This window comes from Pomacea canaliculata, linkage group LG10 (assembly GCF_003073045.1).
Source record: "Pomacea canaliculata isolate SZHN2017 linkage group LG10, ASM307304v1, whole genome shotgun sequence".
NCBI classification, from domain to species: Eukaryota; Metazoa; Mollusca; class Gastropoda; order Architaenioglossa; family Ampullariidae; genus Pomacea; species Pomacea canaliculata.
In genome coordinates this window covers 17710380-17843241 of record NC_037599.1, presented here as the reverse complement: position 1 = coordinate 17843241, position 132862 = coordinate 17710380, and the positions used below count along the sequence as shown (strand labels likewise).

Here is a 132862-nt window from a genome sequence, read left to right as displayed (position 1 = left end):
CCAGCCTGGCACCGTGAGTGAGCTGCACGCAGAGCCAGGCGCCACGTGACTGACGGTCAGCTGTCTGGCACTGACCATGTGGCGCGCGCAGCGCAGTCAGTCAGCCCACGTGACTTCTGGCGGTGACGTCGCCAGTGCCTGCTAATCTAGTCGGCGCCCAGGGCTCTGTTCCTGACAACACAGACACCAGCAAAGTGCACTGGCATCATCACGCCTCTCCCCACTTCCCATCCACCTGGACACGACCGTTGATGGTGGGCTAAACTGGGCGACCATCATTTAAAGACGTACTAGAGTAGGAATACTGGCTTGAGCGCTGTACGTGGAACTAGTTCCTGAAATACCTGTGAATAATCGGCATGCCTTTAATCTTTGGTTCTTAAGATACAAGCTTTGTTAAAATAAAACATCGGTCCTGCCCAGCGGGGTTTAATTTTTTTAAATATTGAAAGTGGAGTCAACGTTGAGCTGGGGTTAAAGACCTACATTTGAGAACAAAGACAGAGTTGTGCTCAGTACAAGATATTATTTTCCAAAATATCAGTCTATAACCTATCTTTCGTTCTTGAAATACAAACCATCCCAGTTTGAAATCGAACTTGTTTTTGTTCAGTAACATATTTACTTCTTTTTTCACAAGTCTGCTTAAAAAATACTTTTAAAAATTACCTTTAGGCTGCCATTGAGGGGAATATGTGTGTTTTTGGCATCCGCGAAAGGAAATGAATGACTCCCAAGCTTTGTAAGCCTGATAGAAAATGAATCAGCATATGAAAAGCAACAGACCTGATGGAGGAAAAAAGAAGGGTCAAGGTCATTAAGTCAACGGTTGTAACCTGATAATTTAAACGAGCAAAAACTGGCATCCGGCTCACAGCTCACACCTACAGTGATTGAGAATGGAGTTATTCTGGGACTGGTTGAAGTTAATCAGTTGGGAGGATCAAGGTATGAAGAGTTCAAGCAGTCCAATCAGAATAATACAAACTCAGGCATAAAGTCCCTTTTTAAAAGGCACAGATCTCATCACTAAAAAAGTCGCCTTGTGTCTGAGAAGCGTCAGTTTGAATATGGAAGAACCAAGTTTGGCAGAGTATATATCCATCATAGAAGAAATGCAAAACCTGCCCAAATGTATGTCCATGTTTCATCAGTGTACACACATAAGTAGGTTCTTTAATAGTGTCAAATGACAAATGAGATATGAACTAACTGTTCCACGGAGACTACAGCAGAAACTACAAAGTACACCAACACCATTCTCGTAAAAATAAACTTGATTCACCAATGGTAGACTCCAAACATTCTGTGCATGCTGCATTTGGGCTTTAACCCGCGACCTACTATCAAACTACTTGACACGAAATTAACTGAAACAAGGGAATACAAACACAATTAAACCGGCTTACTTCTTCCATCAACCTCCGTGTTTACTGTCTTCTCAAGACACTCGATATTTACCATTGAAATAGGTCGTTATCAAAGGTGACAGAAAAAATGAAAGTGGAGCACGGAAGACTCGTCAATAGGAGGTCACGTCCTCAGAAAAACGAGAGCTAAATATAGTTAAACATGGATTAGTTAATTCACAAGACAAGCATCGCCTTCTTCGCTGGAAGAATTCATTGAACAGTCGCCTCTGTGGTCGTAGATAACATTTTAAGAGTCTTATGTCCGATGTCATAGGGTTTCCTTTGTGATGTTGTTGTGTTTGAAAGGAAAAGGAGCTTCCACCCGAATGGCGATTTTTAGATTTTTTTTTTCTCGACAACGAAGACATAACGGACGATGTCATTTCCATATTCTCCCTGTCATCGCCTCTCCAATTTCTTGTTACTAGTTGGGATTTAATACAGATGGCATCGCAGATATCAACTGCTATTTGCGAAATAGATGTTTCCCAGTTAGCAGGACCAGGGCATTGAAACTGTGTTTGTGAAGATCTTGGGTGAGCCGTAAATGTTCTGCTGTCTAAAAACAACTCAATGGAGACAAGGGAAATGAGATTAAGTGTTGGTTTTGTTTCTGACTTTTCGTTTTGTTTACGGAATGATCTGTACTCAAGCGTTGTGAAATCAGCTAGGGTTAATAGGCCGCGCACTTGTAATCTGTGTCTCTCCCTCCTTCCCCTCCATCTCAGTTTCTCTGAGTACATTCCAACATCTGACCACCAACGATAATTTAGAACTAAAAGGGGGGGGGAAGAGAGAGAAAGGAGGGGACCAGAGAAAACCCACGACACCCATACCTGCGGACAGGTGTCACATACAGAAAAAAGTCCAAAGACGAGATGTGAACCCTGACTTTTTTACTGCAGTGGTGACAAGTGTTTTAATCACCACACTACCAAGCAATTTTCTGGGTAAATCCCTTCTCTGTCTAACTGTATAATGTTTCCTTGCTCTGTGACACCCCTGAGGTCATTTCACCCTCGTCCGGGTTGCGAGATCACTTGCATGAAAAAATTTTCTGCCGCATGGCGTCTCCGAGAACCTCGCACACTTGCGTAATGATTATCAGTTTAAATGTACATGTACATGGTTTTCAAACTGCCTCAAATGTTATAATACTGTTATGCCTTAAAGTGTTATCTGTTGTAATATTTTTATTAAATTTTTCACATTTCCATGTAAATAATGGTTGCATAATCATAAAATGCAAAGCGCCAGAAGAAAATCTCACACTGAGTGTTTGTATCCTAGCTCTTGTGAATGTCCATCAAGCGGTGCGAGATTGATATCAAAGGCTTTTTTGCGTGCTTTTCTCAAGTTACAGAGAAAATCTGAAATTTCTTGTGCTGTGGGCATCTAACGTGTGTAGAAAAATGAAAGACACGGGTAACTGTTGATACCTAGTGACCATGATGAGGTTTATTCACAATATTTTACAAAAGGTGGTTTCCGATATAGTGTCCTATTGCTGTTCCATCTTGAACCAGACGATTGCCCGACCTTTTATTTTTGTCAGAGCAAAGAAAAAAGAAAGAGTTGACGATCGAGAAGACTCTCTTTTGCAAAACATGATGTGCTGAAATACAACAACAGAAATAACACGAAATATAACTTAACTTACAAATGTTTATTACCACTTAAAATAAGTTCAATACCTCACCAATGATTCTGTGGGTCCGGGAACATTGGATGAGTGACTGTAGATAAAGAGGTGAAAAGGTGAGAATTGAGAAACTAAGCTATGGACTCATCGCTATTATGGTGATTCACTCAAAACATTTCACAGAATTATTTCTGCAGTCTCTAAAAAATAACAAATCTTGATTTTTGTGAATTTTGTTTTTAAATGGATTTTATTTAACAATTCAAAAGATAATTTCCTCAATGTAAAATCAAAGTGTAGCATCCAACATTATGACTTGTGTCATGCATCAAAATACTATAGATGTTCACTGACATATTAAGCATGCATTTATTTCAGACAATTTCATTTGTTATTACATTTTAATTATACAAGATTTTGCAAAACAGATATCACAAACAAGTGTCATAGCTCAGCATAGGATGTTTTGTTTTCAATTGTAACTAGAATGTCTTCATTCAGAAGAAAGTAACTGACTTTATGACTTTGTCAATATTTTGATTATTTTTTAATGACATTTAGGAAAATGCAGACTAGTTACTTTTTAAGTTAAAGTTTTAAAGAGCCCAGAGAACGGGACAGTGTGTATGGGGAGTGAGCAAGTCTGGCATGTGTGTCAGAGACAACACAATTGAAAACTGTGGATTCGTCAAGCTTAGACTAGTGTTCCTGTCATGATTTGTTTACCAATGACATTTTTAATAAATTATCGTAACATTTATAATAGTGTACATACAATCAATTTGAACAGTGGCGTCTGCGATAGAAAGAGAGATTGTGTGTGTGTGTGTTGAGAAGTGTCGGCCATGATAGAGACGTGTTCCACGTGCAATGTCACCTGCAAATAAATGAAGTCTTCTTCTTTATCCTACCTTGCATATGAGAACAACACGATTTTGTTTGAGAAGCTGTCTAGCAATGATCCTTTACTGTTTTCGAGTAACCATTATCAGAAACGATACAAAGCTGAAGCAAACACCTCAAAAGTGGACTCGTAGGAGTGAGGTTAATTATAAAAGTAACCCCGGGAAGAAAAAGAAAAAAAATCAGTTAATTTATGACGTGAATGGAGAATCATAGAACACATCGACGCCCGCATGTTTTCTAGTGAGAAGGAACTCAACTACAACCTTGTAACAGAATGGAGTGGAGACACAAGAGAGGTCAGAGCCTCCACAAACACTCCTCCCGCTCTTCCCTCCATCCCACCCTCGCACTTCCTCGCCCTGCAATGCAAGCTGCTGCCCATGTGCTCACACTTGCACGTGGTCAGCTGGCACATGCAGCCGGCATCAAAGAAAACGGCTGCGTAGGCTGGCTACCTGCAGGTGGCACTGGCATACTTGCAGCGCCATTGAACTCAGTGACGTAGATATTATTCTCAAACCTAATTAGTCTCGGAAACTGAATCTCTTCTAGAAAAAAAAAAAAAAACAACTGATGCTGTGATCAGTCAGGCTTTGAAAGCTTTGGCCAACCTGTCCTGATGCTGTGGTGCACATCGAGGTTAAATGGTTTCACAAAGAAAAACCATGTAAATTTCGGAAAGATTATTTTCACTCTTGTCTTCTTACACTTACCATGAGATGCAGGTTGTGCCGCCTCCGTGTGCTATTGATTAGTGTCATCACAAACTACACGTCTGCCTTCATACAGTGCAAGAAATTGAAACATCATGCCCATCCTCCACTTACCTGGTCATCTCAAGTACATTTTATGTGTCCTTCTCTTCTTCTCTCAAACGTGCGTAGATTTTATAGCCTCTGTTTTTATGTTATAACTTCTTTGTTACATGCTGTATGATAATATATTTTTTCTTCATTTTGGTAGATAAAACTTTGGTTTATTTTAAACATTTGATTGATTTCCATATCAACTAACATCCAGATAACTAACATAGATATGCGTTGTATAAAAGTATGAAAAAAGCTGAATAAATAAAAACATAGCTGGATCAGTAGAAGCGGATAATAAATAGTTTAATCAGCTTGATAAAGTGAGTTATTTGATATTTTGTTACTGTTTCATCATCATCATCATCATCATCATCATCATCCACCCATCTTACGATCCTCTGATGGCTGAAAAAAAATAGTGATGAGTAGGAGGTAAAAGTTCTCCTTCGTGTAGGGAGGGTCACGTGATGACGCCATGACTGGCCACTCCCCACGCATGGATCAAGTTCCAATGCAAAGGGCGAGAACAATACCTCTCGTAAAAGCGAAAAAACGGCTTAGCGAAGTAGCTAAGAAACAACTTTAAAAAGTCCAGGTGATCACATCTCGAAGATATCAGGTGAATGCGAGCGGAAATGTAGAAATCTTTTTTCCTTCTTATATGTCTGGATGATGTCATGGGTCACAGATCGGTTCCACTATTTCCTGATATGACCAAATGGATTTGACTAAACACGAGTCAGTTTAACCACGACCCAGGGTTGATCTGACCACAAAGTACAAAAGTTACTATTCGGTGTAATAGCATTTGTTGTGTGCAGGCAAAAACTACACAGTTTGTCAATAAGTAAATTTGTTATCTATAGGTCAGCCGCCATTGTTATCAAACGAGAAATGGATGCTGTTGAAGTAATGTGGTGCATGAATACCTCTGTATGATCGATGAAATACAAACACATTATTTGTTTAGTTTAATTTACGCAATAGCAGAGCAGTTGGTTGATTTATCATATAGCTAATGATGTGGTCGAATCGACTAAAGGTTCAATGGTCGAATCGACTCCTGAGTAATGCATCTTTAGTTCACGATTCCAGTTTATACTTGGTTTGACAAGTTGATTTATAGAGCGCTTTATCCCTCTGTCGTAAGTTACAAAAGCGCTTAACAAAAAATATAAACACACACACAATAATAATAATAACACATACACGGACGCATGCAACAGAACATATATGCTACTTACAGATTTCCTTTTGTTGTGGTAAAGCTGTTATGTTGTTTTATAATGTGTCAAACGCGTGGTGGCCTCTGTGTACTGATGTAGCTGATGTCAAGCGATGGATATTTTGTAAAGAAGCCGGTGGTGACTCCTCCGCCCTCGGAATTTATTGATTCAAGTTGTTTCTTGGGCTTGAAGTATACTTCGAGTGACGATCATGTTGTCTTCAAAATGCAAGTAAGTGGTTTTGAAGATTATTATGACGATCGCTAATGTCTATATTTCGCGGTTATGACTTATTTTGCATGCAAAGCGAGAAGTTCCATAGTGTGTTCAGAACTGTTTGAAGAAGTATCTAAGTCCCTGACAGCTTTCAATCAGATTTTTGGAAGACATGTAGATTTTAGAAACCGAGGGTAGGGGGAGAGGAAGGTGTTTCTAGAAATGCTTGAGAACGTTTTGCAGAGAGAAATTCAAAAGTATATGCAAAAATAAATCCCGAAGAGTGTGGAAAAGAAGGGAAGTTTCTTGTATTACAGAGAGGTTGTGGCCTTCCAAGTCATTTAAAGAAGCTGTAAAAGAAAAGATAAAAAAGACCTAGACAAAGACAGGATCGTTGTGCGTGATCTCGAGAGGAAGAAGGAAATAAAAAGTAAAATGGCTTTTACGATGAAAGGATTGCTTTAACGTCTTAAAGGACTACTGGGTTGCTATTTATTTTTTACTTATAATTGAATAACGCTAAGAGTATGATTTTATTTCCTCTAATTATATGAGAGTGATGTCCCTTCGCTTAACTAGCTGGAGGGAGCTGCTTTGTCTTTTTTGGTATTGTTCCTAGATTTATGTCGACTTTAATGTCTCCTGTTACCTTGCGCTCTTCGTTGTATCTCTGTTTTTGCTTGTTCTATGCCAGAGCAGATTCGTTTCCAGCTGTAGACCATTATTTTCTTCCACCAACGGTCTTTGCAGCCTCTTGTTTGTCTGGGATATTTTGCTAGATTTTTTGGTTGTCTTTATGAATCATCATCATCACCATCACCATCACCACCATCATCATCTGTTCTCGTCAACAAATATCACTGTTAGCAAGTGTTCCTCAGCTCACTCAGCTCTTCATCATGAGGTGAATGTATCCATCCACTAACCTGACTTCTCTTGTGTTGATCTCTCTCTGTGTTTGTAAGGATGAAAGTATTCGCACGGAGTTAGGGAAAAAGTCTCTTGTACTGTACTTTACCCAATCAATAGAAATAAATTGGCGCACTACTATTTCTTCAACTGATGCATTAACGGCACCTGTGGACGTCGGAGAATATCTCTGAAGGTTAATGCTGCTGGTAGGTGGGTCGAGTTAAGAGACGGTTCGCCCCCACACTGACGTGCGCATGGATAAAAACAGTTGTAGTGATGAATAAGTTTTATCCACAGACTTGCGTCATGCATGCGTACATCTGCTTTTATTTCTTATTATTTGAGGGCCATCAGCCTTCCGAGAAAAAACATTCTTTGTGTTCAATTGTGTCTGCTAAATCAATCTGTCCAAAATAAAATCCAAACCCTAACACAGACCACAGCAATAACTTTTCTATTTGTCATAAATGCGCAGTTATCGAGTTCATTCACAGAGAGAGAGGGAGAGAGAGGGAGAGAGAAGGAGAGAGAGGAGAGAGAGAGAAAACGAAAGCAGACAAAGAAAAGAGCAATAATTGGAAACCTTGGATACAAAAGGGGATTAGAATGCACTAAAAATCAAACGCACTTAATTCTCACAGAAAACCATTCACTAGTTACTTCCGTTCATCAGTTTCACCAAAAGAAGTGGAAGTAGTTAAATTATTTTAAGTACTACATTTTGATTGGTCATTATAACAAGATTTTTTATAAAAAGTAGTCTGCGTTGAAAAAAAATCAAATTACTCAGCTTGAATTGTCTCGACCCTTTCTTCGTTATCGCCGGTAATCTTTCCCTCCGTGAACTTTTTTTGGGGGAACCGTGACAAAGAAAAATTCGACTTCGCAAATTTCAAGAACCGTTTTCCGTTCACGATCGCTCTTTTGTATTAACGGGCTTAAGGAGCAAAGAAAAAAAGTCATCACTGACCGTAATTATGAGAACCCGGATGTTTTGAGCATGCATTACACCAAAAATAAGCTTGACCTTTGAACTATGTATCGTCTGCTCGCACTCTATGTGTCCTAACACTGACGAAAAACTTGCCCAAAACCCAACACCAGTTTTTCTGTACAAAGTGTTAATAAAGATTTGATATTTTAAAACCATCGATAACCGAATAGTTTATGTGTAGTTGTATTTTATGTTCAAGACATCTTTGTTGTTGTTTCCCCCAAAATAAAATTTTATTCAATGTTTCATTTAGTGCTTGTATGGGATGTGGGGAAAGCGCGAGTCGTCACACTAATATTAATATAAAAAAAAAAGAAACGTCTTGAATAATTAAAAAACTCATTGAGAAATGTTGGCCTAAGTCCATTAGTCGTATCTCCAGGGGGCGACACATAGTCCTTGTGTTTATTGGCGATCACCGGCAAGTGGGGTTTGCATTAAGTACGCTGACTTTTGGAGGAATTATGTTTGCAGTTCGGAGCAGTAACGAGGCCACCCACCATCGGCACTAATGGCTGCCGCTCGTTTCCAAATTGGCTAATAGAGCGGTGGGTAGTTGAGGGTGGCGAGAAACATTAGCGCTAATGTCCTCATCTCAGTGTCAGGGGACATTGAGTGGTTAGCCTTTAATTAAGCAATTTGCAGCTACAGGTTCTGACACACCTAAAAGAATTTTTTTTTTTTTCGCAGAGATTATTCGTTTGTTGCGGTAGCGGGATTTTATTTTTGCAGCACAATTTTTTTCTTCCTTTGATGGGTAAAATGTGATATGTTATAATCTGGAAGCTATTACCTAGGCGCAATATTTTTTTTAGAAAACAACGATTCAGTGGGATGGGGGAATATACTAAAAGAGGCAACGTCTATGGATGCATAAAAATACAAACAGATGGTATGCTCATTTGTTGCGAATGTGCAGATAAATGCAAGCGCACAGTTAATGATGATAATAAGTTTCGCATGGGGTAGGTAGGTGCTTTGCAATCTGGTAACATAGCTGTTATGTTGTTGATGGTGTTGAATATAGTGGTTGTTGCTGATGTCTTGGCGTTAGAAGTACTGGGAGAGATGTTAATTTCAACTAAACAAATTTATCTATTTTATTTTTGTGCTCATTGAGCTATCTCTGAATTTGATTCGCTCCTGTTCCCCACTCCCTTCCTCGTTGTATCATTCTCGGTAATGCTATTAATTTTCCCTCTATCTAGTAATCATCAACACTCGCTGTAACATAATTAATACAATGGACTCCCTGCAATCAGTGACGCAGGTCCATGTGCATTCCTCTCCAGTCCGCGTCGTTTAGAAACGAGATTAGCAGAAAACAAACTCGCAGGATTTTTTTTTTTTGGAACGATTGTTAGAGTGTAGGCGGTGAAACTGTAAACTGAGAGGACGGCTTGGCAAACTATGCTAGACCTTGAGTTTGTTTGTGAAAAAACAGCGAACACGAAACCTTTCTAACGACCCTCGCGTATTTCTTCGTGTCATCGTAGACTTCTACATCCATTAAAGAGAGTGTAGGAGTCGGTACCTTCACACCAAATGATTGTTCTCAACTTTCTCAGGCAGGGACGCTTGTTTTCAACGCCGATTGCAAACTTCCCACTCAGAGTAAGTAATCCGTCTTCGTTATGGAAAACAAAGCAGGGTCATGGAGTTTCTTCTGGTCAGAAGACGGAGATGACATTTGGTAACGAACGATAAATAACAGATTTAAATAAACTAACTATAATTTTCTTGACGATGGCACTCCTGCAATTTATTAATGGGTTTTTATTCATCTCAGACGTTTTTATAGTTTATCTATAAATTTGTAGTACTTTCAAGTTCACAGGTCACAAATTTTGAGATTTGAAAAGTGATATATACAGCGGATTGTCAGTCGTCAAATACGTTTTATGATAAACCCATTTGTCAAAACTACTAGTTGTCAGGACAGCTGCAGAGTTGTCAGCAGCGATTTTTTCGTGTGTTATTGTCATAAGATGAAGAGGTTTAGATAATTTAATTTAAATTAATTTGACATTTGTAACGCGCAAAATCACGACCAAGATAGGTCACACTCTCTGCGCTGAACAGTAATGATAAAAGGACATAGAATAGGCACAGATGCGGTGAATGCAGCCTTGCCATTACATGAAATTTTTGAAGTCAATAAAATTCTGTATCTGAAAATATCTGAAAGTTATTGTGAAGTTATTTGTATGGAAGCTCAACTCGCAATCTTCGGTGCAGTGGCCCAACTTACGCAGACAGAAAGTTTCATCAACACATTTCTTGTTATTCAAAGTAAGCCAGAGCAAAGATATATTTGCAAGAAATAAGACTTTGACCTCGACACACCTGATCAGACTGTTATTCACCCTTTTAACCTGGCTATCCTAGGACTATTCTGGCTATCCATCGGACTAACGCTGAAATTTTAATTTTTAGGACCTTAACTTTGAGACTTTAATCGTTAATCTTAATAGGAAGTGAAAGGTCATTAATGGTTCAGCTCAGTTCAGTTCATCCCAAAACTGGAGTTGAGGCACTCCTCTTTTCCTTCCCTTGAACTTAACTCCCACACAGAGCTACATATTGTCTGGCATTGGCGTTGGCGGCTTAAGAAATGTCGAGAAATAAATTTAAAATATAGCAATCATGTTCTCCTTTCTTGTTACTATAAAAATCCATTCATAGAATACACTATCTCGCCAATCACTCCACCTACGAGACATGTCTGAAGACAGTCGATCGAAGAAGACAATATTAAAAAGCGATGAAGTGACATTAGCGAGCTGTTTATAGAATATGGGATCCGTTACATCACAGCCTCGTCTCAAGGCCTCTTGTTGGTGAAGAAACTCACTTTATCTTAGACACAATCTCAATATTTACATAGCAGCTCAGGTATCTGGAAAACAAAATTGCTCTCCCATCACACCTTTCTACTGACCATGGCCACATCTTTTTTCATGAAATGCTAGAAACGGTGGTGTAGGAGGGGATGGGTCTACCATAGTCATGGTGAGCCATTTATTTGTCTCTGAGACCTCCACTATTATCTGTGCATCTCCATGACTAATAAAGAAATTGAGGAACAGGGAAAAGAATAGATTGGTTTCAGCTATTTTATAATTATACTTTATTTCATCTATTCTACAAAGACTATGGTAACCTTTTATTTACATATTTACACAGCAGATCTTTTAAAAGCGTTTTTCAAGCTCGTTTGATCGTGTCAACATGTCAGTAGTTGAGACAAATCTTATGACACATTTGTATTCATTCGGTGTGTATTTCAACCCTGATTATAATGAACTTGTGTTTTGACACTAGTTGCTAGTATTTAACCCGTGACATTCAAGTATTGTATGTTTGTGTCACCATGTCACAGTGACAATTAATCCCTTCATTAACACAGACCGTAATGCTCAAGGCAGTCATTTTCAGTTAGCCACACAGCGTTTGTCTCTAATACCATTCCCTGTTATTAATGTCAGGTTGTTTCTTTGATAAATGAAGAATGTAGCGTGCTGAACTCTCCGGTGAATGTTTTTATTGAGCGCTTCGGGGGAGGGGGACCCTTTGTACTTTTATTATGGACAAATACATAGGTGGACGAACTTCCCCACACCCACCTCCCCAAAATACCCCGAGGGCTCAGCCAAATGTAATATTACTTTAAAATGATTGCATAGAACTATAGCTCATTGCAAAACGCTGGTTCCAAAAGTCAGTGATTAACTCCGCTTACATTCAGGAAATCCAAGCCATTGAGTATGAATATATAATTCTCACCTGACCTTTGAAAGAAGGCAAGAACTTCATTTCCTGTGACTTTATATTGTCAGGAAAGTATGCTTTCAGGTATGCCAAGTCATCGCTAACATGTTCAAATTTTCTCTTTCTTTCATTCCTTATTTCTTTCTTTTATGCTTTGTTTCTTCCCCTGTATCTGTTTTTTATATGTAAAAAAAAATACTTCGTGCAGTAAGATTAAGTACTGTTTGTTCCATGATTTCTCTTTGTGTCTTTGATCTTTCGTCGTCTTTTATTGCTTGTGTGTATAGTTGTTTCTCCTTCCGTTCTTTAAATTCTGTCTTCGACTTGTCTTGAGCGCTGAGAGCATGCTCCTTCGTGAGCGTGATCATGCGCTACATAAATCACACGCTTATTATTATTATTCTTTGTCTTTTTTTACATACGATTCGAACATTTGTTTTATTTTACCACATGAAAATCAATACTACATCAAACCTTTGATAAGCCACGAAATTCTAGTAACATAAGGGAAATTATTTATGTAATCAAAGAAATTTGATCAAAAGACAACCTAAAGTAGCATAATAGCATACTCGGGCCTTTATAACAGGAAAAGCTATACTCGTTAAAGTACAACAAGGATTTTAAAAACAGAACAGAAGTCTTGAAGAACTTTTAAAAATTCAGACACTCATGCCGCACCGTTGCTTACATCACTCGACATCTAAGTCACGCCATTTACACAGTTATTTTTGTTTATTTGAGTGAACTCCATGCACATGTGAACGGCACGAAGCTGGCATCAACGAGAGCATGTCTTTAAACCACACTCTACACTTACAAGGAAGGTATAAATAATAAAGGTCAGTGTCAAAGAAAGGAAGAACGAACAAATAAATGTTGTTTCCGTATCAAAGTGAGAGAAAGATAAAGGTGCAAGTAATTGGAGAGTATTAACATTTTCTCAGCATAATCGAAAACACAGTTAAAATAATAATGGTAAGAGTGTGAAATTTAGGCGCAGACGTGCTGCATGGCATAAGCTGTTGATCAAGAAATGACTCCTGGAAAAAAGACAGTAAAGCCTCTGTCACGATTTACAAAAAGGAGGAGGGAGCCATTCAGACCCACAGATCTTCCATGTGTTAAAAAAAATAGTTCATAAATATACATCAAAAGTTGCAGTTGACGTGCGCAGTGGGCGCAGGCTTGTGGTTTCCTGTGTGTGAGGACTGGAGGGCAAACTCTGACGTGTCTTTAATGGAGCAGCCGTGGCGTGTGCGAACTGGTGAGCTGACGGATTGATCGGGTGGCCTTGCGAGGCCGCGCAAAGCTGATGATATACGAGACACAGGACGCGTGTCTGGCGGCTCAGCCATAATTCATTATTGATTTGTTGTGTTTTTATTATGGCTTTTGTACGCTGTCGTTTTGTTTGAGAGAAGTTTTTATACCTCTTGGCTGACAGCAAGCTTTATAAGACACGACATGGAAAACAAACACACCGCCTTTTCTTCCCAAAATAAGTCCTATTATTAAAAGATTCCTAAATGTTTAGTAAAAGTACTGATATCATTAAACGTCACTTGTTTCTAAAAAGATTAAAATAATTATACCTATTCGACCCTCCCCCCCAAAAAAAATGATATATACATATATAAACGATATGTCTTTATATATAGATGTCACAGACTTTTACTTTAAAAAAACAAGACAACTCTGCCTCTGCAATTAATTATATTAATTTAATTATATTAATTAAATTTCTGCCACAGTAACTAACAAAAATACACGATAAGAGTAGAAAAAGATTTCTCAGTGTCCATACATCAAGCAATCCTTATCTCTTAATATTACTATTAATATCTCTATTTGTAAACAGTCCTAAAAGAATTTTTTTTCTGGTTGATTGTTAACAAAGAATAATAGAGTTCACAGTCCGGCACAAGGTCGCTTTTTACCGTTCACACATCCTAACATTCTTTTACACTGTTAATTGTAGTCATGACGCCTGCACTAGGAGACAGACATTAAAACACATCAGTGCTGCCCCTAGGGGACGAGAGACCCAACCTTCTTCTATCATAAACGCCACCTCTTGGGGTCAGACGTTGTACACAACTCGGCGCTGCCTCTTGGGGACGAGCGACCACAACATTTCTGGGTCAAATACTCCAGGACAAAATTAACTCCAAACAACTCCATAGCATCTGCCAGGCCCATCACTCCGACGACGACGACGACGACGACGACGACGACAACAATTACTACTAATACATATCTATATCTTTAAAAGAATATAAGATAAAGTCAACATACATACAAAAACTCCGACACACACACACAAATGAACAACAACACCTTTCTCGGAAGACTCAGCCTCCACCTCCCTACAGGTACTATCCCCCAACTTGCCGTGTCTCCTTGGAAAGTGAAGCGTTGGCTGGCGACAGTTAATAGATTGTCTTCTCTTTTTCTCTGTCACTATCTTTAAAAAAAAAAAAAAAACAACCTTTAACTTATACTCACTTAACAGGTGTGGCTCACCCAACTCACCCCACCCTAAGGGGGACATAAAGACATAATCGAGCTTATGTCTCCAATGAAACAAGAGATGACAGAAGAAGATGAGCAAGAATTTGGAAAAAAAAAAAACCACCATGGAGATAGTGGTGGTGGTGGTCGACAACACTAGATTAACTGCATAGAAATTTTACAAAAATTTCAGTCTCTTGATAACACGGGGTAGATAACGGCTGATTTAATTGATGATAACAGCCATGAAGCTCTAACTTGTACTTTGTTGAACAACAAGCGGAGCAACTGCTTAACGCGGATTCCGTTTGCAAATTGGTCAGAGTTGCCTCCCGTATTCTTAGGCATCTTTGGATTTAAACAAAGGCATATACATTACTTAAGGAAATCAACCCGGATTTTTACACCAAAATAGTAGCGTCAGGATATATGAAACCAGTTCCATGCACCACAGACGATGACTGTCCCAACTTGCATAACTTAGATATCTACTCAAGATATGGTTCGGCTGCTCAGCGAAGGGGAAGCAATCTTATTGCTGACTGTGGTTGCATTTTGAGTTTAGCGAAGAACAGGTTTAGACTTTTAGAACTTTCTTTTCGCGTTTTATCTGTATGCCATGTTCCCGTAAAAATGTTAGTACTTCACGTGTGTATGAAGGACTTGCTTGCCAGACCAGAAGAAGTTTATGAAAGATAATTGTTGAGCTTATCTGGACTTGACGGCATGAGCTCAGACGATGTTACGTGAGATGAAAGTTGTGATGAAGAAACCTGCTGTCTACTTTGTTGGTGTTTTCACTATTTCCTAAAAGATGAGAGATGACGATGTGGAAATCCGAAAACAGGTATAGACCTAGGAGACAACTGTACGTGCTTGGTAAGCTGGTACGAAACCGCACGGTAAACGAAGAGACTTCCTTGACAGGTGTCAATGCTGATGGACCAGGATGCGGCGGCGAGATAAAACAAAATATGCGACTCCCCTTTCCTGCCCGCTCACAAAGGGGAGGTTGGTATTGCATTTGAATAGATCTCCACCAGGCCCTGCTGTCACAAGCCCCGCCTGAACGGTGTGCTGCGTCATTGTATTCAGGCCTGCTGCATAGTTTATCAGCGGTCATCTCATCACAAGGTTTTTGTTTTTGAATTTTGCAGGTGAGTCAGGTTTTATTCTAACCTTGCAACTTTCTTTGTTACATCATTGCTGATGGACCATATGCTCTAAGCCACAATACCTGATTAGAGCTTATAAGGAATTGTCCAGCAGAAAACAAATGTGGAAAGCAAATGTAGCAGCTAGCCTGTCTGAAAATAAACGTGCTTCTTAACTAGATATATAAGGTTTGATCATTAATCAGTGGTAAAGAAGCTTTGGGGCAAACTCCATGCTGACAGTGTAAAATTGTGGTTTGCCATAACAACCTAATCACCATTTTCAGGGATAATCAATAATAAAAAGTGGGGATTTTGATATTTTGGAAAGTATAAAGTGAATTTTGTTCAAAGAAATGAAACCTTATATCTGTATTTTTATATTTAATTTCAGTTTTAAATTTTAGTAGATTTTATTTGTGACAACTTAGAGAAGACATAGTTATGAACAACATTGTTTGGAGCTTTGAAGTTACGTATAAATATGTTGTGAGAGGACAAAACAAAATTAATGTATTTTATAATTTCTGGGGTCTAGGACACTTGTAGGTTTATATATGTGTAACTTTTTAGAAGTCAATAGCTTCACCAATTTATTAAATTTGTTGCAGATTATTCTTTTGAGAGTGGATTGACTTATTAGTCAGGTGATGCTGAACAACTTTTTATAGGACAGAAAAAGGAAATTTATCTGAATATGAATAATTCCAACAGGTACCATTTACTGGAATCAGGCAATCGACAGTTGCTGAAACCCAGGATGAGGTCACCAAGCAAGATGATGTATTTGTCCTTGTTCATTCTGGTCACTGGAGTCACTCTTTGTGCACTGAACATTTACCAGCTGCACAGAATCAAGGAAGACCACATGTTTCATCATGCTGCTGGCCCCATAGTGGAAGGGAGTAATGATGAAAATAAGCAGAAATCAGAAAAGCCTATTGCATGGGTTGCTGGTAAAAATCTTCACACAGGGTACTTGAAAACATGTCTTTGATGTCCTCAGTCATGTGGGATTTGTCACTGGGGACTACACAGCTGATTGGTCATTGCTGTGGTCACATGATTACCCTTTCAAAACATTTGCTCCACAGTTGTCCAGTCTGAAGCCATACCAAAAGATTAATCATTTCCCAGGGTCTGGTTATATCACCAATAAAGTTAGTTTAGCCACAAGCACTATGAAATTCATTCCCAGAGCCTTCAAACTTCCAGAAGATAGAGATAAGTTTCTGTCTTTCAGCCAGGATCATCCAGAAGTGATGTGGGTGCAGAAAAGCAACACTCATCGTGGTATTCAGATCAGGAACACATCTGACCTTGACCTGAAAAAAGAAGGGTCGTTTATACAGGAGTATGTCAGTAAACCTTTCCTTATTGACAAGCACAAGTTTGATATTGGAGTGTACACCATTCTGACATCCATCAACCCCTTAAGAGTATATATAGTAGAAGGTGACATCCTGTTTCGATTTTGCCCACAAGAGTACTACCCTTTTGATCCCCAAAATCGTGATAAGTACGTGGTTGGAGATGACTATCTGCCCATGTGGAAAGTCTCATCTTTGAAAGACATACATCAAAGACATGGATTTTCTTTCAAAGATACATTCAATATCTATATGAAATCAAAAGGCTTGGACTATGAAAAGGTGTGGAGAGATATTCGATCTGCTATTGCTACTGTCTACCTTGAGAAGGAAAGCAAACTTATTGAATCAGCATTGGCATATCTAGACACCAATAACTTTTTTGAAATGGTGCGTTTTGACTTTGTGCTGGATGAGGCTCTTAATGTGTTTCTTATGGAAGCCAACATGTCTCCAAATCTTTCTTCATCCCATTTTCCACCAAACAAGCGTCTGTATGAACATGTGATCTTTAATGTGCTTGGTTTGATTGGCTTGACACATTGGATGTCATCTAAACAGGTTAATTATGAAGATGAAATGCGGGTTTCTTCAGCAGATGTTAATGTATTTCCAGAGGTTTGCACAAATAGTACTTGTGCTAGTTCTTGCATGGACATACTTTGCAGACTGTGTAAGCACTGCCGAACACATTCTGTAGAGAAGACATTAAAAATTGCTTATCTTGAGCATGTCCAACAAGGATCATGCAGAAGAATTTTTCCACCAGCTTTAAACAGGTCTGAAGTTTTGGCTTGGAATCCCAAATCCTCGTGGCCAGGAACCGAAGAATTGACAGAGAGCAACAAATTGATGTATCTCTGGTTTTTGGGAATGTGTCACAAGGATCTATCATGGTGTTAGAGGGATATCTCAAAGAGGCCAAACATGATGCCAGCAAATGACACTTGAAGAAGATTCTTTGTGAGTTTTGTGGCATAAGCAGTAAGATTCTGATTCTGGCTATTATCTATGCACTTGATCATTACACTTTTTAAAAATCTTGGCACAATATTGTTTTGGCAGTGCTTGCAGGGATGGAAGTCAGTAACTTGATGTTAGTTTCTATTAAGCTGACAGATGAAACTTTATACTACATGCAACATTTAGTTTGGTGGGATATTGATATTTTGATGACTAAATTCACATTTTGATCTTCGTGCGCAGTGACCATTCAGCCACTACTGGAATTATGTAAATTTTAGAAGTAAGCTTTTTCTTTTCAAACTCTGATTAGGATATAGCGGGCAAAGGAGCATATTTTTTCTCCCATCTTTCCCTTAAGTTTTGCTGAAAAAAGTTTAAGATCTCTCCAATATACCTAAGAATCTTCCATCATTACCTGCCAAAAATGTAGAGGATTAATGTTTTATCACCATCCTGCCTTTGTTTCATTATTATCCTGCCATTCATCATCATCATCATCATTGTCATCAACTTTTATCAGGTGTGAGGTCTGCCATTAACAGTATCATTTTTGCTATCACATTTTTACATTTGTTCAGTTGATCAACATTTGGAATAGGTTTAAGATATGCAATATAACCAACTAAAGGGGCTCCCCAAATCACTGGAAAACTACCACTCAGCAGAATCTTGTCTCTGTCGTCCTTGTCCCGTTTATTTTGAAAGCTGAAAATGTCGTCCTTGAACAATTCAGTCTCATAAAAGGAGATCGCAGTTTGCTTTATGCCTACTGCAGGAACTAATATCTTAGTCATGGGCAGTATGCCTGCATAGCTAATGAGTCTGCGACAAAGTTAATAATTACCTGTTAAGATCCATGTATACTGTCTCTCTTTTTTTCCCTCTTTCTTACTCCTCCTGCATCTCATGTTCTTCCTACTTGCACACATGGGCATAAGAATTATACATGTGAGAATACTGCATTACTTTATTATTATTTGTATGCATATTACCTATGTTCATTTCCTTGTAATTTATAGTTCAGAATTGTGTGCTTAAGTTTTTGAAAATTGCTTTTTAAAATCATTATGATGGACATAATACTCTTTCATGTGATTCTTGCATTTCTTTGTAAGGCTCATAATTTTGTACTTAGGATGAAAAATGTTCAGTGATCAAATCTTTAAAATCAAAGTCTTTGGAGATGTGATATTGCAATATATATGTACCTATATGCAGCTTTTTATAATCACAAACAACAATTTTATGAAGCTCGTTTGTGTGCATGGTAGTTCTATACCATGTCTTGGTAAATGCCCTTTGTTTTGAGTGTAGCTGTTCATCACAGAACATTAGATTGTGCAATATTAGATTTTTGTTGGATTTTTTAAAAAGCATAGAAATGATCTGTAGACAGGAGTTTGAATGATTGTATTATCAGAGGCAACCATCCAGTTAAAAAACTATCCAAAATAAACTGCCTATCAAAGGGTTTATGTCCTCAAACACAGTAGACAATTTTTCGAGGTAACAACCCATAGTTTTCAGGCTATTAAAAATGAATTTGTGTAGTTCTACTTATCCATATACTTTATAGCACTGTTCATAACTGTGCTGGTTGATTGCTGCTGTTAATATTGCTTAATCACTTTAGTCAGCTCTTATCTGGTGACCTGTTAATGTCATACAAAGACCATAGATACCTTAACCATCCACTTGGTATCATGTAAAAAAACGTAAAAAATTTTGGTAGTTATTTTCTTATTCACTCCCTGCTATTTGAAATAACTGAGATTTCTTGCACCAGTCCTTCAATAGTGCATCAGTGTCATGTTATTGACAATCAAGTTTTGTCTTAGAAGACATTCCTTCCATTCTTCCAATAACTTTCCAAATACATAATAACCAGATTTGTCTACCTTCTCATTCTCACATTTTCATGCATGTTTTATATTCATGTGCTATATATTTCAGACTTTTATTAACTCCTGTTGCAGAGTTGTTTGCCGTTCTTGTTATTGTGCCATAAAGGAGAAGTATATTTTACATTAATATAATGAAATAACTTTTGTGCTAGTATACATACATCTACAAAAGAAATGTTACAACATTGTGAACAAAAACTGTTGATAGTCTTTCATTTTAAGTACACAGGCCTTTTACTTTCTGCACTATGCATACTTTAGTCAGTTTTTGCTAACGCAAAGCCTCAAGTGCCTGGTGTTCACCTGAACAATGTGCATACTAAGTACATGCTCATGCTGGTTTTTCCAGTAGTAATGTTTAAAAGCCATCCTTTTATGGACAGTTTGAAAGGCCAGCAATGCTGGTGATGGTGGTACTGGTGTTATAAATTGTTAAAAGGGCCATAATCCACCAGCATGACTGCATTTACATATCTTTTCCTTTTTGAGTGGTGGAAGGGGTGGTGGTGGTTAAAGTGGTTCTTTTTACTTTTATTCAATTCTTATGCGAAAAGAGTTTGCCTTTTGGTTCCTTCTTTGTTCTTGGAGGGTCTTCTGATGAGTACTGCAGACTGGAACCTATAGTTCTTCCATTATCCTTTATAACTCCTTATACCTTGTATCACAATGCTAGTTCAATCCTAACGTTGAAAGATGCTTCAACCAACATTCTGAGAAACACAATCTCTTACTTTTCTCCTGCCTCCTCTGTATATCTCAGTGCGTGTAAAGTCAAACTTTGGTTACTGTTCAGGGATGTTTATCCCCTAAACTTGCAGTACACTTACATTACTACATGGTGGCTCACATGAAATTTTCCTGAGAAATGGTTTTATGGTACAACAAATGATGCATAAGAGCTCCATTTATATTAGTGAAAAATCTTGTGGTGTTGTGAGGTCATTTTCAAGAAATCGAATCTACTTAATAATTAGTCTAATTATTAGATCAACTTTTTATGAATATGGTTATTTTGTGGTCTCGAAGGTCCTGATATTTCTTTGGAAAATATAAAATTTAAGAGAAAAATGTTTTAATTCCTTTTATTGCCTATGTGACTTTTTGTGTTTCATATTTTAGAAGATGTGAGCATCTTGATTTTGCTTTTGCTGTGTTGTAACTTGTAAGCATTATTTTATTTAGCGTGTGTACATGGTTCTTACTTCATATGTGTTCATTGATCCATTTCTTGATTACAAGAGCATATTATCTGGTGAAATAATGTGAAGTTAACATATGTAGATTTAAAAATCTCCATATCAGATTCATATTGTGAAGATTTTCATTATACTCCAACTAGATATTTGGTGTTTAGAGCCTATTGTAGACCTAGTTTTTACTTTGTTACTTAGATGACTTGATTTATTTTTAAATGCATCTTGTCATAATTTATATTGCTAAATCTTTACAGGTTTGAGCTGAAATAAAGGAATATTTTACTGAAGACTTGAATTTGTTTTTTTTAACTTCTTGATCCTTTGAGAGGGTGCAGCTATAATTCAGACAATAACCATAATCTAGTAAAACGTAATAATAATTTTAACTAGCAGTCATTAATTAAATGTTAACCCCTGCAATATAAAAAGAGTTTTTACTGTTAGTTTTCTATCAGTTCACATCATGTCACACTATAGTTTCGCATGCAGAGCTAGAAAATGTTTCAGCCACTCATTTACGCGTATTCCTGTAACGAATCAATGCGCATGCCCAGGAATCACATTTTTGTTGTCAGGTGCGCCAAGCAGTTCACGAAATCAGAGGAATAATGGGCATGTGGAGGTAAGGGGTTGGGGGTAGGGGAAACCTACAGAATCAAGTAAACTTGGCAAAAGAGGCAAATTTCCTGCTTTAATATCTTGATGGGGAAAAAGTGCTTAATAATTAACAATATCGTTTTAATTATCGCCGTTGCTAACTAAAACAGTTGCTATATGGCAGCATTTTGTCAACAGTTTTAACTTTAGTGAATAAAGGGAACTACTTTAATTACACTACAATAACATTTACTCAAGTTTTTGTATCAAAATCTAAACATTTGGTATACCTTTATTGTTTTGTATGGAATTTTACAAGTTAATGATACTTGCAGGCGCAAAATAGCTAAAAAGTAAAAGTGGCAAGTACAATAGCGATCACAGTAACAGTAATTTCTGGCAAAATAGAAACGTTTTTTTTCTTTAGGTTCATAAAATAAGGAATATATTTGGTATTTGTAATGGAAGACATGATAAAGTTTACAAAATATGGCCGAAGACAGATCACACTGCATTATTTTTATGTACTGAAGTGCTCCCAGGCAGGTAATGGCTTGATCTGTTATAATGATTGGGCACCTATACAAATATTTTATCCAAGTAGTTAACTCAGAAATGGTTAAACAGTAGTATTCACAAGTCAACAAGCATTGATATTTCAGGGATAAATGGATTAAAAAGGAGGCCATATCTTGTAAATAAATTTGCTAAATATATAAAAAGTCTAGAAGAACATTATCGTTCAGACTACAGTTCCACTACAACTGTTTCTAATTTATTGGAATCAAGTTGAAGTTTGTGTTCTATAGTATCTGATGTTTTAATGCTGTCTTTTGGTTTTAGGATGTGTAACTAAACCATGGAGATTGACTTGCCTCTGAAAGAGGTTCATTTTTCTCAAATCAAAATTGCATGGTCACTTTGTAATATCAGGGCTTCTGCTTGCGCAAAAAATTGCGTACAGTACGCATTAAAAGTTCGGAGGACCCCTTCAATTTTCGTCAATGGGGTCCCCTTCAAATTTGGGCGAAGAACAGGGACCCCTTAAAAATCTGAAGAAGGGGTCCCTAGGACCCCAAAGAATTTAGCCTTAGCAGAAGCCCTGAATATGTCAAAATATTTTAAGTTGTATAAGTATCATAATCTCCTTTAAGGAGAGATTTCTAAATACTATCACAAAATTTAAACCAGGAAAAATCTCCATTTAAAAACAATTTCTTTTCATGGATCTTTCTATGTGCTTTTCAGACTAGCACTGGCCATCTTCTAAAAAAATCAACAATTTCAACAAAAAGCTTGTGAACAACATGACTGCTGCGGTAGACACTGATATTGATGCATTCATCCGTGAACAGAAACTGAAGCTGGCCTCGGAGAGGCAAACTTTGCATGTGAGTAACTGTCCATCTTAGTCCTACCAGTGGTTAACCTTAGGTGAGAGGCAGGAGTGGGTAATTGTCCTATGCACCACCAAAATGTTTTCCTATTTGTGTAATAATAAGATACATATTTAACAGACTTATTTTCTTTAAAACTTTCTAATCTCCTTTTCATGTTTTCATAAAAGCCCCACTATTTTTGATCACAGCATGTATTTATTTAGTACCTAAAAGTCCCTTGGTTCGTCCTCTGCAAAATGAGCAACTATATTATATTTAATAATTTCATTAATTGACAAGGACATATGGTGCCTTTTGCTTTGTCTTAAATCCTGGGAACACATCAAGACCCTTGCAGTACTGTTGCAGGCTTTTATCTTGCTTTTAACATGCTAAATTATATGATGTGTTTCATTTGTGGTTTACTTTTGCTTGTAAAATATAACAGTTAGTTAGACATAAGTGAGGATGGAAAATGTCATTCTTTTGACATTTAATGACTTTAGCAGCATGTTCGTTCCCTTTAGTTTATTGTGAGATATTTTTCTGAACACTAAATAGTCTACAATGTTCAATTAAGATTGAAAAAAAGATGTTTCAGAGTTTTGTCATATTACTTTTCTATTTCATATTACATTTTGCTGTCTTTTGTTGTTTACTGGCACAAGTGGTTGTTAATGTATGAGTATATATTTTACAAACAAAATGTACAGTTTTTAAAAAAAATTGTATTCACACTGCTCTTTATATACATATATTGTGCATGTATTGCAGTTTTTATTATATTGTTTGTGTCGCTCTGTAGCTATTGTTCTTCTTTTGCTATTATAATTTTAGCATGTTATTTGTCTTTTTTGAGTATCTTTGAATTCAGGTATCCAAACCATTTGCAGATAATTTTGCATGTTAGCAAATTTTTTTTGATAAAGTTTAATACTGACCTGTGTCAGAGATGCTGAGAGATTAATGAACATATTTCTCATTAATTTGGGTCAAAAATGCTTGTGATTTTAAATTAAATTTTGTGGGATTGGCATGAGAAAGAATGCTAAAGCTTCAAGCATTACAACGAATCTTGTTTTGTAATATATTACATAAAATAACTACTTGAAAAATAGGGGTCAGTATTAGTATTATATTAGTGTTATGAATGAAAGAAAATTGTCCATTCAGATTTTGGAAATAAGCATTTTGTAGTAAACTTATTCCAGTCATTTGAAAATAACTCTGGATTTGTATCAGCCTTTACAGTTCAGAGTTTCTGGGTGAACCACTGAATAAATAATGTTCGTTTATAAAGGATTGAATTGTAAAAAAAGTAAATACATTGACTCTTTGTTTTAGACATTTTTATTTTATATGATACTTTAGAATTTTGGTGCATTGTAAATGAATGTTTAAAGTGTGTTTGGTATAGAATGCGCATTAATTTGTGAGTGTATTTTTGGCGAAGATTTTTGTTCATGTTTAAGGAAAATTTATCTGTGCTGTCTTTTAAGCATTGAATTGTAATGAAGAAATGGATTTTAAGTTACTGGCATGAGCAATGAAGAAATGTTTGGAATGCTTTGCAATGACTCCTTTAGCAAGAAGATGACAAGCTGATGGCCAAACCAATACATGGACATTGGGACCTAGATGGTGGAAAAGAAACCAGATTTGCCGAACAGGTGAGAAGTTTTTTGAATATTTGGGGGTTTTGAAACTAATTTTAGCAAGGATAACATGGTAGAATTTAAGCACTGAATGTATGATAAATTTTTACATTGCTGATATTTTATTGTTTATTGACAGAAGGATTCTCATGAGACCAGTCACCATCAGCAACGGGTTCTGACACCAGTGCAAGATGTAGGACTTCCAGTTGGTCAGTACCAGAAAAAGCGCCTAGCACTGGATCAGGAACGGCGGAAAGAGTACCAGGAATACTTACGTCAGAAACAGGTAAAAATGACGTCATCTTCATGTCCTGCCAAGAGAGTTGAATGCTAGATCAAGCAGCGTAGACTACTGTACAGATTACTGTTCAAATGATCAGCAATGATTTTTTTTTTCTTTCGGCTTTGTGAAAATGGTCACTGACACTTACCAATTAGACTGCAGACTTTAGTTGATTTGACCACCAAGTACATCACAAATGAACATACTCAGTGGTCAGATTCTGTATATAAATGACATAAAACTGCTATTTTGCAATATGAATTTTTTGTATGATATATGTAGCTTGCTGTCATTATTATTATATAGTCCTGTGCTGAATGAGCTACATGCAAATGGAAACACAATTTAAAAATAATTTTTAAAATATACATCTAAGACCCTAAACTAAAATCAATATCACTATACATTCTTGCACACATAAACAAACAATAAAAGAGAAAGAGCCATGGTTTCGGAGAATACTACATGAGAATTAATTTATTTTGTGGTCAAATCAGTGCATGGATGATGTGGTTTTAACTGTTTGATTGGTGGATACATGTTTACATTTTAGGGAATGTGAGTCAGAAATCAACCAAATCATTTATGGTATCTGGTAAAAGCAGCTTTAAGCTCAAGCCTCTTACCTCAACTGCCATTAAGATGTTTCTTCTGCAGCTGAAAAATATATCGAGAAATGTTCATTTTATGTATTTATTTACTAAAGAGTAGGCATAAATAAAGTCATAAACCATATGAATTTAAATGCTAACCTTATGATTCTGCTTTTCGAAAATAATCAAAAAATAAGCAGATAAATAGCAATTGCATCACAGCCAATATGAAGATTTGAGTAATGGTTTTTAATGTTAAATGCAGTTCATGAATTGTTCTTCAGCCTTTAATTATCATGAAGTCAGACTGTGCAGCTGTTATGTAAATTTTAAAAACATTTTAAAAAGTTATAAGCAGAGTGAAAGAAATTGCATTTGATGATTTATGTATTCACGAAAAATATGGTTATGTTTAGAGATTCTGTTAATTATTCTTGTTTCTCCCAGGTGACTGACAAAGGAGCAGACAACTCTGACAACCAATCATCTTTAGACTTGAAAGCTGTGTCTAGTGAGCTCACCCAGGTAGCTGTCATAGGGACTTAGGAATATTTTCAGTTGGCATTGAAAAAGTTTGTGCTGCAGAAGAAGTGCCATGGCACATGATTTCACTTTTCATGGTGTTTGGTTTATCTGATCATAGGACATTATTAACAAACAGGAATATTCTTATGCTGGTTGCTCCTGAGTATGTTCCATTGTTTGAACAATACATTTGCTGTTTTGAAACACGAGTCCTTACTGTGCAGAAGAACAACAACAAACAAATTCATTCTGGAGGATACGAAGGGCTGACACTAGGAGGGTATGAGAAAGTAAAAGCCAGGCTTCGTGAAGAACGTCGTCAAGACTTCTTGAATATGCTTGCAAGCAAGGTAGTCATCTGCAGCATGAAACTTAATATCTGTTGGAGGATTTTGCATGTTTTCACTTTTTTATTGCTTTTGGACATTTTCTCCATTTTGTACTGATGTTTTGTTTATATGTGGTATGAGCTGGATATGCCCAGTTTGACATCTGACAGTAACTTTTCCAGTTGTAATGTTATGGTCAAATTTTAAATCTATCACTTAGAATAAAATTTATTTGTGCAGGGCATTAGACTAGCAAAATGGGAAAGCTTGTATTCTTAATGTACCTTTAATAGGTTGACAGCCTTATATTTGGCAACAGGGATATAAATCACTTTGATACCATCTCTCCCAAGCTTTCCTTGCAACTGCCATTCATATTCTCATCCCTCTCATTCTCTGTGTCATTAGTACCATGTCAGATTTTAATGTTGTGAGGAGCATTTTTTCATTTGGAGCTACAGATAATGTCATAGAGAAAATGAACATCAAAAATATGCACGCTCAGAAGTAATGCATGCCAGCCTAATATACATCATGTCTGAGTCATGGACAAAAACAATCATCCTGTCAAATATTAGAAACAGTTTGTATTTTAGTAGGTTTCAACAACTGACGCAATCATCATCACACTGCCTTATTTATAAGATTGCAGGATGACATTTTTTTGCGCCATTTTGGGATAGTCTGTTCAAAAGTACTGTTACATTGTTTCAGCAAGTTTTGAGTGCTTTAAATACATATAAAACATATATTAGCTTGGCCATTTGACAAGGTATGGAGTGGAAAAGCTCTGGATATTGTTAGGACTAAAAAGAGGTTTAGAAAAGCATCAGAATAAATTAGCATACTATCTTGGTTCCCACCAAAGAATAAAAATATAGCAGTTTTATCAAGTCAAAAATTGCTTCATACATCACTCTTAAACATGCAGGCTTCTGTGCACCAGCAAAAGCAGGTGATGATTGTATTAGGATGTTATAAGTAGAATTTATTTGTACTGCTAATAATTTCCTGATATCTACACCTCAAATTTCTACATTGTGGAGGCATGTATTTTTATGTTTTACGTGAGAGAAAATATATAAAAAATTGCTATATATTATTGTTAACAGTAAATCTTTTCCTTATTATTGTCATGCATTAAAAGGGCTATTGCTTTTTTTGTATTTCAGGTATGTTTTTGAACCTGTATCTTTCTTAACTGTTGTATTTTTCAGAACTATGATTATTGTGTGCAATTACTAAAATTTAAATATTCGTGTTTATATTTTGGTCATTTTTAGCTATTCCCCAAACTCTTTGTAAATGATTGGAGATATTTAGCTCACATTGTTAAAGATTTTTTTCAATATCAGTTCATTATATAGTTCAGGCAGTCTGTAGCCAAATATAGGCAATGAAGTATTTGCTTTTTATATTGTGTTTATTGTTGTAAAAGATTTACATTGTAATATTTCCATAGATCTTTGTGCACTTTACAGACCACATGATGCACTTTGGTTTTTAATAAGTGATGGAAACTGTTGGAGGTGTTTTTTTTTTTTAAATTGAAATTTATTGGATGTTAGTCTCATCATTGGAAACTGAAAGAAAAAGTGTTGGAGAATAGCTTTACTTAAATTTTGCATTTGACTTATTTATTGACTATAAGAACTTTGCAGATCAATAGAGCAAAGCAGCTATTTTTGAACACTACTTTTTAACAAAAGGGGGAAAAGATGTTCTCCCCATTTAGTGTTTACAGCAATACAGATTAATGTGTAAAAAAAAAAAAGTAGTAGATTTTGCTTATATGACAGTGTGGTAGGAAGTAAATTATATCTATTAATTATGCCTGGCCAGCTGGAGAGGCAGTACCAGCGCAATACATTGGAGAACCTTAAGAAACAAGAGAGAGAACTGAGAGAAGAGTTGGATAAAAATGAGGTGAGGGGGTGGAGGTGTAGATTAGCAAGTAGAGCTTTCAGTGCCTGCTAGTAGAAAGCTGTGTGAACTTGGTGAAGGGTCCACAACATTTGTAATGCTATTTAATTGACCATGTTCATTGGCTTCAATGTTGCGTACATGTTATGCTAAAATGTATACTTTGTGTTGTGAAAGATTTGTAAAGAAATGTCATTTGAAAGGTTTGTTTGCATTTTTTTTTTTTTTGTATCTTCATGTAAGATGTACCTGTCATCTTTTCCATCCTCTTGTTTTGGTCCTATCTCTAACAGCATATTATCATTGCCACCACCACCACCACCACCACTCACACTTATGATCATTATTATCCTCATTAAGGTTTCTAATTATTGTTGGGAGGGTTGAAGGGAGAGAGAGGAATCTCAGGTTCTGTCCACTTGTCATAGGTCTCCAAGGTATGTTGGTATGTTGTATCTACTTTTGTCCTTTGCATCAAGCTTTTGTATATGGTCTTCTCATCTCTTTTTTGAGGATTCCTGTAGTTTTGTTTGGTCACAAGAGTAGATGCCTTGAAGAAAGTTTCCTGGTATTTTATATGCAAGAAACAGGCATACTGGGAGTAAACATTCCTTGTGGTTCATCTCTGTATCTAGCACTACCCAGGTGTTAAAAGTCGTCCCGACAGCGATTTGCTGTACAGACAGGAATGGGCAAAGAAACACACTGAGGTATCAGCAGGACGTTTTCACTATTGTGATCAGCTTGTCTGCATTGTGCCCATCAAATGACTTTTTTTGGAACATTAACAGCATGAAATAACTATGTGTGCTTCTTGTAATATTGAATATTAGCATATATGTTATGTGTCATCCACCTTTTCTTAACATTTTTGATTGAATCATTGGGTTTGTAGCTGTGTTTGAATATCTTTTGGCCTATTTTATCTTGATTTCTATTTGAGAGAAGAAATAACCTGTAGAATACAAATGAGTTTCACTAGATAACATTTGCATTTATGAAGCAGCAATACTAATGTATACAACTTCCTGATGCAGTTTTATGAAAGCCATTTTGTTCCTGGAGGTTGTAAAAAATACTAATGCTAATTGTATCACTACTGCTAAATGAGCACATCTTGCGGCACTCCTCAAATGTTTTGCACACCCTATCGCGATCAGAAGCACTAATATTTTACTCACATAAATACTAAAAATGCAGATAACATTTTATTACTAATTATATGCTCCAACTTATCTTTTCATTTTATTGCCATTTTATTTACCACTAGTTTAAGACATTTAGAGAAATAATCATTTATTGAGAATAAGCCAAGTTAGGACTGTTTCTACATCTACTAGATATAACTTTAAAATGTTCGAAAATATTTACAATGATTATTAACTCTCAGTTAAAATATTTCTCATTAAGGCATGAGTTCTTGATACCTAAAGATACTTAAAAGTAGCAAAACTGCATGTCTTCAATTTTAAGATTGTCTTACAATATTAGCACTTGTTATTTCATGTTTTCTGTTCCCCTATTCATGTTAGTTGCATTTTCATGCTTAGTTCACTATGTCTGAGTTTTAGCTGATCTAAGACAGAACAGTTTAAGTTATGGGTTTCCTTTTTTTATAATATTGTTGTTGGTTGTATATTGAAGGTTGTTGATGTAGAATGGATAATATTATTAGAACTTTTAAAAAAGATGCTGGCTAATAGTTGATCATAAAGAAGTCACATATATTGAAGTCACTAGCCACAGCTATTCTTTTAGAGCTGAGATTGCTGCTTTATGGTGTCTGCTATGCAGTACAAATTAGAATTCAAGTTTAGTCTTCATTGATATTAATTCAACGTAAGTTATTAACAATCTTTTAATAAAGTTATTTATTGCCAGAAGGGTATAGTCGAGCTTGAATGAAAAAAACTGTTTTGTCATAAGGGCTGTTGTCACGTTTTGGCTTTTTCTGTATTTTCTTTCTTCATCCTTTATTGGACTGATCTGGCAGTCCATACTGATTTCGCCATAGAAACTGAAAAAAACTGTGCTGGCTTGTAATATTTTTATTGAGTATACTTTAGAATTGTGAGTTGAAATCTTACATGTGAAGTGGGATAAGGGTTGTATCAGAACATAAATGAATACCCTGTTCCCTCACAAGGTGTCTCGGCAGCTTACCTGGTGCTCACTGAATGGTGCTTATAGAACCAGATCGATTTCATTTTGCTACCTTGACGTCTTCGTTCAAGCATTCTAACCCATTAGAACAATTACACACACACTTCCATGCACTAATGGTCAGTACATGCATACACACATGGTCATGGACATATGCACCTACACACGTGGCCATTGCCTGCATACACTCACACAATTACACATGCTTACACACAATCACACCCCACGGCCCTGGAGCCTTGCCTTGGACTTTAGGTGGGTTACGGTTACTGCCATCATGGGTCGTGGGTGGTTTGGCCACATTACTGTAAGGGAGGGGGAAGGATAGCTTCTGGGACATTCAACAGGGTGAGATAAGGAGTGTGGGTTGGGAGTTTCAAAGTCTTATCTGGAGTGAGAGTTTAAAGGAAGGCAGGCCAGCCGCTGAGTGAGGCTCTGAAATAAAATCTATAGCTGTGTGGTGAATACCACCTCTGTGGTGTTCTTTAGCAACTAGCCCCATCCCTATATAGCCACCAGGGATAGCAATGTTGGTTACACCTTGAAAAGTTATCATACTGGATCCTAATTACCAGAAGACACTTCTGTTTGTTAGAAAATGGCTTTTGTTGGTGATGGTATTATTGATATAAGTTGAAAGTGTACCAGCTGCATGGCCAGTTTGTGGTAGCCTGCAATACCTTTGAACACTCTGCTGTGTAGATGCATTTAGGAATGTTGGAGCACCAGTCCTGCCTTCTCATTCTTTTATTTAGTGATCTGTATGAACATGCTGTACAATGTATAATGCTTTAAGTCTGCATGAGAAAAGTAGTTAGCAAAGGAGTTAATATCAAAAACAATTTTGATTAAAAGAGTCCTTTTTCAAGTAGCCTAAAATGTCAATCTTCACACAAAGGCAATCCTTTCTAAATGAAGATTCTGACGTTTCAACCAAGCAAAAAAAAAAAAAAAGTTTATCGTAAACTATAAGCATACATTTACATAAATTATAAAGTGTTTACATAATTTATAAGCATATGTTAACAAATTATAAACAAATACTATTAAATATGATAAATTGTAAGCATATGCTTACATAAATTGTAAACATAAATGTATGGGTGTTAATTAGTATTGTTGTATTAGAGATGAGGAACATGAAATGCTTTCATATTGAGTGTGAAAATTGGGATCTTATGTCATGAGTCTGGTGTGTGACATATGACATAGGCTCAGAGGCCAAATCACCCTGCTGCTGATGTGAGCCCACTCAGATCCATGGGTAGATCAGACAGCGATCAAAGCCGTGAAAATTACAAACAACATTGGCAGGAAGTTCATGGAAACACTCAGGTATAATAGCCAAATACCAGGGATAGGAGGTGGTAAAGTTTAAGTGATATAGATATGAGTTTTCAATGTTTTTCCTTCAGGAATTAGAATTTTACTGGAGCTGCACTAATCCAAGAAGAGAATAAGATTCATGTAGGTAATGATCCTTTTAAAAGAACAATCAAGTAAGGTTAAAAAGTCATTATAAAGGAAGTCTTGGACCTTGATATATTCACTTTATATCACTCTTGATGGCATTACAAATTGTCTTTATTGGAAATATGGCCACCAAGAGAGAACATACAGGAAAATCTTTTGGTTTGGGTGGTCTGAAAAAACTATCATCATTCACTTATAAAGGTTTATTTCTGTATCTTAGAAGAAAGGCTTGAAAGGGGATTATGGGTTATTGGTGATGTATCGACATAATGAAAATATAGTATAGATGCTGGTTTGACAACATGGAAAGAATATAAAAAAGTATTACAGGATTTATCTTTAAGAGAAAAGATTAGGCAATGTTATAACAGATCCTCCTGGGGGCTTTCCTTAAAGTAAGCTGTACACATTGATTTGTCAGTTATTAGGGATATTGTTATTGCAATCCAAGGTTCTTGTGTGTTAAGGTTACATCTCTGGTATTTACTGTGGCAAGCGGTTGATCATTCATATTCATTTAGTTTAAGAAAAGGACTTTCTCGTCTGGTTTTTTCCTATTTCAGAAGATCTTTGTTTTAAAACCTTATACACTAAACAATTTCCCTCTTGCCATATATGATTGTTTTGCATATTAATTATTTTACTGTTGGGACATTCTGATTAGTTCTGATTATTAGTTTACTCCGGAGAGGCTAAAATATTTTCTGTTCGTTTCATTGTGATGGAATTCGCAGTCTTTTTGAATATGTTCTCTCATTACTCATAATTGTAGAGCAATGGTTTCAATCTGTCTGCTGCTGAGGTGACTCCTCGCAAAACCAAGGGTAAACTGGATGGAGGGATCAGTAGTCCAGATTATAGGCACCGGTGGCAAGAAGTGCATGGCAACAAACAGGTACACACTGGTTTTTGTGGGCTGCACAAACTGTTACTTTCTGACAGCTTGTGAAAGTAAAGCAAAATTTCCTCCTAGGATAGGGCTTGTATCTTAGTCACAATATGATCACAACTTCAGAAGCTTCTAGAAAAAAAATCCAGTTAGGAAATAACATTGATTTGTGAAGTGGCTACTTCCTCTTTATTTGACTTATTTCATGTTATACCTGAAGCTTATTTAATGCAGTTTGATGAGATTAATTCCTGGTTGAAACTTTGGCTATTTTTTGCAATTTATAGAAAATAAACATCTGGTCACTTACTTTAATTGAAATCACAGTGCACTTATTTCTGCTTTTGTGGACTAACTCAAAGGCTAAATGAACATATCGGTTGCAGTGTAAAATGCATACTTCCGCTGAGTTGATATTGGGATTTTCCATTGTGTGGTCATTAACCATTGAAATTGTTCCTATATAAATTTTTACTACAAAATCTATGCATTTCATGAGTTTATTATAGCTTGAACAGTTGTTGGCAGTTTCTTGTTAGTTCATTCTTGGCAAACCAGTAGAAACTGCTAATCCTTTTTTAAATTGTTATCATTTTGTGTGCCCAAATTTTGATTGTCATTGGTAGCACCATGATTTGAATTTTTTTATGTTCCTCCCCACATTATACCGGCATTTACACTTAAAATATATATATGTATTTATAACACACAAAAACTTTTATACATGTGAAGACTTACATGGTGGGATCTCTTTTCATGATCCTCACTTTACCTCTTGTGAAACATACCTCTGTAGCAACCTTCCAAAGAAATGGCATTTCGAGGAGAATCAATTACACTAATAACAAAGCTAACATAAACAGATGCACATTCTGGAAATCGTAGTAACCAGTTAGAACAGCACCAAAGGTAATTTGATTTGAAGGCAGCCATCAGGCGAGGAGAGAAACACTTAGAAGAGGAGGATTATATTGATGAGCAGAACAGATAATTAAGGTTTTGAGCAGGTGATTGTTGATTCAGTAGTGTAGAGCTGTAGACTGTCACTGAACATCTGCATTTTGTTTATTACCCATTGACTTGTACTGACTCCTTTAGCAGCAGATTGTTCGTATTTACTAGTGAAACTGAAAGGCTAAACTGAGTCGCACAAATCTGCTGGCAAGTTAAAGTGGCAGCTTTCAGTATGTGTCAGCCTAGCAATTTTTACTCATTTTAAAAAAGTGTTACATTAGAGCTATATAAGATAAAATACATCATTAAATTGACTTTACATCCGGCGTATGAGGAATCTGTCTTTGGCCATGTGACTGCAGCCTGAATGCTTTCTAATTTATAATCACCATGTGAAAGAGGTATATGAATATTATTTTCAAAATGCTGCATACACAGCATGACTCTCAGTATTTGATACTTGTAGCTAGTAGAAAATACACTATAATGGGCATAAATTACATGGATGTAAATGACTATTATTAGTGATCAAGAAAAAACAGCTACACATTTAATAAAAAAAATTGATGCAGAATTATTCACAGCATGAGGTCTTGATCTGACCATCGTCTTGAATATGAGCATATGATGCACTTTCTTATATAAATTATCTGTAGTCAGAAGTAAATCCTGCTAGCCAAATGTCAATTTTATAAAGATGCTTTTTGTGTTTACAATAACATTTGTATGGTGTTTATCAGTTGTTTGCCAAATCATCATTTGAATAAGTCCATCTCAGGTATGATGAACTGACTCAAATAAGTTAATAGAATAATAACTGTCATTGGTTTATCACACACATGCTTGACAATTTTTTAACATAAAACCTGAGCTTTATGCAGATTTAATGTTTTTTCTGTAGTCTAATCATATTGTACTCCAAATAACACTGGGTTTACTGTGACAAAAAATTGAGTTCAAGTATCACTTGGGGTCAATACCAAAGGGGTCAAATCCTGTCAATGAGTTAGCTTTTAATAACAAAACACCATGCCGTTTCATTCTTCAGTACTTGCCAATGCCATAGTTCCGTAAATATCTTTTATTTTTTTTTTCTGTGAGTTGAATTATTTTCCTTCCAATGAAAGATTAATTTGTATTTCTTAACCTTAAGAAAATGTAAAAATTTATTTGTAAGCTATTGATTATTAAACTGTACCATATGAAGTTATGTGCATAAATATGTATGGCCACTTTCATCAACATTATTATCTAAGCTTTAGTAACTCAAGAGCTTTTAAAATTTGGTTGCAAGACGTGATTAGGAGGGTCCTTGGTGGAGGTAAAAGCCATGAATATCCACATGTGTTAAGGAAATCCCTTTTTTTTAATTATACTGAGATTATTCTTTCTACTTTTATTAGTATTTACTGCCTTTCTTACCTCTATAACACAAATAGTTTTATTGGTAATTTTCAAAATATGTTTGCAAGTATATATTTGGTGATCTATGTAGTGATGATACTTCTTTTACTTAATGAATGTCTATATATGCATGCATCTCCCTCATTGTAAATGCATAAGTGTATTGTAAACATATTTTTATAACAGATATCATTCTAACATAGTTTTCTGGTAAATGTATATTAACAGCTAGATCATTGTTATCTAAATATTTAGTTACGTGGGTTTTTTTAACTTTGTATTTTTGCTGGTGATGTGGTATTATGCATTCTATAATGTATTATTCTTATCATAAGAATTAAAACTTAACATCCCCCCCCCCAACTTAAAAATCTAATATTAATTGTTTTGCATTTATATGTTGGGCCCAACTGACCTGACTTAAACTGTCTTGGGTATATGAGAGGGTAATAGTCAACAATAGCAAACATTCACACAAGCCAGAAGTTGGGATAAGCATATTGGGCTTTACTTGGAAGTCTTCAGAAAAGCATACCCGACGCAAGTGGGATGCACCAGTTGCCCCCTTCAATGGTTCAGTGCTGTTAAGAGATGTTGATGCTGATCAGCAAAAGTCAAAACAGCCAAGGAGGCCAGTCAACAGCACGTCAGTAGAGGTATACTGGGTTCTCACTTTAAGCCGCATATTAAAATTTTTATACAAAAAGGTCAAAAAGTTTTAAGTCAAATTAATGTGAATTCACAAACATATGTATTGGTGGCTAAAGAAAACTCACGAGCACTAGTGCCAGCTTTGTTCCAACAAAGCAAACTGTTGAGTGACATTGGATCTTATTGTATACATAATTAGCTAAGATTATTTACATTATGTACAAAATCATAATCGAGATTTTTTAAAATTTTATGTGAAAGAATATCTAATAAAACAGACATGCAGACAGGACCTTTTCATCCTCGAGTAACTTAAGAATCTCAATTGTGATTTTGCTTCCATGGAGTTTTGTTGCTCAAATTCTGTTTGAGGTTTTTTACAGTTTGGTTCTTGGTTCTTTTTTTTTCACTGTATTTACAAAAAAGTATTTGGTGTGTAATATGTTTTTCTTGATTATAATGTTGATTACAATGTTTGGCAGACAAACAGAAAAAAAATATAAAAATATAATAGCCTCAATCTCTCCTTCACAGATTCTTACACATTGGATTAAGAAATAGGGAAATGTTCTTCTTAATCATGCATTTAATATAAAATGTATTTATGCATAAATGACATGTAACAGGATACATCATATCATTTACTCATTCTGTAAAGTTTGTTAAATATATAACACTGGAGATTTGTGACTTCTTCAGTCCAGCGAAAAAGGTAGTCAGTGTCTAAGTAATGGTAAAAGTTGCCAATACTGACGTTACATTTCATTTCATTATTGTCAGTCCCAGCGAGAGGGTACACATACCCAGCAAGAAGCCAGTAAGGAAATGTCTGGCTTGCCCCTGGGTGAATATGAGGAAAAGAGAAAGACTTATGATGCCCAGCGGAGACAAGAGTACAGTGAAATGAGAGAGGTACATGTTTGTGCATAGGGAAGCATAGTTATAAGTAAATTGAAAGACTACTTTATAAGGCCATAAAGTTCAATACACTTAGTCTCTTACCTTCAGGATTTGTACTGCAGTTATTGCAAGGGTGCAGAATGCACAGTGTACTTACAACTAATCTAGAAGAGGGTGTTAAAGAGTCTGTGCCCCTTGATAAAACAGCACTTTCTTGCTAATCTCCCCCCTCCACCTGCCCCCAGAATTAGGAATATCTAATGGCATTTTCTTGACGTGGGTTTTCATGTTTCTATCATTCTTTGTAAGAAATTTACATCTGGAAAAACTAGATCTTCGAAATCTTCCTGTTTCTGTCTTAAGGGATGTAGTTCATTTAACTCCTAGTTAAAAGATTGGACTTACATTATTCTGGATTAAAATTATTGAATATGATGCATACATGTGCACAGCTCACTGTGTTGCTGAAGATACCACAAATATTTATACACTACATAATGAATGAATTAAGGTTTACTCTGATAAGTTTGGGTAAAAAAAAATTATTAGACTAGAAGTTAATAGTTAACTTTAGTAGTTTGATGTTAAAGACCTATTAACTTTCAGAGGAAGATTTTTGAACTATGTTTTGGAGTGGTACAGGAGACATTTTTGATCTCTCACTCACACACACACTTCATGTGTATGTATGTAAAGGAAGCCATAGATATGCCAAATTTTAAAATTAACGTCTAAAGTGACCATCTGTTTTAAAGCATATTTATTCATGCAGTTATATCTTCCCATTGTGCAACGGCATAAAGCACCAACAAATAAACAAACTTCCCATTATGCAGACAGTTAGAAAACAAAGAAAATTCATGATAGCTCTGGAAAGAGCCTTCTTCTGAAGAGCTACTTCCTTTGGGAAAATAGGAGTAAATACACCAAAAACTACAAGCTGATAGAAAGTAGGATTACAATAGGTTTTTGCGAGAGGTACATGATGCTTATTTCTACATCACTAGAGCTTTAGCCTCCTCTATATATGGTTGAAATAAGGCAGGAACTTCTTCTTGTTGTTACTAATCACCCCTAGTGGAGCATAGTGCCACAACTAAGGCAGCAACTAGAAGACACTAAATGACTCATTTTCTTGATAGGATTGTTTGCTCCAAAAATTACAATTTTATTGTTACAAATTTATTTTAAATGACATCTGATCAATCATAATTATTCATATTAAGTATTTGATGTGTGCGCACATTCATTTTGGAGAAGTAGGGGATTTTCTTTTTTGTATGTCAATGTGGGCTGCCATAACAGTTAAAAGACGTATTAATAATAATGAAGTCAAAAGGAAGGAAATGGTTCTCCCCAGAATCAGGAGTTAACACCCAGAAATAGGCAAACATGGAAAGAGCCATCACAAGAGGGGTTTCTTCCTCTTGGGAATTATGAAAAGGAGCAAGAAGATTTAAGAAAAACAAGAAAGCAGGATTACCTTGATTACCAACAAAAACATGCCCACGAATCTAAACGAATCTGGAAAGAACCATCCCAGGAAGAATTGCTTCCTCTTGGAAAATATGAAGAAACGAGAAGGAAAAGAAATAAAGAGAGACAAGATGAGTACAAAGAATTTCTAAGAAGTCAGCAGCAACAGGTTAGGAATCGTGCTTGGAAAGAACATCCTGAAGGGGATGCTTTGTCATTTGGACACTCATCTGAATCCCAAAAGCAAAAACTTGAACATGAGAGACGGGAGGAGTATAAAGCCTTTCTAAAAGAAAAAGTTGATGTGAGTGGCTTAGAAACAGTATACTGTTTGATTTTGTACTGCTGCTTGAGCTTTACTTTTTCGTGGATTATCAGTTGTTTAAATGCTAGCTTTGCAGTTATAGCAATAGGCATAGATGTGAATTTAGATGCACTTTCTTGACTAATTTAATCAGGATCTCTAGTGTCCAAGGGTATGCAAAGCAAGGCAGAAAGCTGGACTTTTTTTAGATATTCTTCAGATAAAATCTTTCTTAAAAACACTGAAGGGAAAATAATGGTATGGAAGTTGCTGTACCAATGATTGTCCCAGGCCTAATTGTTCTGAAAAGCAGCATACATGTTTCTGTGAAAATTGTGCTGGGTACTGAGTGAGTCTTTGTGATATGACAGCTGTAAATTTCCATGTAAATCCTAGATTTATTTCAAATGATTTATGCTCACTCACATACACTTACACTACGTGTTTATTATCTTATTATTAATTATTAATTATTAATTACTTCATTTATGTAGTTAATTTCCTTCCCTGTAAAGGGCGAGGGCTAAATGGAAAAAAGCATTTTCTTGCTTATTTTACCTCTCGGAAATAAAGAATTGTCATTGTCATTATCCAGAACATCGGGTTCTAAATGGTAATTATGCTCTTGTCAGTGAGGTTAGCTGAAAGTTTGATTAAATTTGAATTCCAGCTTTCTGCCTTTAGATTTATTAGTATGTCGAGGTGTAGTCGTGATTATCAGCCTACCCCTATATTGTGTGAATTTGTGGTTTGTGTTGTTAGAATATAATCCTACTTTCAGCTTCTTAACTAACAGGCTTTCTAGCTGTCACAAGTATTACTGACATTAATAATCCTTCATAGTTAATTGTCTGTTTGCTGCCCTGATTATTAATTGGTCTTTTATGATTAAAACCTGCATGTTTTATTACTTACTCATAAGCGGGAGGTTCATAGGAATCATACAAATATTGCTTAGAACTGTACATATACATTTTTTTGTTTGCTGCTTTGAACCTGATTTTTTTTAAAAAAGAAAGACCTTTTAAAACAAAATGTTTGAGGACATAATACCATAAAACGTGTGTGCTATATTTTAATCATTGTTTATCAAGAATATGACCGATAACAAACTGTATTGATTATTAAATGTGGTAATAAAGTTGCCTGAAACAGAAATGTACAGACGTGAGTACACGCTTGATACCAGCTACGAAGTAGCAGCTAGCACTTAAAAGTCTCAAGTGGCTAACAGTAATGAGTTGAAACTGAACATTTTACCTGTGGCCTTTTTTGGAAACAATATTTTTGCTGTTAGTTTTTTCCTAGTATTGAGAGGGAGGGGTTTTTTTTGACAAAAAAAAAAAAAACAGAGGGAAAGAAATCCAGTTTATTATATCTGTGAAAAGAAGTCATGGCATTAATGGGGAAATAGTAATAACAGAGATGCCAGTTTTCAAGATGTGCTTTGATTTATTCTCTTTTCACAGATAAAATTATTTGGTAATTCTTTCCTGTAGAGGTTTCCATTAATGTGTGAACTACAACATTTGGTATAGGGTGCACAATAAGGTGTTGAGCAAGGGAAGCCTACTTTTTAGATTTTGCTTCTTTTTTTTTTTTTTAAATTTTTGAGCAGGCTTTCAGTGCATTGCTGGTAACATAATACTTTGTCCTGCTACATTTTTGACTGTGTTCATAAATGTATTTTGTTTAGTTTTTAACTGACTAATACATTTGGTGCTTAAAAAGTTTTGCATAGAGAAGTGAAATGATGTTACAAACTGTACCTCTTTGAGCCAAGCATACTTTATGGTGTAAAGAATGACTTGGTCTGCAGTGTTTTAATACCAGCCATGTCTGTGTATGAACAGAAGTTCTTGTAAATCCTTTACTGGTCACCACATTCTTTGAAGCTATAAAAGTTTGCAACTCTCGGCCATCTGGTATAATGGATCACGTGCTATGAGTTGTTGGATACAGCGGCTAAGAGGCTGAATGCTAGGATTTTGCTGCCTGAGGAGGTCCATACTTGATGGATATGTGTATGGAATGGTCTTTCCTAGTGTTAAAATTTATGAAGAGTTGACAGTGTGACTGAGGAAGCAACGACATCATATTAAAGATAATCTTAGCCCTTTGAAAGTGCACCACAAGAGAGATGTACAGTTAAACACCAAACTTATAAAGGGGTCTAGTGTGTGAGGTTGAGTACATGTACATTGCAGTTTTTCCAGCTGATAGATGAACTCACTAGAAATTTAAGATATCAGATGCTGTTTTAAGTTTTAGTAAGTGCCAGAGAAATGTTTGAATCGTTAATTAAGCCTTAGTGCAACATGAGAAACTCTGTGACAATTTTATTTCCATACTTAAAAGTGGTGTCCAGACCCCACAGATGTTTTACCCATGGGGCCATAGTTATAAAGTGGTGGCAGAAATTCCTTGGAGTAAAGAAACATGATGTAGTGTCCACAGGGTCTGGGCATTTGTAACTATAAAAAAACAAGACCATTCTTGATTTTTGCCCTGGGGAAACAATTTACTCTTGCTTGATAGCTACACCCTGATCAATTAAGAATGCATTGATTCATAAAACTTCTGATCCATTTCAATTGTTTTATATACCTTAGACCAGGGGTGGGCAATTAATTTTCCCAAGGGGCCGGATGAGAAACTGGGATGGTTCTAGAGGGCCGGACTAATATAGTTAACTCAGTGTTACCCAGAGACAGGAGGCGGGCCGGCGTTTGCCCAGGTCTGCCTTAGACAGTCTTTCACTTCGATGCACCTTTTTTTAACTGAAATTATTTTATAAGTTTTTGAATCTCAGACCCATCCTAACAAAAGAGATATGAGTCTGTCAACTTTCCACCTCTTATCATTCTCATTTCAGCAGTATCTTAGCAGTATGTTGGTATCAGTAGATTTTCCTGTTTAAAAAAGTCTTCTATTCTTCTTTATAGCAACAATCTTTCCATTTTGGGAGTATTATATGTTTTGTGACATAAGTGTGTGATTGGAGAAATCTTTCCTAAACCCCAGATCAAATGAAGTATTTTGTTGGTCAGGGTCAAGAGAGGCGACAGAGAGAAGAACTTGACAATACCTTTGGTTTAATGGGGCTGGGCGTCCACCGGCAACCTCATCCTTCAAGAAGACAAAATGATGTGCAAGGAGCAAGTGACCAGTGGCAGACTTCTGGGACCAGGAAAGGTCGTCCAGACAGCATCACTGGAAGCAGAGCTCAGATAGATTCCATTGGAGACCTACTGCGCTGGGACTTGGGGCCAGGTAGAGTTGGGCTCACGTCTGCAGATCTGGTGAATCAGGCACTACGAGAAGAAAGGAGGCGAGAATACAGTTTGCAGCTGGAACAAGAGGACCAAAAACGTCGTAAGAAGATGCAGCAGAGGGAAGCCCAGCACCGGCAAGACACCTCCTTTCAAGAGGGTGACAGGCAGGAGAAATGGAGTGAAGAGCGAGAGCAAGAGTACAGACGAATGCTGACAGGAAAGAGCAAACAGGAGAAGCAGCAGGAAGAGGAGGCCGTGCAACAGGCAGGGTCTGTGACACAGAATCATGCCATGGATGTCTCCAGAAAGCCTTTTCAGGCTGCAGAAGGAAGACAAGAGTTTAGTACTACTCCACAAAGTCAGCAGAATTGTGGGTTTGCTAAAGAAAGACATTCTGGCACTCCATCTAGTGAGGGCAGTTTTCTCAGCCACCTTGGGTCTCGTTATGAAAATGAGAGAAGAAGGTTGCGTGAAGAAAGACAAAATGAATACAAAGCAATGTTGCAGGAGAAGGCGGTGCTAAGGAGAGAGCCGGTAGACCAGGGCATTGTTTCAGAAAAAGTGGGGGGCTCAGCAATTCGGCCCAACTCCAGCGCTCTGAGAGAGAGACAAAGAGAAGAAAGAAACAGAGAGTACAACACGATGCTGGATCAGAAACGGAAACAAAATGATGATCAAAAATATGGGAGCATTTTTAAGGAAAATTTTGAGGATAACTTCTTGAGTAGCTTGGGTTCTCGAGATGTTCACAGAAAGTGAGAGAATGTATCTACATCATATGCCTGTTTACTGGGGCACAAGCTTTAGCTTTTGCACAGGAGTGTTGCATAAGTGACACATATTATAAAGCTGCTGCTAGTTACTGGTTTTCAATCTTATTTTCTTTTTTTGTTTTCTTTCATGTATGTAGGGTTTTAAAAAAGGGAAAATCCTGTTCTAGAGCAGTATTTGCAAGCTGAAAAAAGAAGAAAATATATGCATCTTTAAACAACCTCACAGTCTACTCCATTTCTTGTTAACAACTAAAGAGTTATTCAAATGCTGCATATTGACTGCTAGGGTGAGACATAATCATCCTATTTAGCCTATCAGATAATTGTGCATGCTATCAAGTCAATGGGATATGTATGCATCGACACAGACATTGACATAAATTAATTTACATTTATTTGAAACATCCTATCTAAAACTTTGACATTCAAGAATATGAAAAAAATTTCATTCTGTACATTGATGTGTTTCCTGATGCTGATTTTCATGATGGTGATAAAAATAATTTTGATGATGTACGTGGATTGCTGTGTCTTCTCTTTCTTTGATATTGGAGATTGTGCTGAATTTTGTGTATAAAATCTTGTTTAAGTTAAGATGCAGCTTTTTATACCCAAGTTATCATGTTTTTGTATGGCTTTTCATTTTTTCGGTTTTGTTGTATTTTGACTATTCTAAGTACAGATTTTCTAAAACGTGATAAGTCCCACCTTATGAAAGCTTTATTTCATATGCTAAACATTAACTCTAAACTGCAAGATTTTTATGTACACAAATAGCCACAGCATAAGGCATTCACTGTGTAATAAATCCCAGGATTTTTATGCATAATCTGTTCTTGTATGCTCTTAATTTCTTTTGTGGTTAATCAGTTAATTAGAATATGAGAACTTCAGCAGTTATGATCTCTGTATTATGTGGCATAAGCTACTACTAATAATAATGAATTACAATTCAATGCTTGTGCTAACTTAATAGAGTAGGGTCTTTATCTGTTTTTGACTTGCTTGGTTTGCAGTAATTGTTGTTTCTTCTTTTGGGTGCAAGGCAGCTTGTATATTTATTGTCCCCATTTTATGAAGAAAAGATAATATATTTTTTCTATAAAATCTAAGGTACAAGTGATGCATTTTCTTCTTGGTTAAAAAATAAGAAAGCATTAACCTATGTTATAATTCAAGATTTTTATATTCAAGAAGTTTATATTCGAGGCTTACAAGATTAAAGTTTGTGAAATCTAGAATAAAGAACTGTTTTACAGATTTTGTTAACTCTATAAAATATTTTAAACAGTTTTGAGTTATATTACCAAAATGTAACAGTAAATTTTAAACAATCAAGCACTGTTTGAAGGTGCTTTAATTTGAAAGCAATTTTGTTCTGTTCATTTTGATATTAGTAATTTCCTTAGGATGTTATTGTTATTTGATTAATTTATTAATCTTAGTACGAGAAAACATACAAATACTATGTGTGTTGAGAAATCCATTGTAAAATTAAAGTTTAAACTCTGTTTTTGTTTTTGTGAAGTGTGTATATGTGATCTATGCAGTATTTGTGGGAAAATTATAATTAAAACTGTGAAATTATATGCCAGTATAAACAAGTTACCCAGTCTGCTACATACAAAATATATCAACAGCTGTTAGTAGTAATACTTGACCTAGTATTGTGTGCCTCCTTTGTAAGCCAACCAAATAAGCTAAGAGAAGATACAAATTGACAGAAAACAGTAAAAGCATCAACTCAGGCAGATTTCATCGATCTCATTGATTGGGTCTGTTTTAACAGCAAGGTGGAGGCCGACACAGCAGTCTAGTGAGAGAAACTGATGAATACAAGGCAAATTTTCCTGGCATGAATGAGAGCGACAATGCCAAGGTATGGACAGCATTTGATTCACCTCTACAATTTCATCAGTTTTATCCCATTCTTCAACTGACAATATTCGATAGGATGTACTGAGGCTATCATTATAATGCAGTACTAAAACAACTCCATTGTGCAGTCTTTAGCAGCATACATAAATGCATGTAGATGCTTCCATTCTAATGAGTTTTAAGTACTTGCAAAAACAAGTACATACAATTACCATGTACTAAAACTATTCTTACTAATAGAAGAATAGACAATTCTTAACAGCAGTGGCATGTTATTTTCTAAACAAATATAAACATGCGAACATATAAAGTTTTACAAGTTTGTAGACATTCAAAGGAAAAAATGCAAATGTGCATGCGTGTTCATCCATTTGTGAATCTTTCAATTGGCAATGAATTGTTTAAACTATTAAACTATTAAGCACTATTACACTTAGTCTGTCCTTATTTTTCTCTCAGTGATTGTCAGATTTCTTGGCTAATTGAACACCAGTTTTCTATTATAAAGAACTTTTTAGATGATGTATGGCATATTAGAGCCCTTAGCATTTCTACCCAACACACATTTCCACACAAACACAGGTAACATGCACACAAACTCATTAGGCCCAAATGCTATACATCGATGTCCAACTGGTCATTTAATATAAAATCAATGATTCTATGCGTTTCTCATATGCATGCATTACATTGTTATGATCAATAAGCTGTGGGAACTAGTCATTACATACCATTGTATTCACATTTCATTAATATAATATTCGACAATAAATATATGAAGGATTTAGCAAATTTAGATGCAGTATACCGAGATCTTGTGATGTTTGTTGCTTCTGTGGAAATTATTTTAGTTCGCAGAATATGTCAGCGGCTGTGAAAACTAGGCATCACATGCCATTGTAGTTACATTTCATTATTATAAAACATAATAATAAACATGTGCATGATTCAGTATGCAGTAAACTTGAAATGTTTATGACTTCCGTGGAGATTATTTTAGCTTACAGAATACATTGAAGACCTAAATCATTTAAACAGTGCCTGACACCAGCTTTGTAAGCTTGGACATGCTGAAGTACTTTCTTATTGTGTAGACTTTGCATAATTAGGCCATTTTGTTTTGGTTTGGTCTGATATTTTTATTTTAGTTTGGCCTGATATTTTTGTTTTGCTCTTTTAATTTTTATAGTTTCTTATTTTTATTTTTCATTACCATGACCTGCTAGCTAGCAAAACCATTGACTTCAGTTAGCACATTATTCTCTTCAGGGCTGCATGCTAAAATATCTTTTTGAAAATTGGTGAGATTAATGTCATTTTTATCCACATCCTGTGCTATTAGAAGAACTCTATATTCATCATTAGAGATAGGTGTTAACAGCAAAGCTAAGAATCAGCATTTAGCTGCTTTAGTTTATTATGTTACCTGGCTATTTCTGTGTGCTCAACTGGCATGAAACCCTCTGAGTCTGAGAGGAAGAGAAGCAAGAGTAGGGTATGCACTTTAATGCTGGTGGAGGTGGTGGTAGATGATTGTATCTTTGGAATTTGTGACTATTTTTCCATGGAAGGAACATGAAAGCAGCATTTATAACACATGGTTCGTTTGGATGCTTCCAATAACCTTAAAGAATTTAACTTTAGCATTTCATTTATTGAGTCACAGCAAGCACATTTTAGCTCATTGGACTGTACATCCAATATTATTTGCTTTCACTGAACTTGCTTGGCTTGGGGAACACATGGAGCACTTCTCACTGTTTGGTGCTTGTGTACTTGTTGTTTGTCTGATAGATTGAGAAAGTAAGGGAGCGTAATAAAGAGTACAATGAGTTCTTGAGAGAGAGGGGCCCTCCTCGGGAAAAAAGTCGATGGGAAGACCAGAAGGCTGGTGATGTGAGTACCGTTCACCATGATAAAGCATTATTACTAGATCTCATTCATTTATTTGTCATCTCTCTTCTCAATCACTGGACAAGACGGAAACAAAATGGCAATATGACGGGGAGCTTTCACTAGGTCTCTGTGACAGGTAGCATTTTCGCCTTGGACACTAAAGAAGAAATATTTTTTTTAAAAAGTAATGTCTTATGTTTATAATAAGACAATGTGGTTTCAGTGTCAAGAGCAATATGCTTACATTTAATTTTTTGAAGGTGCTTTATCAAAAATGTATATAAATGACTAGCTGAGCAGATCAGGCAGTTGTAGACTACTCACAGCCATAGGTGACGTGCAGAATCAGTATGGCCTTTATTATTTTTATTTGTGTGGTGTCAGTAAACATGCTGTTGATGTTTTCATCACATTGAAGATTGGCTTTATGCGCACTGCTAGGTGCTGTACTCCCTTAGTTGCACACCTCCGATCCCTACTATAATAGCACATTTATGAAGATTTCAAGATGACACTAATGATATAGCCTGTTCGTAAGATTTCATACAAATTCAGGTGTCATTAAGAGTCAGCTGTGTATGTTAAAATTTCCTTTTTTTGTGATATAATTCAATGGAATGTTAAGTACGATATGTTTGTGAAAAAAAAGTAATGATCAGAAGGCTAATCAACGTTGTTAAAATAACATTTCAGCCTGAGATATATGCCACACTTCCAGGACTGCACTATTCAGACTCTGCATTGGTCAGTATTTAAAACCCAAACCGCTATTTTATGCTAGTTACTGTGACATAGCACATGTTTCTAACAACTGGCTAAACTTAGAGAATTGTGAATTTGTTTTATTCTAGAAATGTTTTTTTTTTGTAATACTAATGTATGAATTTAATTATTTTATAGTTTATTTGTGAAATAAGAAGAATGTATGGTCATAGCAAATTTTATTTTTGTGCACACACTGGACCAACAGAAGCGGCGTGTGGAGGAACGTAACAGAGAATATAATGAGTTCCTCCGTAACAAAGAGGCCCATGGCAGGCAACCAAGGGTAGGTCTGAAGAAATACATGAAAAGATCATCTGTAGATAAAATAACTAGAGCGGGTCTTCAGATAGTAAGAATTCATATTTTAAGTATGAGCTGCTGCATTTTGCTCAGTCCTTACAACCGGCGGTCCGGTTGCGCAACGGTTAACGCCTGTCACCAATACACTGAAGGTTGGCTGTCTTGTGCTCAGCTCTCGTCTCGGGCATGCTGTTCTTTCTCTGCAAGTGACATCTGTTTACAAGGGCTGGCTGCCTTGCTGTGACATAGCTTTAGTTGCTGGCTCAGCGTAAAACACCAATTCCCCCACTCAGTCCTTACAACCAGTGCTAGAAAGGGATTGAACTGATAGTTTAAAGAGAACTTATGACAAGAAATTTTAAAAAAAGCTGTGCCTGCATGCAAGTGTGTGTGTATGTGCATGCATGCATATGGGCATGTTTGCATACATAAAATCATGCATCCATGCAGGTGTATCTTTTCTGGAATTTTTTTCCCTTCTATAAAATGTTTATTGAACACAGCTTGGGGATAAATAAATAATAATGTGATTCATTTTAGTCTTTTCAAGCTGACTTTGCATGAAGCATTTGAAGATTTAAACTTTATTTCATTCTCCTTGTCAAATTAAACACAACTTTCTTTTTTCAAACTGCTTCCTACAATTTGTGTGTTATGATTTGAAAAAGCATTTCTTTTTAATGAGGCCAAAATTTTCTTATAGATTGGAGAGACAGACATAGGAAAACCACCACCTGCTCCCCGTAAAGGATGGTCAACACCGACATATGAAGACATTCTAAATAGGAAGCGACAACAAGAGCAGCTGTACAGGTAGACTTTCTTTTCACCACCTATCACAAATATCATCTTCACAAGAACTGAGATTGGGGCTCTTTTGTGCAAACCATGTGATAGCTTGTAAAAACAAAAACTCTTTTTTAAGTTTTTACAGCATTAGCAGTGAACTTCTTGCAACAGTTTGTTTAACTTTGCTGTTAAATTATCGTTTTCAGGCACATGAATGATCCCGTGCCATTGAAATCTTACAGTAGTGAGGGAGCGCTTCAATACCTTTGAGGTGGGTTCTGTATGTAAGCTGAACTGCTGCACTGACTTTCATCACATTTTCAACCCTGTACACATGCCACACACTGACAGATGTAGTTGTGTAACTTTTACTTTCTATTTTCATTTGTTAACTTCTAGTTTGCACATGGTAGCTTTGTCGTATCTCACAATCATCATGCACACATGTTTGTTGGGAAGAGGGACATGGATATGCGTGCGTATACAGTCCGACCATGTTTACAATCCTTTATGTGGTGTCCCTCTGTGTTTCTGTCTAATATTAATGGGACCTGTTTGTATGTACAGCGCTTTGAGCCTGGCTAGTGTTGAGGAATGGGACTTCATAAATTTGATTCATCATCATCTGTTATTTTTTGAACATGCTGCTTGCAGAATAGCTATGCTTGACACATTGTCCAAATGGCTTTCATCTGGAGTTGCAATACTGTATTTATAAATGTCACATTAATTTTACATCAGCAATGCAATTATTAGCTTTGTTATGCCATGCTAAGTAAACAGATAGAATACTGAGTTTTAAAATGTATTTTCTAATTTCCTTTTAGTTTGATTAATAGGTGTATCATGCTGCGACCCTACTGCTGACCAACACTAGACATTGTTGTAAGTTTGATGAAACAGTATTTATTAAACATGAACAAAATGGTGCCACCGGCCAGCTCAAAACGCAAAAGAGGGAACTGACTACCTAAAACCCCGGATGTGCCTGCACGAGATAACTCTTATTATAACAATAGGAACAGTTGGGGCTGGTGCTATTTTAGTGATTTATGAATGAAGTTGTAAGTTTCAAATAACAAATATTTACATTACGGCCAAGAAATAAATCCTATGGATTCTGTTTGGACTGCTTGTGATTGGGTTTTCAATATCAGTGATCATATTTTCCATTTCTTGACTTCCTAACAGGTTTGGAATTTATAGTATGTTGCTTGGCTATCTCCAGCGGTTGGAAAAATTAATGACAGAAATAAATAACAAGAAGTGTCATGTCAGATGACTAACTGGGGATCATTTCTTTGACCTTTAAACGCTTAAATGCAAGCATCATAGATTTATCTCTGAGGGTTCCTTTTACTGCTCTCACCACCAGAACTGTAAAACAGCACATATAGAATATGAAGTTTTATTTATATTCTGCACTTTTCTGCTGTTGTCACCATTCAGTGGTCTTTCCACTTAAAACACTACTAATTCAGCCTAGTTTGTTCTCTGCGTATGTTTGTATATAGGTATGTGAACGTTTTTTGTGTGGATTAAACTCTTAAATAAGGGTGTCTAAGAGTACTGAAAAATATTTTCTTGAGATGATTACATATTCATTAGTTCTTAAAGAAATACATCTATTTTGGTTGCCTGTCTCTCAGATGGACAACAGGCTAAGGGAACTTGATAAAGAGTTGGAAGCAAAGTAAGTGAGATAACAAAGAACGATTTCCTATAATCAATGTAGGCTGTATTATTTTTGTTTTTCCCCAAAACTGCCGAAAGTGCCTCCTATATGATAATTTTATCTGCAATTCCAAGAAACCTAAGCAGAGATATAACTTTAAATAACAGGAAAAGTATAATCTGTACCACAACACAGCAAAATTAATTAACTAGTGCCTTTTGTTTTATAATCAACATTTAGAAGATAAATATCTTATTGATTGACAGCTTTTATTCTTTACTTACACCTGTATGATCAGATTATTCTTTAAGTCAGTAAATCATATTTTGTGGGTAGGATATTTTAAAAAGATTTTAATAAGTATGGACATATCAGTAGAAAATTTGTAGCTTTTCTTTCATGAAATCGAGGAGGGGTGAGTAGGAAAAAAAGTAATCATGTAGCTATAAAGAAAATATGACCACAGTTTTCTGATTCATGGTAACATCTCCGAAGAGTCATAAGAGTTTCAAATTCTGTAAGAAGTAACAAAAGAGGGAGAAAAAACAAGTGTTATGGAATTTTGTCTTGATCGTGATTTACTTCTTGTTTTGCTGCTCAAGCTCTATATCATTTACATTTGCTAGCCCTATCATAATGCCCACTTCAGTCGAGTCTGGGCAGGATGTAAAACAGGAATATAGAGAACTGGTAACACCCTCTTAATTTTCAATTTTTATCTGTGTTGTGGGTAGATAAATCCCTAGTTCATTTTTGGAAACTTTTTATGTAACCCTGCTTTTTATCTTTCACTGTAACAAATCTTTAAAGTGTAAATTATTATTATCCAAAACCTTTTTTAATTTGTTGTTTCTACTTTACAACTTTACCGAATTAGAAATAGTGTGCCACAATTTATGAATATGCAGGAAAGGCAATTTTGTTCACATTAGCCTTATTCGGGAAAGTATTACTCAACTTGCTTGCTTAATTAAAAACCGTGATATGTTTTGCATAGTTCTGAAATTCCTGCAGAAGAAAAGTAACTCTTCCCTCCTCCACATGTGTTTCATCATTTAGCCATGCTTTTCCCTATCCGTTATGCTGCTGGCTTTATAAGCATTGCACCCAATTAAATCTTTTTGTTATTGATGTTTTTGACATTATTGTTCAAGACTAGAGCAGATGCAGTTAGCAGGGCCAAAAGTTTCAAGCGCAATCTTATTTTTATAAAAATGTATGAACCTGGCATCAGAAGTGCTTCGGAAATGCCTCATACAGTCAGTCCCTCAGAGACAGAAGAAATATTTCTTAATTAACTGATTAATTTGTCACTGTTCTTTTCAAGAGTTCATGGTATACAACTTATTCCATAACACTCTGCACTGCAGGATTACTCTGAAATAAACTTTGGTGCCTGTATGTGAAGTAAATAAATTGCATTAGGGTTCAGAATATGTTGCTGAGGGTTGCATTGGAGTTTAGAATGTGTTGTAATACATGTATAGTAAAATATTCATAGCTGTTGATAGAATATCTTAGCACCTGTATATTGAGAACTTTCTTTAGAAAAATAGAACCTGACTTTTTTTAAAAGTATGTTCATCAGCTAGCAATATGCATTGGTATTCATGTGGAGTCAACAACTGTTGGCCCCATAAAACCTGCATAAGTCACAGTTGAGAAGCCAGCAAACAAATGCCGATTTTCACATTACATTAATTTCTTAATGCTTTGGAATCTATACAAACTAAATAAAATCAATGTCACTGACCCTGCATTGTCAAACATAACCAACCTTTACCAGCTGTTCTAGCCTTTGAGATGGAGGCTCAACATGAATACCACACCCTATTTAGTATCCCAACATTTTCCCAAGGCTTCTCATACTTTATTGTAGAACTGTAGTAACATTTCTTCAGGTTTTAGTATAGGAATGTTAGGGATGATTGTGCCATTTCAGTTGTATTTTGGTATTAGTTGGCATTTCATGTGTTATATCAGCCCTCCTGTGAAGTCTTTTCCCCACGTACCTGCTCTTCTCATTTCCTTTTTTAAAAACATTTTGCTTTCACTTTTGCTTATTGGTGTTGTGGTCACCTAAGGAAAATTCGCTTCCAAAATGAGAGATTGCGTCAGAGCATATTAGATGACCCCACCTGGTTAAGTCCACGAAGAGGAACCCTCAACAGTCACTACACAACATTGGTAATGTTTTTTTGTAAAATATCGTAATGCATTACCCCATGATATGACGACAGGAAACTCCTTTTTGAGAGAACTCTTGTTAATTCCTTTCAGTGACTAGAAAGTTCAGTACTCACTCCTTTTATCATCTTATATTTTATAACTGTTTTCCGCGTCTAGATGATGGTCCTTCATTCTGTTGTTTGTGCCTAGACCTCACTGTTGTTCTTGAACTAAACCTAAGCTGTTACAAAATCTATGCCTTGTTGTCACAATGTTATATCCTCTGTGCATCCATTGAATTATTCAACTACTTTACTTACCCTGATCCATATTTTCACTTAGCTGTCTTATAGTCCCAGCAGTGAAAGTGAGACTTGAAGCTTTAGAGAATTTATTTTATTGTGCATAACACTATCTTTTTACAAATAATTTTGCTATATTACCTGAAATAAGTTCAGAGGTGAAAAACATGCAGCAGGCTGAGAAACTTTAAGAATTGTTCAGTGCAATTGTATTAAAGAAAACATTAATAAATAATTCAGCAGAAGTTTTGTAACTGAAATCGATGGTGTTAAACATCTCTTTTATTTTATTTGGTGGGTTTTTTTTTTTTGTTTTGTTTGCCCTGTAGTATTGATTACCTTTAGTGCTTTAAAACTTTGTAGTATCACTTTTTAATGGCCTGTGGCTTCTTGCACTCATTGCCTACAAAGTTTTCTCAGCATGTGTTTCACATTATAATTTAGATTCGTTAGTATCTCTCTCAAAAATAATTTTCTTTTTTGTAATATGTAAAAATCTTGAAACATCAAACATACCTGTTGAGAAAAAGTTGTTCTTTCATCATTTGTTTAATAAAAGAAATCTGTCTTTTTGTGCCATAGCATAGATATTTTAATTGTTGGCTTCATAGGTTTAATATTCTTGTAATGCTTTTAACACTGAAGTTAGCCCAGGGTCTGTGCAAATTACTCAAAAGTAAGCTTGTGATTGGCCCTGTCTTAAGGTATGATCGAGTCACTGAGAAAACTGATATGCTTTTATTTCATCTTGTCAAGCTTTCACGGCTCCAGGATTTTAGCCAGTCTCTTAAGGTAAAAGGGTATGCTGCATGTGATTTTAAATGTGGCTATTAAGTGTCCAATGTTTTAGTGTGCTAGAAGACAAAGTGTAATATCAGTCATTTGTACATTGTTATGAAGAATTTTTTTTTTTGCCACTCCCATGCCAGTCTCCCTACCTGTCAGTCATTATCAGCACAAAACAGCCCTTTTTCTGTATCTTTTTTCTACTGTCCTGTGCTGCACTGATAGCAAATTTAGGTGGTAAAAAAGTAATTTTGCATTAATGTGTTCAAAGAAGGAGACTTTATGTGTGTGGCCTGTGCATTCTATCATCAATGTCTGATTTATTCACTTGAGAAATGGTTTGGGTATGGTATATTTACTTTGGTCATCTTCATTCAAAATACATTGATCTCCTAAGAATATTATTATACATTGTTTTTAAAATTACATTTTGAGGTTTGTTTTATTAACAGAAAAGCTAACAAAGGTTTTTTTGTAACATTTAAAACTTGCTTTATTGCATGTTTTTGTGATTGTACATTTAGAAAATCTTTTATATCTTTGCATTTCATCTCATAAATAATAAAACTGGCTAACAAATTGTTGTCTAGATAAAAGATTTATTTTGATTAGTACAGCTCTATGGTATGTGCTTGTCCCACTGTATATTTTGAAGCACCTGAGCTAATGAGAGAGAAATATTACAGAAAGTAGAAGCCAGTCCGTAGTGTTGTGTAAAATAGCTAATAATTGCTATTACATTTTATTGTCTATGTTACAATAATAATTACACTGAAATTTATACTTATTTTGTCAAGGCCAAAGGGCCTAAGTCTAAGGGAGAGCTGGGGTGGGGGATATGTTAATTGGGCATAGCCATAAAGTTTGATGACCTCAATGTCACAGCTATGATGTACTTTGGGCATGATAGGTTGGTGATTTTTGTAGGCTTGGTGTTGTGAAAATTGCAGCGGGGCTATTAAGAGTTTTAAATAACATTTCAACATTATGTTAAGATTTCAACATTAAAGAATAAGAACATCATTTTGAAATTTTGTTTGGTTTTAGTGTTTTGGCACTTTCAAATTTCTTTGGTTGACTTTTCTACCAGTCAACATTTAAATTAGACTAGCAGGTATTAAGGGGAGACATCGCCTAACCTACTCATATTTTTCTTAAGTGTAAATAAGTTTACACATATTTCATTGATAGCGTAGGATTGCATTAACATATAAATGCATAGTGTCTCTCAAGCTGATAGAGTTTCAAAAATAAAGCAGTTAGTAACAGTTGCATGTTAGTGGCTGATGGAGCTGGCTTTTGGCTTTGCATTCTTTTAGCATAAATCAGGCCTCACAGTTTTCAATTTTGAGGCAATATCTGAAAAACAGAATTCTTTCAGGAAGTAATTTGTTTCTTTGTCAAAATAATCAGTGGAATTCAGCTGAATTACTGCTGTTGCAAGTTTTTCATCTTGGTCCTGTTATTAATTCTTTAAATATTGCAGTTTTTAGTATTATAGCTGGTACAGTTTGCAATTGGTATTCTATCTAGCAACACATGTATTAATGCAGTACATCGGAGTGTAAAAAAATGAATTTATGGTTATCTAGAGTAAACATTTCATGGCTGGAAATTCCATTCTTTACATTCAACATTGCTTTGATCCATGCTCTTCTGTCATTGCTGCACTACCTTCAGGATGACCTTGATGCACGTCGACCTTTGCCTTCTATTCATGACCCAATGCCTCCTCCAAAGGTCACCTCCACTGCTACTAACTTTGTCAGATCCTCTGTAAGTGCTAATATTCCATTTTTCTGAAACACAGTTAGAATGTATTGCACACAAATGGCTGCTGCACAAAGTATTTGATGCTGGGTTGTTTTGTGAGAATACGTAAAGGAATCCTAGTCGAGATCTTGGTGACAGATCTGCATGCAGCTTTTGATAATCTTGTAAGGGGAAGATATCTGAACTATTATTTTTACTAGTTTTTCCATTTTTATTTATGCTTTTGTGACCATTGTGGAGCTTCCTTTTTTTTAGTTTTGGGAGCTTTTGGATTTTAGATTTTTGTTATGGTTAACTAGAATTAATTATAAATATGTGGATGGAAACATTCCAGCATGTTTAAGTTTCCATTGTTGTTGCCTTAGCTGAATAGGCTGCATATTTAGTGTGTTTCTGTGTTTCTGTCCGATTTCAGTGTTGGGGAAGTATGTCATTTTTGTGCTAATGCCTGTTGTTGAAGGATATGATACAAAGGGCTAAAGCTGAATGCTGTTCATAGTTGTTCAGCATCAAGAGAGACTCCTGTTTCTCTACCTGTGACTTTAACTGTCAAACTTGAGTTACCATCTGTGTACTTTTTTAGCTCATTCAAATACAGACATATCAGCGCAAGTGAGCTGTAGGTATGAAGACATTCACATTCACGGGTGTGAACTGTTAATGTTTTCCTATTTAAATCTGATGAGAAGACAGTCTGCAGACAACTTGGGAAATTGATCCATTGGTGTCCTTGGTGGAGAAATGTGACATGCCACATCTGTTTGCTGACATAAAGGGTTTTCCATCTTAACAGCTGATGGTGCTATCTAAATTCCAAATTTAAAATACATGTACAGGTAGCTTGGCAGAAAGTATGTTAAGAATAGGGCTTAGAATAGGCATGAATATTACATGCTCACCTCAGATTGTGTGTGTGTGGATCTGTGTGCATGTGTTATGGGTATGTACCTGCTTGTGTGGGTGTGTACTTTTTTTTTGTTTGTTTGTTTTAAAGATGAGGAAAGAACCACAACAGCAGACTGGAGAATATTATGCTACCCTACCTGTTGGTAAGGAAAAGTTTTAAAATGAACCTTCTTATTGTTTCACAATCCCTTTCCTTGCCCATTGCATCCAGTCAGTTATCCCCAAAATGTTTAACAAATTTCTGCTTTAGAAAGTTTGTTTGTGTGGATGTTATTTTGTGTTGAACCTCAATATTTAACTTTAAAAAATTCCCTTTATTTCATAAGCCAGATGAAATGATGATGTAAATTGACAGAACAAGTGAAGATGATGTGGGTACAAAGGTTGGGTGTGGTGGTGTTTTTTTGTTTTGTTTGGGTTTTGTTTTTTTTTTGGGAAGGGGAGGGGAATTGCTTGAAAAAGACTCTGACATCAGCATCGGTAGCTTATTCCCCATCAGGGCTTCTTGTTAAGGTTTTTTTTCTAAAATCAAGGACTCTCATCAAAGGAAGACCTTTTAGGACATCAGAGTTCATTTAAGTAGTGGGAGAAAACTAAACATCTTCATTCAATCTTAAGATTCAATAGATATTCTCATTCACACAGAAATTCAAAAGTACAAAGTTGTTTAACTATTGGCTCCCCTAATTTATTTTTTTTTTTTTTTGTCGTTCGCCTCTTTCACACTTGGAGACCAGCTCTTGATATGAAATCGGTGGTCTTCTGCAGAGACTCCACCGGCCCGTACAGCTTGTTGTGCAGGGTCTCCGACTGTGGCCACGTCTCTTTCCTCAGGGTACGGAGATTCCTACAGTCCTGTAGGATGTGTTCTACAGTCTGGTCTGCCTCTCCACAAGAGCATCTCGGGGACGGCACTAGGTGCAAACTTCTGTGTAGGTGGTGAAGCAGCCTGTTGTGCCCAGTCCTGAGGCGGAAGATAGCGACCTGGTCCGGTCTGGACAGCTGATGGTAACTGTCCAGTGGTTGCTGTGGCCTGTACAGAGACTTAATGATGGTTTTCATCTCTGACATGTTGACTGCATTGTCTTCTTGCTCGTCCTCTGCACCCAACTTAGCCATCCTGTCAGCTTCCTCATTCCCATCTATCCCGCAGTGTGATGGGATCCACTGCAGAGCCGTTCTGAGGCACTTGATGTTTAGCAGCGCGGCTTCCAGGTCTTGCAGTTTGTTATTGTTGACTGCCTGCAGCACCGACAGAGCATCGGTCAGGAAGACGACTGGCTGTCATGGTCTGCTCTGCTGCTGATGATGTTTGCTGCGTGGACAGGGGCTTCTACTTCTGCTCTATAGTTTGTACAGTGAGGCCAGTTGGTATTGCTGCTGCCTGCCACTGTCCATTTGGGAACTGGATGTACACGCCGGCCCCTCCCCTCTGGATAGCGTCTGTGGCTGACCCGTCTGTGTAGGCCCTTATCCATGATTCCTGGGGGTACCTTTCTTCTAGCATGGCTAGCGTCAGGGCTCTCTTGCTCACGTCGCTATGCTCATCCTTTGTTGTGAGGTGAGGAACTGTGGTGCAGATGGTAATGTTCCCTGTTCTGTCTTTCCAAGGAGGAGGATCGAGGTAGAGAGTCGGTACCTGGACCTGTGCAGGAAGCTTTGTTTGGTATTTTCTGTGTAGTGCCTGCGTCTCTCGCACAAAGCTGGATCTTTTCAGCTTCCGAGGACAGCTGTTTCTGTCTGGCACTCATCAGGTGTCTTCACTGTGCCTGTACTTGTGGCCTGCACGAGTGCTTTGCATTCCCTTCTCTTGTTTAATGGGGGTATGCCTGTTATCTGCTCCATCTTGTCTATTGGCGTAGATCTCATGGCGCCTGTTATTACTCTCAGTGCTTGGTTCTGCACCTTGTCCAAAGTCTGAAGGTGTGACTTGGCTGCTGTCATCCAGGTGCTTGATCCGTACTCAAGGTGTGGTCTTACAGTACCTTGGTACACGGTCTTCAGGATCTTTTCGTTGGCGCCCCAGTGTGTTCCTGCCAGCTTTCTCATGATGTTCAGCTTTCTTTCTGGCTTTTGCTTCTGCGTTTAGGATGTGTTGCTTCCATGTCAATCTTTTTGTCAAAAGTGACTCCCAGGTACGTCTGCTGGTCTTCAAGTGTCAGTGGAGTGTCTCCCAACTTTAGTCTGCCAGCTTGCGCTTTGGTGGAGAGAGAGAAAAGAGTGGCTGTTGTCTTGTCACGGTTGATGGTAACGCACCAGTTATCTGCCCAGGCTGCCACTTTGTCTAGTGCAAGCTGCATCCTGTAGGTTGCTGTTGTTGCATACTCTTCTGAGCACCATATGACCAGGTCATCTGCATACAGTGCTGCTTGGACTCCCCTTGGAAGCTCTGGTACCAGGTCGTTGATGAAGAGTATGAACAAGGTCGGCGAGAGTACTCCCCTTGTGGTACTCCGTGTCGTAGCAGCACCTTACGGCCACAGTGTCCGTCTACAAGCACCCTGGCTCTTCGGTTGTGCAAGTAGGACTTAATCCACCGGTACATGTTGCCGCTGATGTTGCTTCGCTGGAGCTTGACCAGGAGTCCATCCTTCCAGACCTTGTCGAAAGCCTTCTGCATATCAATGAAGACCGCTAGGGTGACCTTCTGGGCTTGGAAAGCATCCTCTATGACCTGCGCTAGGTGCGTTGTCTGATCTTCGGTGCTTCTGTATCTTCTGAAGCCTGCTTGTTCTGGGATGATGATGCTTTCAGATTCCAGGTACCACTGCAGGCGCTGATTGATGATGCGCTCTATGGTTTTACAGACGCAGCTTATCAGGCTGATGGGCGGTAGCTCAAGATTCGTGACTTGTTCTTCCCTTTTTTCAAGAACAGGGATCATCCTGGCTTCCTTCCAGCACTGAGGTACCTGGCCTTCTCTCCAGCTAAGGTTGAAAATGTCCAGTAGTTTAGTGAGGGCTGTGCTGCCAAGGTGTGTAGCATCTCATTCGTTATGTTGTCTGGACCTGGAGATTTTTTTCTTCTTCAGCTGTTTGATGGCATTCTTCAGTTCTTGGATGGTGATATCTTGCTGCATTGACTCATGGACATCCCCATTTGTTTTCCTTTCTTTCTCTTCTTTTCTGAATTCTTTTTGCAGATGCGGTGGGATGGTGATGCTGCTCTCCTTTGCATATGCTTGCGCAAATGCATTTGCTGCTGCCTTATCTGTCAGTGTCTGTCCATCTTCTTCAAGGGTGATCTTCTGTCCCTTGCTACCCTCATCATTTAGTGCCTTGGTCAGCCTCCACAGCTTGGTGGTGTCTCTCTCCATATTCAGCCCTGCTGTCTTTTCTCTCCAGCTTCTTCTCTTGCACTCTACTTTTGTTCTTAGCAGTTTGGCATTTGTTTCTTGCAGCTTGATGTTGTTTTCTTGACTGGGGTTGGTTTCTGCTTCTTCTCTGGCTTTTGTCAGGTCATCGTGAGCTCTCTGAAGTTCTGCTGTCCAGTACGGAGTGTAGTCCTTTCGCACCCTCGTGGGATAGTTTCTTTGGCTGCCTTGATGATACTGGCATTGAAATCTTTGACGACGTTGTTGATGTTTAGTCCTTCCACCTTGATGTCTTTCGTGAGCTCATTTGTTCGTATTCTGAACAGCCCCCACTGTGCCTTCTTATGATTCCATCTGGCGTGCTGCGGGGGTTCAGGTGTCGTACTTCTGTGATGGTAAGGAGTACTGGGCGATGGTCACTTCCTCCCAGCTGGTCTAAGACTGTTCTGCTCAAATTCTTGTGGATGTCGTCTGTGCAGAGAGCCAGGGTCTGGTTTTGTTGTTGTGTGCCAGCGGCGCGAGTAGAAGGTTGGTGGATCTGTGGGGTCGTTGACAAGATTAGATGGTTCTCGTCTTGCCAAGTTTCGATATCTTCTCCTCGCTTGTCAAGTATGTTGTATCCCCAACTCTGGACTGGCTGTTAAAGTCTCCGGCGATGAGGAAGCCGCTGTCTGGAACCTGGATAGTGGCAAGGGACAGCATCTTGTCACTGGGGCAGTAGTAGTTGATGACATGGAGGACGCTGTTTGTGATGGTGACCTTGACTTCTATGTATTCTGCCTCGTCCATGTATCTTTCGTTTCGCTTGCATTCATGTTGTTTCTGACTAAGGTCAACACTCCACCTTTCTTTCTCCCTGACGATCACTCCTAAATGTCTGGTACCCTCTGATCTTGAAGGGCTTTTCTTTTGTAAATGGGTTTCCTGTATACAGCAGATGTTAATGCTGTTCTGGTACAGGAACTGTTCCAGTTCTATCTTCTTGTTGGCAACCCCTTCTGCGTTCCAATGTATGATGTTGATGGGGTTGTCCTTGGTTTTGGTGGTACTCTGGCCAGTCGCTTTCCTTCCTCGTCCCCTGGCTCCACGAGACGAGTTGAAGGGACCTCCAGTAGCTGAGGGTGGGCTCCTTTGAGGCACGGAGCCCGGCACTGCACCTGCCTGGCGGATCTTCACAGGGCGAGCACCATTTCTATCAATACTGTCTTCAAGTGGCATAGGCAGTTTTGCGTGGTGGTGTGGTTATTTCAGGGTGCGCCTTGCGGCCCACCACCTCCGACTTCAGCACTCATGGACCACTCTTTGTCTGGTCTCTACCCTTCGACCTGTCCGACTTGGGTGACCCTGCTAGGAGCTGATGCTCCTGTCGGCATAGCTCTTAGGGTCATCGAGACACGCAAGCCCCCCGACCGCGGCAAGGTGGTGATCCAACAGGGGGCCCTAATTTATTTGATCCTTTTGTTTTTTTTTTTAAGTTGCTTCCAGTAGAATTTAAGTTGATTTAAGGTCTATTGGAGTGCAAACATTTATCTAAGAACTGAATAAAACAAGATACTATTTCCCAACGTCTGGGCAAATTTTATTTTCTCAAAATACGTGTCTACAAACATCATGCACTAAAAGGGCAAAACTGGGATGCTCCATTTGTACACAGATATGCCTGATTAACATGCAGTCCCTGTTTTTTCGCTGGATGACATGTACAACTTTTACATTTGTGGTATTGTCTTCTGTGCATGGTGATATTTCTAGGTGTGTCATCCAGATCTGAGAAGTAGCATTCTGTACTAAGCTTTATCCAGTCACTAGAGAAATATTTGCATCCCACTAGACATTTAAAATACACACACACACAAAGTCATGCATGCATGCAAAGCTTCCTGCAGAGCCTTGAGGACCTCATGCATTGACACATTTTTCCAGATCAATGGGTTGACTGAAGTATTCGAATTTATATCTGTAACAGTGGTGGGAACTATCCTTCACCCCAAAACTTTTTATCCTAATGCTGCTTGAAAAAAAAAATAGAAAAAAAGAGCATTGGACTGAATTACATTACTTTCATATCAATTGTAGCAAAGTAGCAAATGATACGAACATATGAACACAAAGAATTCATGGTCTAAGTAGCAATATGTCCAAAAAAAGTGTTGATTGATAAAAAAAAATTCTTACAGGGGCACCAGGTCCCACAACTCAGCAGGTGACTGGTATGTTGTTTTGCACTTCCTGATACTGTCAGCACACTGTTTTATATTTCTATGGTGCTTCTGCTTATGTAATGCTCATAGTCTGTGGTTTTAACATTTTCTAATGTACTTTAACCACAGGTCTATCTGCGTCTTTTTCAATTAAGAAAAAAAATCCACGTAACTGCATGGATGTGCAGAAGGTTTCTTTAGCAAATGTGTGGACTGATGATAATCATGATGAACTAGCTGCTTTTACATTAATACATTAATATTGTATGCATCAGTAGTATTTCCTAATTATCTTCATTTAATTAAAATATTTTATGGGTACTTATCACCATGCACCTCTGCAGAGTTCACATAGATAAAACCACTGATAAAGCCGTCATAACTTTTCTCTTTGGTTCTGTAGTTTTCATGTTAATAACAAACATTTTGATCTCTTTGTGCCCTATACATGCATAAAAAATCTACATGCTGGTACTTAACTTTTATCACTGATGCATTGCCTTTTTTTTAACTGTGTGATAAAAGTTCACAATCATCATTAAATAATTAAAAATTACATTTGTATCTTGTCATAGAAATGTGGCTTGTTTTGTATCGTTATGAGCACATACAACATACATTAAAAAAATAACCAAAAAGTAGCTTTTAAATGAGCACAGAAGAGAAGGAACTAGTAGGAGTAACAAAAAGGGAAAGTAGAGAAAGGTAACAGTTAAGTATAAGAGAAAGATGGAGGACAGACAGAGAGACAGGGTAGAGACAAGAGTGGATGAGAGCGGGAAACAGTTAAGTGAAATAAAGCAGGGAAAGAGAGCAGTATTAAGGATCGAGGAATAGTTATGCTTGCACACAACCTGTTCCGTTTAGTTTTTCTTTGTTTTTTGGCATTAATATTTCACATGCTTTATGGTATGTGCAGCTTTTTTATTTTTATCCAGTTTTTAGGTATTTGAGCTACCACTCATGTCACTTGCCTTTGCATGCATTTTTTTGAAAAAAAAGGGTGTGTGTTTGTGTGGAGGAGGAGGAAGGAGTAGGTTTGTGGGTGGGTGCACACACAGATGTTTGTGTTCTTCAGTGTAAATGTGTCTGAGCCATGCATCATCCTCATCTTGTTCAGGGTTTGGCAAATTTTACTGTGAGAAGACTTTTCTACCAACTCTTACCTGCTTGAACACTATACAGCAAAGACTTTTGTAACATATAACTTGCTTGTCAGTGTTATTTCTTTTCTTTAAATGTTATATTTGTCAGTGTCGTTTTTTTTTTAACGTGAACACTCATAAGATGTGTAATGTCGTTTGAAAGTGTTATTTGATGAAATAAAATACTACTAGCAACATCACTAATAGTTTTTTAAAGTTACACAAATTCCTGTTTGACAAAAGCATTAATTGTTATTTTTATGTGCAGCCTTATAAACCTCTCCAAACTACATAAATTTTTGTGTCAGTGTATTTTTACTTTTATTCTCTTTCAAGCATTTATTATAAAATCTAAGTAAACTGGGAGCCTATTTTTTTATTTGATATTGTCAACACACTAGTACATTACTGACAGTCATACAGAATACTAAGACACAAAGCGTGTGTAAATTATGGTTTCATTTTGCAGGCCGGGGTCCCACAGACAGTGCTAAGCGGCGGCAGAAGGCTCAGTATCGGGATGAGTTGCTGAACCAGATGGAGCTGAAGGAACAAGCAAGAGCTAAGTGCGTCACAGTGCGTTTAACACTTTAAGGAGCCTTTCAATTATTGTTCTTTTCTGCACTAATAATGCATTTCAGTCACTCAGACTTAATGCATGATTCTGACCACCGCACAGCAGGTTTCCTTCCAAATCTCTGGATGTAAAAGTAATAATAAATGCAAAATTTATAAAGTGCCTACTCGCATAAATAACTACAGATTAACTATGTTTTATATGAGCAGAGAGAAGCTAAGTGACATGCAGACACAGGAGGTGGGCCTGCTGGGGACTGACCGTCAGAAGCCTGTTGTAGCATCTCACCAGTCTCATCCTCTACCTAAAAAGGATGACGTGTCCATCTATCATTCCAAGATCTTGGAGACTCTCAGGTATTTGCAATTGTTTTACAGTGCAACTTTAAATTGATAAAAGAGTCTTTATAACAGCCTAGCAGGAATTTCAGCAACACTCTTATGCCCCATTTTCAAGGAACCTAGGTATTTTTTATTCTCATTATGTTGTGAGCTATGTTCATATATTATACATGCATAGGACAAGTTACTGAAGGTTTTACACATTTTTCCATTTCCCATGCCTCTTTGATTGGAAGAGCTTTTGTTCCCAGTAAATTTCAGTGTTGTATGTTATTGTTACCAGTGTCAGTCACTGTAGCCTCATGGATTAACATTATAAGGAGTCCACAGATCTAGCAAGCCTGCAGTTAAATTTTTTGCTGCACAGTTTCAAAACTGACTACAGAAGTGATGTGAGAAGATAAAGCCACCTTTCACTCTCAAAACTTTTGCAGCCCAAGGTCAGAAGTTGTCTTGGGTCGAAGTCGTTTGGAAGACTTTGACCGAGATGACCTGTTGAGAGGACCCAGTGGAAGAGCAGCAGGACTGAGCAAGCCCTTTAGCCTGAGTCAACCCTCAGCCATTCGTGGCAGTGGTGGCACTTACAGTGGAATAGGAAGTATTTTGGACACTGGTTTCGACAAACTTCTGTTAGATCCTCCTCAGCGGATCTCTAGCCTTGATCCTCCACCAGGCCTTAAATATGAGCCAGCGTAAGTATACTTAGATGTGAGCCAGTGTATGTAGCCTTAAGTACAAGCTGGTGTAAGTAGTCTTAAATATGTGCCAGTGTAAGTATCCTTAAATATGAGCTTAAAATAACTGCTTTTGTCACACATTTTTTTCTCAATAACCCTGCTAAATTGCTCAAGTAACACAGCAGCATTAGAGAAACAGCTCATGTATTTGCATGCACTCATGCACACACACATATGCATATAGTTTCATGTAACCTTGATTAATTTTACTTAGTGTGTAGTTTATTTGCACCACTGTTTTTAAATTGTAATTGCAAAACCATAATATCTTTTTTAGCATACGTTTTTCTGATACAAGTTGATATCTACAACATTTAAGGTTCACATAACAGAATTCACAAATGTTACTGATACTTGCATATGTATGTTGGATATGTATGTTGTACATGTTGCTGTAGTGTTTTGAATAAGGTAAATGGAGAGAAGTTTTTATTTTATTGTTTTTATATTTTAGTTTTACATTATGTTTGGGGTTGTTTTTTGTTTTTGTTTTGTGTTTGTTTTTTTTTTTCTTTCTAGATCCTACATCACGCAAGGTGCAGGGGCAGGCTTACATAATTCAGTGGATGAGGCCTACAATTTCTATGCCACACGTGACCCTCTAAACTCTAACAGCTTTACAGGTAGAAATCTCTCGGCCTGTTGCTGAATAGACAGAATTTAACAGAACCTTTCAGTGCTCTTTCTTCAACAAGTGTTAATGCTTTTTGAATGTTCCTTCTTACTAGAGACAGGTTAGCTTACTGGTATGGGTTACTTGAAGTGCATTTCTGACAACATTGGCTACACATGTTATTTCCGCATGTGTGATTGTGATTTTCTTGCGTTTTGAACATTTTTCTCTTACATTTTGTGTATATTCAATTTTTTTGTCAAGCTGCTGGGGGAGGTTTCGGAGGTGGTGGTGTTGTAAGTGGGCGTTTGGCAGCTGATCAGGAAATTTCCTTTGCTGGAGGGGCTGGAGGAAGCAGATCCAGAGTTCATTTTGATGATCAGAGGTGAGCACAGTCTTAGAAAAACAATTTTTTTTTAGTATAACTACTTTTATTTATAGCTGTTTACATGGCTGACTGTTAGTGGTTTCTCTTTGGATGCTCTGGTTTCCTCCACCCTATGTGTGTGTGAATGAGAGAGTAGTTATGATTCAAATGCTGGTGAATGAATTTGGGACCTCATGATCAGCTTGTTCATTCGACTTCATTTATGTAAGTCTCGAATCCACTCCTGTTGGTGGGATAAAAGACTCTAGTAGTAGTAGTATTATCTCCAGTAACCAATAAAAATAGTCTTATGACCTGGGTGTTGTGCCACCACCGGCCCACTTCTCTGGTGTAATTTTTTTTCCTTGAAGTGTGTGATGTAACAGTTTTTGCTTTGTGGTTACATCTGTATTAGAATTGAAATTCACACCACTGTGTCACTTTTACTTTATAGTTAGGTTAATGTAATGGATATTGTGTCATCTTTTTCCTAAGACATTCAAAATGAACTTACACTCAAGAAAGCATAGTTCCCTCAGTATATGAGTAGAAATCGATATTACCATTTAGTGCAAAAAGGTATTACACAGCATGTTACAAACCAACTGGCTTGCATCAGACATCAAGGGGACAGGGCCAACCGAGTTTCAGCTATGGACTTCCCCACAGATGACGATAAGAAGCGCCAGCAGAGGGCAGCTGCACAGTCTTACCAAGAAGAACTCAACAGACAGGTGAGTTTTACTCGCTGCTTGCCTCCTCACCATCTGGTGTGACTAGATTTATTTGTATGTACATACGAGAAAGGCACTAGTTGAAAATGAGTAATGGTAAAGACATATTATCATCATCATCTTGTTTCAAAGAAGGAAAGCCTATATGGTTTTTTCTTTGCCTCTTCTTCCACCTGATAGAACGTTTTTTGCAGATTTTTTTGTAATAAAAATATGATGTTCATGGAACACATCTTGGAATATAGGCAATATTCAATCATCATGCACATATCTAGAAAAAAAAGTATCTTTTAAAATTTTTTTTCAGTGTTATCATTGCTCTTTTTAGTTCCACTTATTGCATGGGTCTCTTGACGCTGTTTCTTCTTTATACTGTCCCAGATGACATGACTATATGGAGTGATTCCATGCTGGAATTGAGGTAGTTGGGATAACTCTGTATAGTCATGTCATCTGGTAGGTACTCGAAGAAAGTAATTTTACCATCAAAAATGGTATTCTGTTATTTTTAAGAGTTTGTAGATGAAGTTGGCAAGCAACAGAATCATATTCTATTGATTCTTTTATTTCTTATTTAGAATAGTGTTCACATTTAAAAGTGAGTAATATTTGACCAGGAGGGGAGCTGGGTTATTTTTTTAAACCAAGAATAGCATAATTTTCCACAAACGGATGCTTTTTCTCGCAGATTGAAGAGAAAAAGAAGAAAAAGCAACTGGAAAGAGAAGAGAGAGAAAGGTAAATATTTCTGGCCTTAAGCTGTATCGATACCCTTCTGAAGATATCCAAGATCTTCCCCACCTCCCACAAACTTGTTAATCACTTACTTAAATACACCCACATGCACACTCTTAATGGGTATGTAAGTATTCATTAGCTTCATCAAGTTACACTGACTCACAGGAGATTATCATATGCACCTTAAAATATAAGTTTTAGCGAAGAAAATTATTCTTATTAATTAAATTCTGGCGTGTGCAGATCTTATGCAAGAATGTATGTGACATGAAGGAAAACATGGTGCTTACAAAGAAAAAAATCCAGTTAATGTATCCAAAAAAAAAAAAAAAATTGGGGATTAACCATATTGAATAAAAGCATTTTTGACAAATATGTTTATTTCGCTTTGTATGTTGCCAGTTTCTAAAATCCTGTTCTTATTTGGTCATCAGATATGAACGCAAGTTAGAGCAGGAGGCCAAAGAGTACAGTCCTTTTGGACGTATCGGTGGTGGTGCTCCCAACAGGGATTCCTTTGGTAATATCATAGGTGAGTAAACCTTCTTCTCAATTTAAGTAACATTATAGGAAGATAAACCTGGTCAGTTTATCAGCTTATGCTTATGCTTATGGTGAGCTTAATCTGGGGAGTTTACTTATTTACCAGACAGGTAAAAAACAAAAAAAATGTATAGAAGGTTATGTTCAAAATTATGGGAAAATTATAATTTTAAACATTTTAACTCAAGAAAGCTGTGCAGAAGTAAAACAAGTAGTCTTATGCTGCACTGATATAATGCTCAATCTTTGGAGCATTCTTTTACTCACTTCTATTTAGTCTGACTCACTGACTTATTTACTCACTTGCCAAGGATGATGACATGAAAATTAGCACCTTCTTTTCACTTAGGAAAACTAGTATTCTAACCCAAAAATGTATGTGTGTGATTTATTATGGATGCAGCGGATTTGAGACAGATGCACCATACTAACGATCCAGAAGGCCCTACGGGCAATGTTTCCTACCGAAGTCCACGAAAGCCTGCTGCTCCCACTAGTGTACGTGATGACCTTATTAAGACCCCTCCTGTACAGACCACAGCAGAAGGAGAACAGTCATTTGCTCGTGGTGGTCATGGTATTTTTGGCATGCCCAAGGTAAAAACTATACTAAAGAATAAAGAAGAATGTACATGTGTGCATACATTAGTGCGTGAGGTGATACATACCACAAAATGTAAACTTAGCAATAGCAGTTAAATGTGTGTAATTATAAAAGTCTATAATTAACAGTTTTATGTTCAAAAAAGCAGAAATGCACTGTACCTTACTCTTGCATAGGTATTGCTTTTCTATTGCTGAAAATGGCTTAATTGACTATCAGCGCATAAGCTGACTTTATTGGCTCTGACTGTGCATGCGCGTGTGTGTGTATGCATGTGTGTATGTGTTTTGCGCCCCTTAAGACTGATGCAGAGAAGATTCAAGCTGATAGATACAAAGATGAGCTTAGACGACAGGTGAGCCACTTCATTCTTTGAATCCTGTTCCATACTGACTAGGTTTGAGATAAGATTAATAAGCTTTTTTATTCCAGCCAATTATTGATTACAGGGCTTAGATAATATAGAATACATCATGTTGTTTAGTGTGAACAATGAATGAAACACAATGTATAGTGAGTATATCATTGATTTGACCACGTCTGTCTGTAACCTTGTTGATCTTGTCAATTTCAATGTCAGGTCAGTGTCTCTCAAATTTCAGAATGTAAGCATAAGCTTGTTTGTGTGGGTAAGTGGGTGGATGGGGGTCTGTGTGCGTGTTCATGTGCATTCATGAAAATATCCCTAATGGGTATTTGTGTACATATGCAAGCATGTATGTGTGTGTGCATTCATATACAAAATTTCTCTCTGAATTCCTTGTGTAATGGTGACCAGATTGAAGAGAAAAGACTAGAAGAACTGCGCAAGAGGGAAGAAGAGCGTCGCGCTGAAGAACGGGAAATGCAGCGAGTGCAAGAGCAACAGCTACGTATGCAGGAAGAGTATGAGGAAGAGCGCCGCAAGATTCGTCAGAAAGAAGAAGAAGTGAGAAGGGCAACATTAAATGATAAATATATTTACAGTTGTAAGAAACCTTGTGTGAAGTGAGCTTGGAAGGGATATTGGTGTGGCTGGGATCATGTAAAATAGGCAGGACTTTCTTTTGCATTTGTAGCAATTTTAGAAAGTGTGACACAGCTTGAGGACCCTAGAAACTTGCACCTTATGGCTGGCATTATAAAAGATTATACTTTCATCAGAAGAGTGACAGTTGTTTTGGGGTCATAACAGTAGTACATCTTTCATCCTAATAGTATTATATGCAAGAATGCTTTGTGACAAGTGCATACTACTGTTAAGGAAAGCTTTTTTTTTTGTATTTGTTGACTTGATTCTGTTTTGATGACTAGATCATAGTGTACCCTCTTAACTATGTCATATTTAGCCTTACATTTAGTTTTGAGAACATCAAAGACCTCTTTCTTTAAAAGACAAAACATTTACCAAAAATAAATCATGACTAAACAGTAATAGAAATAATTATTTGTCTATGTCAGCTTTGTATTCTGATATGTTCTGCTAGTCACTGCAAGTATTGTCATCCATCCATTAATTCATTCCAAAGTCTTTGATGTGAAACTGTGAGTCATATCTATCTATCATGTAACTGTTACCTATAATTAGCATAGGTCTATCTAACTTCTGTATGTTGGACCATTTGTCACTGCAGCATGAGAAAGTAAGAGTAAATGCAAAGGGTAAAGGCTTTTTTATATGGCAGTAAGTGGATTTATGTAATTAAGTTTTTTCTTTTGTAATTTATTTTTTTATGTATTTGCAGGCAAGGCGGAAGAATGAAGAACTTGTCCGTGAGGCAGAAGAACGAAAAAGAGAAGCAGAGCGAAAGAAGAAAGAAGCAGAAGCTGAGAGGCTAGAAGAATTGATAAAAGAAAGAGAATTAGATGCCCGCTTGGAGGTGAGCTGAGACTTTATCTTTGTTTCATTGTTCTTGTGATGGAAAAGCAGAGTCTTGTCCAAGACACAATATTTCAAGTCGAAGACATCAGCATGTTTCTGTTTTACTCTTTTAAACAAGAATGTTGATTTATCTAATCTTTAATAATACAAACTGAGCTAGATGAGGTATTCTTGTTGAAATGGGAGACTTAAAAATAGGACTCATTTCAGAAAGATGAACACAGATCTCCAGCAGTTCCGACACTTCGTCAAAAAGAAAGTGACAGCAACAAAGCAAGGGTACAAGTTCATTGTGTGGGAAGAGTTTTGCCCTTAGTCTGTGTCTAGCAATCTGTTCTCATAACCCCATTTCAGTCCTCAGCCCTCTGTTTGAGGTGAATGGTGCATTGCTGGAACAAAAATGAAATGAGTGGCATCTTAGGGTTTAGTAACTTATTGTCATGAAATAATTTGCTTATCACTTGCTCTAGTTTGCAGAAGTATTGTGGGTTTGTTATAATTTTAACTCTTTCGATGTGCTGGAGTAAAGTCATTGTTTGAAGTGAAATTTTAGCTTGTTTATTCTGTACTAGTCTTAGAAGTTAGTTCTAGTGATGAAAGATTTTTTTCGCTGCCATTTGTAGAAAAAAGAACTTTTCAAGCAGAGCAGTTTTTCATTAATTATATTTTTAAAAAGACATGACTCCAAGTTTATTATATATGTAATATAAATATAACAGTTTAGTACATGTTTAAAATTATTTATGTCATGTGTTGTACTAAGATATTTTTGTGTAGTAGACATGGTGGTATGTTGTACAATGTGCAGGGAAAATATTTTCTTCTGGTGTTTTGTTTCTGATCAAGAGACCATTAATGAGTAGCTTGCATTAGTGTTGCTTTGTTTTAATTGTAAGCATTGTCTGCACAAACTGCTGTTTGCATAACACATTTTATGTTTCTGGTTATTAGCGATTAACTTAATTCAGATAATTATGCTGTTGGATTAATAAGACATGGAATTTACATAAGTTAACCATGTCAGTGCTAATTTCATTTTAATCCAGATTAGCTTGTAGCAAGTGAAACTAAACTCTTCCATCAGTCTTTGAGTCTTGACGCAAAAGGAAATGAATTTTGTGAAAAATAAAACTGTTTTGTGAAATGTCTGCTTTCAAAGTTTTAAAGAGCTCTAAGCAAAGGCTAAATAAAAACTATTGAAGGCTTTTAATGAAAGCTTATTTTGGAAAATGATTAAAAGCTGCAAGACTGCAATTACAATTTTTCTTTGAAATCATTAAGAACAATTTGTTACTGGTGTAGTTTATAGTATAAAACTGTAGTAACTCAACACCTTCTCTGTGTGTCTGATGATTAAAAAGGTTTAAAAAAATTACTTGTCGTATCAGAATAACTCAGGTTACCATGCAGCTACTGTCTGTTTATCAAATAGTTTGTATAGTATAATTACTTGTTTATCTTGTGTGACAGGAGACACGGACCAAATCACCAGTTGTACCAGCAGCTAGGATCCACACTGCAGAGCCAGATGCTCATCCTGTATGTTCAGTCTTTGTGCTACTTATCACTTATGTGTGCACATTTGTACATACAAATACTACTTTTTGAATTGCTGCTATTTACGTGCATTACTCAGGTCCATAGTCTATCCATTACCAACAAAGTCATTATCTTATTGGTTATTTTATGTTTGTATATTTTGTGAAAAGGAATTTGATGCCAACTGTCAACTGGTGAGACAATAAGCCTGCATCTTTTAGTTTGTGCAGATAGCAACAATGAGTTTAAAAGTTTAGGAATGAACTGAGTTGCTGACTTTTCAAATGTGAATAAACTAGTTTTGCCACATGTGTGTATTTTGTTCATGAATATAATGAATGGTCTCTATATAGGACTTCATGTCTAATTTTCATGTACCCTGTCTGTATTTTACAGTCAACTTCAGCGCGAGGTCCTTCGCCTGTTGTAAGGTCACAGAGTAAGTTGAGATTCATAATTTCATAAATCAGTAAAAGCACCAAGCTAGATGATTTTACTGTAGAATAAAGTTGACAGGTCATGTATTGCTAAGGTGGCTCATTATTAGGTCTTATCATATATCTGTCCAGTCTACGTCAAAATTATGCTAAAGTAAGAGATTTTATAAAATGTTAGTCTCCCAACATTGATTTTGTCTTTTTATAGGTGCTGATGTGTTGAATCAGCTGGCAGCCATGAAACAGCAGTTACAAAATGAGCGGCAGAGAGTGGAAAGCATGCTGAATACTGACAGGGTGTGCATTATTATTATTATTAGCTGTTTTGTTTGTTTCAGTAGCTTTTTATGTGAAGGAAGGATTTCATTTTTCATTTAAAGGAATGTGCTGCCAAGATTCTAAAACTGCCTAAAAAATAAGAATATTTTTTTATGTTGAGAGAAGGAAAATGTTTACTAAAGTATAGCTATATCTAGACACTGACATTTTTTGTAATATGAAGAACCCTATATACTAATAATCTCTGAATGCATCACAGCAGGTAAGGCTTTTACTTTTTCATATTTTTTGACAGAATGAACCAGATGTCTTTGACCCTCGCCTGGTCCAGCGACCACCACCAGCGCCTGTGATGTATGTTGTTAGCTTTGAATTTGGAGCAAAAAACCAGTTGCATGACTATAGTATGTGCACAAAGTTTTATGCAAAATAAAACTCGCTCTATTTTATCAGTCATCTTTGAGTGTAACATTTTTACGACTAGCCTCAAAGCACTTTACCTTCTTATGGTCACCTAGTCACATGACTTTCATGTGACAGCCATAAGACCGTGGCCACAGATCCAATAGTTAAAATTAAAATATCAGAATAAATAACACTTGCAGTATGTATTTCAGTTAATATTATACATAATTATATATATTGTGGAAGTAAGTAAAATTATTTTGCATTTTTCAGAAGAGCAGAGTTGACATATTTGAGACTGCTCGCACTGGTAATGCAGTAGCAGTCCGTCGTACCCCAGCAGATCGTGCTAATTTACAGGCAGTAGCTGATTTCAGTGCCTTAAAGAACAAGGGTAAGGACATAAATTCAGAAGAATCCTAATGTAGTATTTCAATGCTTATTTATGGCTGAAATCCATTTACAGTTACTTTTTTAATGAAAAAAGTTAAAAATGAAAAGGTAACCCTGTAACCTTGTGGTTTTTGGAGAGCAAGATAGGGGGATGGAGGGCAGTGTCCATTTCTTCTCCCTCACAGCCTTTCCTTTCCCACCCCTCTATGGCTTCAGCATCTGGGGAAGAATGCTTTGTCACGTGGGTATAAACATGCCTAAAAGGCTAAAACATCCATCCCTAAGCAACCAAAGGTTCTTGACTATATTCATGATTGATTGAAATTAAGAGTTATCTGTCTTAACACTGATCTTCTCGATTAAATTTTTGTGACTGTTGCATTTGTTTATCTTCTGTTAAGATGACTCAGATTCCAGGAAGGAGTTCCGCAGCATGTTTCCAGAGCTGCCATTAACAGGTGACTCTCTGGAGGCTCAGCAAGCTGCCCTGCTTCAACAGCAGGAAGAAAACCTGAAACATCTACGAGAGAGAAGTATGCTTCTTACAGGGTGTGACAACACCAAAATTTAACATTTATCCTTCCAGTAAGCACTAAAAAAGGATGAACTAACAAGCCTCTTCAGGTGCAGATATCATTGCATGAAAATGTAGATGAAAAGTATGAAATTCCACAAAGATAATATCATGATTTGTTAACGCTATTTGTTGTATCTCCACATTTACTGGTTTCCTAATGTTCAGCTTACTTGTTGAAACCTATAGTTGGTTAGGGTCAAATCATTCAGGAGTCAAATTTTTTCACTGTCCATATTGTTTCAGTCTTCCCTTTGTATTTCTGGAATTCTGCAAGTGAACAGTCCTTACGTGTGTGGTAGATTAGTTGTTTATTGTTACATTGTATTTGAGTCTCTGCACATATTCTTTATTGTGCCATTCTTTTAACTGTATGACTTCTGAGTCAAACATTTAAAGTAAAACAAGTATTTAAGCTGCTTGATCTCCAAATCAGCTTTTACAGTTGGACCTCGATAAATCGAACAAAGGGACCCGGAAAAAAAATTTGACTTACAGAGTTTTCGAGTTAGGGTAGGCGCAGGTATTTGGCCGGGAACTACAATTAATTCAGTACAGTGAGGTTTTCGACTTAGGGAAGGTTGACTTATCGAGGTCCGACTGTATTTCATAAATGTTTACTTTTAACATTTTCTTTTACTTCTAAAATGTACTTTGCATGCTTCACATTCTCTGAAGTATAATGAAGTCAGACAGTGAAATGGAAAGATATTTTGTGACACTTTTCAATAGCAGTTTTCAGAAGCTTGTCCAAAAATTAATTTCTGTTAACTGAATTTGTTTTCTGTTTTTTAGTTTTACTTTGTTATTGGTTTTGTTGACTTATGAGTTCTTTTTTGAGGGGGGATTGCAAAATTACCTACATTTTGGACTTCAGTATGTACTTCCTTGAGACCAAAGTCACAAAACTCTGAAAGACTTTTATTTTCACAATTATGCATAAAAATATATTTTATTGTTTAACTTCGTTCATCCTTTCTTTGAGGCTTGCAATGGACCTCACTGCAATTTTCTCTGTGTTGCTTGTGTGACGTGCAGGGCCACTAGATTTGGGCTCTCGAAAACCTGCTATACCTCGTTCTCCACGTGTCAATTCTCACACTCCCAAGCAGTTGCACGCCAACAGCGCATTTGTAGGTCAGTTACCGCGAAAGCACATTAACTTTTGTCAATCATTTTCACTATTTCCTTTGTTGCATGAGATTTATTAAACACCTGTAGCTTTTGACTGCTTAGAATTGATGCACTGATATGCTTTTATTGCCTCCTGTAGGGGGTTATTTTGTGGTTACCCTTTAAAAACAAATATGTTTTACTGCTTCATCTTGTGGTTCATTTATTGGAAATGTGGAAAACCAAGAACAAGTGATTGGTAAAGGTATTGAAAATAAAGTAGTATATGATCAATACATTTCAATACCAAGAAAGACCATAAAAATGGGCCATGTGTGTAAATGTGGGTGGATGGGTAGTTGGATGTGTGGGTGTGATGGTAAGATCCTGTATTCCTAGAAACCTTAAGTATTTATATTCCCTTCATGAAGGCTTTAGAGAGGCAGCTGAAACAAAAGCCGAAAGAAGCTTTATATTTTCATCAAACTACTTGAAAATATTTGCCAAAGATGTGTGCCAGATCTAGGAAGAAGCCTGAAGTTTTGACATTGATGATGCAGGACTTTGTCTTGGGTGTGGTTGTGTGTGTAGATGTTGAAAACTTCACTTACTTACCTGATGACTTTGAGGATATGCCTGCCAGTAATCGCAATGAATCTGCACGAGCTCGCCGACGAGGGCACATTTCCCCAAGGGTACTGCTTACTATGATGTTTTGTTAAATTGCACGCTTAGGTGTATGTATGTATGAATAAGAGTGTATGAATATTTATGAATGTATATATGAGTGAATATTAATAGTTATGTGACAGATGTGATCCTCTGTGTATATGGCTTGGAAGGAGTTGCACTTGATAACAGCTTTATAATCAAATCCTGGTCTGTCTTCATTTCTTGATGTGTATATTTGTATGTAATTGTTACCAGTAATATTTTAGAACTCATGACTAAATTATGAGGTGAACTACCTTACATAAGCGTAATTGAATTCTTAATAAGCCTTGAGGGTGAAAAGAATGCTAAAGAAAAGTGAAATTTAAAGCTTGTTAGTACTGTTTAGTGCTTATATGTACTTATATTGAAAATTAGTTGCTCAAGTGTGGTATACAGGCATCGAGGCATGTATTCATCTTTAATATGCTGCAAACAAAGCCTAAATTTTTATATACAGTTTCATTGTTTCTACGTTTTGGTGATAATTTATAAACAAACAAGATTTGAGAAAAAAGGGAGGTAATTATGAAATTGCAAACTTAATGTTTGTGATGCCATCAGGTAACCAATCAAGGGAGCAGTGATCCATTTGGATCTACAGTAAGCCTGAATGTTGATCGCCTGGCCAAGAAAAATGAAAACCGGCTCAAGAGGTTGCGAGATCTTCAAGGTAGGTTGTCTGATGCAAAGATCCCATGTGTTGAAACTCTTTTTGATTGAGAAAGGGGATTAAACAATTTTTTATTTCAGTATTTCAGTCCTTTTCAGTCAGTGTATTATTTCCTCTTTAAACAATTTATTATTAAGTGATCAAACTCATGTTCCTCCATTTCATGTGTTCAGGGGATGATCTGTCTCTATATGATCCTGATGATGTCCTGGACCGTTTCATGTCCAAGCAGGCCCACAACAGGTAAACTTAAACGCCAGATGAGGTTTTGTCTGTATCCTGCCTTTACCTGCTTGCATTAACCTTCACAGATTGCCAGCACGAGTGTGGTGTAGAGTGATCAGCTAATGCAAAGCATGCATTGTTTTGCATGGATGGGCGCTGGTGTTTATTACAGTCTTGGATTTCTCTGCTACAGCATATGGTCAAGAAAACCTAGACTGTTTTATCTCATATTTTACCCTTTTTAAAGTTGTTATATGTGTTTACTTCCTGGATTCTGAGACAGAAATAAGCTGTCAGTTTGATTCTGGCACATGTCTCCTGTGATGTCACAGTAATTCTTACAAAAACAATCTCACTTAATGCATGCAGAATAATAAGGCTAAGGTGCAACACAAATGAAAAACTAGCAACAGAAATACAAATACTGTTAGTGTGGTTTTCCTGACCAGATGTGTATAGCTAATCTGCACTGGTCATCCCCACACAAACGGAAAAATAACTTGAGATTCCAGTAACAGGTGAACTGTATCGGGCTTCATCATAGAGATTAGGAATCATAGAAGCATTGATATGCATAAGGTAATGAGGCAGGGCTATCGTGTGCAAAACATAATCAGTCAGACTAACTTGTACATCACACATGAAGTAGCAACAAAGAACATAAAGTTTCAGAGGATAAAGGTGACGGTGAAAGGAAAAACCTGGGCAGAGATTACATAGGTGGCTTTTAACCATGGATTATAGACAAGAATAGACTTCTGCTGGCATATATGCACCCTGTATAAAAGCCCTAAACTGCAAGCTGTCACTTAGAAATAGAAATGTTTATCTCAAGTGGTATTGTGATTCTACATTGGCACTAGAACTGACCCAGGCAGATGAGATGTGAGTTTATAAATGATCTCATCTGCACATTTCCCTCATTCGCAGATGAGGTGTTCATCAAATGTGGTGAGCTTCAAAAGTTTTTAAATAAAATTTGACATTCTTGACACTTTTTGATAAATGTGTTGTGGGAAAAGTTTCTCTTTTATTGCTGATTATTGGTTGGTCTGCACAGATTAAAATCACCTGATTATCTTGTTTTGTGTTGTATTGATAATGCACTGTGATCATGGAATACCACTGTGATTTTTATTTGTTCATGTATTTATTTTTTTGCACGCTTGATGTTCAATTTTTTTGGATGTGTATTTTGATCATCATACTCATCATACACAATCATCACACTTGATGGAGAATAATAGATATCATAATAAGGACACTTTAAACTGGTTAAGAAAAATAAAATCACTATAAGAACAAGGTTATACTGCACTATATAAATTTAAGATTAGAGAATTCTTTATAAAATACCTTTGAGGAATTATGCTTGTGAAATAAATGTTCTTATTGCAAATTTAAATGGCTTAGAAGTCATCATGTACTGCATCTAACTAATTGAAAATGAATATTAAAGAACCGCCTTGATTACCACCACTGTGTGCAACTAAAGTGCATTTATACAGTGCATCTTGCCAAAGAACATCTGGAAGTTTGTCTTGCCAAGCAAATCAAACAAATAAGTGAGCTATTGGGGAGTTATTGTTTTGTCATAGGTGTTCAAACCAGAATGGTGTAAACAGAAAAAAAAGTAAACATATATAGAATGGAATGTGTGGAATCCTAGGTCTGATGCAGAGCATACCTGGACCCAGAACTTTTTTTTTAAAATTTAGCTGTGAAGCATGAACCATCCAGCTAGGGACTAGCAGTGTAGTGTGCAACTGGCTCCAGGACATGCACCTAGCAGATGCCAGAATGCACTGGAACAAGTGATGGGAAGAACAGCTTATGCTGGTGCATTTTGGCATGCATTTTTGTTGTTTGTACTTTAACATAATTATATAGATTAGACTTGATAGTATTGCAGTAATATATAGTGTGGTGCTGGCAAGAACAATGGCAGTACCAGTATAAGAAAACATTTGGCAGAAACACACCATGAACTTCTGGAGCCCAAGTGACCAAGCTTTGTAACTGCTGTATAGGATTCAATTTTTCTTATATTTGGACAGTTTACATTGTGTATTTACAACTTTTCATTATAATTACAATTTTTGATGCTATGCAGAATGATGTCTTTCTCAATCTCTGAATATTTTAACATATAACACTATTTATCTACGTACTTATATATTACTATTAACTGGTCATCCAGTTCAAAGTCTTCCACTTCAAGTCTTTTGTCATTTTCTTGGATGGATGGTAGCAGTCACCATGTCTGTTTTATAATGCTATGCCGAAGTTACCAGCAGATGAAGTTATTCTTAAAAATAAATGATAATAAATAAATAAGATCTTTTTCAAATCCATGATTTACATGAAACTGGTGTATATTTTTGTTTGTTTTGGAGCAATTTGAATTTTGTTCTTGATTTCAAATGACAAAGGAACAAGGACTATTTGGTTTAAGGAAAGGTCTTAATTCTACCTGCCAGTCCATTAATTGGCTTTAGGAAGTAGTGTCATGTTAGAGAAAGAAAAATGTCTGATTACCTTCTCTCTCTTGTCCTATGACCAATTTAACGGCAACCATCTCATATTTCAGACCACCCTCTGGACTGACACTGCAGGATGATACATGGATGTTTACTGGAGCTGCAAGCAAAGTGTCAGGATACTAGGATTAGTCATCACGTCATTTCACGAGGCGGTTACAGGCAGGCTCATCCAGCTATAAGACTACAAAATAATAACAGCTTCATGTTTCATATAGGTTATTGTTAAAATGTGCTTGCTACCTTTTTCATACTTCATTTATGTATTTATTATAAAAAGTGTTATCAGGAAGTCTGGATCAAACTACGTCGCCATCAAAATTCCATTTTTCCACTATTTGACATTGTGCCAATCAGTTTTTATTTTTGTCGAGTGTGGTATTATGCATTACACTGGTTGGTTGACATCCGCCATGTCCATAGTTATGTATATATAATATTGTGTGTCTGGTATTTGAACACATTCTCAAAAAAGTTATGTAAACTTACATTAGCCTTACGAGCTGCTAACAACCAGCCTTGTCAACCCATATCCTCATTGACAATCGTGTATAGCTTCTTTAGTACATGCCCTACAAGATCAACAGTCATGATATTCAGGTGAAGTTCAATGTCTGTGATACAAATCTGAAGGAGAGAAATACAGTCATCTTGCTCCTTTTGAGTTAATCTGTCCTTCAGCTTGGCCTGTGTCATAGGCTGTCTGCACAATTTTGTCATGCTAGCATTCTGCATTTTGCGTGAACTGTTTATCCATGTTTTAGGCACATGTTCATATGTATGCATGCACATGCAGAGATGGAGAGAGGCAGGTGTACATGCACACAATGTTGTTGTTTTTACTTTCAATGGCAGAAGGTTAAGATCACTTTCAATTTATTTTTTGGTTCAGGGGAAGGGTGGGTGTGGTCCAGTGGCTCAATTGTTAGCGCATGTCACCAATACAATGAGGGTTGGCTCTCCTGGGTTCAGCTCTAGTCTCGGGCAGGGTGTTCTTTTTCTGCATGTGGCATCTATTTAGAGGGTTGGCTGCATTGCAGAGATATTGCCTTAGGTGGTGGCTTAGTGTAAAACACCAGTTTCCTCCCCACATCCTTCAGTTTGGGACACAGTACAAAAGAAATGTGTAACTGAAGACTTCTTGAATGGAGAAATGTCTGCTTCAAGTAAACATAACAAAATAGTAACATTTGCTCTGTTTCCCAGACTTCAGCAAAAGCAACATATAAAGAAGTACAGTCAAATCTCCCTACTATGCCACCCCGCTACTATGCACTCTCGTATTATGCCACTTTGCTCGGTCCCGACTATAAATTCAATGTAAAAAAAAATTTACTATGCCACCCCTACTCTCGCTACTATGCCACTTGTGTGATTGAAAGTCCGCGCACATCAGCTAAAGGTGTGCTGAGGGGGAGAATGAGAGGAGACAGCTAGCGCCAGCCGACTATTCCTTTTTGTCATCAGCATGATTTTGACCAGTTTTTCCGATTTGTTGGATATGTCTCACAAATTAAAGCAGCTGCATGCATTCCTTCTAATAGGTGTTTCTTGCTGTTGCAATTATCCAAAAGAGTCATGTTTCTGCCACCATAGGAATCAGACATTCATTGTTGATATTATATCTTTCACACATTGCCACCTGTATGCCCTTTCTCCACTTTCTTAGACATTATCGTCTTTCTCTATGTGGAACTTTCTTATTTTTATTGCTTTTGTTCTCTCACCTACCAAGTATCTACACAAGAAAGTGAAATGAGAGGCGGATGAGAAAGGTGCAGTCTGCACAAAACATCAAACTTCCTGTACTGCTCTTTGCTCATTTTCGTGGAATACTTTGCACTTGCCAAGAGAAGACACAGGAAGTAGAAAGCAAACAAAATATATTTAAAGCAGGCATTATCTCTCTCTCTTGTTTATAGATATATACATATTGAAAGGTAGATTTTATGGTGCAGTTTTATTTGCTCCACTGGGTAATTTCCTAGTGACAATTTGTCTGGAAGTTATTTAAGCATTTTAATTTAAATAGCTTTGTTTTTTCAGCTTTGGAACTTTGTAAATTTAAACCATCTGTCTCACATGTGGTAATGAATGATGAAGAATGAATGAACTTGATTCGTTTTGATTGCCCGTCTTCATTTCAGAAGCGTTTATAACATAATCTTCACTAGAACATGGCTGCTGATAGGCACAGACCCAAGCATGAATCTCTGCTAATTACTGTTTCAAACTGACATGCACCAGTTTATGGTTTAGCATTTGTTGAGATGCATTTGAATGAGAGATTGTGCAGCACAGCTTTACGATAGTGATCGAAAATACAATCCGTCCATGCTAATAAAGTGATTGTTTTACACATTGCATTAATTGTTGTTTGTGTGTTACAGAGTGTTTAGATGTCAAATATGAACACAGTTGGGAATTACAAACCATTATAAGCTCGGTAGGCAGAAGGTGGAACTGCCTTAATTGTACTTTCCCTGATGAATTAAATACTCGTATCAGGCTGGGAGGGTGAAAATCTGCCTAATGTTTGTAGAATTTTATTGGGGAAATACTTTTTAACTATAATTTCACAAACTAATATACGTCTGTGATAATTTCGTCTAAAACCAATCCTATTGCATAATCTTATTAAACAATATGTAAAGAGTTAACCTTCTTCCTCCATAGCACAGTCGGTCCCCTTGAAAATATCCCCAAGAAGTTGGAGATAAATTTTCAGCTTAAACTAATTCCACTGATCTGTATTAGTTATACAAGCCAGTAGTGGAGAAATGACATCTAAACAAAACTCAACAGAAACACGACAGCATTTTATGATGTTACCGTAACATGATGTAATACCGATACCGTTTCCAAGGAGGGAGTCCAAATAAGCAGCTAGCACATTAACTGTTGAATTTTTTTAAATTATTATTTTCGCTTAGCATGTACGTCCCTTTTTCACACCGAAAAATAAGAAACTTTAGACTATAGAAAACCGTTGAGTGTGAAAGGCCATAAATCATTGCGGGAGGTGGTAGGTGTCACGTTTTCTTTAAAATAAAAAGCGTTAAAACGCAGCTCTAACTGTTAACGGCTTGTGTTATATATATATACTGCTTGTTCAAACTTGCCAAAATTTCATTACAAAAATAAGTAGCGTTTCATTTTATAAGCAAGGCGTATTAGATGTCTTGGCCATGATTCACGACGAGGTCCGTTGAATTGAAAACAAACCTATGAATGGGATGGCATCTGCGCGAACGATTTAACAAGTCGTGGAATCATGGCAGAATAGGCTTTATAGCTCTTGCTTTGTTATTTAGTGTTTGCTAAATTTTAAAGCCAGGTCTGCTTGTTGATTTTTGTAGACGGGTATTTACTGCATTGCTCGGGGCTGTGCTGCTTGTAGAGGACAGTGGCATCGCGGTGCTATACAAACAGATCGCATGCAATGAAGGGCGATGAGCTGTGGGTGGGAGGACGAGTGGTGTTCGTTGTTCGTCAGGATAGTGTTTCTGTTTGACGCCTCGGGCGTCAGCCGCGCGGCCTGTGGCCCCCAGTCGGCTAGACGGCGCGGAGGGTTGTTTGTTGATCAAGTTGTTCACGGCTATGCTCCGTAGATGTCACGTGGGAAGTGGTGAGGACGTCAGACGTGTGCGCCATCAGGGCTGAGTAGTGGGTCACGGAGTCTGCGTCTCCCCAACCTCCACCTTCCCCATATCGTTATTTTAGTCATGATGTTAGCAGAAAATCGAGAGGCTTGAACTTTTCTTTCACTGGGTAATTTTCTAGCCACGTGCATGGTTGCAGGTGCCTCGTTGGTCTGGTGCAAGTCATTCATCGAGGTATGCAGACCACGAAAAAGCTATTCGATCATCGTTCTCATGAGCGACACTAAGTGCGGATTTGGTGTGCTGCAGCATGTTTTAGCTGGTTTTGCAGGAACGAACAAAAATCAGTTCTTTGTAGGTTCTTATATTGAACAATAAATTCATGAATATGTATTCACTATTTTCGAAAACGGAACGATAAACTTCTGACAGGTCCACGCGTTGCAACTATAGCGAGTGGTGTGTTTCTTTAGCGACTCAGCACATTTTTTTTCTTTTTTTTTTTTTCTCTCTCTTTCTCTCTCTCATCTTCAACCTGCGTGCGCTGTGGAGAGGAGTGCGGAAAAGTGACAAGGAAATAAAGGGAAGGGCAGGTCAGCTGACCAATCTTTTGCCGTTCTTCTTCCCTTTGACACGCAGCGTGCGAATGCCAATGGACTGCACCTGCAGATGTTTCAGGACCACACACGCGCGCCATGGAACGAGGTTCAGTTCTCAAACAAGGTGTCGGTGCTAAATGTTGCGTGGTGTTTCAAAAAGGCCATATAAATATTTTGGATGTAAAGTACAAAACAGACTTCCGTTCATCAGCAGTTAATCGAAAACGACTGACACCAAACTGAAGAGAGAATGAGAGAAGGGGGTGCACCCAAAATATGTATGGCGATTGACATATCATGGAGGAGGAAAATATATCCTTCAAAAAACAAAAAAAAAAAAGCTTCAGTTATGAAACACGAGGGGCTTTCACCTAGTGTTGGTTGACTTCAGTCCATGGTAGGCAAGTGGCGGGGTGAGGAGTGGAGAGAAAAGATGTGATGAAAGAAATGGAAACGAATGGAAGGCCAGAAAGAAATGTGAGATTTGAGCCTCGCCCTTCTCCTGGAGTGGTGATAAGTGAAGGAGTTTCATCACGAAGTTACTGATCAGCCTGCGCAGCTGGCTCTTATTTCTGCTCTTGGTCTTGCTGTTGCTTTTAACACCAAGGTTGTTTATTTATGGATTGATTTTGCTTTTCCTCAAAACCATATTTTACTTTCAAGTGGATTTAACACATAGGATTGAACAATAATAACTAAAAAAATTAACAAAGGCGTTCGCACGAATACAAATAATGGAGCAGCAACAGCGTCAGGTTAAAATTAAAATAGAGAGAGAGAGAGCAATCTTCGGAAATTTTATGTCTAAGACAAGACCCACATCAGGTATCTGTCACAAATGTTATTTAAAAAATTTAAGTAAGACCACGGTATGGAATGGTGGGCAGCTAAGAAACCAAACCTAGATGGTAGGCGTTAAAAGAAAATTGCGAAACTTTTTGAGGGCTTCGAAAGGAACCTGCGTGAAGAGGTCTAGCATTGCCTCCCTTGTTTCTGTCTGTGAAACACAGTTATTTCCCTTACGTCGTCCATAGAACCATTGCACCGCTGTCTTGGTTATCCTGGTGCTTTTAAAAGTTCATAGTTGCTGCGTAAAAGCTCTCATCATTATTACTATTATTATTACTGCTGCTGTCATTATTATTGGTCAGATCGTGTTTATTTGGACATGATTCTTTAAAAATGTCGATTCACAGCACTAAACTTTTTTTTCTTTTCTTTATCACTCATCAAACAATAGCCGGTCTCACCCGCTCCTGTCACTTGGCAACTACCCCCCCCACCCCGCCCCCCACCTTCAACAGAACTGACATGCCATTATTATTACAAAAGCAAAAGTTCATCCTATGTTTTATATATAATAGACATACATGGTTTAACACATGATATAAAACACACGACAGATTGAGCGTTGCACACATCCATGCGACAATCCTCAATATGGTCGGGTAGGTGGGGATAGGGTGGGGGTGCCAGTGAGGGGAAAGTGATGAATCATTGTAAGAAGAGTTAACTCTGCGTCCAGTACAGCTGAACGCCCCGGAGGTAGGAGGGCGCGCGCTGGGCGACATGCAGAGACAAGACCAGCAAATGGCACTACTTTGTCACGGAACAGCAGACACACCAGCAGGATATCCCCATACTCGCCTTTACACCAAAAACGTGCCTTCTGCTTTCTGGGTGGTGTTTCGGTTATTTATTGGATTTTTCCTTCTTTTTTGTTGATGAATAGGAATAGTTTTTGACAGATAATGTCAAAGAAATATGAGAAAAACGACGAAGAATGTTGTTGTCATTCTCAACTTTGACATCCTGTTTTGGCGACTGCAGAGGACTCGACTAGTCTAGGTTTGATCCCATAGGGGCCAGGGTTAATGTAAGCAGTGATCTACCTTCGCGACAACGGGATAAGACACAACAGGGTCCCATTTTCAGCAACTGTGGCAAGGTGATATGGCCCTAATATGGCGCTCCCTGGGGGCGCGTCGAAAGCAAATCGCTTTTGTCCTGCTGAGAGCGGCGCACACCTCGGCCTTGAGTTTTATTCTCCATCTGTACTCACCGCAGCGCCTATTGAATTTGAAACAAATTTTTTAAACATTCTCCACGCAAACACTATTGCGACCATTAGCGAAGTTGAGAAGAGCAGATGCGGGAGGTTAGGAACTGGCACTTGTTGTCGGGCTTGCCACAGCTGCCAGAAATAAGCAGATTAAATGTAGAAACTGCATAATTTTTTTAAATAATAATACTAATAATATGTACAATCATGGAATCCGACTCCCATTACTACGCCCTCAAAAGATTGGTAAGTAAGGTCGCCACAATATCTGAGTCTTAACTTTCAATCTAAACATGCGAGTACGGATATATGCTATTCTATATGCATAATTTATTTAATATTATTTTCTGTAATTTTATTTTGTTCTACGTACTCTACATTACTTAGTCCCGTATTATTTATTGTGAATAGGTTTTCGTGTATTCTTGATCATTGTTCCTGTATTATTTTATTTCGCGGTTATATTTCTAGCAAGACATGAGCTTTTCCTTGACAAAACATCTGTTTTGAATTGTTTGTGTGATGATGTTCAATAGGCTTGCTGAAAATATCGATCTGATCGTTGTGTACATTCTACAGAATTTCATCATCTGAATGTTTGTCCGAGTTCCCCGCTGAACAAAGCTCATGTTGGCAGATGGACTGATTGATGATCTTAGGAAAATTTCGGATGAAATAAAAAGTAAATCAAGGACAAAGAACACGTTTTGCTAAAAATCCTTCATATGTTTATAATCGATGACTGTCAAAGTGACCTTTCATAAACAAACACAAAGATACCTTTTCCATAATATTGTTCATAATACTGTGGGTCGTATTCACAGTAAGCCGCTACACGACAGTTGGATGACCACAGCCACAGTAGTCAGGTAAAGTGTTGAGAAAGTATTACTAGTGTAGTTGACTGCTGGACCTCAGCCATGCACAGTGTTAAGCTGCACACCATGCAGCCGACCCCACGACGCCTACCTCCTTACTGTGTATCACCTGCACACGGTCCCGCCGAGCAAAAGCAGAGATTGTATATGCTTTATATGCTGCTATGGTGTTAAAAGTCTTCATATCTAATGTGTTAGTGTGACAGTCTAACAGCAGCACTACCCCTCCACCCCAACCCCAGCCTCTTTCTCAGATTTCGAGCCGTTGTGAAATAGAAAACCTCGGGACTTTCTTAACCACCATACAGTTCGCCCCTAATTTGTGTCAAGCAGAACTAGGCAGAGAGACAGAGAAATAGAAAGAGAAAGTCAATGTCCACATATGTACCAGCGAAATGCTCGTTAGGTCATTACAACAAACTTGGTCAAGTGACACCAAAACTTGGTTAAGCGAAGGCGAGGTAAGGAAACAAAACTTCATACTTATACATAATTTTATGACTGTCAACTTGATACATATCGGTATTGCATGATTGTAATGACAAGAATGGAAGGCTAGTGGCGAGCATGCTTAAATACATTCATGACATATTATGTATTATCATGTTGAACCCCTGTAAACCTGGGCCAAAAGACCGTCATTAAAAAATATCGCATGGTAAAAAAAATATAAAAAAATATATAAAATATCGCATGTCGTAGTTTGTCGTGAAAGGTTGCAGGTTTGGGGCTATAACGGGATCATTTTAGTTTGATTTATGTTGCAAACTGCCGTAGAGGTGGTGTTCTGCTGTATCACTCGCAGACTACAAGGACCGAGGGTGTCGATGTCGTAAGTTTATCCGCTGTGACAGTCGCAGGTGGAGGTGTGGAGCATCACCTTTTCGTCCTCTTGTCGTGAGAGCCAACGCGCCTGAACCGAGAATTGCAATTTATCTTTCGTGCACAATGCATGTCAGCTCCATTATTGCCACATGTCATGATCCTGCATGAAAACTTGAAGACACATGTCAAGTTTGCAAGTGAAGTGGGTGTGGAACAGGCGCTGGGGCTGAAAATCAACTCCTCCGAACGCGATCAACAACCGTTTTCAATTTTTTTCGTACGGACATGATTTGGCAAAAGAACTAATTTCGGGTATGGCAGGATGATGGGATTGTATCGTACGATCCTTCTCTCCTCGGGGTAGTTTTCCTGCTGATTTCTTTTGTTAATTAGCTGAAAAGCGGAGTGGGGAACTCGAGGTGTGAACAGCTTGCGAGAGCTTTTTCTGAAGGCTCATTTCGTGCATGAAAGCCACATGTCATCATAGTAATAAATGAGTTGTTCATATAATGAAATAAATACTTGTAAACAAATACAATTACATGGTGGCTGAGCACGAAGTATTTGAGACGTCAACAGGGCAGACAGTTCATGGACATTCTGTTTTGCGCAGGTTACTATTCACTGACTGTTTCGACACTTGCAGGGACACTAAGTTTTCTACTTGTACAGAAATAAGCTGATTGTAAAAACGCCATCTTGGATGGACCGCATCTGACGAAGAGCTGAAATTCCTCTGATGACTTGGCATCATGACTTTCTCATGGTTACAAAATTGCTTTGGCGGCCAGTCTGGTGTCCTTACTGAGACAAGATGAGTGGCTTCCAAATATGAAACCTGAACAGTCGAGAGAATGTAGTCATCCTCACTGATTTCAAACTAATGTAGACCCTGGCTGTATGCTTGAAGCCAAGTAGCAGCCATATTGGTACTCGTGATACTGTTTCCTTGTCCTGCCACTGTAGTTTCGGATTTTATAGAGACTATCATCGTGCCATGCTTTTTGCATTCTTGATCTGCTTTAGTTCTTTTATTTCAAAACTGAGGAAGTAAGTGTCAATCTGTTTATGTTCCATGCTGGGTTATATGATATTTAGAGTAGTAAGATGGCTGCTATGGCTTCAGCAGGTTCTCTTACGCGACCTGCATAGGGTCTGTCCAGTTGTTTTAAATCAGTGTTTATTCCTCTTCAAAACACTGTTTTTCTTATTAAATTTCCCGAGTAGCTGAGCAAAAGACTTCAAAATGTCTTTTTTCATGCATGGAGTTTCATCCTGTTGTCTTTAATTTTTCTTCTTTTTTTTTAAACAGTCGCGTTCGATTTTTGTGGAACAAGAAAACAAGCTAGACAGTTCATGTTTAATCACTGTAATTTTTTTCTCGGTCAGAGAAAACAGCATCAAATGTAAAATTAAAAATCAACCCTCGTAATACTTATATATCGAGAGGATCCGCCTAAGTCTGGAGGAAGAAAAATACCTTTTTCTAGTTACTTACATTCGACGGCTGATGCGGCGGGGGAAGGATCCGGTTTGTGGGAAAGAAAATGAAGAATCAAAGAGAAGCAGTTCTTTGAACAGATTAACTGATATGTGGAGATGGGTTGCTTTGTAGATTAACTTGTCATGGGATCGAGTAACCAACATGTTCCAAACTGTTGTTCCTGTTTTCTCATTTTCCGTACGGTGGCAGTCGGCTCTGTCTCTAGTTCGTGCGTGTCTCTGACTTGTCTGCTGTCCAGGGATGGTCGCTGATACAACAACAAAAAAATAGCATTTAAAGGCTTTCGTTTTTGTGGATCCGTCTTTAAGGATCGATACGGAAATGATATCGTGTTGCCCTGTTGGCCGGATGTTGTTTGTTTTGTTTGTTTGTTTCGTTCTGTGTGCGTGACTAGGGCATGGTTACATTAGGTGTTCCTACATGCTTTCACGCAGATGGCGAAAAAGGTCACACGAGCACACACACACATACACGCACATATTCAAACACTTACACACATGCACACCAGAACACACATATACACACACAAACACTAAAAACAACCGTTAATTTTTTTTCATTGTCCAGTTTATGTTAGTATCAACTTAATCATTAACTTCTGATGAACAAAGGCGATGAAATAAAGTGCGCCCGTCGATCTGCTGTCTGTGTGTACCTTTGTCTACCTTTCCATCTGTCTCTCATCGTCCATCCATCCGTCTGTCCCAAAACGAGATCACTGCTAACTGCTTGTTGCACTGCCATCAGCTACACAAGGACACGACCTGTTGACTGCCTCTCTTGTGTGTGCAGCACGACTTCATACAAAAACACAAAAATAAATCCCAAAACAACACCAAAAAACAGCAGCGAGAACAATAACAACGACAACAACTTTTGAAACGATAACTCTTATTTTGTCAACAAGCGATTTCATAATTTCTAAAGCCGGGAAGAGGTCACGACCAGCTGCGAAGCACAAAAGGACCTCAGCACCCTGACACCTTGGAAGCCTGCGGGGGATGAGGCCGACCAGAGCTGAACTATTGCTCGTTGGCGCGTTCTCAATACCATTTGTTGTCAAAGGGCATCGTTGCGGAAAACCCTGGAAGATCATATTCTTTTTGCCCCTTGAAGCCTGTTCTTGTTCGTTGGCGGATTTTCTTTTTTTTAAATATTTTTTTTTCTCTTCTGGTTCCGCGTTGTTGTGTACGTGGACTCTGAGAACCCGACGGGTGATAGCACTGGAGGACTGTGGGGAGACCTCGTTACGAGGATTTATTAGCGATGGGTCATTAAACTCTTTGTGGCCTTGCGCGCATGCGTACAACCCTCGTACACTTAGTTGCCTTCCTTGTGTAGAACTGTGGTCTGAGCAAAGCATCGCCTGAACACATGCAGCTGTGACTGTTGACTTTCGGTACCTTCATCAACGAGAGTTCTCGCATGTCGTCTGTTTTTCCGTTTTGTGTTGCATGGATGTAGTTTGTGAAAAATCTGCAGATGTTGTCATATCATGGCTGTCGCCAAACAAACAGAGATTACCAAAAGTTGTTTTGGTTTAAGTAGGCCAGTAGTAGTGTGTTAAGTAAAATCTCACATCAAGGTATACGACAATGACCTTACAAATGGCAATACATCGTCCAATAACATCGGATTTATTATTCCTATTATTTATTATGCGCTGCTTTCAACTTGTGTACCTGTTGACCCTAGTGAGCTGGACACAAGAACCTTGTTGAATAAGTCAATGTTTACAGGGTCGTTCTCTCATTCACAGGGCATTTATTCTCATCATTTTCGTCGTCAGAATGAAGAAGATCGGAGAGATGACAGACGAGGGAGGTGAATGAGAAGGGAGGTAACTGACAAAAAAGGAGACGTCTGCTGAAGACCCGGATACACGGCGATTGTAAGGTGCTTTCACTAGGCACCTCAACCGTTATAAATGTATAGAAAACATAGCCTGATTATTTATCGCTCTACCTCATCGTATTTCGGGTACATCGCAGTATCTATTCCAAAGAAAAGTCATCTGAATACGGGTAGAAGGCAAAGATCCTACTTTCGGAACCGTGAGGCATCGTGAACTGCAAGTGTTTGACTGTCTAGAACATGGCCCGGTAAAGGTGGTCTCCTATCCTGTTGAATTACTTAATAAAATCTGATAAAATTTTATTTGTGAGTAGGTACAGCGAGTTTCTTCAGTAACTGATCATAGATGCACAGTTTGCACATGCCTAAGGCCACCCCTGACACAGTAGCTAAAAGTACTACATAGTGTAGACCGACATGAAGACTAACAGATAGACAGACATGAAGACTAACAGATAGACATGAAGACTAACAGACAGACAGACATGAAGACTAACAGATAGACAGACATGAAGACTAACAGATAGACATGAAGACTAACAGACAGACAGACATGAAGACTAACAGATAGACAGACATGAAGACTAACAGACAGACAGACATGAAGACTAACAGATAGACAGACATGAAGACTAACAGATCGGAAGCTGTAATCATACCCTTTCAACTCCCTCTGCGAATGTGATGAAAGCATGTCAAACAGTATTCACCACATTCATCCACACCCTGTAGTACTCTGTATATGAAGGTATTTAGAAGCGCAGTATCGTGGAGCTCGACATCCACTGACTGACAAGTTGCTTCACTCAGGCTCCAGGCGCCTTTGATCACACACGTTAAACTCATCTTGTAAATAGAGAAGTGCTCAAAGATTATTAAAAGAGTGCAAAGCGCCTTTCAGGTATGAGCTGTGTTCGTGGTGTTTACGTACCTACAACAGGCAGGTGACTTCTGGGGGTCTAAACGCGGATAGCAACGACTTTTTTTTTTTTTTTTTACTTGTCGGACTTAGTTCTTTGTGTGCAACGTCTGCATTCCGCCCCACAAACAACATTTAAAGACCGTTGCTGAGCCAATCCCTAGAACGCTGCATGTAGCACCACAACAATTCTCTCCGCCAGACGCATGCCGCAGCTGCAGTTGCTGTGCAGCCCTCGCTGACGACCAGGGAGGAGGGATTAGAGGCTTTGAAGATCGCCGAGGGAGGCAGCAGACACAGTTTTACGCCTGCTACCCGTTCCGACGCATCACGAGCCCTCTGAGCATGACTGTATTATTATGGGGGATTTTCAAACTGTCACGTTTGTCCTTTATCAGACTCGAATGATTTATTGGTTAGCCTTGACCCATTCATTTTCTTTCTACGAATCGGGAAAAAGAGAAAAATGGGTGTCCTGTACTCTACAGCCGCTCAAATCACCTTGATCTTGTGGGTACTTTTAACGAATGTAAGTGCAGAAAAGACAATTTTTTAAGTCGTTATTTTCGATTTTTTTTTTTTTTTTAACATACACATGCCAAAGTAGACTGATTGAAAAATACAGTGTTTGGAGCATCGTAAGCACTTCTTTGGTCAGCCATGATCATAAGACATATCAGCAAAGTGTGAATTCAATGGTGACGTGTATGAAAAGACCTTTTTGTTTTAATACCGATGAGAACAAACACAAATGCCCCGTGGACAACAATAAGAACAGAAAATCCGGTTTGAGCTTTCTTTGTTGTGGTGGTAGTTTTGTGAGGAGACACCACCTGTAGGAGATTACTGATTCTACTGACATATCTCCGCTTTGTATTACACGATCTGAAATCCCAGAGGTCAGCAAGGTTCGCAGTGAAAGTGGGCTGTATACTAGGTACAGTAGTATAGTGTTGCTGTCGTTAAACTAGCACATTTATTTCTTTATTGGGGTGTCATAACTATTTTTCTTGTTTATAATGTGTTGTTATTGTTGTTTTACTTATTGCTTCCTCTACCTTAATGTTAACTTTTTTTGGAAAAAAAGTTTAGTAAGTTGTAATCTCAAAACAACTATAACATTTAAAACCTTATATAAAAACAATGTCTTTTGATGTTTTCTTCGATCTATGCATGTCATCGGTGATTTCATTACTAGCTTCATGCTTTCATTTATTACTCGGAATTGCTTTGGATTTTTTCTTTGGTTATTCGTCTCTTTCGCTTCAGATTTTCTGTTTCCCTTTTCCTTCTTAATAGTCTGTCTTTGCGCTCTGTGTAAGTCGGTCGAGATCAAGTGCAAAGGGTTCATGAAAGGTTGGTGAAAAGTCCGGACTTGCAAAGACGACATTTCCGGTTGACCGACTCAAGATTTGGTTATCTTGTTTTCTCAATTCTTAAAGTTGAGCTGTGTCCGGACTGGTGCAACAAAAGACCGAGGTTTGGCCAAGATGGCGCAACGAACGCCTCACCTTTCAAGCGCCCTCTATTTCCTAAAGGGCCGTAACTCACTCGGGGCATTGAGAGGCGCCGCGGCACGTTATCAAGGGAGAATACCCATCTTAAAAGGACTTTCTCACACACCTTGGAGAAGACATACGAACCTTTCACCAGCCACCTGCACGCTATACCCCAATTAACACCGAGTACACCTGCAAATGGCATTGTGCTGCTTAGACAGGTATTAATGAACTCCGCGGGTTGGACAGCAAATGTTTCTCTTGTTTTATTTCACTCACTGGTCTACTGTCAGCACACAGTTGAGAAAACACTTTGCGGATGTTCAGTCGCTAACTTTCAAGTTCCGGACCCCTGAAATGAAGATGGTAAAACGACCATGATGATTATGACAGTGGGGACCACGACGACGATGAAAAAAAGACGACAACGAAAATAAAGATGATGATGAATAGAATAGTTGAAATCTGCTCAGCCTCTCATAGCTACATTTTTTTAAAATCGTTCCAGCTTAAAAAATGCATCTAACGATAAAGAAAAAGCTTGCATCTGCCATTTTAAAAATCCATTCAAACGCAGATTTTAGCCTCGTTTAGGTGGTTGATGACAAGCAATGTACGGAGAAGAGAAATTTATGACCGTTTTCTCGGAGATTTCATGGAGAGGATACCGTAATTTGAGGCCTGATTTACGAGGCCTCCACGCTGCGAGGGAGATAATTTGGAATTGTTGCAATATTCAGACTCCCGCCACTAGAGAGCTAGGGTAGGAGAGAGGGGAAAACTCCTACTGACAGTGAGTCGTGTAAAGAAGTGGACAAAGATTGGTAAAGAAGACCTGGCATCCTTCTCGGGAGGTTCATATGTGTGTGGGTGTGCATGTGTGTTTATGGGTATGTATGTCTGCGCGTCATGTGTTATAAAAAAATGTTTAAAAATGGTATACTCTCAATGGTATAACAGGTGTTATAATCATCTCAAAGACACGCATTGTAAGCAGCCACATGATATTGGGCAGTCCGCATTTTGATCACTATAAAATAATAAATATTGTGGTCGACTGTGCGTAAAATCTTTTCTGGGTAAAACTCTGGGAACCGGATCATCGGCTGCCTCTGTTTCTCAGTACTGGACCTGTTTTGCAAAAATGCTCAGCTGTTGACTCGAGCAATGTATGAAAGGAGAACTTGTTATACAGTCAAAGCAATTTTATCTCCCTTCAAAGTCAGTGGGTGGAAAACGTGGACATATTGCCTTCTGCTTGAAGTCACTGAACGAGAAAGGAGTGTCTGAAGCCTGCAGGGTGAGCAAAACATGGTAAAAGGCTGGTGGAACATAAACTCACCATTATACCTAGATGATTCTCAATAAAGTAAAAAAAAATATATAAGGGTTTGTTCATTCGGAGGATGTTCCTTTTCATCTTTTTGTTTTGTTGTATGTTTGATTATTCACGCGGCACGCCACCTACACTGTAGGCATGATGCAAACTTACTTTTTAGTCTTTCCCCCGACACCTCACAGTTGTTATGACAGTGAGAGGTGTCTTCTTAAAATTTATTTTCTAAAAGCAAGCATAAACTCATCGAACTCATCATCCTGGGCAGGCGGGTAACCTTATGCCTGGAGTAACGATTTCCAAACTCGGAGACGTGCATACGAGATGGTTCAATACCCATGTGACGCAGTTTATTTTACCTCTTTACAACCCACATGTTGACCTAGTTGTGAAGTGGCTTCCTGGTTGCTTAGAGGAATGAGGAACGAAAGACAGCGAAAGGATGATCGCTTCAAAGCTGACTCTAAACCTCTGATGCAGAAGATTGTATTTTATAATATAACGACTCTAAAGAATGGAAAATAGTTTTACAGAGATTTCTTAATGCATTATCGTGATGTGAGGTTAAAAATATAAACAAATATTCTTATTATTTGTTTTTGCTTGATAATAAGGATGTTGATTGAGGCAAAAGTTCTCTGTCTTTTCCATAAAGGTTTCTATTTCATTATTCAATTTAAACATGTTCTGCTTTGGTGGATGTGCGTCCTTTCTGATTTGTCACGTCTTCCTTATTACTGACTGAATGTTTTTTGTTTAAAAAATGGCAAAAAGATTTTTTTTGAAACCATTAGTGACTCATTTCTTCTTTTAAATTCCTTTAGCTTACTTTTTAAATTAAAAAAAAATAAGTAAATGTTGCTTTTATATATTTTTAACATATTCTTTGTGGGTTGGCGGTAATGTAACAGCATGAAAGTCTCGAACAAACGAAAACTGGAAAACGAATGGGAGGGAGAGACGCGCAAAGGTTCAAAGGTCACCTAACGTCTATTTTCATCGCAGTCAGCAGCTGCAAAAAACAAGCTCCGTGCAAAATGTTGCGTTTGCACAAAGTTTCCAGTCTGCGTCTCCGCGCCTACCTGTTGACTTCAAACAGCAGCGCGGACGCGCACTGGGCGCCTGCAAGACACGTGCAGTCAACGTCACACGGGACGTCCAGGTCGCCGCTAGGGGGCGCGCTACGTGAGGGGGACCGGAGATGGCGTCCTGTCGCCAACAGCGAACCCGGCGTCGGTGGGCTGGTGTGTGCCTTTTATTATTTCATCCACTGCTGGGTGTTCTCTTTTGTTTTGGGGGGAGACGGGTGGGGTGGGTAGTGGGGGAGGAGTGTTGATTCTTCTAATGAGAGAAGCAAAAAAAAAAACATGACTGAGAATGGCAAGGTGGTGGTGGTGGTGCTGGTGGTGGTGGTTGAGAGCTATCATTGTCAGTTGCAAGTTTCAAGTATTTGTTCTTGGAGCTCTTTAGAGGCCAGAGTCATGGCGCAGGGGTCAGGCTACCCTCGACATAACTATGGTCCAGTCACTAACTTAGGAGTTTGCTAATAATAAACTATCAACTAGGTAGACAGTAAGGTAGACGGTTATGGTGGCTACACAGTGCTTTCGCTAGGGCTGTAGCCGCTGATTTAAAGTAAACCCTGGAATAGGAGGTACCTTAGGTTCATGACTTTGACCTAGTGGATAATTGCCATGTGAAGTTGTTTTTTGTTTGTATTTTTACGAATTCCATCCCACCCCCCGGAAAAAAGTTTAAACAAAAGGTCCCCATGCTTCTCAAGACTGCTTTTCCCGCTAGTTTGTGTGAAACTTGTTTTATGTTACAACTCTACTACATGAGGCAGGCGTCGTAATATCCTGGGGCCATTGTCACGAAGGGAGGGTAAGTTGTTACCCTGAGGCAACATGGAAAAATCAAGAGCAAGTGTCTTGTTTCAGTTTCTCTAAAGCGGTGTCCAGACCCGTAGGTGTTGTTTGACCCTAGGCCCGTAGTTATAAAGCAGAGATAAAGATGGCTCTGGGGTAGCATAACATAAAGCAATAGTCGACATCAGTTTAACTTTACGGAGACAAAACGCTTTCCCTTCAGGTTCGAATTTCGCTCTAGGGAACACAACTTATCCTCGCTTCGTAACTACGACCCAGGAAGATAAACAAGATCCGAAATCGCTTGACAGTTGAAAGAACTTTACTTCAAGTTAGGATGTTTATTGTAGCTGGAACAGTAGCGGATGTTATTTGTTCTATCACCTCTCAAAATTACTATCTCATCAAACAAAGCAGACTAATAATTTGTGTTGGTTTCACTAAAAGAACAAAATGTTTAACAGGTGTGCTTCCTTGTGCCCGTCTGTTCACTCACTCTGTTTATACATTTATTAGACTGTAGTTTTCTCCTTTTGTTTTTTGCAGAGCCGTGACGTCATTCAAGTACACGGATACCTTCTCAATATCAGTCAATGTGAGAAGGATATCCTAATTAGGCATAACCGTGGCCGTCAGTGACGTCAGCAATATAACGCTTTCTAAGATGTGCTGTGTGTCATTAAGGTGTCTATCTTACAGGTGTAAAAAAGTTTCGGTTGCTCAGGTGTTAACTCCGTTCGTAGCCGGTCAAAGCATCACACCTCCAAAATGTTCTAAAGTCCCATCGAACTGGCAAATGAGCCGACATAATATCAACTATGAAGACCTTCGTCAGCATACGTGCGATCTACAGCCTTCTGAACCAAGAAACCTTTCTGGGCCCCAAGTACATTTCCAAGGTTCGACCTTTGCCTTATTTTTCAACATTTAATTTGTCAATATTTACACTTCTCTCCTCACCACCGGGCGATCTTCGCAAAGCGAGGACTGTTAAAAAAGTTGTCTTGAAATTCAAATGCAGCCCAGTGAAAAAAAAAAAAAAAAAATTCTCGGAATTCTCACTCATCAATTCGTAAACAAAAACATGTTTACTCGTGGACAGAAGTGACCTGAGCGTTTATGGATATGAAAATTTAAGGCGATTATTTTAACAAAAAAGTGATAGTGCTAAAAGCCTCCCAATTATGAGCATGTACCATTGGGGAAGATTTATGGCTCCTTCAAGGGCTGGATGTCTGCCCCGAGGTGTTTGACTGTCGTCCAACGGATGAACTCAGATATGGTTTATGGGGTTTCCGAACCCAGCCTCGGGCTTGGGTACAATAGCTAATGCGAGGTACCGCTATTTGTGTTGCATCCGTATTGCCTCCTGCTTATAACTTCTTTTAATACTAAAAAAAGGAAATGTGTAAATCACGATGACAAGCAAGCATACTAATTCAGTCATGTCCATACAAGAACACTACAGCGACACAGATGTTCTTTGATGTGAAGAATGTGCAAAACAGTTGTTTTTATTCGTTTATCCGTTCATAAATTGTTTTCTTTATTTTTCTTTTTTATTCTTCCTTAGATTTTCTTTGCTTTGATGGCAAGTGTGAGAGAAAGGTGTGGAAATCCACAGAATATGAAAGCGGGCTGGTAACACTGTTGCCACAAGCGAAGTTTATCCTCTGACTAAAAAAGTGAATAAACTCGTTCAGAATAAAGTAAAGTCTCTAGAAGAAAACTAGAATACGAAAGAAAAGAGAACGAAGGACACGGGGGTGTAGAGGAAGCCATTTCTCTTCAGCCACCATTAAAATATTGCTTTTGCCTTTAAATAAAGCAACGCAGGAGGTAGCCTCATGCTCGCATGGCAAAACTTTCTGTCCTTTCATGACCAGATCCTCCTTCCCTGCCCACCCCGCCACCCCGAAAGCCCCTTCTGCAACATCTTCACGACGAGACTAGAATGTGTTGACAAGGGGCGCTAAACACCACCTACTGAATTGATTTGCCACAATTTCCATTAATATTCCATGTTCAGCCATGCGTTCTTCGGTAATATTTCTCTCCTTTTTCCCCTCCCTCGAGTATTTCCATTACTTTAGAAGTGCCTCAGCAGCCGCGTTAGCACGAGGTATGACAGGCAAATTTTCTCCTGCCGTGAAAAGGTCAGCTTTTAACCCGCCTCCACAAAAAAAATTGAAAAAAAGGTCCCCCACTACCTTCCCCCGGTGCGACAGACCAGGTGTATGCGAGACACTAAATTTGTTTATTAAAAAATGGACACAAAGCTATCTACAAATTTTACAACCGCGCGGCAACTGAAGTGAGCAAATTTCACGCAGTGGTTTTAACCCCTTCGTTTGACCCCAGTCGACATTCCTGTCAGGTGCTGAGAGGGAGAGCTGCGTGGGGTGGGGACTGCGCTCTAGTTAATTTTATGGTCAATTTTATTTTGCCCTAATTTTATCCCAAGTGTTTTGGCGATGTTATATGGAAGAAATAGAATTAATATGATTTAAAATAGTTTGTTTCTCCATTAGAGAAAGAAAGGAAAGGTGCTTGTGGTTGTGATAATGAAAAGGTTTTATCGGTGTTGTCGTGGTGTGGAGGACAGTTTTAATAAGTGTTATGGAGGGTGGGCAACACTCCATCTGTTCCTTCTCCAGCTCTATCTCCTCCTCTGCAAATGGAGAGAAGCTGCCTCAGTGGTCATGGGGTCAGTGACACGTCCACACTGTTCTTGTAGAAACAGGCCGAGCGTGTTGTCTAGGCGACCCTTCCTTGGTTGAATGTATTTGTGCTTGTGTGTACTTGCGTGCGTGTGTGTGTGCACGCATATACTAATGTACACAGGTGTGTGTGTGTGTGTCTGTGAGAGAGATAGTGTGTGTGCACGCATGCATATACTAATGTACACAGGTGTGTGTGTCTGTGAGAGAGAGAGAGATAGTGTGTGTGTGCACGCATGCATATACTAATGTATACAGGTGTGTGTGTGTGTGCGCGCGCGTTCTTAACTAAGTATATTCTTCCCCTGCACACTTCTGTGTTACCAAACTGAATCACCCTTTCTCATTTCTAACTAGTCATGAATATATCTTAGAGTCTTGACCTATGTTCTAGTAATGACACATAGTGGCCCAACTTTGAATAAATGTGTGTCCCTATCAATGTACTAACATTTTACCATGCTTGTTCTTAGCAAAATATATTGTCAAGCTCTGGAACGCATGTGAAAGGATTTGTCATTCTGAAATAGAGAGAGAGAGAGTGTGTGAGAGAGGGTGAGGTTTGTAAATTTGTGAGAAGTATGTTGGTCTATCCAGATTTTGTAGGACATCTTTAGCCTCCCTAAGACTGAAAAAAAATTATCTATCAAATCTTCAGTGGTAGCAGAGAGAGAGAGAGAGAAAGCAATTCGACATAATTATCTCAAACTGTCTTCCAAGCACTGTGTCATCTTCAATACTTTAATGTTTCTAGCAATCCATCCCTTGTGTTCTGTTATCGTCAGCGCAGTAGCTCCATGCCGACCGACATATCTTACACTTAAAGGCAAACTAGAGTCAAACATGACATTGAGGTCAAAGATGTAGATATGTAGATATATTAGTAGAATATACAGCCGTTACTTGTTACAAAAATGGTTAGTGAATTATTTATTTTATAAACAGATTGATCGAAATTAGAAATATTGGTGTCATTGAGGTCACACTTAATGAAAAAGCTTCAAGAATATGCACGTGAGGCGTTACCCAATCAGTAAACTGACTTTCGTGACGTCAAGAGAAGTGAGGCCTTGACCTCCTTGCTAGATGCAGATGAGAACTGTGAGTTCAGTGTCCTGTCTAATGAAAGCAAAAGAGGTTTTCGCTCAGATGAATAAGTACTTCTTTGAAAATAATTTTACATCTTAGTAAGCCTTTAATCACCATCCTCGGCTCAACATATTATCTTGGACATGTAACACACTAGACAGTGACTAGAGGTTCAGTATACGATACTTCCTTCTGTGGAGTGTATTTCGAGAACAAGCGGGTATTCACCCAGATTCGGAGAAACAGTACCTCGCGCCGAACTTTAATCATTCGTTAGGGAAAAAAAATGTACCACTCTAGACCTCGAACTAGTCGCCCTCAAAATGTATCATGCGATGTATCGGATTGTCGGCACTAACTCTGTTAAAGACCTTCATAAAACTTCAAAGGAGTAATCGACGAGATCAAAAGAATACTACACCTTCGACAGAGCCGTGAGAGAACACGAGAATATCTCTTAACAGACTCGATTCAGTTTCCATTGCTGCATGCTTGAGAGGACCCTGGAACAGCCTTTGTGTATGTCAGTCTCGAATCAGCCCATAAGGAACTATTTGTTTATTTAAACATTGTTTTCTTTGAGGAAGTCTAATAGTTACTAGTTTATTATTTCAGGGGTCTGTTCTGTTGGAGGAAGGTGCGACGGAAAACTCGTGTCCAGATCAGAGCGTTTTACCTGTAAACATGTCGGCCGCTGTCATCATGACCAGGAGTTATCATCCCTTTCCTTACTGTATAGGGGATTCAATGTTTTATACCTATATTTCTCTGTCTTATTTATTTTTTTATTTTTTATTAATTCTTTCTATATATATTTTCTTTTCTTCTTTTCTCATTCTTTTTCGCTTTTTTCATATTATTTGCTTATTTTTTTTCTCTTCTGCCCTATTTTCTTTTCAATCACTCTTTCTTCTGTTTATTCATTTTCTAGATATCTTCTCTCTCTTTCTCCTTTTCTTTCTCACCCCTTTCTCTTTCTCCCTCCCCTCTCTCTCTCCTCTAGCACCAAAACGCTTGTCACAGTCTTTACACAGCCTTCTCCAGCGAGTAAAGGTCAGGGTTCACGATGCTGGCACATCTTTGTTGGCTTACCTTTTTCCTCCCCTCTCATCCTCAAGGCCACGCTGCTTCTTACCCCGTTATCGGCGCAGGCGCAGCGACGTTTTCCTGTTCCGGTGCTGGCAAACGGTCGATGGCACGTGGCACGCGCAGTGACAGACAATGAGGCCCACGTTCTTCAAATACACCAGACGGCGACACTGCCACACCAGGCTGGGCAACGAGGTGCTTCGGACAGCGTGTGTCACTCTGAAGCTTGAGTCAGCTTCCTGTTGGAGCTCAGGTCACAACCTGTGGAGAAACGGCCTCTACAGCAGTTACATACAAATATTAATTTACTCTCTAACGGTTGGCTAAGGTGTGCCCAGGTTGTGTGTGCGCGCTTCTGTGCATATATGTATGCGTATGTGTATGTAGATGTGTATGTGTGTATACGTGTGTCTGTGTGTCTTGAAATCCATGTCAGCTCAAACTAAAAGTCAGTAAAGTTCACGGAGGACGATTGTAGCATGGTCTGCTAGAGGACCGATACCATCTTACTCATACAAGTGGAGAATTAAATACACTGATACTGTGGTCTGTAGGGCCTTGCCACAGCATACCTATTCGAGCTACTGGCTATTTCACCATTGGAGACAAAAACATATTAGCATAATTAAATAATATATATAACCAACTCTTCCCTGTCTCACACGCATGCACAGATAAACACACAATAGTAAGCAGAACACAACACAAAGAAACAAATCTTGTGGCTCTTTCATGGAAGAGAAAAGTTAGTAGATGCCCACAGCTGCTGCTGTCCCATACCAAGTTGTTCATGAGTTAGAGATGAGGTCAACAACTTAAAGTCTTTGCTTTGTTTGTGACAAAGCATATCAAACAAGTTATTGTGGTGGTTGTGCTTCCATAACCAGCGTTTAGTAGTCGAGATGGCGAGCACCTAGAAGGTGTGTGTGTGTGAGGAGAGATCATGTGGTAGTCATATGTAATATATTATATATGAGAGGAGAGGGGTGTATGTGTGTTCGCTGCAGACGATACAGATCGTGAGTGTATGTGTGTACCACCAGTATCATCGTATACATGGACTGAGAGAGATTTCGAGTGAGTAGCGGCGTGCGCGAGAGTATGGCGTGTGTGTGTGTGGAGAGCAGGAGTGGGGGGTTTGGGTGGGAGGGAACGTTTGGAACCGGAAAGTGAAACCAAAGTTGCTTCCCTTGTGTGGTAAAAGCTACGACGTCAGGTGTCAATATTGGCCGAGATGTCCCGCGAAGGGCGAGATGGGGTGACGTACTAAAAACCCAACGGCGCATGCGCACGCTTCCCCTGTTCCTTCCCCTCCCCTCCTCGATGTGTAGGTGTTTTGAACCGATGTACAGCTTCCCTTCCATCCCTGCGCCCACCAAAAAAAAAAAAAAATCCACAGCATGAATGGAACAAACCTTACTCTCACGCCATCACACTCCATCTTTCAAACCACTGAGGCAAAGTTCAAACCTATTTCTTCAACACACAATGTCAGGAATTAAAGGAAACATTATTATTTACAACAAATTACAACACAAGATGTCATTGTTAACTTAGCTTTTATTTTTTATTTTCATTTTTTTATTTTCTTATTATGATTTTTACCGTGGAATGAACAGAAGGAAAGTTTTCTTATTTAGATGAGATTTATAAACTCTTCAAATAATTTTAAATAATTACGAAACAAAGGGCCAGCTTGTTTTTATGTCACTTTACTAATGTAATCCATCTTGATTTCTTGTTACACATTATGTAACATTATGTAGCTGCTCTAACAAACGTTGTGAATTACTGGTATTTAGTTAGTTGTTAATTCATGGTAATCATGATAAATTGTTATTTTTATATACTTTACTACTGGCCAAGATATTGAATGCTTTTCTGTTATAGGCTCCGTGACTTTTTCCCGTTCACAGAAGTAAAAAATTCCGGTATTACTGACCACTTCCTTCGAAGAAAGACAACCTCCGCCGTCGAAAAGAGGAGAAAAAACTCAAAACTGAGTACGATATTTGTACCTGGTGAACCTTCAACAGGGGGAGCCCTCACTTCGCGCAGAAGTCGGTGCCATAATCTGCTGGTCTCCCTTTGTTTTCTTTCCCTCCGCGAGGCAAGTGTGGCGCTGAGCACCCCCTGACCCCAGTGACCTCACCAGCGGAGGTAGACTATTGGCTGAATTCCTGCACACTGCTCGTGCCGTGTCATGCAGATGCACCTTGCTAGCCACAGGTTTGTCTCACCTGCCGTCGCCACTTGTACCTCCAAAACTTGCCTCGTCACTTCCGTTGACACGTGACCCCGGAGGTGTGACTAGTCACGTGAGTTGATCACTTAATGTCGTGATTATTAAATGGCTCCATCCGAAAAATGCATGGTCTGAAGATAGGAAAGCGATTCAAGGCAAAACCTTACAAAGGATTAAAATAAAGAAAAGACTAAATCTGTTGGACAGACAGACAAGAGAAAATGAAAGGAAGAACAGAATCAAAGAAGGACAAATAGCACACAGAGGAGACAGGAACAAACAACGAGAAACAAGTAAATGATAGGAAAACAGAAAATTAAAGAAGAATCAATAAATAAGGCAAGAAATAATAATAATAATATGATAATAATTATGATTATGTTTAATCTCCTTGTTTGTTCTCAGATGTGATCCAAGGTCTCGAACGATACTTGAAGCTCGTGAGTTTGTTTTCACTACTGAAAAGACTTGTGAAACTCTGCACTTACTTTCACACCTCAGAGCCGGGACCCCTGATCCTCCTTCATTTTTTTTTTTTTTTTTTTTTTTTGGGGGGGGGGGTGGGATCCGGTAAAGGTCTGTTGGCGTCAAGCCGACGGCGTATCGTGGTGACACCTGACGACACCTCACAGACGATGTCCTGCACTCAGGTGCGAGATCAGCGAGCCAGGTATGCTTACATCACCTGCACTTCACGGCCGAGGTTGAGCACCCGTCATTCGCGAGGGGAATGCGCGCCAGACGAGGAGCATGACGACCTGCCACACCGAGGCCTGAGATAATGAATGACTCCGTAGCCACACGTGAAAGACGAAGAGAAGTCTTCTCCGTGGACATTCAGAGGAGGATTAGCAGTTTGTGAACGGGATAGGGTCGAGTACAAATGCGATCTGTTCGAGGAAGAGCCAGAGGTTTTGGGAAAGGGCAACAGCTTAAGCCCCTGAGAATGAAAGGTTTCTATAGTCGCGATATCTAGAAGGAAAAGTACAGTAAATATAGAGAGAAGGGGGATGGACAGAGGGTGGGAGAGACTACTTGGTCTATGGATCACAGGACACAACAAGAAATAAAGTGTACTCTGTGACTCGTGTATTTGTTCCTTCTTGTTTGTGTGTTTGTTTGTTTGGTTGGTTGTTGGGTTTTTTTTTTTTGTTGTTGTTGTTGTTTCTTTTGTTTGTTTGTTTTCTTTTTGTTTTTGTTTTTGTCAATTGTTTGTTTTTGTGTTATGCATCCAATGGTGATGACAACGCCTTTGATAGTTGTGATGCATGTACTCAAACCGACAGACATACATTTGAGACCCGCTTTCTCCTTTCTTTTTTTTCCGATTCACTGAGACATGTTCTTGCATTATTTAGCTTGTTGTGTCGTAAATTCAAAGGTTAACCAATCACTTACTAGGCTAAAGCCAGCAGCACCAGCAGCAGCAGTAGAAGCCATCATCACCACTGTTTGTGCTGACAGATCGAGTTTGGAATCCTGGCATCACGTGACCACAGCTGTCCAAGGTGCAAGAAATGTGCCAAATACAGTTGTTGATGGTCTTAACGGCGTAGGTGGATGGAACAATGTTGTGTAGGCGCAAAGATGAGACAAGTACGACTGTTCTCCCCACTTCCGGTTGTCTCTCTGGTTTGCGACCGGCTCTGTGGATGTCCCTGTGTTTGCTTTGAAGGTACACCGGAAGTGGTCGCTCAGCGCCCGTGGCGGGTCAAGTGAGGACAGAGAGTGACCAGCTGCTCACCTTCCTTCAGAGTACATGAAGTTTGTCGTATCTGAACACCGAGGAAGAAGTTTTTTTTAAAAAAAGCAACGCAAAAACACGATATTTAGAAATAGTTTTCTCTTCGTTCCCCTCTTTCTTTCTCACTCTCTCACAAGAAACATGCAACGCATTTACATAAAATACAGACATACAAATAGCACATGACAAATACATAATTTGTGTGTGTGCGTGCGAATGTGTTTGTGTATTTTTGTCTTTCTGTGTGTGTTTAAGTTTTGTGTGTGCATGCGTGTTTGTGTTTTATTTTGTGCAAGTTGAAAAAGCTCATCAAGTGAGTGGCTGACAGGTTACACGAGGAGAGTAAGAAGCTGTTACCAGATTCAGCGCAGTTAATTTCTCAGTTTATAAGCTCCCTCTAATTTAATGACAATTTTTTTCTAATCAGTTGATAAAATTAAACGAATTTTGACAAGATGGGTTGAATCAAAACTTCCTGAAAGTAATCGAATGCTGCCATGATCAGTAGCCATTTTCGACACACCCAGGTACAGGTAAAATAAAAATAAATTCTTTCTTTATTCTCTTCCCATGTTCTTCCTAGGTGGGATCGAAATGGTACCAGCTGTTGCAAAACCAACTGTGGGCGACTCCCAATCTCACAGAAATCCGAAATGATGTTTTCTTCCAACACTTGCTAATGAAAGCAAACATTAATCCATTTTTTCAAAATTTAAATTCCAGACGTTCACCGCTCAAGTATTTTAGGAAACACTTAAAACTATTTTCGTCGCTAATCAAATTACAAGCAAGGGCTTGAATATTAAGTCCTTAAAGTGCTCGCACCTCCCGACTCCCCCCGCGGTAAGATTATTGTGCGGAAATGACGTATTACATGTTTTGACAACACCCTCGCTTCTGACGATTTTCTACGCTTTTGGAAATTCTCGTGAAGCGCAGGCCGCGTGCATAGACCGGAGGTAAGCCCTTAATCCCGGCTTTGCACACAGTCCTCCCCTCGGAGGATTATTCTGAGCGTTATTTAAATTGGTTTCACTGACTCGCTCTCTGTACTTGTCACGCTGAGGTTTGCTAGTGTTTGGCGATTGCTTCACGTGTTAACCACTCAAAGCTAATGACCGATGTCCTGCTGCTTCCCTCCCTTTATCCTGCTGGAATCCGATACCAAAGTCGTCAGAATTGGAATCATGTCGGCACCTCTTAATCGATCTTTACCCGTCACCTTTGTTGTCACCGTGACAAATGTCACATAAAGTAAGAGTGCACTATATCTTGACAGGTCTTAGTGGTCTTTTCGGAGTTCGCTCAAGCAGCAAAGTGCATCGAAGGAAAACAAACCTAAGAATCACGAAAGTTCTGGGATTTCCAAGTTCAACGAATCCAAAAGGAGTGCCGTCCTCAATGTTGAACATCATTCACCTTGTTCCTGTTTCTCTATCCACCGATAAAATAGAATTACTGTGAGAATGTAAGGGATCGTTGACAAAAGTGCTTTTCATTCATATTTGCACCTAGAAATTATGATCAATTTTAAACTTATCAAACCAAACTGTAAAATCATTAACTTCATTAACGGCTGAGATGTACACGATTGATGTTATCAGATGTCCACAAACGGTTGGACGTGGTGGCCCAAACCTCAGCTTCCGGCTACAAACAGCCGAGGCAAGCTAGCTATAAACCAATCTAAATGACGCCATATCTTCGTAAACAGAAATGGAAAATCTGGTATTCATGTTAGGCAAAGTCTTATCCTTTAATAACATCCCTGATGGAGCATCGTTGTGTACACAGACTTGGGGATAGGAGGAGTGCAGGGCTGATAAATAAAGACTTATATCACGTGACATAGGGATGGGAAAAATGCGGGACATCAACATCTTAAAATGATCTCGACCCAATAATGGGAAAAATGTGGCTGTGGGATTGGTCTTTAATCAGACAACATAGGCTCCGCAAAGAAAAAGCACCCAGCACCTCAATATAAACCAAAAAGCTGCAGGACAGGTTATGGGAAAAGTTTTTTAGTTATATCAATTTTTTTATTTAATTTTTTATTTATTATTATTATTATTATTTATTTTATTTTATTTTTTTTTTTTTTTTTTGTTGGGTGGGGTCGATGAAGGCGTTTTCATCTTGTCTGCAAGATGTGGACTTAATCCCCGACGTGTTTCAAGAAAGAGTTCTGACCTCAGGGGTCACTGACTTTACAGTGAGTGCACCGTGCATGAGACCTACACCCAGATGCAGTCTTCCATAAACTCATTTGGGATATTTTGTGGAGCTCACGCTCAGCAGGAGAAATCGCCACAGCCATGATGGGAAGAATTGGGCTCAGCTTTTCATCCTTTGCTAATTTTGTACTTCTTCTTTCTTTCTGCCAATCTTATCTCTGGCTAAAAGTTATGCACGAACACTCGTCTGCCCTACTAACTTTTCCGACAGAAGTGTTTTAATAAGCCTAAAGTAATTAACAGCTAACTAGCTGAGTAAATAAGAGACAAAAGATGGGAGTATTTTTTTTTAATGTGTAAGAGGAATGATGTCTCCACAGTATCTCGATCTAATGAGATCCGGAACCAGACCCCATCCCCAGAGGTTTTATTTGATTCTTTATTTCTTCGATTTGATTCTATATTCCACCCAGAGATACCCTCGTATATTGTTTCCGAGATTGAGATCAGCATCAAGAGTTGTGAGATACTCAGGGTCACTAAAGTGCAGAGTTTAGTGTATGCATGGGTCCCCACGACAGAGAGAAAAGAAAAAGAAAGAAGTAAGAATCCTCCTGGGTGGCTGATATGTTAAAGATCGTCTATGACCTGTACCCTCTGAGCTTTTACGAAGACACTTGCTTCCATTAGTTTCTTTTCGGTCTAATGGACTCTTATGCAGGTTGCATTTAAATTGCCCATTGGGACTAATAAAATTGGTTGTTATAGTTATTGAAATTAGTCTGCGATCTTGTGAAACGGTGAATACTTCCCGATCACTGAGGTTCCCGGAAAGAGTCCATTAAGTTATAAATAGTAATTAAAAAGAAATAAATATTTTATTTCTTTGAGCCATATCATCGCTCATGCATCGCTTCCTTGTATTCTACTGTAAGTGAAGCAAGGGTACATAAAAGGATTGATTTCATAGTAAAAGCTGACGAGTTTCTTTTTTAAATGTTGCTGGAGGTTGCACTTATGGAAATACAAACACAAACACAAACACGCTAGCACACACACACACACATCAAAAGACCAACAGGGGACATACAAATGGCCGTGCACTCAAACAGACGGACAAATAAACAATATAGACAGAAAGGGAGATAGAGACAGAGAAGCAGAGGCACAAATAAGAGAGAAACAAATGAAGAGAGAGGCAGAGATAATGATGGAGACACAGTCATAGATGAAAAAGAAAGACTTGCAGAGACAAGGGACTGTAGACACAGGGGACAATATACATGTAGACACAAGGGACAAGGTACTGTAGACACGGGACAATATGTAGACACAAGGTTCTGTAGACACAGGTGCCAGAGAAAGAGTGGAGTGGAGGTGGTGGAGCTCCAGTTTGTCTCGTCTGTTGCGAGACCTGAGGTCCTCATGACAGGTGTTCTTCATCCCGACCACGAAGGTAACGATAACACATTTTTAAATAACTTGAGGTCTCTGTTCCGTGAAAGACATTTCAATAAAATACTTCAGTCCCTTTGAACTCTTTTCCTGAATCCTGAAACATTAACATTTTTCCTGAACGGGATCAGACTGGAAGATAATCATCTTTTTGATCAGCTTGCAGCTACTGTAGGTCCTTCTTCAATGCATCACTATGCTCAGTGGCGTACATCGACTGTCGGGGATGTACCCGACGAAAAGCCCAGGTGTCTAATTGCAGACAGTCGTAAAATACTCGAGTGCACCTGATATAATTAACTTTACCCGCAGTTGATGACAGTTTACCTACACACGTATGCTTATTTCTTTCCTGCTTCTGTCTATCTTGTGCCATACCACCCCGGGCAGATTGGTTTACCGGGTGGTGCCCCACCCCGAAATGGACTTCTAATTTCGGAGAGGACAAGCTAACCAGACATTATCTCTCACCAATGGTTGAGTGGTGTTGTTTCCCTGTCAGGAAGCCAGAAGTTTAACCTCTCCCTCTCTCTCTCGGACAGCCCGGTAGTGCAACGGTTAGGGTCAGTCAGCCATACAGCGAGGATCGACTATCCTGGGTTCAAATCTCGTCTCGCGCACACTGCTCTTTCTCTGCATGTGGCAGCTGTTTCCAGGGCTGGCTGCTTTACCTTTGTAGCTGAAAGATTTTTTTTTATATATCGTCTTTGATTGATGGCTCAGCGTTAAACACCAATCCCCTCCCCGCCTTTCTCTCTTACCGAATAGATGCAAAGAGGTACAACGAGACAGGTCTTTTTACGATACGTCGTTGATACAGTCACATTGTATTGGTCTAAATCAATTTACAACCAACGCAACATAAGTTCATTTTTAGTTAGACCTTGAATGTTGACCGATGTTGAGAAAGTAATAACATTTAGACAAAACAAACTTTCAATTCAGATTAACCATCTCATTTTGTTCCTTTTGATGTTTGTTTTTCTATATTTGTCGATATGATTCAACCTAAGTGGTTTGTTTATTTTAATATTTGTATATGTATTTTTCTTTCTATACAGATCATTGAGCATTCTTTTTTTAAAGCAGGGAAATGTGGTGTAAAACTGATTAGTAGTAGTATTGAAGTCGTCAGTATAAAGAAACTGACTGACGAAACGACCAGAATTTTATTAACTGAACACTCCCTTGAAAGTTAACTGCTTTGACAGTTCGCCAAACTAATGTATCCAGTATCCTAATTTAAAATAAAACCAAACTAAAAACGCTAAAAATTATAAATAATATATCGAAGCACACTGTATTCAGTGTTTGTAATCACCCGAGTGTTGTATTGAAGGCGGCGGCTCCTGGTCACGGTGATGTAAGACTTTGCAAGGACCGGTCTTGTCCTGGTACACCGGCCCTAACAGCCTGCCAACGACTGGAAGAAGTGGTCTTAGTGTATTATCCTTTTCTTTTTATTCAGGGCTCAAGCACACACACAGGAGGACAAAGCTGTGTGGAGGCAGTGGGGAATGCGTGGGCGTGCATACGTCCTGCTCACCACACCTTCCATTGAGACGACTGTTCACTTGGAGGAAAACATAAAAACTTCAAGACTTCAACCATCTTGATTACAGATGTTTGAAAGGGATACTGGTAGTACAGCAGTTTAAAATATGTGTGGGTAGCATTATGTTTATATCTGTGCTTTAGTGTGACAAATCCATACTACCTGAAGTCATTAGAAATCAAGGTATGGGGATGGAGAATTAATTATACGATGTTGTTTTGATCTTCCGAACTGATAAGATGGTCTTCAGTGCAGTCTCGGCTACAAAGTACTCCTTAGTCTCGGTGAGCAGCACACTATGTGAGCCAAAACTCCTCAGTCCTCCAATTTTTATATTCGTGTCCTGATTGTACACCAGATTAACAATTGTCAGTAGACAACAAACAAAACCAAGGGCACTACAAGAAACAAAAGGAAAAGAACCCGAGGATCGAGTCTCGTCCAGCCGATAAGACAAAGGGACATAACATCGCAGCATCAGATAAAAATATTTTATGTCAGAAAAAAGTATGAGATTTTTTAATGAAATCCCTTCCCTCAGTAAATATTTTAATATGATAAAGGCTTTCTTCTTTTTGGTCGAGGTAACCCAATGATACAGATGATGACAAAAGAACCTTGCGAAATGTATTCTATGTCCGTCTTTATTTGTCCGTATATCTGTCTACCTTCAGCGCTCTCCTTCTATCAATACTTTGCTAAATAGGAAAATAAATCTCCAGTTGGTTTGGGAAGCTTTTCCTTTGGCCTGCTGTGTAGTTAGCTGATTGGTTGGGGCGGACTGGGACGTCCTACTGCCAAACTCTTTTCCAGAAACACACACACAGCCACACACACACCTCTGGCTGAAAATAAACATTTTTTTAAACCCCGAAACTCTTTTGAAAGATTTGACATTTTCTAAAAGACTCACATCAACACTCCCATTTCCATTTTTCACTTATTATAATCTCCCCTTCCTAGTCGATTATTACAATAATCTTCTTCGACCATCGAGGAGAAAAGAGTGGCCTTCATCAGACAATACGCACATTAAGACCCTATCGCAAACTTTACTTCTTTTTTAAAATGTATTTTCCCCTACCCGACCACCAACTCCTACCCCCCAAGCGACCACTCAACCTTTGCTTGCTGCGTTAAGATCACGTGATCTGTGGAGCCTGAAGGTGTTGCGAGGTGGCTCACTCGTTAGCAGAAAGGGACATTCCTTTCTTGGGATGGATGGAGGAGGGGATGCAAAAACCATCTCCCACCAACATCACACCATCTTCCTCCACTCGCGCCATCGCCGTTTGGCGCTTGCCATTGGCTGCCTCATGATGCGCGCGCATCCATCCCCTGGAGGCCGCGCATGGCTGTGCCAACCCGCAATTAGGTTAAGAGTACCATGACCACGCACGCGCACACCACAAAAGACCAGCCCGCGCCCTTTGCAACCATGCGTGGGCGACAGCAGTGCGCATGTCAATCACAGAGCACGTGCCGGCGCTGTGTGCGCGCGCATTCAGGCGACAAGGAGCAGGTCCATCTGGCTCGACGTGCGTGTGCTGCCCTCCCTTGATTTCTGCGGAAGGACTGCACATAGATTACGCAATCACTCTCCATCTAAGAAAAAAGAAAATAATTAGGAAAAAATGAATTTTTCAATATGGAAAGGTGGATGGCGGGAGCGGGGAAGTGAACAGCCTTCACTGTTGAGAGTGGTGGACAGGATGAAAAAGTGAGCCGCGCAACAGGTTGTAGGCGGCGCTTGAAGGCAAAAAAAGAAAAAAAGCGCACGTGCGGATGCAGACACACGTTCGTGGACATAAAGTGTATGCATGCACGCACGCACTCATGAAAGGCGCGCGCACACGTACAAGTCGACACGCGCGCACTGAAACACGTGGAGAGGTGAGCTCGGGCCTGCGCCTTGGTTATTTTAAAGTCGCTCAACCATGAAACTTTTAGATTATTTTTTCCAATTGTAGTTCAGTTCGTGTTCAGCAGCACATGGTAGGTACTACAAGACTTTATTATTACATGGTAATCGACGGAAACACGTGGTCCACGGACTTAATTTGGAATATAATCGCGTGCCTGTAAATTGAATGTAGGGCAGAGTCGACATCTGTTTCACTTTGTAAGCGGAGATAAACGGTTACCCTCAGTTTTCTTTCCCTGTTTGGGGTTGGGGTTTGAAACTTCCTGTTAACAGGTCGTGGATAATGTCTGTATCTATGCGCATCTTTCTGTGTGATCGTGTGTCGATGATAATGCATTTCTCTCATGCCCTAATTTTACACACACACATACACACCACACACATACAGATGAGCTGAACGAAACGGAACTTAACATATGAACGAATAGAGCTGTGTCAAATATATGATTTGTATTTACACCTGTAGGGATCATTTGACAGGTGTCTAAAGAATGTATTTCTGATGTAGGTCAATATATCTTGCACACATAAAAATAAAACAGATTTCTGATTGTCCGCACGTGTGTTTTTTTTTTCCTTTTTGTCTTCAAGCGCCGCCTACAACCTGTTGCACGGCTCACTTTTCCATCCCTGTCCACCACTCTCAACTGTAAAAACTGTTCACTTCCCCGCTCCCGCCATCCACCTTTCCATTTTTTTAATTTTTTTTTTTATAATTGTTTTCTTTCTTTGATAGAAGGTGATTGTGTAATGTATGTCACATGCAAATTAAATAAATGTATACATAGTCTGTAATTAGACACGAAAAAGTAGTCTACATCAATCACTAATAAAAACTGTGTGCTTGCCGCTAGTGACCAGGTCTGAAGATGGAAGAGAAAAACATTATTACTTAGACCATCAGCCCATCACTAGCAGTGTAAAAAAATCTACATAAAGCAAGATGACAAAATACTTTCTCTCTCTCTCACCCCCCTTCTCTTTCTATCACACACATCCATCTTCTGGCGGACTGTACCTATTCCTCTGACACCAAATATTTTCCAGAAGAGTATCAGAACCAGACTTTGTCACGTGATCCCCACCGTCGGTGTCTCGCTACAGGTATCACCGAGCGCGATTTTGAACGACAGGCAGGTAACTACCTCGGTGTTAGCATTACAACTGACTATCAACCCGCGTTAGGTTAACGTCTAAACCCGCCACAACTGCGACCGCGGTGACAATGAGGGAATTAACTACCCTTAGCTAGCTCGGCGATACTATTTCTCTTCCTGTCAAACAGAAACCCTTATTAATTCCTTCGGTGTTTTTATTTTCATTTTTGTGTGTGTTTTCACTCCTGCAAACCGCAGCCATGCTTGGCTGATAAGCTGTAATTAGAATGCACCTGAAGATCGTGACGACTGCCTTCAGGAAATGTTCGGTGGCATCAGCCATTGCAGCAGGCGTCCAAACTAAATTAAAACCACAAGTGTTGGTGATGGAAAATGAGACCTTTGACCTTTTATTGATTCACTGACATTATACGGTAACTGAAGTATTCGAAAATTGCGCTTTGTACTCTGGGAAAAATACTTAATGGAAAATAGTGTATGGATTGTCGTGGTATTGACTATAATTAAACAAAAAAGTGTGTGTGTGTGTGTGTGTGTGTGTGTGTGTGTGTGTGTGTGTGTGTTTGTGTGTGTGTGTGTGTGTGTGTAAAATAAAAAAGAGAGAGAGAACTAGTTTGTTCGATATTTTTATAACGGTTTATACCGCCCCTTTAACCCCCACCCAAAGAATGTTAAACATCTAAACAATTTTTTTTTTTTAATTACACAAATTTCTGACAAAGACAAAATGTGACGTCTGCGCAGCTCAAAGATCACGTGACAGCCGACAGCGAACAGATTAAGCACGTGTGACGTGAGAAAGGGTGATGAAGGCGAGGAAAGCGGCTGTTTCTCTGATGCCAGTGACACCAGGTGGGGTGGGGTTGGGGGGACTAAGCGGGGAGGGTAGGGGGTAGAGAATGTTCACATCATGAGGCTGCTTAGCCGCTGCTCTCGTGGACACCCGAGTCACGTGTTTGCACAATGCTTCGACGTCAGGAGCCAGGTCAGACAGGCGGGGGTCACACCCGACATGTATCGGGTGGCGACAGGCGGGGTGCTAAGCCCCTGCTGGCCCTGCCCTCGGGATTAGGCTCTCTCAGGCACCCGTACTCGGGTTAGGCTAACTATTCTTCCTCTTTGTAATGGGAGTCAGCCTTCGCTCGAGACCGTTCTCCCATCTAAGATTTTCTTCTTGTTATCTTTTAGTCCTCCCCCCCAAACTCTTTCTCCTTTTATTGTATTGTGTGAAGATGCCGTCCGAAATGGTTTACCCCACACAGAGCTGAACAATGATCCACCAATGAAACGCCCTCACCTCCAGTTTAGAATATTCATTTCAGTAATCGAGATATCTCTTTCGAATCGGTTTTGTTTACATAGTAGTATATTACGATTAAAAAACATTTTAACAACTGGTGCATTCTTTACCATTGACGATAACTGCAGTAATAAAGCTTAAACACGTATCAAATGATTTTCAAAAATTGTTACGGACAGCTAGGATCATAAAAAAAAAATTTTCAAAGCATCGTGCAGTCTAAATGATCAGATTGCATACAATAAATCCGAGAAATTCTAACATAGCAACAAACAAGCCCCCCAAAGAGTAAGCAAACAAAAAAGCTTCAACCTCAACACGAGAAATGCCTGATGGCGCAGCTGACAACCTATCGCAGGTGTGCGGTGAAGCAGGTAGAAATACTAAAGACTCACAACATAATGGCTAAAGAGAGTAGACCTTTAGAGATTAGCTCCGATTTCACTCAACACAGAGGCTGTCTCCAAAACAAAAATATCTTTTCTGTCATAGGTGAGCACGCAGGCACGCACACGAACGTACACACTCATAAACACGCATATTCTCCCGACTCTGAAAGACTCAGCAGCAAAGACAGCAAAGGGAAGAAATACGAAGGAGATGAAATCAGCAGACGACGAAATCGTGAAAGAAGAAGAGAAGAGAAAGACTACAAAGGTTTCGAACACAGACAGCGAAGACGGACGACGAGGAGACAAAGTGCTTTTACAAAGAATCAAAGGGAGGTAACCTTCATACCAGGTGTTCGTAGAGACATGATAGCAACGCTAAACAAGGGGAGGTTACTTGTGACGTAGGCGCTGAAGAGACAGGAGATATCGAGATGAGATTCGATACAAGAAGAAAGAAAAATCAAAACACCGACGAGAAGTTGAGAGTTAAAGACGGAAGAAAGAGGGATGAAGAAATGGAAAAAGAGCTTAAGATCGAGAAAAACAGATGATGAGGAGGAGGAAGGAGGAGGACGATTACGATGACGATGAAGACTGAAGAGTGACAGGAAGTTGAGTGAGGATCAGAAACGAAGTCGACATCCAGAGAGGAAGTTGAAGCTGAGGTTGGGAAGAGGTTGACAAAAAGAAAAACAAAACAAAAAAACCAAATAAGAACAAGATCATGACACAAAAAAACCCACAAACACAAACATCAAGGACATCAAACCGATCAAAAACAATAACATAAACAAAAACACTAACAAAAACAATAATAAATTAAACAAACAAATCAACACGTATGGTAATACCAACAGCAACAAACAACCAACAGAACTAACGCGAAAAAAACAATAACATTAACAAAAAACAACACAAACAAAAAGATAAAAATAAAACTCTTTTCAGGAAATTATGTCTGCCATTGGAAACATTACAACATCATTTCAAATAAATCAATATTGTAGGCAAATTAAAAGAACATCAACATACCAGTTCACACTATCCGTTCCTAATCATCTACTCTTGCATTCCCAGTCTCACTAATAATAATAATCGTCCTCCTCATCATCATCATCAATCATCAATCATCATCATCATCATTATTGTACACGAGCTCACAGTGGTAAAAGTGGTAAAACGACAACGGGGAAAATAACAATGACAACAGCAACAGTAACAGTAACAACAATGATAGCAACTTCAGTAAGAGCAACAATAACAATATCGGGAACTAGAACAAAAAATAACAATAAAAAAACCCAAGGAAACCAAAAAAAGAAGAGAGTGTCGAGAATAAGACGATAAGTGAAGAATCCATCTTAGCACACAGCATTGGTTCTCACTTCCAGCATCCACAGTCAAGAACGCAGACATTGCCCACCCCCATTCCTCAACCGCCACCCTCCTGTGTTGTTTCCGAGGGATAAGAATCCTTTTATCTCTCGTTCTTCTTTCGCTCGCTGACGAGGTCACGTGACAACATGACGTCAATCGACGGACTTATCAGGCTTAAGATGTCCACACATGCGCACTGCGCCGATCTCAGCACCAACAGCATGGCAGCCATTTCTCACGTGGGCGGTGAGTGGGAGGAAGAGAGACGCGAACACAAAGGTTCTGAGTTTTCCCAGCCCCAGACTTTAGGGGCCGCAGGGATCCTGCTGGGTGCGCGTTGCTCCGCAAGGCAGCAGCGACCTTACCTGTCTGTCCGCGTATGGTGCCGAGAGGCCGGACAAAGGTAAAACTGAAACATGTAGACTGCTCGCCGCGGCTCCGGTTGCCGTGTCATCCCAAGAACAAAGTACCCGTATGTCATCCGCGAGCTTTAGCAACGTATCTGATAACCCTTGCCATGACAGCGCGTGACGAGAAGCTGGTTAACTCCCTTTGTGCTCGTGCACCTTTTGACTCCCAGGTAGCCTTATAGACGGGTGGGCTGACACACAGGTCTACAAACACACACGCAAGCATGCACGCTCACAACACACCCCAGGTAGACTGGTAACATCCACAAAACTCTTGCATGGGTGTAACCCCTTGCCAGTGCGGTTACAAGGCTACTCTGTGGTGGGGTTCACATCTCCACAGTAGCGACATGCATCGTAGCCTCATGATCCAGGCTTAATCCCTCCCTCTTTCTGCTCGCAAAGGTGTTTTGTCTTCTGCTCGGGGGCAAAAAAACCAGAGAATCGTGGGGTTTGGTGGGACGGTGATGGATTGAGCTGATTTTTTTTTTCTTTTGACCATGATTACGACACGATTCAAAAGGCCGTCTTTTTAACGTGCGACAGCTTTTCACAATGGCTATTTGTTACACCGAGAATAGATGACCAGCTGAATGCAAGTCAAAAAGTCATGGCTGCCGGCTGGAACAAAGCTGCCTACAATGGTGGAGCAATTATACGAGGATTAAGCATGCACATTAAACGAATCGCGTTGTGTCGGGTTTCTTTTTGTGTCCTTACTTACAACAACAAACAGCAACAGGGAGCGTGGTAGAACCTTTGTATTCTCTTAATTTATTTGCTCAAACTATTTTTTTTAATCTGTAGAACACATTTTTTCTCATGACAATCACACCCCCCAAAAAAAATCCCAAACAATAAGCCTTACATATGTATCTACGTCCAATCTGCTCGCCAAGACCTATTTTCTGTCAAAAGTTGAAAGCAAGAAAAAGAACTCCAGTCCATCCACACCACTCAGATATGAGAAGCTCTGATTACCGTGTCACTGCATTTTCTTTACTCTTAAAGAGTTCTACATTCCGTTTTTGTTTGCTTGTTTGTTGTTTTGAGGAGGCTTACTTCCATGAGTGCTTAATAACAGTCTTCAAACAGAAGGAAGAATTAAGTGAATACTTTCCCCTCTGCAGCCGTCATACGAGCTTAGTGCCGCCAGGACTAAATGTATAATTAACAGATCAGTTGGACAGCCACCCAACCAGCTGTTGATGTCATTTTTCCGCATCAATCGTTCTGTGGCTGTCACTGTGTAGTAAGTGTACTGGAAAATATTTCTTTTAGAGCATCTGTACATGCGTGTGCTGTGATATATCCAGAAGTTTAGATGTATCTCTGCGGGAGGAGACACGTGGACAAGCTTCCATGGATCACTGATTTTGGTTCTGGTGTTTCGTTTGCGAATGAGCTTTGACAGGTCTAGTCAACGCTGAGATATTTGAAGAGACGCACATTCTTTCATCAAAAAGTATTTTTATTGAAATTTGTCTTTTTAGCATCTATAATTCCACCAGCAAAACTCGCCTCGCCAGTCCGCTTCTCCTCAAAATACAAAGGTAACCGGAATACTTAGACATCTTAAAAGAGGTTAAGAGCTGGAAATAGAGGAGGTCAACCATTAATCACAACCACACACACACACAAAATAGCAAACAAATGTGTTTTGAGAAATAACTTTTCGTTTGCATATTTGTATAGATCAGAAATACACATTGAAACCCTGGGTCAGGTATCACTTTGTGTAGGTGTATCAATTGCAATACATGAATACATTGAAATGCTTTGCTCTGTCACGCTCTGCTCATTCCAGCCCTAAAGTCTTTTGTTCAGAATAACATCAGCCCACTCAGCCTGTTGCTACACCAGCAGGGAAGGTAAGCAGGGAGGAAGATGTAAATGCAGACATCAAACACATTCACCCTCCCCACAGCACGAAAGCTTGCGAGACCACCTGTCTTTATTGTGAGACTGCCATATTGTTTACCTGAAAATAATTTTGAATGGTTAGGCCCGAACGATTGTAATGTGAACCTGGCCTGACCATAAGCTGATTTTCTCCTGAAAACTATTCCAATGTTATTTGATATACACATACAAAAGGCTTCGACAGGCCGTCTTTGTGGCTGTTATTAATACAGCAAGTAAAATATTATTCATGTAACAGCTTGGATCAGGGTTGTGAAATCCTGAAGACTTCAGGGGTAAAAGGGATTATGCATTAATGGTTTGCAAACTCACCTTTTAGGTTCAAAATATTCACTCTCAGTGAGTGCACTAATGATGAAAAACCAGATACGAGCTTACAAAAGGTGTACAGCAAGGTTGTCCCCTATCCCCGGTACTGTTTAATATCTTTTTAGAGAACATCATGCTCGAAGCTCTCCACGACCATCATACTTCCATTTCAATTTGTGGAAGGCCGATCTACAACCTGCACTTTGCTGATGACATACATACCTCTTAGCAGTCATTACCAAAAACCTGAATGATCTCACCAACAGACTGACAGATATATATATATATGTCTCATAACTAACCTCTTAAAAAGTCGTTGACCAAACGATGTAATCACTGCATCATACCTACATTAGTTCTGCATATAGTAAATGTTTTGTACAGAAAATATATTGTTGATGTTCACTATCGAATTAAAGAAAAATATTTATGATTAAAAAGTACCACTAACGGTCATACAGTCTAGTGTATTTTTCGAGTTTAAGCGATCATTCAAGACGATTTCTAGAAGTTCTAACAATGTTCATCTCCAGAAGTATGAGCTGAGCAGGCAGAAAATAACAAAAACATCCTCACTGGCCAACTAGAGAAGAGACCTTCACCAGAGAAGTTGCTTTCAATGCCATTTGGTTACCAATGATCAGTTCTCTCTACGTCCTGAATATGGATTTTGGCAAATGAAATAATTGCCAATCCGAGAAAACAATTCAAAGCCATGAGCATGAACCACTTGCTTAATAACAATTCTGGGCTTTGTTTCCTCGTACAATGTAAACGATTCGAGTTATATAGTGTTGTAATCACAGGACAGTCGACAGGGTTTGTATTTCAGTGAGGTGTTCATAAAACAATCTGCAGGATTACTGTCTTAGTGATGATGTTTGATGTTTACTATGTTTGTGTACGAGTCCGTGCAAGAGAGGAATACGATTTATTCTGTACAGGGCATACAGCCTTAGTTTTGTTTTGTTTATTTGGGTTGGGTTTTTTGTTGTTGGTTTTTTTTGCACTTTTAATATCATTTATTATGATTTATTGATGTTTGGGTTAAACAATTATTATTATTAATGTTATTATTACTATTATTAACGACGCAAGCCACAAATTCAGTTAATATTCGAAGAAAACTACCTTTTATAAATAATGGAATATATAGCTAATGTCACCTGACATATCTTGCAATGTAAATAACTTCACCTACATACCTGTCTAGAAGTCTCGCTACTTGTAATGTTACGAATGTATTCCCGCGAACAAAGGGACTGTTCTTCACACACAAACAGTCCAAAGCCTGCTGAAATAAAAACCCTGTAAATACATAACATCTGAAACTTGTCTTACCGACACAGGCCGCTAGTCACCGAGGACATCAACCGACCCACTAACAAGAGGTCATGGAGTTCGCAACGGTACCAGTGCATGTCGACAGTGTCACTGTTCAGTGGAAAATACACTACGCTTGAAAAGTCTCCATCCATCCATTCACCGGAGTTGTGATTGGGACTCTTTCCGCCTCCGCACTTCACAGCCTCCGCGCCGCCGCGTCTCACTCCACAACCTCCCCGCGCTCTCCACCCTGATTAGCTCCACTGTGCGGGGACACAAGAGGGTCGAGGGTTAAGTGGGCACCTTTACAGGGGAGGATCCCCACGATGGGAGAGGGAGGACTTTTTTTCATGTGAGCTGCAAGCGGAAGAAACGGTTATTTCTCTTGCGCAAAACCCGCTCAACTGTAGCCAAACGGCGCCGACTCTCAAAACATGAACAAAATATTCCAAGCATTGTGTTGGGATACCATTGACATGGTCTGTGCATAAATATTTAAACGTTCTCTTGAGAGGGGTCGACAGCTCTGCCTGGACATGAAACTTCGATCTGGTGTTTACTGAAAATATTGACTTCCTTCTTTGGCAGAAAAGTAGAGTTTGGACAAGCTTAAGCCAGGTGAAGATTGTCCCCTAACATTTGCAGGTTGCTGGGAAGGGAGGGCGGAGGGTATGTTGGTAGACAACCTTTCTGGAACCTTCTCAATATTTTCTTTAAAGAAGAGTTAACACACAAACCTTCTGCACGTGCTGTGCATCCTGTTCGCATCAATTATCCTCCCAAACCCATTCGGTAATTAATTATCCGCTAACAAAGTACGCGATTCGCACCTGTGATCAACGAGCGCCTCTAACAGTGTACTACGTCACGCTAACAGTGTACTACGTCACGCTAACAGTGTACTACGTCACGATGGTACACCATGCACAAGATTGCCTGCAGTCAACACCAATCATTCTCTCTCTCTCTCTAATTTGTGCTGACTGATATCTGAAAAAAACGCAGACCGTTCAGGTTGGTCTAAGGACAGCGTGATGTGTGTCACCACCAGGTGGCCCCTTAATGCACAAAAACCTTTGTCTGCAATTTGCTTAAGCGTGTATTTTGCAGAAGTGTTTTGAAAGGAAGAAAACATGTAGCAACCGTTAACATTATTTCACAAGACCTTTCAGCAGTGTAAAGAAAATCTTCAGGGATTGAATGAACTTCTTTATCCGAGTTTGAAAGACACACAAGCTGTAAATAATGACATAGCTTATCAATGTTAAAATAGCTTAAGTGGGTATTGAGGACGTGTTGCCGATAATGTGTGAAATTAATTATGGCTGGAGGATGTATCCGCACACTTAAGACGATCGGTCATGGATGGCCAGGTGAAAGAAGTCCGCAGAGATTTGCGAGAAGCTTAAATCTTAATTTTTGTTGTCGTTGTCAGCACCAGGTAACATAGACGGACTGCGTACACCTGGGGTGTCATTGCAACATGTAGGGAATTGTGTGTGTGATTGTTGTGTTTGTCTACATGAGGGTTACTCTACATTCGGATCATAACTCCATTGGAGTACATCCAAACCAGCATTACCTCTGAGCCCTAAATAAGGACCCACAGAGATGACATTGTGCCAATGTTAAGTAAGCCAGAACTATATATTGCACTCCCATAATCTGTCTGAGAGAGGAAGAAAAAGACATACAAAGAGAGAGATAAGAGAAAACCTACAAAGACAGTCTTTATCTGTTCAGCCATTTCAAAGTCTCGTACTCAGCGTAGCAATGCGAGACAACACGAGACAAGAAGCTACAAATCAGATCTTTCACAACTCAGAACCCGTATGTAGCTTGTCGCCGCCCACAAATGAACAAAAGGGGGATTACTCGGGCAGCCATGGATCCTCCACAACAATGAACACGTTCCTTCGTCACAACGCCACCTGAACCGCGTGGCTTATCTCCCCCTGCGCAACCCGAGATCCGTCGGCTGCACGGCGCTTTTAATCAGATTCCACAAAATGACTCTCCTTTTTCTTTATGGCGCAAACGAAGCTCTAAGGAAGAATGTCTTTTACTAGGTCTGATTGAGAAATGGCAGTTTAGCAGTTTGAAATGGAGAGGGAGAAGAAAACAATTAAGGACACGTTTGACGAAAGTTCACAAAGAGCGATTGCCAGACCCTGGGTGTGTTGTGAAGACGTAAGAGGGTAGAAACAAAGTGAGATCCGACATTCACCACCATAAAACATTTTCTATTATTTTAATAGAGTACACACCTTGGTGATATTGTCTGTAAGGGATATTTACCCTTTCTCTTACATAATGCTGAGAGGTTTCTCTTTTCTGTACTGGTTCTGGGTACGAAAGTATTCTGCCCACCCCACAACTGTTTAAAAAATTGCTTAATCACTTTTTTTCAGATGGATGAATATATTTTAGTTACCAAATACTAATTTTCAGAAGCTTAATCTTTATATAATGACAGTCTGACATTTTCAAGTAATAAAGTAATAATTTATTTTGCCCACTGACGAATGATGCGACAGCTGTGAACACCACAGTGGTCGTTACTATCTCACCATACGCCATTATTATCACAGTCTCTTGCAGGGTACAAGCTACTAAAGTATAAATATTGCCATGGTAACAGTTTGAGACAAACACAGGCTTCATTTAGGATGCTGATAACAGCAGTATAAGAAGTATAAGCATCTAAACGATGACGACGCAGCTCTAGAATATTCTGTATAACACCGAGGCACACCATGGGTTACCCTGTGGCAGTCCTGCACTACACGGCCAGCGAGAAACTAATCTGGGAAAGCTCATATTCTATAGTTTGTGATTTGTCTGTCGCCACCATATGCTGCGTTATTAACAGTTAACAGAAATAAGTATTACATTTGAACTAATCCCGCAGTCACTAAACATCAATAACAGCCTCTGTCTACGTCACAACTGGCGGGTCGCATGCTGGGCGCACTTTATTCCGCACCATCCTTGCAAGCAGCTAAAGCCCTAACATTTGTGCACACACACACATGATATATATATAATTATTGTGTAAAGTGAGTCTATGTTTGAATATCTCAGTACCCCTTAGAGCAGACCTGGGCAAGGGGCGGCCCACGGGCCGGATGGCCCGCGGGCCGCCCCTTGCCCAGGTCTGCCTTAGAGCAAAGTTTCTGAATCTTTTCGCGACTGTACCCTCAAAGGGTGAAAGTATGTCCTCGGATACGGCTCGTGCATAAAAGTACTTATTTTCACAATGGTGTGTGATTATTTATTTTCTGTCGTTGCCTACCCCTGCATAACCCTTGCCGTACCCGTAGGGCTACCCGTACCACCAGTTGAGAACCGGGGCCTTAGAGGGTGACACACAATCTTGACTCTTGTTTTAAATTCTCTTTACTCTATTTTAAGTATTTTTTTATTTCTTCTCTTTTTCTTTCTTTTATTCATTTATTCGGTTATTTTTTCTATTTATTCTATAGTTGTTTTGTTTACTACGGGATCAGAATGGTGCGTTACCACAGAGCCGCAGCATCAGTTGCCAGTTGTACTGCAGCTGGTCACGTGACAGGCAGGTAGCGACAAAGCGGACCTGATCTATAACAAATTGCTTCTGTTCAGACTCCGCAACAGCGTGTATCGATCCTCCCACAGTGAGGTTTGCATTCGGCGGTCAACCAGCGCTAAAATAACTCAAAACCTACGCCACACGCGCCCAGCCACTCCGCTAATATTGCTAATTATGCTTCAGAGAATAAGTTAATTTTACTGGGTAATCGATGAGCATTTTATCTTTATATGAGGCCCGGCAGTAATTTGAACACGACCTGCTCTACGAAAACAGACTCCGTGGTGATTGAGATTTGACGAAAGCGATTATTTTGCTTGGCAACTCATTAGTTGTAATGATCTGTTGTTGTAATAACAGTGTAGTATTCTACTAGAAATGATCTGTTGTTGTCTTACAGTCTAGTGTTCTACTAGAGTAGCTCTCCAGTAGTGCTGGGTGTCAGCTAGTACTTTGTGAAAGTAACTCTCCAGTAGTGTTGGCTGCCATGACCTCACACAGTGTCTTACCTTCATAGAAATGTGGGTTCCTTCCTCTCCATAAAAGAAATATAGAAGACAAAGTTAACAAAATTACATTATTACAGCATTACACATGTTTCACCAAAGTGCAAGAAGATTCAACTGCAGAATGCAATGCTAATTAAAAGGTAGATAAAAATCATGCAATGCTTCTTCCATCTTTCCATCATGGAATCCGATACCATGTCAGTTCAGTTTATAAGAATCCTGTAAGTACATGTCCACAATCGAATATTCGATACATAACCACATTATTATCTGTAACCATAGTATTATTCGAGTCTGCATGCAAACTTTTCTCTCCTTTTTTTTTTTTTTTTTTTTTGAGCCTTTGCTGATCAACATTCACTCATTTACATACGCCACGTCAGTGTCCCGCTTCTACACTCGAAACCCATAAACTGTGAGATAGGAGCCTGGTCCGAACAAAGAAGTTATCTATCTATTTATTCATTATCTATCTATCTATGTGCATTCAGAAAGAGGATTTAAAATTGATATGCAGGTATTAAAATGGGGACGAAAAGCCATAAATGATGGCGAAATGGTCGACATGGCTTTCCGAGGCTTATTTATCTGGAGGACAATATCAGGCAGTAAACTGCCAGGCAATTAAGCATTGACTGAAGGATAAAGAATGGCTGTGCAGCAATATGTTGATCAATCTCAGCAAAAGCAAGCTACACGCAGGTAGGAGACAGCTGTGGTTACTCCGCTACCAGAGTTCATGGCTTCGGAAGAAAGCCGAGCTTCCAGCCAGCTGCGCAAAACTGCTTTTTGAAAGTATGCTACCGTGAAACAATTATCTTCTGAATTTTTTTTCGCTGTTTAAATAGTAAGAAAACTTTTTTTTTTTTTACAAAAAAATGAAAAAACTGACACTCGTGAATAGTTTTGTGTTTGTCTGTGTTTTTGTTTTGTTTTTATGTTTTTTTTGCACCGGGACCGACGCATAAACCTACTGAGCAGCCGAGCGTGGCGAGGGTCTATTTTTCATGTTTATTGAACGGTAAGCATGTTGCCAGCTTGTGTGATCAGTGTGTGGCCTGTTCGAAGATTTGGAACCAATGCTGAGCTGGAAAAAACCACAATGGCTGCTTGTCCTGCAGAACTCAAGGGTGGCCTCTCTTTTTGCGCAGGATGTTCTAGAAATTATGAAATGTTTGCTCTGTTTTTTTGAAGTGCGTTTTTCCTAACGAAGGTACAACGACGCTGGGAGTGGACTAACTTGTTTTCATGTTTCTAAGCCCCAGTTACTTGTTCTGACAAAGAAATTACTCCGCTGGAAGCCTTTTGATACAGATACGCATTCTTCTGGAGCGGACGACCTCGTAAAATAATTTTAAAATATTTCGCTAATATGTTTATGAACCCTGGTCAACTCCATCAACCCTTAAGGGAGCGAGACTGGATCACTAAGACTTGCAAAAGAGAATAAACATTGTACATCACAGATTAAGTGTCTCGTGAAAGAAGTTCATGCTCTATGGAGACTAGATATAAAAGATATATATATACTCTATCTCCTACAAAGACATCATCAACGACGAAATACGAAATAGAATCGGGCAACTATCATATCTCCTGGGTGCAACGAAACCCAGCAAACTTTTGAAGTGGTAGAGGTACACCTCATGGACACCACATCTTCCAAAGGCGATCCTGTAGAAAACAGTAGAGGGAAATAAAGATAAAGATAAAAAAGATAAAGATAAAGAGGCAGACAAAAGTAGAATTGGGTAAACAGCCCCCGAGAGTGACTGGTCTTGTCATTATCGAAGAATTTCAGGAAGCCAAAGAGAGTGAGAATCAGTGGTCGTGTGATGTCCCCATGTGCACCGGGTAGCATCCAGGAGTAACAGACTGTTGTACACCAGGAGTAACGGACTATTGTACACCAGGAGTAACGGACTATTGTACACCAGGAGTAACGGACTGTTGTACACCAGGAGTAACAGACTATTGTACACCAGGAGTAACGGACTATTGTACACCAGGAGTAACAGACTATTGTACACCAGGAGTAACGGACTGTTGTACACCAGGAGTAACAGACTATTGTACACCAGGAGTAACGGACTATTGTACACCAGGAGTAACAGACTGTTGTACACCAGGAGTAACAGACTATTGTATACCAGGAGTAACAGACTATTGTACACCAGGAGTAACAGACTGTTGTACACCAGGAGTAACAGACTATTGTACACCAGGAGTAACAGACTATTGACTGCAGTGGATGTTGTAAGTCTTCCACAGATGTACATCAGTGCACGAGACGGACTGCACCTTGAGTCAGCGACTCGGAGTCCGATCGAAGTAAGACAACCTGGCGGCGATATTAAAGAAATGAGAAGCTTTGATGGCTTGATGAACTGATGCCTTGCCATGTCACTGCTCCAGCACAAACATTTCGTGAACTTTAACCCTTTTATATGCGTTAACCCTTTCTCGGGATGATCCTGCAATGGATCCTCCAGAATCTCATGTCAGGGTATGTCCTATTAGACCGCGCACACACACACATAAAATCAAATCACACACGCAAACGCACATATAACCACATATAAACACAAACACTCCTAGATTATTTTATAACATGGATTTTTTCCTAATTAAGTGATGCAGGTGAAATAACTCGTAGATCAGGTGCCGACAATCTCTGCTGCCCATATTTAATCACACTGCTGTACTCCCCTTCCTACCCACCCCCTTCAGCTACAAAGGCTGGTTTGTAAACAACCCACAGGTAAAGAACAAAGTCGACTGTTTACAAGTCTTCTCGTGCCTGACAAAGCAGCTGACTACATTATCTTCCCCAGCTCCCGGTTACTACATGCCAAACCCCTATTTCATTGTTTGTTGGGTTTTTTTTTTTTTTTATTTACCTCCTGACCCCAGCCATCACCCAGCCATGAAAACGGACTTCGATCTGTCCCAGACGGGGCCCGAATGTTTACCTGGCTTAAAGGTCTACATTTGTCAGAACCCTTACCGGAAACACCGCGTTGAGTTCTTTTGTTGCGTGATCAGGTTGGTCAACCTGCGAGGTTGCCACTTATTTACTGCCGTCCGTGGCAGGTGTGAAAACAATTCCGAGCCCAACCACGCACGCCTATTCACACTTAATTAAAATAACTGAGAAGCATGCAACAGTTAGGGCACAACAGCGACTGGATTAGGGTCTTGATATACCGCCTGCAACCCCTACACCAGATGGTTTGATACGTTGGGTAGGCTAACGATTTTCTCGTTGGACAACCAGTAATGGTGGTTGTTCACTCTCTGATTGTACCCTGTATCCTGTTAGGGTGCAGCAATAAAGCGAATGTTTAATATACCCTCAAGTTACGATCTCCGAGAGGAGTTGGGGTTACCGATACAACATGGAGGTCAGATTGACACAGCTTGTACTAAGTCATGTTGACAGAGCAGGTTAGTAGAGTTGTACAGTTTACAAGAGACTGGGTTTTATTAAGAAAAAATGCAGAAAATGCAGAGAAATGAAAGTATTCGAGGTATTACAAGGAAAATAATTCCTCTGCTCGTTCGAGCTGTCTTCCTCTCTTGGATGCTGTTCACCTTTTCACCGTCAGCTCATCTTTCGTCGACACATGGACGAAGCATAAAACTCAAGTTTACGACAGTTAGATTATTGAAATGAGAGCCGATCAAAAGCTGGCTATCACGATCCGGGAAAGACGAGACTGAAATGACACGAGGCAAGATCATTTTACAGAGGATAAAAGAAAAGACCGAATGTTTGAGTGCTCGTTTCATTGCTTGTCTATTTTCTGACTTCAAAGGGTTGGTAAATAGCTTGTCTGAAAGTAAGTAGTTAAGTATCGCAATCAAGAAGTTTAAAAAATATGAAGGAAAAAAAGCAAGGAACAAAAAAAAAAAAACAAGAACGAGAGTAGTAAAGAAAGGAAGGTAGGGAAGAAGGATGACAGATAAAAGAAAGGAAGGGTAAAAAAAAGGAGAAAGCAGAAAAGGAAGGAAAGAAAGATGAAAGATGGAAAACCAAATAAAGAAAAGAGAAAGAAAGACGAACAGACAAAAGGAAGAAAACCACCGTGAAGCTCCTTCTAACTACATGTCCACATGTGACACACGGAGATTCCGACGTCTCCAGGCTGCAGCCACTGTCTGGAATGGCGCTGTTCTCTCCGAACAAGGCGCTCCAATCGTTCTGTCCATCCTTCCCCTAGGTCCCACGGCACAGCTCTGTGGCTGTGTTCACCACGATATACAATGTTATTTCTGTCCCCACACACCCACCTCGCAAACCCCTTTCCCCCTTCCTCCCGTTCCGTGGCTTGACACTTCCCACCCGTTCGCCCTCGTGAGCGCCTCGCCGTTAATTGACAATAATTTGCCCCAGCATTCCGGGCTGTCCTCCGCCAAGTGGAATCCTGCGATCGGAAATTAATTCCAAAGCATCAATCACGGCGCTCATACGCCTTTGCGGCTGCGCCACGCACGGGCTGGCTGCGTCTCCCTGGCGCGCTCCCTCGACCGGAAGCGGAAGTGATGGAGCTGCCATTGGGCGTCCGCCATGTCATGTTGCCAAAAAGTCTCCCTGGTAGTAGGGCAGTCTTACGGAAATCCTTCATGGCCATGAGAAGGAAGAGAACTTTGATCGGTTGAGAATATGAACCTTGAACTCTGCTAAGTGTAATTATCAGAATGAAGGGATTTTTTTATACTGCATTTGTTGCCTTTTCAAGATCTACGCTACTTATAATTTTCTTGAGGTTTCAGCTTTCAAGTAACGCATTGAAGGATGCTTTTAGTGACGTCATTATTGTACAACAGCTGCCATGGGAGCTCCTATTTAACATGTCCACTTCTCCTATCAGCTGTTCGCAGATCTTGCCGTCGGGGCTCTTCTTCGGGTATTCTGGTTCCATTCCCCACGCCTTCATCCGCCATCATCCTTCTCCCTTCTCCCAACAATACGAAATTACCATAAGGTGGAAGCCATTTCCTATTAAACCAACGAATATTGTGGCGGTTTGTGTCATACTTGTTCATCCAAGTCCTATGGTCCATGTGAACGCCACTGTGAAAGAAAATTTTAAGAGTTGTACACAGCTAGGATTCTAAATTTTCTCTTTTTTTTTCTTTCTGTCACCATTCAAAATATCTGACCGCCATTTCCAGCGCACATTGGTGTTAGAATGCCAATCGTGTGTTGTGTTCTCCATGTTTTGAATAGAAGGTCAGCAAAATCCAACTCAGAATATTTCTGCGAGAACATCTCAGCCATTCAGTAGATCATTGTTGATGCTCCTAGGACACCAATACACTGAGCTCTACTCACACAGGTCACACGATCGTTCAAAAAGATGTTTTTGACCTGTGTGTGTGTGCATGCGTGTGCACGTGTGTATGCTAATCTGTGTATTTTAAAATTATATTAGCCTGCAGCCTCATCGTAGAATTTCATTCTTGTGGCTTCTGTAAACCGAGTGAATCCCATGCATGCGATGATTTCTGTACAAGAGCAATATCTCGTTCTACTTTCAATGGTTGTCAAGGATCGCGGTTTAATCTTGCATCCGTTTTGACACATTATTCTTTTTTAATGTGTTGCCCGGGAAAAGAGAAATAAGACATCTTGGACGGAGAATCGAAGATGATAGGAAAGATATTGGTTTACCCTTCTCTCCTCCTCCGGTTCCTGAAGCGAAAAGGCATCGCCAAGTTCAGCTTACAGAAATATCGAACTGATACCTGCTGTGTTCGAGTACGAAATTTCCACACTGAACACGAAAACATTTTTAAATACAGAAAATGGTTTTCAGATGTAAGGATAAATTCTGTTATTAAATGAAGCAAAATAAAATGACAATAAAGCTAATGAAAAATATAACAGAGAGAAAGCAACAATAGGGGTTCATGAAACAATATTATTAGAAAAATTTTACAAAAAAAAGCATAGCACATATCGATGTCGTAAATAATTTCATTCAGCAGGTAACTTAAGCACAAACCCTATTGTGAATTATTCTTTACACACTGGCAGCCATCACTCAGTCCTTTCAAAGGAAGTTTTTGTTTGTCATCCACCTCAATGATGAAGAACTCCAGCCTTGCTGCATCGACAATGGTTACACTTCCACAATGGTTGCCTTTGTGTGTACAGCTTTTTTGTCGTGATTACAATGGTAACACTTTGTCAAAGACCCGATTTCGTTCTTTTACTCTGATCCTTGATTATTATTATAGTCCGATATTGTAGATGGTCATTCACTGAGTGTGAGTTTTTCTAAAGAAGTTTTGACCATATTCAAAATAATTTTTGTTTCTTAATGGTCTACAACTGCGCTCTTATTTACAAATTACTCAGTTTTTTAGTAGATTTATTCCAAGGAAGCTTTAAAATGTATTACATTCTACAATAAAAATACGTTTTCATTATATTATTATGATAACAATACCATTTTCGCATTATACTGACCAAAAGTCATCCAGTCATAAGAGGTTTTTCAACCAAGCTTCCACCCTCACCTTGGACTAAGGTCCCAAAAGTCCAGCTTCTTGGCCTCAAATTCGGAAGATAGTCCAAATTAAAGGTTGGAAGCCGAGGAAGATTTGCCGAGGCCTGTCACAAGAATCGACGGTCGTCAGACGCGAGTTTCACGGTCCAGCGAACATTTTACCAGAGCGAAACTAATTAGTTAGATCTGTCGAGAATGCAGCACGACCTTTCTCCCGCCTTTTCCTTGTAATGGATCGCGGTTCTGCGAAGAATGCTCTTTTGATGCAAAAGCCCTCTGCAAGAATATTGCCAACTTCGGGGAATTCTTTTATCTCTTTCGGCCACGGTGGTATGAGACGATTTGATTGAAAAAAGAGGGGAGCCCTGGCCACTGTTACGCGAGATTATGAAGGAAACTGCACAGACATCGACTGCCATATTGCATTCATTGCTATAAATAATGTTTTCATTAGTTTCGAACGCCTTTTCCAAGTCGTCATAGGCGCGGGCGGATCTGAGCGTTTTGATTGGTCTTCGCGGACGTGACAGCAGCCCGAGCGCGACCGACACGCTTGAATGGTTATGTGATAGAAACCGAGGCAGTGCGACAAGTTATGTGGTCGCTGCAGTGGCAGTCGGCGGCGGATGCTGGTGTAAGCGGGTCCAGCACTCAACAGTAGCTGCACGCCTCTCACAGACAACAATTCCGTCAGCATCTTGGTGGGGTGGGCTTCGGCTGTCTTATCTTCTGGTCTGTTGCTCATAGATGATGATGATGATGATGATGATGACGATGACGACGACGACGACGATGATGATGATGATAGTTTTTGAAATCTTTATTCATTCTATCCTCTTTTCCTTTTTTTCCTCATTTTCTCTCCCTTTTTCTCCACTTTCCACATTCTCTCCCTTTTCCCTCCTTTTCTTCATTTTTCTCTCTTAATCTTTCCTTTTTCTTTCTCTCCCCTTTGTCTTCCCCCTTTTTTTCCTTCTTTATTTTCTCTACTCATTTTCTTTCTCCTTTCTGTTTCTTCCTCTCTCTCTCTCTTTCCCCGCCAACCTAAAAAAAACCGATCCTTTACCCAGACAACTCACTTCCCTTTAGACTCGCCACTCCGGGCTGTCAAAATGGCGACATGGTCAAACAAGAGTGAAAGGGAGATTGAGAAGGTTGTAAAAACCGTCCACGTCATCACCACCGGTAACTCCAACCTTCCACTTGTATCGCTTGTGTTTGTCCATCCTATTTCGTCCTCTCCGGGGCTCTTGGAGAGAAGTCAAAAGTGGAGAAGACTGCAAAGACACAGTGGTAAGTGCATCAGATCGTATTATTATGGGAGTCTATCGGGGCAGAATATTAACTTCTCGGTCTCTGGATTTGGACTTCACTGAAGGGAAACACTCTCATGTCCGCTCAAATGTAATGATGCAAAGGTAACTTTAACTATTGTCGAACTACACCAAGAATTTTAGTCAACGATAAGCACAGGCCTTATATTTTGCTTATCTTGTGGGTGCTTTGATCTTTAAAAGAAGAAATATTATAAGCATATTTGGTTTTCGCAGGTGCACTGCTTATAAAAATAAATAATGCTTTCTGACAACAGCAAAATTTATTCACCTACTAGCAAATTTCGAAATTTAACTTTTAAGTATTAACAGCATGACTAACATTATTCTTGTTTATTATCATAAAGCATGAAAACCTAGGCATTGTTACACAAAAATATAACAAAAGCCAAACGCAAATCCTTCTTTCTTGTTGACAAGTTATTAACTAGCTTGAACTTGAACAAAAGAACCGTAAGAACGTAAGAAAATAACTTGAAAACAAAAACTTAAACTTACAAGATTATTTCATATTTATGAGCTAATATAATTAATTAATCCACGTGTGTTGAATAGCCAAAATATCTTCACGATGATATACATTGAAAGTTTTATTTTGTTGAATGTCGCAGTGGAATAGTTTTATGCACTTCTTCAAAATATCTATTCTCAGACCTGCTCTGTCAACCAGACCTTGCTGCAAATTAATGCAACAACAATGGACTGTGATCATCGTCGTCAATACGTTACAGGCCATGACGACACTCCACCAGCTGAGTCGCGGCCAGCACAAACCTCAACTGGCGATAGTTTCGGCTGACAGTTACCAAAGGACGGCTCCCTTCTCCTCCCTCGCTCATTGCTCACCATCGGGACATCGGGACATCCCCAGAAGGTGCATGGGCGACTGTGTTGACCCAAGTCCTTACAGGCGCTATCGTCTTTCAGGGGGAGGCGAGCGTGCCCAGCAGACGGCGCTCGACAAATGGGACATTTTCATCTGTTTTCATTTCCTCTCTTGACTTTTCCTTCGGCCAGCGATCCCGGTCTTTCGACAGCACACAAACATTGCTGTGGAAGCGAATGTCAAGCGACTAATTCAGCCCCGGCGGGACGGAAAATGACATTAACCAATTGACAGACACTTTCGCTGAAACGCTTGTGACCTGGAATACCAGATTTCTGATTATAGGGCTGCTGGTTAAAAATTATGTTATCAGTGATATGATGGAAAAGTCTCGAGTTTCTTTCTCCCTCTTCTCTCTCTCTCTCAGGAGTCTCAGGTAGTTTATTCTGGGGTCGCCATGTTAGCTTTGTGAAAACTGAAATAGGTTAGTGTTGTGATTTGTAGAGTGTGTCTGTCGAGCTCATTAAACTTGTATTGATGTGTACGAAAGTTGCGAGAGTGT

At 38.8% G+C, this 132862-nt stretch overlaps 3 protein-coding genes across 21 annotated transcripts; all 3 read left to right on the top strand.

Moving 5' to 3' along the window:
- Positions 1 to 14750: 14750 nt before the first annotated feature.
- On the top strand, positions 14751 to 21279 carry LOC112574205 (tubulin polyglutamylase TTLL6-like). The gene is given in 3 exon segments (XM_025255101.1): positions 14751 to 15559; positions 16168 to 16538; positions 16540 to 21279. Coding segments are annotated over 2 exon segments (1575 nt in total). The 5' UTR covers positions 14751 to 15559; positions 16168 to 16253; the 3' UTR covers positions 17830 to 21279.
- Positions 21280 to 21534: 255 nt separating this feature from the next.
- LOC112573407 (trichohyalin-like) lies at positions 21535 to 48197 on the top strand. Of its 19 annotated transcripts, XM_025253742.1 has the most exons (18): positions 21535 to 21614; positions 22838 to 22980; positions 24555 to 24638; positions 24763 to 24912; positions 25950 to 26027; positions 26252 to 26377; positions 28199 to 28282; positions 28915 to 28989; positions 31655 to 31777; positions 32688 to 32810; positions 35681 to 35818; positions 36594 to 36725; positions 38074 to 38493; positions 44331 to 44420; positions 46214 to 46315; positions 47009 to 47059; positions 47286 to 47363; positions 48084 to 48197. In XM_025253742.1, the coding sequence occupies exons 2-18, from the start codon at positions 22897 to 22899 to the stop codon at positions 48195 to 48197; spliced, it is 2052 nt and encodes a 683-aa protein (XP_025109527.1). In that variant the 5' UTR covers positions 21535 to 21614; positions 22838 to 22896. The 19 variants fall into 19 exon arrangements, with proteins under 19 accessions (XP_025109527.1, XP_025109522.1, XP_025109520.1 ...); XM_025253737.1 differs by lacking the exons at positions 38074 to 38493; positions 44331 to 44420; positions 46214 to 46315; ... (1 more) ...; positions 47286 to 47363; positions 48084 to 48197 and adding an exon at positions 41544 to 44052 and having other exon boundaries at positions 24766 to 24912; XM_025253735.1 differs by lacking the exons at positions 38074 to 38493; positions 44331 to 44420; positions 46214 to 46315; ... (1 more) ...; positions 47286 to 47363; positions 48084 to 48197 and adding an exon at positions 41544 to 44052.
- LOC112573410 (centrosome and spindle pole associated protein 1-like) lies at positions 48124 to 79794 on the top strand. Its single transcript, XM_025253755.1, has 33 exons — positions 48124 to 48193; positions 48376 to 48440; positions 49819 to 49862; positions 51929 to 52031; positions 53072 to 53107; positions 54782 to 54877; positions 55869 to 55923; positions 61271 to 61303; positions 62909 to 63005; positions 63226 to 63372; positions 63792 to 64049; positions 64614 to 64717; positions 64972 to 65092; positions 65694 to 65808; positions 66497 to 66546; positions 66981 to 67078; positions 67493 to 67686; positions 67995 to 68048; positions 68472 to 68621; positions 69418 to 69552; positions 69765 to 69833; positions 71025 to 71093; positions 71490 to 71532; positions 71739 to 71827; positions 72105 to 72170; positions 72488 to 72608; positions 73009 to 73140; positions 73428 to 73472; positions 74220 to 74318; positions 74886 to 74989; positions 75570 to 75678; positions 75852 to 75921; positions 78494 to 79794. The coding sequence occupies exons 3-33, from the start codon at positions 49819 to 49821 to the stop codon at positions 78567 to 78569; spliced, it is 2982 nt and encodes a 993-aa protein (XP_025109540.1). The 5' UTR covers positions 48124 to 48193; positions 48376 to 48440; the 3' UTR covers positions 78570 to 79794.
- Positions 79795 to 132862: the final 53068 nt, after the last annotated feature.

What these genes read in the sequence shown, in the direction of transcription:
- LOC112573407 (XM_025253735.1), top strand. Translation starts at nt 22,897, where the DNA reads ATGACTGCTGCGGTAGACACTGATATTGATGCATTCATCCGTGAACAG. An exon ending in CGGAGAGGCAAACTTTGCAT is followed by an intron (nt 22,981 to 24,554) that starts GTGAGTAACTGT and finishes TGACTCCTTTAG; the next exon opens with CAAGAAGATGACAAGCTGAT. An exon ending in AATACTTACGTCAGAAACAG is followed by an intron (nt 24,913 to 25,949) that starts GTAAAAATGACG and finishes TGTTTCTCCCAG; the next exon opens with GTGACTGACAAAGGAGCAGA.
- LOC112573410 (XM_025253755.1), top strand. Translation starts at nt 49,819, where the DNA reads ATGGACAACAGGCTAAGGGAACTTGATAAAGAGTTGGAAGCAAA. An exon ending in AAGAAGAACTCAACAGACAG is followed by an intron (nt 65,809 to 66,496) that starts GTGAGTTTTACT and finishes TTTTTCTCGCAG; the next exon opens with ATTGAAGAGAAAAAGAAGAA. An exon ending in AAGATGAGCTTAGACGACAG is followed by an intron (nt 68,049 to 68,471) that starts GTGAGCCACTTC and finishes AATGGTGACCAG; the next exon opens with ATTGAAGAGAAAAGACTAGA.